We start from the raw sequence: 122287 nt of genomic DNA, 5'->3' as shown, positions 1-122287 counted from the left end.
GCGGGACTCTTCTCCTAGTGGTTAGAGCATTGTGCTTGTGCTCTGAGAAGGCTGCAAGTAACTGGTTTGATCCTCACAGACTGCTCTCTGAGCAAGACCCTTAACCCCACACTGCTGCTTGGGTGCTGCACAGTGGCAGCCGAACCCTCCCCAAGGGGATGGGTTAAATGCAGAGAGCTAATTTCTCCATTGTGTGATCAATAAAGTTCTATTAGAACAGACACATCTGTAGTGTGATTACTGGTGTGGAAGGAAATAAACTGATAAATCATAATCCCCCTTCTGTTGCACTGAACTTGCTGCTTGAATGCAACAATATGGTTCTCTTTTAATGAGGTCTGCAGAGAGCCATGTACCTTTAGGAGTTTAAGAGTTTTTGGCTAATTTCATTAAATGGAGCCTAGGTGGAAGTTCAACTGAGGAAAGGATTACTATTCGTCTCCGTCACTGGCTAATCAGCATCCATAGTACATCTTAAAAGGACTCTAATCCACATCTCAGTTGGCTGCCCCAAGCGCAGGAAGTGATCGCGCTGTCGGACTTGTACTCAGATGAACCCAATTCAACCCACCTCTATCCCTTCCTCCACCATCGTAGCTAAAGGTTCATCAGTGTGTCATTCCTCCCAGACTCTTGCTGTCTCATCTCAACAAGTCTCGCAGAAGACCGCCATGTTGAGCCTGGTTCTGCCGGAGGAGTTTTTCCTCTCCACTGTCGCTTCATGCTTGCTCGTTATGGACAGGTTTAGGCAACCCGTGTTATCCAAGCTGGACTTCCATCTTCCAGGTCCTAGAGTGATGCACTAATTTCCGCTCACGCAGCCCACCAGATCTCTTCATATAGCTCAAACACACCGTTCGCCAGCCAGCAGTCATGGACTGACCAACTTCATCCTCTTGACTCCACCACCAGTTTCAGACCCAAGGGAAACATCCCTATTATTTACTCCTGTTTATGCATATTAAAGCAAATTCTGTGGCAATGTTTCCTGCCGAGGTCTGAGCACCAAAGACTTAAATAATTGTATCAATAAAACTCTTCTAATTGTCTTTGTTTTTTTGGAAAACAGTGTGAGCTTCTGAAGTTATGGCAGTAAATTAAGAGTTGACCTATTTATTCAGTTTGCAAACCTGACTGTGTAATTAATCACTCTATGCTCTCCAGTGACCATAATTAAACACAAATATAAAAAACAAAACAAATATTCAGATATTTAAAAGAGATGATGTGACAAAGACATTCTGAGTGCAGGATGGAGAAAATGTGAATATATGGCTGTTGAGTTAGAGTCTGAGCAGTGATTAAGTCTTTCACTACTTTTGAATATCTCCAAAAGAAAGCACTTTTTTTTGTGTGTATTTCTATTTATATTTTGCTTACTTTGTTAGAACAATTTAATCAAGTTCATGGTGACAGAATGGGATTGTCATAAAACTGTTATATGAATTGTAATTCCAAAAACACTGGGAAGGTGTGAATAAATACTGAAAAGCTCTTTTAGCCCATTTACCTTCCTGATGTTGCATCTGACTGTTACTTGCCCTCTACATCTTAAAAATATTTCTTTTGTTTGCTCCATTTTGTTGCACACATGTTCCTAACCTTGAAACTGATTTAAATAAGGGAAAGTTATCGTTCATGGCATTTTGTAAGTACATCTTAAACAGAGCCAAATAATCTAGTACAAACGTTCCGTTAGAATTCAATCAAAAATCAAGTTGTCTGTCCTCATTTGTGTTGAAGCAACAGCTCTGGCTGAAAAAGGCCTCATGAGATAAGTTGTTAAGAATGACACCGCCCACAGATTAAAGGCCTTGCTACTTTGTGTCTCTGCTCCAAACTTTCTGGGTCCCCTCAGTGTGGATGCTCCCGCTGAGTCCTGTCAGATGTCACCTGTTTTAGTTAAATAATGACCACCAGTGGAGAGGGAGACGATGAGGTTCAGTTTTTGCGAACGGTAAGTCACAAACCCTATTTGACTTAGTTGATGCTAACTGCTACTGAATAAACTTAATACTAAAGACTTAGGGAATTAATATTGTATGTGTTTCCTAACAATCCTCACAGTAACATACAGAGTTTATTGAATTGTAAAATATAGCTTTTAAGTTAGGCTATCAGTTGAAAATCTTTTTCATTTTTACATGAAGGCAATGTTTTCTTTAGTTGCACGAATTATATATCCAAAAGGTTTTTAAATATTATAAATACCTCCTTCCTTACACATCCAGACGATTCCTCCAACTTTATTTTAAATTAAAGGGGATAAAATGAAACGAAACAAAAAGCTTTTTCTCCTGTTTCTCATTCTCATTACAAGATGTTATCATTGTGGTCTGCATGATGGTTGTCCACTTACACTTTGTAATCTTTGCCTTCTGATAACAGCATGTCATGGTGGACGTGAGACGAAAGAACATGCAGATAAACTTAAGTAACTCTTAAAATCATTCATAAAATCTTTTACATTAATTAGCTAGTTACGGAAATCGAAAACACAACAGTCTATAAAAAATAATTGCTTGACTAAACTAGCAGTCGATAAGGGGAGGTAGTTTAAATCTTCGACTGTAAAGGAGGGAACCTGCTTGTGTCACAAAGGGAATCTGGTGTAGGAACTTGGCTAAGTCTGTAAGTCTTAATAACTTGCTCTGCTGACCCTTGAATACAACTGATAGGACACATAAAATTGCTTTACAAAGATAAGTACTTAAATAATTTTTTTTTTTTCTGTTTCACAAAATTCTTTTCAAATATAGTTCTATCAAACTTAGGTTGATTTCATTACAATATTATGATATTCCCTGACATTTAACCTTTTCATCAAGACCTACATCATATTAAATGATTACCTCCTGGATGTACCGCTGAGCTAAAGTTTTAAAGCTTTAAGAATGGCCCTGGCTGCTTCGGCTTGGGTTGTGTGTTCCACTGATCACATGCTTCTGCTGATATGAAGAGTGGAAAGACAGTTGAATCAGGGGTCAGATAGAGCAGCACGTTCCTGATATGGTTGCCTAAATTATAAGTACAGAGGTGTTGGTATTCCTGGCCATCTGGAGTCCTTTTCTTGCACTTCTTTAAATAGACTGTATTGTCTAATCGGTTGACATGGTGCATGTGGCATTTAAATTGAGATAAGATAATAAAGGATAGTGGTTGAGATCTACTGTAAATGCTCTTTGAGTTTTTAACCATTATTATTATAGTTTTCTTTTCCTTTATCATACAATTAAAGTCATCACAAAAAAAAAAATGTCTTTGCAGACTTTTATTTTTTGTCGAAATTGAAAATTTAAGTAAGAGTGCTTGGTGCTGTTACCGTTGTGTATATTTCGATTCTATTTTCTTTCTTTTCTTTTCTCAGGGAGATGAGGTGGTTTTGCAGAGCACATTTACCTCCCATGATGGAAATTTGAAACTCTGTCTTGCTGCTGAAGGATTTGGCAGTAGGCTTTGCCGGCTTGAGCCCACTTCAAACTGCAAGGTATAAAGCTCCTCTGAGGTGATTTTGTTGCTCCTCTGTGATGCCATTTTTCAACCATTATGACATCAGGGGACGTGACTGAAATAATTCAACAAATTGGATAAAAATAATCCACAATGAAAAACTGAAGTAATGCTGAAGGTAAAATGATTAAAAAATGACTTACAATGTGGAAGTGATATTTAAAAAAGACATATAATCAAATGATTTTGATCAAAGCATATTATCCTTTTAATAGAGTCTATAATTAAATCCAATTAAGGATCTGACTTATTATTTGCTTCTCTCTGCTATTTAGAAATATATGTATATCTGTAGAAATCACAGTTTTGTGGGTGTTGAGAGCTGGTTAAGGGAAACATCTAAAAGTTGAAACTGCAGTAAAACACTTTTAAAAAAAAATTATTTACTCATGCGCGTTACTATTTATATATTCTTATTTATGGGATTTCTAGAAACAATGTAGGATTTTTTTCTTCACAATTACAAAACACTTGGTTTTGTTCTGTCACATAAAATCTAATTAAGATGCAATGAAAATAAAGTTTCTGGGTGCACCATGGCATCCTAATAAAAGGAGAAGGAACACATTTGCAAGGCATAATCATTTGTAACAAGATGTAATATATATTTTATTTTTATCTATCTATCTATCTATCTATCTATCTATCTATCTATCTATCTATCTATCTATCTATCTATCTATCTATCTATCTATCTATCTATCTATCTATCTATAAATAATTATAGATTTATCTGTTTTTAGTGTGCACAAAACACATAATTTTGTATTTTACTAGTTATTCTTAACAAAAGCAAACATAAAAAGAAAAAAAAAATTAGACATGAAAGTGGATTAGTAACTGAATTCTGTGTTCTTTTATTTTTTGCCAGAATGTTCCTCCAGACTTGTCTGTGTGTGGCTTCGTTCTGGCTCAGTGTCTCTCAGTCCGAGCCCTGCAGGAGATGTTGGCCCATGGTGGACAACTGGCAGCAGAGGTGAGGATCTGTTCCCTTCTATTCCCTCTCAGTGCACCTTAATGAATGGATCTCTTGGCTCATCTGAGGGATAACTCACTTTATCTTATACAGTCCGTGTTTAAATTAATCAATTTCCCCTTACATGTCTTACAATCAGACATTCATCCTTAAACCTAAAGTTTTTAGATTATACATTTTCTCATAAAATTTTAGCTTAACATGTTTTTTCCACATGCCTAATTTTTTGGTTTGAGGGTTTAGTGAAAAACAAATGATGGACTTTATGTAGCGTTGTAACATCTAAAAATCAGATCTGAGGTTATATAAGTTGTGTTATTAAAGCTTTCTAATTATAGGCACCCTTGATCGAGATGTCAACACAAAACTGAAAATATGTATATAACACTGTCAGGTTTATAAAAAAAACATGTAAAGTCTCAGGTTTATAAATAATTGCTTTAACATCATCTTTGGCAAACTCTTGGAACCCACAGTGTTACATTTGTTTATAGCCATCTTTTGCCAACAATACATCACTTTGTCGTAGTTTTGCCATCACTTCATCACAGTGGAATTGGTTTAAAACTTTTTTATTTGTCTTTACCGATGCAGATAAAGATGTGGCCTCCATCATTTGCATGCAATCTTGTATATAAGTTGACCTTGTCTCTCAGAGGAAACAGAAAGTCATAGATTTCTTATTCAAAGATCTTGGATACTTTGGATTTAAATAGAACAAGCTTCAATTCATCATTTAATTGAATTTGAACCTCGGATTTCTGAGGTTCTATGTATATTTCTAAGGGCTGCAAGTAACATTTATTTTGCAATTCGATTAATCTGTCGACTATTTTTTTGATTGATAAATTAATAATCGTATAACCAAAGATTTTTTTTACGAAATTAAACCAGGTAAAACTCAAACTTTTCCTCTTGAGGAGTTCTGGATAGAGCATATTGACAGACAATTTTTGTTTGTTTATTTTACTTGAATGCAAAATGTTCATAAATATGCATGTATATGTATATATATATATATATATATATATATATATATATATATATATATATATATATATATATATATATATATATATATATATATACGTTGTTTCAGCCCTAATAATTTTAAACAAAAAATGTAATCTGTAGTCTAAATAAAGACATTTTTCCCCCAATACATGTAAGTGCAGCATTGTGCTAATGGGAAAGCACTGTAAACTGCATTTTAAGGATTTTTACTTAGGGTACCTAGATTTTTGTTTATAACAGTGTCTTTAATATTCGTTTTAACACATGGTCAGCAAAATTTGAGGCTTTGAAATTCAAATCAGTCACTGACTTTATAGTGATTTGGTCCATGTTGTTTGTGTGTGTGTTTTTTTTTTTTTTTTTTTTTAAGAAATAATGCCACCTCTTATTTTTCACCTGGAAATGTAAGTTAAAAAAAAAAAAAGTATTTTAAGTTGAATAATGTTGATTAACAGGCTGGAGCTGGAGTTGCCCATCGGACCCTGCTGTATGGCCAGGCAGTGATGTTTTTACACTCCTTCAGTGGCATGGTGAGTTTTAACTGATCCTGCCAACACACAGTTGAAACCAAATATTTACACATTTTTGAAAAAACATCCATGTTGATATATAGTTTGACTTTATAATACATTTTTTGTACATTACCTCAGTTAGGATTGGGAAAATGATTTGTACTTTCTAATGTTTTACACTAGACAAACTTAGACTTTTACAAACTTTATTGTCATTGTCATAGTGTATACAAAACGAAATTTCGTTGTATACAGATTAAAACAGTGTATTATTATTACAGTTGTAATAAATAAGCATTATTAATATAAAGTGCAGCAGTAATCAGAATGTAAAAAAAGTAACGAGAAAAAAGAAACCAGTTTAAATAATGGTGCAAATGGGCATTAATATGAAAAACTTTCAGTGCAGTGCAAAAATAAATATGTTGTAAAATACAATAAATATGGTGCAAAATGCAATGTTTTCTGAAATGCCTCATAACAATTTTGTTTTTGTTTCATACATCTTTGAAATATTGATATATAAATTTTGATATGCATTTTTTATATTTCCCTTCCAGTATCTTTGCTGCCTGTCTTCATCCCAGACTTCACCTGACAAACTGGCATTTGATGTTGGTCTGCAAGAGAATAAAGCTGGTAAATAATTTATTTATCTACTGTATTCAACCTGATCTGTTTTATTTATCATAGTCCTTTTTGTGGCCCTTAGCTGTGAGTGAAGTGTTTTTTATTTTGAAGTTTCTTCTCATCTAAATTCTGCTCATGGCTCAGGTGAGGCATGTTGGTGGACTGTCCATCCAGCTTCCAGGCAGAGGTCAGAGGGCGAGAAGGTGCGTGTTGGAGATGACCTTATACTGGTTAGTGTGTCCTCTGAGAGATATCTGGTGAGTAAAGGAAGGGGTTTATTTTTTTTATACTGATTTTTTTGTATCGGTTATTGAAGTGTCACCCAGTAACAGAAATAATACAATTAAACATAAGATTTTTGTGTCTATGATGTTTTGTTTGTGCAGTCTAAATTGTGTTCTTAGTCTTACTCGTATTATTGAGAAACTAAAATCTGTTAAATGTACATTGAGTTGAAGCAGAAGCTGCCTTAGTGTCTTCCTGATGAGGTGTTTTGCATAATTGCTTATGATAACAGTTATTGCAGCATAAAAATCAGAGAAAGTTGTGTTTACATCTGATGAGCGCATTTTTCATATTCTCTTTTTTCCCCCCCAGCATCTGTCCTTTGGAACTGTGTCAGACAACCAAAGCCTAAGTGGCAGTTTAATCGTCAGCGCCTCCTTCCAGCAGACTCTGTGGAGTGTTGCTCCCATCTGTTCTGGAGGTGCCATTGCTCAAGGCAAGTTTCCTTTCTTTTTGTTCTCTAAGCATGTTGATAAACATTTTTTTTTTTTTTTGCATTATAAAGCTCAGCTGTAAAATGTGTTTAAAGAGGCTTTGAATGAAAGCAAGGCAAAACGCTACAATGTAACACTTTATATGAAAAGGAAAGAAATACAATAAAAAGGAAAAAAATAAAAACATACATAGATTATCTAAAATGAGTATATTGTCTTAATAAAGAGAATAAATAAACTCTAAAAAATATTTTTGTTCTAATGGAAATCTGCAGGAACAGTCACATTGTCAGTTCTTTTAAAGAAAAGCAACACGTAATCTAATTCTTAGTTTCTTTCCAGAACTGAGAATCTCTCTTGTCATTGTGGGAACATGATAAGATTTGGTGAGACATCCGACTCAGAATGCATATTCAAACAAAAAACAACAAAACCAACAAAAAACAACAACAGACCGAAAATAATAAAACTCTATAAAAAATATCAAGCACCCTCAGTAAAAATAAACACACATTTTAGATATTAAACTCTCAGTTCTTAGAAAAAAAGAGAAACATTTGTAGAAGACATGAACAAAAGATTATTTAGAAATATAGCATTTAAATTTTACATAAAGTCCAGCCTGTGGTGAAAAGCTCTATAAATGTGGCTGGTTTAGCGTTGGTAGGGTTTTTTGTGTGTTGGTTGTCTTGTTTTTTGTTTCTGAGAGTGTATATGGTTGTCCCTGTATTTTTTAGCTGGTGAGGACAGTTCTCTGGAAATATACTAATTTTGGGGGACTTATAGGTAGGCTTTGCTTTACTTGTGGGGACCAAGGACTGGTCTCCATGAGAAGTTATCCTCTTTTAGTAGCAATTAGGTTTAGGTTTAGGTGTGCATAGCAGTCAAGTCTCTTGTTTTAGCTGTGAAACTACAATATTTCACCACCTTTACCGCCATCCTCTCGTTTTAATTTTCCCGTAAATTTCCTGTTTTAACGTTTTATAAAATTCTGTGGAGCAAAAAAGCAGTATGCGCTGTTTGCGGTGCATAGGCATAACTATAACTCCTGTTTGGAGCAGTGGCGCTGTAAAGGAAGTTAGGGGCTCAATACGGGAACCCAAAGAGGAAGAAGGTGAAAGATTTTGCTGCGGTGAAAAACTTCTCCAAGCTGTTTTAGGTAGACGGTAGGTAAATAAGGCTTAGTAGCTTAAGCTTCTGCGGGGAGGCTTGTATACATTAAAATAAGCTTAAGCTACTAAACGTAAAAGAGTAGGTTACTGTATTAACCAAATTAACCGATAATACCAAAAAATATGATGTTGCTAGGGGTTATTTTATTGTTTAGGCAATTGTCAAATTAAATAGACAGTTAATCATTAAATAGGGTTAAATCTGGAGATTTATTTTCTGATACAGAAATAGCATAATTTATATAATTATTCCAGATTCTCTTCTTTTAATGGACACCTGTTAAGGCACACAAACATAAAAAAAAAAAAAAAAAAAAATATATATATATATATATATATATGTATATACACTCACCAGCCACTTTATTAGGTACACCTGTCCAATTGCTCGTTAACACTTAATTTCTAAGCAGCCAATCACATGGCGGCAACTCAGTTCATTTAGGCATGTAGACATGGTCAAGACAATCTCCTGCAGTTCAAACCGAGCATCAGTATGGGAAAGAAAGGTGATTTGAGTGACTTTGAACGTGGCATGATTGTTGGTGCCAGAAGAGCTAGTCTGAGTATTTCAGAAACTGCTGATATACTGGGATTTTCACGCACAACCATCTCTAGGGTTTACAGAGAATGGTCCGAAAAAGAAAAAACATCCAGTGAGCGGCAGTTCTGTGGGCGGAAATACCTTGTTGATGCCAGAGGTCAGAGGAGAATGGCCAGACTGGTTCAAGCTGATAGAAGGGCAACAGTGACTCAAATAACCACCCGTTACAACCAAGGTGGGCAGAAGAGCATCTCTGAACGCACAGTACCCAACTTCTGATGGCTACTTTCAGCAGGATAATGCGCCATGTCATAAAGCTGGAATCATCTCAGACTGGTTTCTTGAACATGACAATGAGTTCACTGTACTCAAATGGCCTCCACAGTCACCAGATCTCAATCCAATAGAGCATTTTTGGGATGTGGTGGAACGGGAGATTCGCATCATGGATGTGCAGCCGACAAATCTGCGGCAACTGTGTGATGCCATCATGTCAATATGGACCAAACTCCCTGAAGAATGCTTCCAGCACATTGTTGAATCTATGCCACGACGAATTGAGGCAGTTCTAAAGGCAAAAGGGGGTCCAACCCGTTACTTGCATGGGGTACCTAATAAAGTGGCCGGTGAGTGTATATGATAGTTTTTTGTATCATACTGTAAAATACAATGAGGTAAAATCATACTTTTTTAAGCCTTTGTGTTTTTTAAATCTCAAAACACCAACATGACATACATGCTATAGATTTGTTTATAAAAGCTAATGTTCTGGTTGAATGACTGTGTTTCACAATGGCGTAATGACACAGCAATAGGCCCCTAAGCAATATTATCTGGGTGGGCCCCATATGAAGTCGCCACTGCTTCCGTAGACAAAGACCTTAAATGTGCCCCATACATACACACTTCATCATTGTATCATTCTTCACCTTCACTAGACATGGATATATATTATATTCTGCTGTAAAAGTTTTCTTATTGGGCTACCTTGAGTTTAACAGCCCCCCTCCTCACCCACCCTCCCCATTCATTTCCTGGTCGCAATCTTTACTCACTGTAGCAGCAGCAACGTCCACCTCTCCCTCTTCGGTTCTTTGACAGAACGTGTTTATTTTTGGGAAGTTTTTTCTGTTCTTCCAGCAGCTCTTCTTACTTGTTCTTTCCTGAAATCCGCTAAAGTACCTCATCTTGGTATCCATTGTCGCTAACACATTGTACGTAACGGTTATGACTTTAATCTACGCACTGGATTACCCATAATTCCAAGTCGTATTGTAAAAAATGAAATACCGAAATACATCTTTCCTTTAAGATCGTTTTGCAGTTTGAAACATATTATACGAGTGTATTTTTTACCAACTGTCTAATGAACTATACACAGCTATTAACATAGTAATTAAAAGTACCACTGTCCGCTTTGCTACTGGTGTCGTGTTTAAATGGCTCACCATCATGTTGAAATCTGGCATGTGTTGGGGTATAAATAAGGTCTGTTCAGTCAACCTAGTATCAGGTGGGTTTTTACAGGAATTTTTTGCACCATTACTTCCGCAAAGAGACGTCCTAGTCCACAATTGTGTAGGGGGCCAACCAGGTGTCAGTGATGGGGCCCCTAAGAGGTTGGGGGCCCCTAAACACCTGCATACTCTGCTTACCTCTGCTTATGCCATTGGTGGTTCCGTCAGTTAATACTTAAAGCTTCAGTTGTGTTTAGATTTACTTTGTTAAGACAGCCATTCTCTATAAATTGATGATGTAAAGTGTGTTTTTTTTCCAGGTTATTTAAAGGGGGGTGAAACATTGCGTCTGCTTCACAGCCACAGTGATGCCTGTCTCACTATTCCTTCTTCAGAGCATGAGGATGAGCTGCAAAGGTCCTTTGAAATTGCCTTTAAAAAATCAAGATAAAAAAAACAAACATTGTATGACTCTCTGACCATGCCTCTGTTTTTCTAGAGTAATGCATTATGAGATTGGATCGGTGTCTGGTCATGCACGGTCCCTCTGGAGGCTGGAAATTCTACGAGTTGCGTAAGTGAACACAAGATTTGAGGATCCTTTAACCTTTAAAAGAAACATATTTAGCTTTGCTTGTGAAAATGCTATGAGGAAGTTGTATGAGTTTGTTATCAACGTTGTGTAGGTGGAGTGGGAGGCATACCTGCTGGGGCGAGCCTTTTAGATTGTGCCATGTAACAACTGGAAGGTACCTGGGTCTTACAGAGGAAAAAGGCTTGCACCTAGTCGATCGGGACAAAGCTGATATCAACACAACCTCTTTCTGCTTCAGATCATCAAAGGTCAGCATGATAATTAGAAGTACATTGGATGTTTCTAAGACAGTTTCACTGTTAGGCATCAATTATTTTCCACTTGAAAGTGTACGACAAACATATATAAATTATTAAAAGTAGCACATTCCAGTAGATGACTTTAAAATACTGATACAATACAGTTTATAGTTTATGACTAATTGATCAGAATTGTAATTGTGGGCAGGAAAAACTTGATGCTGGCAAAAAGACAGATACTGATGGTATGGGAATCCCAGAAATCAAGTATGGAGACTCCATGTGTTATGTTCAGCATCTGGACTCAGGACTGTGGTTAACCTATCAAGCTGCAGATGCCAAGTGCCGCTTGGGTGGGAATCTGCGCAAGGTAAAACATTAGACTCCTTGGTTTCCTTTTCTTTTACTGCACTTTTGAATGGATTCTAACTACAAATGATTTGTTTTCAGGCTATTTTGCACAGCGAGGGTCACATGGATGATGGGCTGACTCTGTCTCGATCTCAGAGAGAAGAATCTCACACTGCCAGACTCATCCGGAATGCTATCTTTTTGTTTACTCACTTCATCAGGTGATTGGTGCTTGGTCAAGTCATTCGGCTTTATGAGAATATAGAGCACAGAAAGTCATTCTTCATTGAGGTTTGAAGCTGTTCAGTGGATTAAGTTATTTTTTATTAATTGACTGCAGGTTTAGAAAGGAGTATGCTTATTGGATTAAATTAAGTAGGTATGATTTTCTGGTATGAAGGTACAGGCATGCTTGGATGACCACATTTCCTTCCATGAGCTTTATCCCATCTCCTATCACATTTTTCAACTGTGGACAACAAAGTTAAAGTCATGAGTAAAAAGAATTGTAAATTTTAGATTCCTTTTACCTTAGTAAATAATAAAATTAGTCTTGTAAATTTCAGTACCAAATCTAATCAAACAATTCATGAAAAACTCAAAGGGTCACAAAAGAATCCTTTTAAAGCCCTGAAGGTCTGCTACATGAGCTTGAGCTTATGTAGGAGACAATGATCTAAAGCGCATGAGAAAGTCCACCTCTGATTGGCTGATATTCAATTAAGATGTTGTTTCATGATTGTTTATTCTCTAAAACCCTCTAAAAGTGGTACAAGACTTATCATCAGTTATTCTAAATACCTAATAGCAATTGTTTCCTCAGAGGTTGTTGAAGTCGTTTATTATGGGGGATTGATTTTTCGTACACAGGTTGATTTCTTTGATGATCTGAAACAATATGACAAATGTAATAAAGCCAAAACATCTGGGCACTTTCTGCAGTACTGTAAAACATGATTAATACACCTTATTTAAAATATAGAAACTAAAATGTTCCGTCTAATTTTTATAAAATTTTCTTTTAGCAGATGAATGGATGTACCTTTAAAATACGTCTTGCATTTCCTTTAGGAACCTCGATGGTTTTAATCATGATGGAAACCTTTCCTCAGTCAGCCTGCCAATGAAGACAGTGATATGCAGCCTCCAGGATCTCATCAAGTACTTCCAGACACCATGTGGGGAACAAAGCCATGAAGAAAAGCAGAAAAAGATTGCTGCTCTTAAGAAACGCCAGAACATGTTTAAAGAAGAGGTAGGAATGGTGGAAATCAAACTGCGTTTGCTGTTTTGTTTATCAGAGGAACCAAAAAATGCCCTCTTTGTTCTTCTCAGGGTGTGATAGATCTGGTCTTGGACTGCATTGATCATCTACACCATTATAGTAGTGCCTCTTATTTTGCCGAGGCTACTCAGTGTGATGCTGGAGAGCGGTGGGAGGCCGTAATCAGCCTGTTCTATGAGTTACTGGGTAAGAGTACCAAAATATTCATTCATAAACAGCTGGTTTGACTTAAATGTTTCTAAGCCAACCAGATAACCTTTTTTCTGCCCGGTATGCACATGTCTCTCAATAGTTCTCTCAGAATGTCTGACTTTATTTTATCTTTAGCTTCTTTGATCCAGGGAAACCGTGGAAACTGTGCTCATTTCGCAAGCTCTGTTGACTGGCTGATAGGCAGACTAGACCATCTAGAAGCATCTTCCGGTTGGTTTGATACTAATGTTTCAATTTTCACAAATTGTTCTTAATAGGAATGAAAATTACCTATTTAGATTGTGCCATTGCAAAGGACTGATTTTCCAACTCCTACCATTTTCTTCTGTCCTTTGTATATTATTTTATTATAAAAACACAGATTATAAAACAGCAGTTCTATGATATACCAATGCTCTTTTCCATTTCCAGGAGTCTTGGAAGTTCTGCACTGTGTTCTAGTAGAGAGTCCCGAGGCCATAACTGTCATAAAAAGTGGACACGTTGAGGCTATTATCTCTTTTCTGGAAAAGCATGGACGGAACCACAAGGTATACAACTTTATGTTTTCTGTTTGCTTTGAATAAAAATCAAGATTATTTGTCTTAGAAAAAAGAGAAGCTGTTAAGTTATTGTGTAATCATGTTTAATTAGGGAGATAAATGTCACACTGTAAAAAAAATAATTAAATTAAAACGCATTGTTAAAGATCTGCAGCAAGTGTTACCATTGTTTGAATGATACCAGAAAAGAAGCTCCACTAAAACCCTAACTGAAAGGGTCTACTTTGGTCACATGAGGGGGGATTTTAAATGTAATTTAAACAGCCTTAAAACTTAAAATTGGATAATCAATGAACAATTCAACAGAGTTATGATGTAAGCCAAATATCAAAAGTCTAGATAAGAAACCTGAAGGGTAAACTGAGGGGATCATAATGCAGGAGCCACAACCATGGATGGTCTATGAAGAATATATGCAAGAGGAAAGATCGTACATCCTTCTTTCTATGAGATCTCACCCTGTGAAAAACCATGTGAGTGCTGTCTTTTTGGGGGAAAAAGCAGTGTTACAAAAGCACATGTGCTAAATGTGGTTGCCTTGATAATCTTATTGAAATACTTATTCTAAAATGTAGTAGGGCCGAAAAATTAATTAAATTAATCATGATTAAAGGAGTATTTCAATAATCACAACTACTTTAGTGGATTAATCAAGTTTTAGAGTAAAGAGACTCTGAAACACGCCTTCAGCTGACAGAGCAACCACTTTGAGAAGTAATTATACCAAAATTGTTAAAAATATATACATAAATATTTAGCATTTTACATGTAAAAAACTTTTAAATCTTTCAATATGCTCCATCCAGAACTCCACAAGGGGAAGCGTTTTATTTTCACCTGGTTTAATTCTGTAAAAAATCTTCTTTAAGGAACCTTTTGCTATCCCATTATTAATTGATCAATAGAAAAAAATTATCGACAGATTAATCGATTAGCAAAACACTGCATTATCAGTTGTAGCCCTAAAATGTAGGCTTTCTTTCTACACTAAATACATTTTGGATTTTTTTATCTTAAGATTCATATATTCCATTATGATGCTAAAAAAAGTTTATTCTATGTCTACCTTACAATTCTTTATCTGCAGTGCCAGTAACCATAGATAGAGATCTAAGCATTGACAAAAGTAGAACAGGCAAACATAATATTTTTGTAGCTTGTTAAACAAAATTCCCAAAGGTCCTGTGCTGTTATTTGTTTAAACATACTGTAAGAGTATTTAAAGTATTGGAAAGCAACTTTAAGATTAACCATTGATCTTTGGCCAGAATCACTTGGACTGGGTTGTGTTGCAGGTGCTGGAGGTGCTGTGCTCACTGTGTGTGTGCCATGGCGTAGCCGTGCGCTCCAATCAGAACCTCATCTGTGACAACTTGCTGCCAGACAGAGATTTGCTACTTCAAACACGACTCACTAATCAGGTCACCAGGTACTCCAGACAGGTTTCTTTCAAATAAGACTTGATTTATAAGTGTTGTTTCAGTCCGTCCTTTGTCTGTGTGTTCTCTCCTGTTACCCCAGACCTGCCCTAAATTCCCCTGCATTTAGACTTCTTTGAAGTTTTGTCAGTTTGTCTCATTTAAAGCTCACAAAACTAAAAGAGGATTTTAGCTATAACAATTTTTCTGTTAAAAAAGATGCATCTCGATAATAATCATATTAGTCTTTATTCTTTTCCTTTAAAAAATTTATATAATCACTTTCTTCATGGTATATTTGGTGCTTTTTAGCATGCCGAAGGTTTCCTCATATTATAGAACCTTTTTTTTTAGGTTTATGTTCATCTTATTTTCTCTTGAACAGGTCATTCTTACAGTAGGGGTTTGCATTTAATGAAATGTAATCTTGATTTTAATTTTTGCACTAAATCATCACAAGAACAAAGAGATAAATTTGCTACATTCTACTTTGCAAGCATAACTGGAATGTAAGTTCATTTGCAATTCAATGAGTTATTATAATTAACGATTGTAATGCTGATTATGTTTCTATAATTAAGTAGCCCTAGATCAGGTGTGTTTCAAGTGTTAATCCTAACCTATTACAGTGGGACATTGGTGTAGATATTTGCTCCCTGAGGTGGTATGAGTCATCTCAGTTACTCTTTGGACACTTTCAAATCAGTTTCATCATCTTTCATGTTTTTCCTGTTCTTCCTTTTAAATGCTTGACCTGCTGCACCAGTCTGATGTTGGGGAAAGTGTCCTTTTTTTCCCTTTTTCCTTTGAGTTATGTGACGTTTGAGTTTCCTCCTTTCCTTCGTATTTTGATTAGTCACTTGGGAGTTTTGTTTACAATTATTTTATATGTGATTATAATTTTTTTCTGAAAATATCTTTCTCTGTCATGTTCTGTCTTCATCCTTTAACATTTTTATGAAGAAATATCTTAATTAATTTCAATTCAATAATACTTTACTAATCCCAAACAGAGATTCAGTATGAATTTGTATGAAAAAAGCAACTTTTTAGTTGTGTTAAAGCAATCTTTATATTTAAAAAAAACCTTAAAAGAGCTCAAATATCTGTACAATTAGAATTTGAATGGCGCAAAGTTTGTCTTTGTCATTGAATTTTTAAACAGCTTTTATTGTCTTATGATTTTACACTAGATGAAGTTGAGTTTTTAATTGAAGTCAGATAATTGGAGAATTTCAGAAACTGTGTGACTGGCCTAAACATATATACTCTGACTCATGATTCTGTCTTGGTGCCTACAATTATCTATAGAAGATACCAACATTGCTATTTTTTACAAATTATATTTCAAAATACTCCTGCAACGAAAATAATTAAATGTTAGGTCCTGTTTTCAGTCAATTTAACTGTTTCATCCCCTGCATGAGCTTGATCTTTTTCACAAGAAAAAAATATATATAATTCAAATGCTGCTCTGCTTTTAAACAATGACTGCTAATTTACCTCCAGCTTGGAGGAATATGGACAACTTGTGGTGCTGAGGTAACACTTTAAGCTATACAGTACTTATACTGACAGGTAGAAACAAACAGGAACCAGGGAGTAAAAAACAAGCATATGCAAAAAAAATATATTCACATAGAAGCAGATGGTAGCCTCACAGAAACTTTCTTTTTATAGAAAAAAGAAACATTACATCATTTACTTTAATGCCAAGCCAGCAATATGAACCTTAATGTCATGTTGGTAGTGCTACTGTTACTTGTTACATGCGCTTGAATTATGTATTTCTGAATAAAAGTTTTTAAATAAATGCTCCTTATCTTTTGTCCTCCTTCTTGCACGACTCCACACAGCATGAGACCGAACATCTTCCTTGCTATGGGAGACACGTCAGCTCAGCACCGGAGGTGGTACTACGAGTTGGTCGTAGATCAGGCTGAGCCATTTCTCACAGCTGAACCAACACACCTGCGTGTTGGCTGGGCCTTCACCAAAGGCTACCTGCCTAGGCCCACAGGAGGAGAAGGATGGGGGGGCAACGGAGTAGGAGATGATCTCTACTCGTTTGGTTTTGATGGGCTACACCTGTGGTCAGGTAAGGAGGAGATCAAACCTGAGACAGAGTTTTCATTTACAGTTCTGTAACATGTGCATCCAAGAGGGATAGGTTATCATTTGTAGGTTAATCTTGGTTGGTAATCAGTTTCAAAAAAGTAACTCATGTAGGTTTGGTATAAAAGTTAGGCTATTTTTGTAATTAAAAATCACTTAGGTTTGGATTTGGATTTCCCAATAAATAAAATAAAATCTTATTGACCTAGTGGGTTGGAGCAGTACACATGTGCTCTGAGAAGGTTGCAAGTTCCCGGTTTGATCTCCACAGTCTGCACTCTGGGTCCCTGAGCAATACTCTTAACCTTTACTGCTCCCCGGGCGCTGCACAATGGCTGCCCACTACTCCCCAAGGAGATGGGTTAAATGCACAGAGTTCATTTCTCTAATGTGAGATCAATAAGGTTAAATTATTATTGATATATTGCAACTAGTGTTGTACCGATACCTATACCAGTATTGGGCAGGGCCCCGATTCAGCACTAAAATGGTGGTATCGGTATAGGCGAGTACCAACAAATAGGGCACAGATTCCATTTTGAGAGCCATAAATTTATTCAACTATTGTCACCCATTCCAGGTAGGCAATAAAAAGTTCTATTGGATTCACTTTGTATTAGTCTTTTTTCCTGCTTCACAAAGGTAGACAGCAGCTTGACAAAGCCATGATGGCATTTTTTTTTTTTACATCCAAGTAGTATGCAGTTCTTCATATATACACAAACACATCAATTTCAAACAGATGGTATCGGTATGGTATCGGCCAATACTGCACAGCCAGGAATCGGTTTGGGGGCCAAAGAAATGGCATCGGCCAACACTAATAGCAACACTTTAACAGTTTTATAGGAGGTTTGTCAAGATTAAAAGAGCATGGGAACTCAAATCAGCTTCTCAATGTCAGTTTCTGGTTTTGGGTATGGAGAGTAGAAGAGCTAGAAGACTTAAGAGGTTTAAATAGCAAATTTCCAACAGTTTCAGTTACATCCAGTATGACTAAATGTTAAAAGAAAGGCATCAGAGTTAAAAGGTGATGCTTTGGTGCTAAGCCATTCAGTAGTTTATTTTTTACATACTGTAAATACATTTCTAAGTGAATCACATAGTTCTTTTGATTTTTAGTCTTGCAGGACGTCAAAACCAATAATTAGGTATTCTTAATCAGCAGCTATCATAAAAAACAAGGCCATTAAACTCATTTATAAAGTTTGTTTTGGACTTAGGAAGTCTGTAGATATTCAAGAACATGGTTCAAGCTGGGCTTGTTACCTGATGTGCCAAATATTCAAGAGTCCAAATTGCCCAATAGTATTGTTTTACCCTTGGTGAATCAGTAAATGAAGAGGCCAGAACTCCACTTTTTCTTTGCTGTCTGCCCTCACAAACACAACTTTAGTTCAGAACTCTGTGTGAAAAAAATTGAACGATCCATAAAGCCAGTTTATGACTTAGTGGCTGATAACATCTCTGTTCCTGGCTGCACCTGGCAATTTATGGTGTTTAAATATGGTTGTTTATTACTATTTCCTTTCCGTTTATCTTTTTTTTTTCAGCCACTTATTGGCACAGTTATTTTACAACTGGGCTGCACAGTTGAGCAGTTCATATCGTTGTTGCCTTGTAGCAAAAAGGTAAAGAATCGATCCAGACATGAGACAGGATGCTTTTGCATGAGGTTTGCTTGTTCTACCTGTGCTTACCTGGATTCTGTCCAGGTCCCACCAGTGCTTTTTACCTAGTGTCGGAAAGCATTAAAATTAGATTGATTGGTGACCCTTAATTGGCCTTAGGGGCGAGTGTGTAAGTGTCCATGGTTGTATGTCTCTTTGTTGCTGTGTGACCTGGACTGCTGATCTGTAGAAGGTGTACTCTGACTGTTGGAGATTGGCACCAGCCCCCTGTGACCCAGGTGGATAGATATATGGATTTGATATTCTTGTATAATGCATTCCTTTCCTTTTTATTGCCTTGACCTTTTGTGGATTACCGTCATTGTAGACAGTAATCATCTCTGTCTGCTCAAAAGCTTTCAAGACTGTAGAGTTTCTGATAATTTAGTATGAAATACATGACATTTCGTATATATTTCTTTTAAAAAATTATATCTTTAATTATTACAAAATTCTGTTATCAAAATGTTGAGGAAACGTAAATGGGGGGGGGGCAATATCATCAAAACATGAGACAGATGACAGAATGTGATTGTTGTTGGGAGTGTTGGCCTAGTGGTTAGAGAAGTGCATTTGTGCTCTGAGAAGGATGCAAATACCTGATTTGATCCCCACAGCCTGCATTCTTGATCCTTGAACAAGACCCTCAACCCCACACTGCTCCCCGGGCAGTGAACAGTGGCAGCCCTCTGCTACCAAAGGGAATGGGTTAAATTTAGAGGTAAATTTCTCAAATTTGAGATCATTAAAGTTAAATTATTTTTTATTATTTTTTACTTTTTGGACTGAATTACACAAAGCATGCATCAGTGAGAGAAATCAGTAGTAATTCCAGAGAAGTGAGTGTTATGAGTGCAACTGCAATTTTTTTTGTCAGAAGTGATATTGGTTTATGAAACATTATCTGGCTGAGAAACAGGAACTGCAGCATAGAAGTGTTTATTGCCCATTAAAATTTATGCAAATGGCGCAATCATGGCTTGATATTATGTACATCTTCTGTTTCGTCTTTGTCAGCTGTATGACAGAAATGCTGCTTCATTTTCATCTAGCATTTTAAGTGACTTGTTTCTGCCTCCAATATTCAGGTTGTGTGGGCCGTAAAGTCAGTTCCCCCTTTTCTCACCTGCTGAAAGATAATGATGTAGTGAGTTGCTGTCTTGACCTCACGGTTCCATGCATCTCCTTTCGGGTCAATGGTCTGCCTGTACAGGGCATGTTAGAGAACTTCCATGCTAATGGACTTTTGTATCCTGTGGTCAGCTTCTCAGCTGGAGTCAGGTGAGCAGTGTTAAAGTCATTTAACTAATATATTTGCTTCTCTTTTGATCCTATTTAACGTCATGTGTTTTCACGTTATGCCTTTATTATGATTCTTTGTTTATAATAAGGTCTCAAAACCTTTTAAAGCCACTGACTATAATACATTTTGTTTTGTTTGATGAAAATTTCTAAATCCTATCTTGTCCTTTTTCTGAAATCAGAGTTCGTTTTCTGTTCGGTGGGGTAAATGGGGAGTTTCGCTTCCTGCCCCCTCCCGGCTATGCTTCATGCTCTGAGGCTCTTCTCCCAAAAGTCAAGCTGAAGGTAGAGCCATGTCAGAAATACATCTCAGACTGTGAAGAGGGGAAAAAAGAGCTCTTTGGCCCGTCTGTGCCGATCACTCCAGTAACCTTTACTCCCATTCCAGTAGACATAAGCAAGGTAAGCTTTATTACACAAAAGCATATTTCTATCAAGATAAAGCCGAATTGGACACCTTTTTCCTGACAATATTGTAAACATTTGTATTTGTGCCAAATTTGAATAAGCTAATTTGCATATAAGCCAATTACAGATCTGCTTCATGGGTTATAACACTGCATGTCGACAGTTTTTAAGGTGCAGTGATTTACAACATACATAATTGATATTTTATTATCATTATGAATGGGGTATTCTTGTTCAAATTTAATTTTGACTTTTAAAATCCTCAATTTATGAAAATTATACATAACCATTATTTGTATATATATATATACACTCACCGGCCACTTTATTAGGTACCCCATGCTAGTAACGGGTTGGACCCCCTTTTGCCTTCAGAACTGCCTCAATTCTTCGTGGCATAGATTCAACAAGGTGCTGGAAGCATTCCTCAGGGAGTTTGGTCCATATTGACATGATGGCATCACACAGTTGCCGCAGATTTGTTGGCTGCACATCCATGATGCGAATCTCCCGTTCCACCACATCCCAAAGATGCTCTATTGGATTGAGATCCGGTGACTGTGGAGGCCATTTGAGTACAGTGAACTCATTGTCATGTTCAAGAAACCAGTCTGAGATGATTCCAGCTTTATGACATGGCGCATTATCCTGCTGAAAGTAGCCATCAGAAGTTGGGTACATTGTGGTCATAAAGGGATGGACATGGTCAGCAACAATACTCAGGTAGGCTGTGGCGTTGCAACAATGCTCAATTGGTACCAAGAGGCCCAAAGAGTGCCAAGAAAATATTCCCCACACCATGACACCACCACCACAAGCCTGAACCGTTGATACAAGGCAGGATGGATCCATGCTTTCATGTTGTAGACGCCAAATTCTGACCCTACCATCCGAATGTCGCAGCAGAAATCGAGACTCATCAGACCAGGCAACGTTTTTCCAATCTTGTATTGTCCAATTTCCATGAGCTTGCGCAAATTGTAGCCTCAGTTTCCTGTTCTTAGCTGAAAGGAGTGGCACCCGGTGTGGTCTTCTGCTGCTGTAGCCCATCTGCCTCAAAGTTCGACGTACTGTGCGTTCAGAGATGCTCTTCTGCCCACCTTGGTTGTAACGGGTGGTTATTTGAGTCACTGTTGCCCTTCTATCAGCTCGAACCAGTCTGGCCATTCTCCTCTGACCTCTGGCATCAACAAGGCATTTCCGCCCACAGAACTGCCGCTCACTGGGTGTTTTTTCTTTTTCGGACCATTCTCTGTAAACCCTAGAGATGGTTGTGCGTTAAAATCCCAGTAGATCAGCAGTTTATAGGTCTGGTTTTTAAGCACAGCCCAAAACTTCTGAGAAAAAATTTGAGAAGCATGATATGCGATTTATAACAAGTTCTAATGAATGATAGGGATTATTGTTTTGTTAGAACATTCAGCTGTGTTAACATTTTTACCCTTAAGCTGTTAATATTATGTAAACTTAGAGGATTTGGAAGGAGCACTCAATCGTAATTATGCCACTTTATTTGCATAATGCAGCCATGACACTGGACCCTCAGCATTATCCTACCTCCACCATTCTTGACAGTTCTTAAATGGTCATAAGTCATAAACTTATCTCAACTCCACTTATTTGTATTTTTGCCATTGTCGACAAACAGTTTAGAAACTAAACGGAACGTGTGGATTTATTGTATGCTAAAATGTCCGACAGAAACCTGATCAATTTGGCCTATGATGACTGTGTGTGAATTTCTGAATTCTGAATAAAGCAATATCAGGTGTTTTTCTCTTATAGGTTGTATTACCTCCACAACTTGAAGACATCAAAGAAAAAATGGCGGAAAATTTTCATGAACTCTGGTTAAAGGACAGAATTGACCTTGGGTGGACATATGGAATAGTAAGAAAAGTAGTTTTTAGGGAAACATTTAATTAATATCCCCACTCTCTTAATTTTTGGTTCTGCCTGTGATGTAATAAACAGCTGTTTTTGACACACAGGTGAAAGATGAAAGCAAACTACATGATCCTTGTCTAGTTGAGTTCTCCAAGCTTCCAGAGCAGGAGAGAAACCAGAACCTACAGATGGCTGAGGATACACTTAAGTAAGCTTTAATAGATGAAACATAAAATGACAAACTGAAACCCAATCAAAGTTTAAATTTTGGTTAAAAAGTTGAATATTAATTATGAAAGACGTAGTGTGTTAATGCGTCCTGTTGTCTTATTGAAGGACCCTGCTTGCACTTGGTTTCCACATTGGTTTAGCTGATGACTGCGCTGAGGAACGCACCAAATACATGAGATTACACGCAAAGTAATAATTTTAATGTGCTTGATTGAATTTTTGATGGAATTTGAATCGTTAGAATTTGGATAAAACATAATATTTTATGCAAATGTTTTAGATTTGATTTTGATATACCAATGCCTTTTTCTCAATCATCTGTTTCAGGTATGAGCTGCCCTGTGGCTACAGGCCTGCACCCATAGATTTAAGACAAATTATCCTCAGTTCAGCCGATGAGCATGTGGTTACCTTGCTGGCAGAAAACCAACATAATGTATGGGCCAGAGACCGTATCAAACAGGGATGGACCTATGGACCTCAGCAGGTGCTATTTTTTTATGTGGCCTTGGTTTCATAAAGGCGGATCACGATACAATAGAATACCATAAACATTTGATATATTTCAACAAATCAATACAAAAAAAATCTAACTCATTGAACTTAATCATTACACCCAGAGTTACATATTACAGTACAGCATATACAGTATTTAAACTTAACTTCTCAACTGAAATGCAGTTAACACTTCCATTATTTTTTTTATCCCCTTAAATTTAGTGTGGCATCTTTTTTCATAGTAGTGACTGCACCCCATTTATGAATTGTTTCTACAAATACAGACTAGTTTTAACATTTAAACAGTGAGAGTTAAAATGCACATATTACAGATGTTACCTTTTTTGGGGTTTGTATAAAATCCAGAACTATCCATTCCTTTTTAACAACATTCAAGTGCTTCGAACTGATAACTTACAGTGAACAATTTCCCAGTAGCCACAGGTGAAATGACTAATCACTAACTGTGGCAAAACCATCCTCAACCCTAAGAAATATGGTGTCATAAAATGGGACAGATGGACCCAGTATTCAAGGCAAGTCAGACAATGGGAAGATTCAAAACGTTTAATTATAGAAATGATAAGACAGAACAGAACAGAAACGCGGGCTGCTAAGGATAATCGGACCACAGTGGCTGCAAGGGGAGGCGGGGCACTGCCCAATCACTGACATTCTGGAGGGAGAATCATAGGTAAGTGACCAGGATCATCTGATGGAAATGATTATCCAAGTGAGTCACTTACCTGGTTTAACAGTGCAGTCCATCCTCTCCGAAGAAGGCAAGATCCAGCTGATGGACTGCTAAATAAGATGCGGCTCAGAGCCGTCCAAAGTGTCCCAGATGCAGCAACCCCAGTGAGCAGGCAGGAGACCGATCCAGGTCAGAGAAATAGTTCAGAACCGGACAGTTCCGAGTTCCAGGCATAGTACGTTGCCTGACCAGGGGTTCCAATCCGAACAGACAGATTCAGGGTTTTCAGGAATCCTCAGAGTGTGAAGGCAGGTTCAGAGTTCTATGATACCACCAGCATACGCAGACAGACACACCCCGATAAAGACAGGCACGCTCAGGGGTAGAGAGGAACATAGACAAGACATGGTTCCAGGATAAACGGCAAACTTTAAACTGTTGTCCACCTTGGAGCCAGGCTTACAGGAATTAAAACTGACTTTCCCCGCATTCCAAGCCAAAAGCCTGAGCCGGGACACAACCAGTAGACAGGAGACAAACACCAAACCCTCTCAATCCACTGGTCTCCAAGACTCAGGGCATGAACCAGGAAATTAACTCTCACGAAACAAAAATGAATAACTGACATGAAAACATAACACGAATAAACAAAGAATAGACAAATAAATTAAGAAATAGATGAATAATGATCTGGCCCTGATAGCTGGGCTGAACTGTATATATAGCAGAGGGAGCAGGTTAATAAGATTAATAATAATTAGAGAGCAGGGAGGGAATAGCAGGTGAATAATGTAAGTAATCATAGAAGCTACCGGTGCTTCGATCATGACATATGGATTCTATGTCTTTCAAGTCTTCCTCCAAAACTTTAGAAACTTGATGTACATGTCAAAGGCATGCTTTTCTGATATCTGAAAGTAGGACATTTCTTTCCCAATTTTGTTTTTGCCCATGTTCTGGATTGGAACTATGTTCTGTTGTTCTTGAAGCTCTGGCTCCAGCTGTAGTCTATATATTGTTAATGTCCTTCACGCCCTTGAAGTTAGGTTTTTTTTTGTACAATGGTGCACTTAGATGGAGCAATATAGGAAGCTAGCTTACTTTTGATAGTCACCTTTTTTGCCTTATGCACCTTTGGGAGAACATCAGTGGAATTTTAACTAGGCAATCTCCTCTATACTTCTGTTGTTTTAAACAAATGAAAATTAAATTTAAATTTAAGATATTCTATTTCTCTAATTGTATATTTTCTTATTTCAAAGAACACATTGTAACTTAAATCAATAAAATGAACATAAAAATCTCTTGGACACACCACCTATTATTTTATAAATATCAGTTTAAGTTTTTTTCATTATGTACGAAATGCTACAGGTTATTTAGCCCCTAGATCATATTACATTTTAGACCCAAATGTCTTGCAGCAAAACAATTACAAGTTTTAAGTTTAATCTGTTTAATCATTTAATAAAATCAAATTCGCCCCGCAGCATGCCATGAGACTGCTCATTCTCTGAACACATATCCCATAATTGTACATACAGTAGATCCTTAAAATGTTAAAGACATTCGGACAACATTTAACTACCCCTTTGCTCTTTCCAATCTATGTTTGTAGGATATAAAAGGAAAGCGGAGCCCTCACCTCGTACCTTACAGTCTTGTTGATGAAAGGATGAGAAAAGCAGGCACTGAAAGTGTGAGAGAGGCCGTCTGTATCCTGCTGGCATTTGGCTACAGCCTGGAGTCCTTAAGCCAGGAACAGAGTATGAATCAAATACCTGTCACTAATCTTTAAAGTCTCAGTTTAATTTATCTCTATTCTATCTGTTGTGGACCTCTTTAACCGTGTACATGTTATCAATGAATAGCTAATGTATGAAACCTAATGGAAACTCTACAGTAAGTTGCAGTTTTTAAATTGTGGTTTATTGCTGTAAGTTCTGTCAGTGTTGCAAAGATAAACTAACAAGGGAGGAATTTAAATTTCATTTTATGAGATAACCATTTTTACTCTGTTTCTTTGACTGACAGCTCCTTTATCAAAGCCATGCCTCTTCTCGGTGGAAAAGAGCAGAGTGTTCAGACCAGATAAATCCTACGTGGTGACCAAGGGGAAGTGGTATTTTGAATTCGAAGTCCTGACAGCTGGGAATATGAGAGTGGGTTGGGCCCGACCAGGCTGTACTCCAGATAAAGAGCTTGGCTCAGATGACCAGGCTTATGTCTTTGATGGATTTGAGGTGAGGCATTCCAATTTAACAACTCCTGATTTCCCAAAGATGCTTGCTGTTGTAAAAACCCAATTCCTAGCTAGTTTGTTAAAAAAAAAGCATACTGTGGATTTGTGTCATCTTTTCATCAGAGTAGATTTAATTTACAAGCATTGCCTAAATTCAGATTTCCTTTTATCTTTGATGTCTCTTATCCAATATCAATATGCAATTTATCTGATCTGTTTTAAAAAGCAACTATTAGTCTGAACTTTGTTCAGACCTTAATGATTAAATGTTTTTGTTTCATAAAACTGCTTTCAAGCTAATTTGATAAAATGGTTTCCTTTCATAATTCAAGGCAGTTTGTGTTGAACGTATTCAAGTCTCTACAAGGAAATCATTTTTTTTTTTTCAAAATTATAACAAAACCAGACATTTGATAATCAAGAACACTCCAATCTACTCAGAGAGAAAATGAGTGTTATAATATTCTTTATCACTCTTTGGGTGTTTAATTTGGTTTGTAAAATTTACTAATCCTTAAGTTATTAAATCGATTTTCACCTCGCATGGGGTATACAAAAATAACCTTTCCCTTAAATTTCCTCATGTTAAGGGTAATATTTTTCACTAATGAGGAGAAAACCAGCATTGATGCAACTTACGGAATAAAAAGTCAGAGATCAACAGGGTCTCAGTAGGGTTGTGATGTAATGCCACAACATGGGTGGTATACCATCTAATGCACTTCTTGGAGATTAATTAATTAGATGTAATCAAGTAAAAATTCAAATTCCAGACATATATTTGATAAAAACCAGCAAGATCGAGGTTATAAGGTTTGCACATAATAAAAAGAAATACTATCATTTGCAAGCAAAATCATAGTGATATTATGGATAAAGTTCAGTTCCTTACCAAGGTTTTTGAGTTACTGTAGCTCATCAGTTGCTACAGCTGTTACATTTTATTTATTCATTGTTTTAAGAAATTGAGTGAAATTAAGGGTTTATAGATTTGGCTCAGAAATTGTAAAAGACATTGATTCTTGCTTTTTAAAATATAAGCGATTCCATTCCAAACCTTGTAATACTATACCTTACAAGTGTCTCCATTAATATGTGTGATGCAGCAGGGCTAGAAAACAAGGCTAGCTGGTTGCCTTGGTCAGTAAAAGCAGTTTTGAAGTTATATTTTCATACATTCTCTATAGCTGATTAATGCTATAGAGTGTTTGAGTCATATAACCATAAATGCCCTCAAATAAATACAAATACACAATATTTATTAAGGCATTTAATACTACTCCTTAATCCACATGCTTTCAATTATGCGATTGACTACCAGATTAGTCTCTATTATATTACGGCATTTACTCATTTCCATACCCGGACTCAACTGTTTAATTACTTACCTCTGTACATTCAACAGTTAAATGACCTCAACATAAAAACTGGGTTTATTCACTCTGTTGTTAGATTGTTTGTGTTTGTCTCCTGTTAGTCATGTTTTTCTGAGTTGTTTCTTCCTTAAAATCTTTATTGCATTTATTCCTGCCACCCTCATCCCTGAATAAGTGCTAAAAAAATTTTTTCATGATGCATTTTTGTATTGAAACAAAATAATGAATTGATGCTTCAGCATTAGCAGATGTCATGGTATTGTACATTATTTGTCAAATGCAGTTGAGAAAAAAACATGAGTTGAAATCGTTTGCAGAAATTGATCTGTCCGAATGTCATCTTATTTGATCTTTACAATGCATAATTTTTTATGTTCATTTTAAGAAATGTATTATTGTAAACTTCCGCAAGGGAAAAAACACACAATTCTATCCTGCTCTGTTCCTATATTGGTTAATTTACAAGAGGTAAACGTACCTCTGTTGTTTTAAGGTGTTCAATTCTACATAAATGAGGAGTATTCTTTTACTTTATCCCCTGTTTTGTACTTTGATGCTGTAGTTAAATATCCATATATAGTTGTTTTTTTTATTAAGAAAAAAACATCTTCCAATGTTTTGCTTTCAGGCTCAGTGGTGCCATCAGGGAGGTGAGCCCCTGGGGCGTCCGTGGCTCAGAGGCGATGTGGTGGGTTGCTTGGTGGACATGTTTGAAGGCACCATGATGGTCACGCTCAATGGAGAGCTGCTGTTTAATGACAGAGGATCAGAGCTGGCTGCCAAGGATTTGGATATCAGAGATGGTGCGGGAAAATCCTTTGCTGGAGTTTGCATACCGAACACAGATATTTTCTATGGAACTGTGAGAACATATAGATACAGTACAGGAAAACATTTTCAGTTTCAGCTATATTTTGTTTTAGGGGTTTGGTCACACTTGAGTATGTAGGATCATCACTAAATGTTAACACTGAAAAAAGATAACCAGAGTAAATGCTGTTTTTATATTATGATTTGAGTTATTCAGAGAAGCAGGCAGTAATACTAACCTGAGTAAAACAAATTCTCCCATAAACCTATTAAAAGGTTGTGCAACCACTTTTATCAACAGACGACATTAAATATTCCTACTAGTTAGGAAAGAGTAATTTAAATAAATTTGGAGTAATTTTATCTCATTCTTTTATTGTAACATTGTTTATTCACTAACAATGCGACAATTTAAAGCGTCTTTAATGCTATATGAGATATGGCCTTAATGATTGGTCTTAAGTTCAAGATTTTAACTAGGCCCAACTGAAATGCCGTTTTAGTGTTTTCCTGAGCTAAACTTGTTGGTTGGTGTATTTCAGCCATTGTGGTGATGCAGAGCCCAAGTGTTTTTGACCTTAAAGATCCAAAGTGACAACCTACCATGACTGTGATTCACTATTGTTTTCTGGGAAAATTGCAAATGTATATTTCCAGCAAGATGTCTTTTGGATTTAACGCCTCAGCCTTATTCATTTAGGTTTAAGTCAGGTATTTTCCTTTGCAAATTTTATATTGTGGGATAAAAAGTGTAAAATTAAAAGAAATCAGCAAGAATGTAACCCCTCTTATGACTATAAACATGTTTATTCTTGTTTTCCCTTTGTTCGTGTATTTATGAAGTCCACTCTTGAAAAAATTTCCCTTTGTTTTTTTTAGGCCTGTTGCCTGTGGTCAGTGCTGGGGTGAACCAGGTGGGAAGGCTGAATCTAGGCCGCCAGGTGGAGACTCTGCAATACTTTAATGTGTGTGGCCAGCAAGAGGGTTATAAACCTTTTGCCTTTAATATGACCAGAGACCCATCTCTGTGGATGAGTTGGAATCTGCCGCAGTTTACGTCAGTGCAGCCTGATGATCAAAACCTTCAGGTTAGTGCAGTGGTCGAGGGATTATTTTCACACAGCTTGGTAACAATGCCATTGCAAGGACCCAGCACTGTACAATAGCTGTACAATTGTTAATATGGAGCCATCTCTGGGACCCAGCAATGTTTTTTTATATGTATTAATGCACCACTTTGATTCCCAAAACATTTTGCTAATCTGACTCAAGGTTACTCGACTCAGGGGCTCAATGGATTTCTTATCCAGCCTGAGGGTCTCTCAGCGTTTGTTGGTGCAACATGGTGGAGGGAGTGAGATGGGTTTTTACCGGCTCAGCATGCCCATTGAGTGTGCTGCCACACTCAGAAGCCCTAAAGATGGTGTGCCTCTAGTCCCCTCCAGCTCTTTAACTCCAAGTTCAGGTTCGTATGCATTGCTCAGAGAACTCACACAGATAATATTGTATCCAATGCAGCACATAAAACCAATGATCCATTGCATGAAATACTGTAAATTGTGTATGGAATCCAGCTGCTATTTTTCAGACTTATCCCCTGTCTAGATAACTGATATTCTACCATTATGACCTTGATGTATTGTTCTAGTTAAGCTCCCCAGGGCCACAGTGTAATTAATGCCTGTTGTCCTTTAGCGAGAAAAGAGCTGGAGGACACAGACTCTGACTTTGAAGTGCTGATGAAGTCAGCACGCAGCTTTGCTGGCTCAAGAGATGAGCTCAACCACAAGGATCACGGTCATGAAAAAACATCAAAACTAAAACAGCGGTAGGTAAAAGAGAAAAAAACCCTGATATTAAACATATAGGGAAAAATTGAAATATTTTAAACATTTAGATGTTAATTCAGTTCACTTATTTACCATTCGTTTAATAAATAAGGGCATGTTACTTTTCAAATTAGGGAATTTTTATCATTCTTTTTGCCATATTTATATCCAGTTACATTCAGTATAATTTAATCCAAGCTTCGTTAAAATAAAGTCGCATTAATCTGATCACTTTACAGTTCCCTTTTAGACACCATGGTCATTGGCATCAAGTCATTCAATTTGCTGCTGTCCCTTATTCTGAGTAAGCATGTGATGACTATACAAATGTATGGTCATCAAATGCTCTCATTTGTAAGAGGAAAAAAAAAAACACAGAAGGGCTGGTCCATAACTACTATTTTGGGGAAGAACAATCTAAGAATATATGCAGATATTAGGAGCTTATCTACATAAATATCTTGATTCTGAAAAGAATCCAAGAACCATGGGAATTGAAGTAATTACTATTGGAAAGAAAACAAAGAGCTTACAGAAAGTTAATGTCATCCACAACTCTGACAAATTATGTCCTGAAAGATGAAATAATAAGAGGGCATCAGCAGCATTCTGCCTGCATATTAATAATAAGAATATTTTCTTCTTATTGATAATCAGGCAGAATGCTGCTGATGGTTAATGGTTAATGATGGTTAATGGTTAATGATAACAGTAGCATCATCAAGGAGGCAGTTATGCTGTGAATATATGGGGTCAGAACCAATTTACACAATCCACGGAAGAGACACATCTAACCATAAACTGGCCCACTTGTATATTCCGTGAAAAGAAACCGAGAGAACAAAGTTAAAAACAACAAATAATACATACATGGAAAATAACAGTCTGATAGTTCATCAGTAAGCTTAACAAATTAAGCCCAACATAACTAATTAAGATAGCTAAGAAAGGCAGGAGTCACTCTGAATTTAAGCTATATGTGCATATTTATGTATTCAGTATGTATAAATTAACAGTTTATTCAGACAGAGTAATGTTCTTCTGCATTTAAAACTTTTTTTGCTTTGTGGTTACAACAACCATTGCAACCTGGTATGATAAACTCACAGATTGAAAAGAAAACTAAAAAAGCTGAATAGATTTGAAGGAACAATGATTTGAAAGAGAAACTTTGCATAACCAATTCCACTTTCTGTTATCTTGAAGGTTCATGATGAAAAGGAACAAACCAGGCTTAGTCAGCAGCAACTCCTCTGCACGGCTTCTGGAAGACGTCATTGTTGAAAAGGATAACTATGACCATCTTATCCAGAGCGCTAGAGTAATATTTCTTCATTACCTCATTTCATCACAACTAATTGATTGTGCTAAATAATTTTTCTTTATATATTTTAATATTTTTGTAGTCTGCAATTTTTAAGATGGATTGTATTGCTAGCCTTCTATCCTAGATGGGGAATATTAAACAAACTGTTAAACAATGGCTTGTGCACTTTCATTATGCTGTTGTTCTTTTCCAATTACCAGCCACACTAATACAATAACTGCATAAACACGGTTTGAATACCCAACCATACACTCAATGACCTATTTGTTTCAGTATTATTATGCAGTGAGGGTTCTTCCTGGCCAGGAGCCATTCAATGTGTGGATAGGCTGGGTGACCTCTGACTTTCATCAACATGACACAACGTTTGATGCGGACAATGTCGGCACGGTGACTGTCACCCTCGGAGATGACACTGGCAAAGTTCAGGAAAGGTTAATCAGTGCAAAGAGAATTGCATATTTTTGTGAATATATAAGAGTTGATGGCTTACTTTTCCTTGTTAAGTTATAATCTGCTCAGCCTCATAATTTTAATGTCCCATTTGTGTCCTATATGCTAACTGTTGACTGAATGTTTTCCAATCTCTCTGGTATAGTGTGAAGCGATGCAACAGTTTCATGGTTTGTGCTGGAGAGGCCACAGGTCTGTCTCAGAGTCGTCGGAGTGCAGGGTTGGAGATTGGCTGCTTGATTGATTCAGCGACTGGACTGCTCACCTTTACTTCCAATGGCATTGAAATGTCAACTTTCTTTCAAGTAGGTCCTGCAGCAGATATTGTACCTTGCTAATGTAAAACCACATTAAAAAGTTGTGGTGGACCTATAATTCAGCCTCCCTGACTCAATAGAAAAACTACCTCTAGTTTCAATAGAGAGTGACTGGAGACATCACAGTCCTTTGCATTCTAGGATGAGATGGGTGTATTTTTTTTTTTTTAGATCTGCTTAACAGAAAGTTATTGTTAGACAAAGAACCAATATAACACTTTCCTGATCAGACTAATTTTCAGTTGTTTGATGCACGATTTAGTCTAGAGGGCTGGACGTGTTCTTGTCTTTTACCTCATGACTTTTCAGTCTGATGGTCCAAAGTTGTCAAACATCAGATAATACCGCCAGGTGCTTTTAGGGATGCTGAACTTGGAAGTAACAGGTCTAGTGCCTCTAGTGGCTTAAGGTTATAGTGTTTATTTAGCATTGCACATATCAATTTGACACTTTTCTTATGTATATACTTGGATATATACTAAAGTCCTGCTAAAGCAATTAAGTGCAACATCATTATAATCTATTTCCTATTACACCTCATTTCCTCAACGGATTATTTAGGATATATCTGCTTTGAATAGACAGATTCAAAGTTTTGAAAAAACAAAAATAATACTTCAAGACATTCATTCTTAATTAAAATTATGTCTTTACTTTTACCTACTCAGTCCAGCACAATCAAACAATTTAATCGTAGCTCTTGCTGTTTGTGAATGTCTATCTGCTGGATGGTAAACTAGTTGTTAAGGATTGTCCTCCCTTTAGTTGCAGCCATGTGATTTATACAGCTCTGACTAGCTTTCCTGTTACAAAAACATCCCCTCTTCATAATGCTATCACAATTACAGTATTGGGTCTTTTGTAGCATTTGCTTTTTCTGCTTGCTTTCATAGAATAGCTACAGCTGAGATAAAATAAAGCGGTAGGCCTTGAAAGATAAGTGGTTGCTTATGTTTTTTATTATGTATACAAGTATTTTTCATGTGACTTACAGCAGGAAGAAAGAACTTTAAAAGCTTGCATCCTTTTATTCTTGCTTTTATACTTTACTATATCTAAGTAAAAAAAAAGGTTGTAGCATAAAACATGAAAAGTGAGTGGCAATGAGCATGTACGCATGAATGGTTATTCTTCTGTTGAACAAATATTTCTGTATGCAACTTATGTTTGAGAAAGCACGTCATTCAAGCTGTTTTAGACAAATGTTAATGGTTTACATTACATAATTAAGCTGTGAAACTATTTCCCAACTAAAATAGGTGGAGGCTGGTACCAAGCTGTTTCCAGCTGTTTTTGTCAAGCCAACCACCACCAACATGTTTCAGTTTGAACTTGAAAGCACAAAGGTAATTAATGCCAATGAACCAATATGAAAATATAAAGTTATTAATAAATCTTCTAACATGATAAATAAAAAATAAATTCAAGTTGATGAACTATAGTGATGCTGTTATTTTTTTCTAGAACGTCATGCCCTTGTCATCAGGTTTGCTTCGCAGTCAGAGAAGGAACCCAAGTCCTCAGTGCCCTCCAAGGTTTCAGGTTCAGCACCTGAAACCTGTCACATGGACCAGAGTACCAGACAGTGGGTTAAAGGTATTTGTAGATCGACCAGATGAGCACCATGGCTGGAGAGTCCAATGCTCTGATCCCCAACAAGTAATGATTCTTCAGATTCCTGAAGAAAATAGGTAAAAATAAAAAAAAGAACCAAATAATGTGTGGTTCTATTTACCCATTTACATAAATATTTTTATTAAGCAAAATTTTACATGTCCGCAATTTTAAATTACAATAGATTTGCATTTTTTTTTAACCAGGTACCCTTCAATATCCCCCATTACAGTTTTAATTAGATTTTAAGAAAGCAAAACCTCTAAAACTTTCCTTAATTTTTCCTTGACATTCACTAGGTGTGTTGACATTTTGGAGCTGTCCGAGGTTGATGACCTCCTCACTTTTCATCAAAATATCCTCCTGCTCTACTCCTCGCTAGCTGCCTTTGGTAACAACAGAGTTTGCCATGCTCTGTGCAGTCACGTTGACCAGTCACAGATCCTCTATGCTATTCAGAATCCTAACCTCCCGGGGCAGCTCCGCTCAGCGTATTATCAGCTCCTTATTCAGGTACCTGTTGGAATTAATACAAACAATGATAATAACAAAGCTTTTGTTACCTTTTATACTTTTTATTTTTAGGTTTATCTAAGCAGCCACACAACAGCATGCCTTATGATGAATCATGAATACATAATCCCAATGACTGACCAGACCAGAGAAGCCTCATTTTATCTCGGTATGGAAAAGTTTTCTGGAGGGATTGCTCAAACACCAGAAGGCATTCCTAGCACTTGCAGAAGCAAGTGCCTCAAACCGCAGATGCATTTCTCATCTCCTTGTTTTGTCAGAGGTTATGAGACTGAAGAGGAAAGTGTGGCTGAAATAGCCTGCACAGACAGCCCAGAAATTCCTTTGGACATACTGAAGAATTTGACATTGGACATGCTGACTGCTGGGGTTGTAGCTGTCGGTCAAGCTGTGAGGGATCCTGCAGGAGGAAGTGTTGAAGTTTTGCTTGTTCCACCCTTAAAAGTGTTGTACAGCCTTCTGGCCATGGGAGTGTTTGGGGATGAAGACCTTGCAAAGGTTCTTTGGCTAATTGAACCAAATGTATTCTCCAAAAACATCAAAACTGTTGAAGGGAAGGAAAAGGAAAGTGAAGATGATAAACAAGGACAAAAGAAGAGGAGCACAAACCATGATGATATTAATAAACAAGGGCTTCTTCAGATGAAGCTTCCAGAAGCTGTCCAACTTGAGGTGATTGTATATTTATTTTCGTTCACTAAACCTAATTTTATTTAATCAAATTGTTATAAGTTGCTCTGAGCAGCTAAAGCTTGAAATGTATTGTCAAGGCAGTCATCTATATTTTTCTAAAAAGAGGAGAACATAAATGTGAAGTGCAAAGGAAATAAGATTTGGTTTTATTTAAAGGTTATTTACAGATTCACACATGGATTTAGGTTTACTATAACTGGGCCGTTTTGACATAGAGATATGATCTGAACCAGTAGTTTTTATACTTCCTATAGCATGAACATCTCTTCTGTTGTATTAGAGGATTAGAAGATTACTTCAGAATGAGAAACATTGGCCAAAACTATCCACTGTACCTCAAATGTATATTTACAGTTTTTAATCTTCTGGTGAACCAGTGCCCTAATTTAGGTCTCTTTCTCTAGTAGTCTGTTATGGCACTGCAATGTAGTTTGCATCCACCCTTCTTCCCATCAATTCTCTTAATAAGTTAGAAAAAGTCTCTACATGCTGATGCTGCCACCATAATGTATCTTGGGGGATGATCCCATCAGAGTTAGGTATTTTTTTTATTTCAGTCTAATATTTTTTAAATTTTTCATTTGTAAAACTTTGTATGTAAACCTAAGTGTCTCAGCGCTTCTTCTTCCATGTGTTTACCTATGGTAAAGGAAGCTAGTCACCAGGCCGTACTTTAAATAATTGCAAAGGAAGTTTAGTTTAGTCTCTAACTTACATTTTTTATTCAAATTTAACTTTGTGGATTTAACATGACAGAAATCTGAAAGAGTTTATGGATATGATAAGTGCCAGTGCAACCCTGACTAAGAAAGATTTTCCACATCTCCTCTTTTAGCTTTGTCATCTGCTGTCCTACCTGTGTGACTGCCAGGTGCAACACAGAGTTGAAGCAGTGACTGCATTCTCTGCAGACTTTGTACATCGGCTACAAGAAAACCAGAGGTTTCGTTACAATCAGGTCATGCAGGCTCTCAACATGTCTGCAGCACTGACTGCTCGCAAAACCAAGGAGTTCAGGCTTCCTCCGCAAGAACAGGTTGAGTAGCCCTGGATAGATACAGAACTTAATTAGACTTCATAATAACTGTCAAAGGGGATATTTACAGATTTTAAAAGTGAGGTTCTCTCATAAGGTATTTGGTAGTTATGATCTTATCTGAAATTAATATTTCTTTCTGGATCTTTATTTAGTATACATCCAAACTATTAAGTTTCCAGATAACGGCCAATTATCTGAGAAGAAACTCAGAAACGTCTTGGTTATGTGAACCCCATGACCCTTTGAATAATGCTTGTGTTTGCATTGGGTGGTTATTTACAGAGAATCCAATGAATATTTATTTAAAAAATGAAGGTAGGAGGTGTTGCATCTCTTATGGTCTTAATGTGTGAAACACAAACCAAAAGTGGAAGGTGTAAAGCATTTCTGATCTTTGTAAACTGTCAAACCAATGTAAAAGGCAGTTTGGAAAGCAAACATACATACTGTAGTAGTTTATCAGTTTACTGACTTTTGCAGTTTATTACTTTTCTGCTGGACTTTTAATATGGTCAGAAATGGTTCATTCTTTCTTGATCCATATCCTGTGAAAAACAAAGTAATTGGCTTCTTTATGAATAACTTTCACTTTACAAATGTGGGTACGGTTTAAACAAGAATTTAATCTCTACCAACAATCTTTGAAGAATTAAGACTGAGACTGAGCCATAGTCTTTTCTTAGACTTTTCCAACCTGGCATATAAAAAAAGTATGTACTAGTTCAAAAGTATATGTACTTTGTTTTTTATGATCGTCTCTAAAGTAAATTTTTAATTGCTGTTTTTATAAGGTCTACGATTGTAAGTCAAATCCCTTTTCTGAGCACACAAACTTGGCAAATTAATCGATTCTCATTGTTTAAAGTTCTTAGGGGTTTATTTTGGTCGAGGCCTATGTTTCAGAAATGCCTTAAGCTTTAACTCGGATCTGTACCAAATAAGAGTAAAAAATAAATTTCCGGTTAAATATTACCTATTATTTAAAAAATCTATCCCTTTTAACAAGATAAATAAGTATGGTTCACACTACTTTTGTTAACCTTTTTCTTCAATTTTTTCTCCATTTAAAAAGATGAATTTGCTGCTAAGCTTCAGGGAAGATGAACAACAAGAGAACTGCCCCTGTCCTGTCGAACTCCAACAGCTATTATTGGACTTTCACCACCTGCTCAACACACACTGTGGTAATAATATGGTTGATCTTTCAATTATTAAATCATGGAACTATGAAACCCTCATAGAGGGCAACCGCTCTAATTACCATAAATCGTAAAGATCCTTTTAATATCTGTCTTATCAAGGCACTGAAATGGTTCCAGACTTAGAGGAAGAAGATGATGCCAAAATGTCTTTAAAAGATTGGCTTTTTTATCGAGTTGGACATAAAAAGAAACCAATAGAATTGAAAGAACATAAATCTTCCCCCCCAAGTAAGCCTGCTTTTATAGATTTTGAAATATGAGAAACTCTAATTTTTCACTTAATCTAAGATTTGATCTTCTGTGATTCAGTTACCTTTCGTCTGTAGCAGGGAAAAATATATGTTTAGAAAATTGTCTAGAATTGGAAAAATGTAAAAGTGTATTTTCTGGCTTTTTCATGATAAGTGCCTTCAGGTCCCACAGTCTAGTTTTTATCAACACTTCTCACTTCCTGGCAGAGTCTCTCAGAAGACTGATTTCGGAGACGATGGTGTGCTGGGCTCAGGAAAGAGAGATAGAAGATCCTGAACTGGTCAGGGCTATCTTCACTTTGCTATACCGCCAGTATCAGGGCCTCGAGGGCCAAATGAAAGGGTCACTGTTAAAGGCATATACTATCAGCCAGTATTCCATGGAGGACACCATGGCACTCCTGTCCTCCCTGTGCCAAATCCGTTCTCTCCTAAGTGTCCGTATGGGGAAAGAAGAAGAGAAGCTGATGATCAGAAGGCTTGGGTAGAGAAAGAATTGTCTCTTGTGATGCATTATCATAATTGTGTGCACTGCAGTGATGCTTATTGTTTATATTTGCAGAGATATTATGAACAATAAAGTTTTCTACCAACATCCCAATTTGATGAGAGCTTTAGGCATGCATGAGACTGTGATGGAGGTGATGGTCAATGTTCTGGGTGAAGGAGAGTCCAAGGTAATGGATTGACAGTTATAATCAGCTGTTGTTAACACATTATTGTCTTTATCTATAAATACATATTATGCTATAAACTGTAAACTAACCCACTTTAACTTCATAAATGTTACTGTTTCAGGAAATCACTTTCCCCAAGATGGTAGCCAGCTGTTGTAGATTCCTTTGTTATTTTTGCCGTATCAGTCGTCACAATCAGGGAGCTCTATTTGACTGCCTCACCTACTTACTGGAAAACAGCCGAGTTGGACTGGGTAGGTTCTTTATCTCCTCAAGATTGTAACATAGTAAATTTACCAGCTTTATTAGAATGAGTTTTAAAAATTTTCACTTGTTTTTTTTTTTCTTCAGCTTCCCCATCCATGCGTGGCTCCACTCCTCTTGATGTGGCAGCAGCCTCTGTTATGGATAATAATGAGCTAGCATTATCACTAAAGGAACCTGACCTAGAAAAGGTGTAATGCTATATATATGTTTTTGTTTTGTTTTGTAGTTTGCCAACAATGTTGTGAAAGGCCACATCAAAAAGCAAACAAAAACCATGTCTACTTTTTCTAATCTGATTTACAATCCAGGTGGTTCATTACCTTGCTGCATGTGGCCTCCAGAGCTGTTCAATGCTTGTGGCAAAAGGCTACGCTGACATTGGATGGAACCCCGTGGAGGGAGAGCGCTATCTGGATTTTCTACGCTTTGCTGTCTTCTGTAATGGTACATTTGCACGATTAAAGCATGAAAAACTACTCTTAACAGGGTTTTTTTTTACTTTATTACTTGTCATGGATGGTGATAAGCTTAATAAAATGCAATCAAGGAAAGAGTCGTAGTACACTCAAAAAATTGCTTGGTAAAAGGTGGCCTAATTGGGGTAACTTTGTAAACCCATTACTGGGTCAAATATAGACTGATCCAAGCCAGGTTGATTCAACTCGACAAAGTTGGATCCCTGGTTTGATCTTGTCTACTGGGTCTGATTTCCAAAACATGGATTTTAGTCATCCAGAGCTAATAGTAAAAGGTATAATGAAGGATTTCCTTGAATTCGTTAAAAGATATTATAAATACAGATGCAGTCAATCTGATAAATGTCAAAACGTCCACTTAAAATGTGTAAACATTTCTAGGTATAACTTATACCTAGAAATATACATATAAACTTAATTCTTGTGGTGTATTTTTCTTTTTAGTTCATGAAATTCTGTTTCTGCAGGTAAAAATGTAACTTAGAAAATCTGCTCTTACTCTAATTACTCTTATTACTCTGCTATGGCTCTAGATACTACTTTGAAATGAGATAAATGTTTTGCATCCTAACATCACATGAACTTATGACATTAAACTTCCCTGTGCCCCTACTTAATATAAAGAATTGCAAAAACATATGAATAAAACTATTGAATACTCTCTTTATTACAACCACGGTTCTAATTATTTATTGAGGCATTTAGAAATGCTTATAATGCTTATAATGCATTGGATAATAATTGCTCATGGGAGCTGAATGATTCAAGTAAGGAGCAAAATGCAAAGCCTAAAAGCCACAAATAGCTGCTTCATTTCATGTTCCCCATTATCTTCGACATTTGGAACAGAGGTAATTCATTCTGCTATTGATTATCTTTTTTCTGAACCAGTGCCTAAAAGTCATCCCTCCGAATTGCCCTTGAGGTTGTTTACCATTCAGCCAAATGGCTTTCTGTTTGGCCGGTGTCTTTGTGATTTAAAGTTCTATCTTTTAGCTAAAGCCTTCAGTTTGTGCTATATTTATAAGAATATGATTATGTTGCTTCTGCTAATATTTTTTTTCTCATAAATTCAACAAAAATTTACTTACAGTCGAACAAAACAAGAATGACACATAATGCACATAGCCAGTCCAAAGTGTTCTTTCTCACACAGTCTAAAACAATTAAGTGTTTATTTTTTCTTTACTTTCTTTGCTCTTTTTCCCAAAGGTGAAAGCATAGAGGAGAATGCATATGTGGTCTTGCGGTTGCTCATTCGTCGGCCTGAATGCTTTGGCCCTGCGCTAAGAGGAGATAAAGGAGATGGACTCCTAGCAGCAATGAAGGAAGCCATTAGAATCTCTGAGGACCAGTCTATGGATGGACCTTTACCCAGTCAGCACTCAAACAGAACAATGTCTGTATCACCCATTGGAGGAAACATAATGGATAATCTAAAATTAACATCTTGTGTCACATCAAAAAATCTGTCTCAAAAGCTCAAAACTTTTGTTTCCTTAAATAATGTGTGATTGTTGACATTGAAAATTTCTTACGGCTTTTGTGGTCGATTTCTATCACAGGGACGCTCCAAACAACAATGACGATGACCTTATTCACATGGGGCATGCCATCATGACCTTCTATTCAGCGCTTATTGACTTGCTGGGACGCTGTGCTCCAGAGATGCATGTAAGTAGTTTCTACTACAGCAGATTTTCATGCCACTGAGTTACATCTAATGACCTACCAAAAAAAAAAGATTATTTGTTCTTTGAATGTCAAAATAGTGAACATAAATAATGATAAACATATGCATTTAATTTATTATAAATCATGGCATTTGCCAATCATTTAAAGAACCTTTTCTTCTGTACTCTTTATTTTGTAGCATTTAATAATGTATAAAGTATATTTGTAACAAGGATACATATTCATCTAACATATAATACAACTCATTAGCGAATCCTGACATTATATATATATATATATATATATATATATATATATATATATATATATATATATATATATATGCTCACTGCGGCTGCTGACTATTTAGGGGGAAATATAACTTACCAGATGTTCTCTTTTCTGAACTGTTGATCAGCTAATTCAGGGCGGCAAAGGAGAAGCCATTCGCATCAGGGCCATCCTGAGATCACTCATCCCTGTTCAGGATCTTGAAGGAGTCATCAGCCTCTGCTTTAAACTCCCATCAATTTCTGAAGGTCAATGTGCGGTATTTGTCTTTTAACATAAAATTTTCAGGGTGAAATATAAAGATATATTTTTCCCTATACAAATTTATTTGGTCAGGATGGATGAAAAAAAATGCTTAATCTAAAATGGTACAACCTTTTCTCTTTATCCCCAGTCCAGCTTACTTAGAATCAATTGGAGTCGTAAACATTACTTGATCTTATTTTGTTTTGTTTTATTTAATGACAATAGTCATCATTTAAAGAGCCATGATTTTTCCTTGTAAGATTGTTTGCTTTTTGCAAAAAGCTGACGGATACTTTACATTCTATCGGATTCTACTTGCTAAAACCTGCAATTTTAATATTATATCTACATTGAACACATTGTCAATAACACGAGGCCCCAAAGCTTCGGGTTGTAGACGTATGTCTAAAAGAAGCGCACAACAAGATATACTGCATAAAACAAATGTCAACTCCATGATATGATTAAAAGTTTAGGCTAGTTGTGGTCTAGTCTTTTGAATATTCTCTAGTTTGTTTTCTGGTAGAAAATATAATTTTATTGTATGATTGTTTCTTTTTTGGGGGGCTGTACTGCTGTGGAAATGTATGCTTTTACCTTTTTATAATTTGTCATTTATTTCCCTTTGAGATGATTGTAATTTTGAATAGAAGCTAAGTTAAACTAATACTTTTTGTTATTGTCTAGATGGTGTGCTGGATGAGCCTGACTTGTCCACAGTGTTCTGTCCAGACCACAAGGCTGCTATGGTTTTGTTTCTGGATCGGGTTTATGGTATCCAGGAGAGGAGTTTTCTTTTGCACCTTCTGGAAGTCGGCTTTCTGCCTGACCTTCAAGCAGCTGTTTCTCTGGACACTGTGAGCGTTATTTTACCTCACTAATCCAAAAGGCGTGTTTGTGACTGAATTAAAGCTAACTAAATAGAGCTTTAAACACTATATATTTTATAGTAAAAACATAAATATATTTATTTTTTTCCTTGTTTCTTTTGGCATAAAAAATGCATAATATTTAATATAAAAACATGGATATGCTTTCCAGTTGTTACCTGTTAATTATGTTCCTTCCATCACTAGACTCCAAAAGTCTCTCTTTTTTTTAATACAGACCGCCCTAGGATCAACAGACATGGCACTGGCTCTCAATAGATACTTGTGTACAGCTGTTCTTCCCCTGCTCACCAAACATTCAGCCCTATTCCAGGATTTGGAGGATCATGTATTGCTGGTAGATTCCCTTATCCAGGCAATCTACAGGCTCTCTAGAGCTCTATGCTTGACCAGGGCTCAGAGAAACACCACAGAGGATTGCTTGCTAGCTTTGTGCAGGTGAGATTGGAAACTAACAGACAGACGATTCCGTCTTGAAGTTGAGTTTTACCAACTTTAAGACAAATAAAATCCAGTTTATTTGTTATTATTTAATTTATCTACAGGCGAAGTTGCATCTTTCTTTAGTATTCAGAGTGATATTCTGATAGATTGTTTTAATCCTATTAAGAAATAGTAGATAAAAGACATCTTTATGTAAATCTTACACTTTATGCTTACAACAGTGCTTCACAGCACTGTTTATAACACTTGCGGGTTGTTATTTTTTACATTTATGCAATCTATTTGTGTTCTTAATTTTGTTTTTACAAATAGAAATTAAAAAAATATATTACTCTCACAAATGGTCAACTTCACATAACTTCACAATTAAAGTAAAACAAGTTTTTTGGTTGTAATTTAACAGAAACTAAAGTACATGTAGGAATGATTTAAAAACAATACTGGTATCACTGAATGCATTTTAACGAGGGGGTTTTATCTTTGTTTTGTTTTTTTCCACTAAAACATGGGATGCAACATAATCTTCAAAAAAAGAAAAAAAAACAACTAACCAACAAACTCAATTGTGAAACCCTAATTATATTTATACATATTGTATCTTTGGGCATTTTAAGTATTTTTCCTGGATTTCTGTCATTCTCACAACTTTCTGTATCCATTGACCCACCCAGCCATAAAACCGCAAATAGAATGTATTATGATTAATTATGTTGTTTCGCCAATTTGTTCTTAATTTACAGAATTTAATCATCTTGTAAGATTAATGATTACCTTGCCTTTATGAAATTACATTAGTCACTCCTCTGTGTATTTAGACATTTCTGTTAGTGTGTATGTGTTAGTGATGGAGTTGGAGGGTTTCATGTTATCAGTTCTTGGTCTTTTTAGTAATCTCCAGACATCTACGATGCAGCCTCTCCTTCAAAGGCTTGTCTTTGATGTTCTCCATCTCTCAGACCACAGCAATATGCCTCTAAAAGTAAGTATATAAATAAATTAGATATACTCTTAAAATAGTATATAAGATTTTTATTTATGTTTTCTTAATTCACAGATGTTGACCAATCATTATGAGCAGAGATGGAGGTATTATTCCCAAGCTGGAAGGCAGAATGACCAGAACTTTGCGTCTGAAGATGAGCTCAATCTGTCTACAAAGTTATTCTGGAGTGTTTTTAAGAGCTTGACAAAAAAGGTAAGAAATTATTTATACATTTTCCTCAACTTTTACCTAAAATTTTAAACACACTCAAATAATATTTTCAAATTGAATGGACCAGTTGAAAAAAGGACATTGTATCATCTGTTATCTTTTCAACTCTATCCTTTTACCATTCTCTGCCTATTTTAGGAGAAACAGCAAAATGCATTTCATATGTGCTCTTTTGGTGTATTAGGAGAACTTTAGTGAAAGAAGAAGGAGCACAGTGGAGATAAATAGTTAATCATATCGCGGTATGAAAACTTGAGCAGACTTCCTAGAGACTTTAAAGACACACAACCCGCAAATGAAACTCACAGCTCTCAGTTTGCTCTAAACTCATCTTTTTTATGAATCATTCTGAGCAAAAACAACATTAGAGGATTAACTGAATAGGCAAATTAATTCATTGCGTAGTATAATTCTGTCTCAGGTATAAGGTTAAATACTAACAGTATACAGTATACAGTTTTCTGTGGAGGCTTGTAAAATCAATTGATGTTTTAATATAAGACATATAATTAGGTTTATTTTAGAAAACCAATCAACCAAGGGTGAAAATGGCACCAAAGGAGAAAGTAATATTTTTAGATTGGATTTGCAGTAGGTGTTCCAATTAATTGTTATTAAAGGAGAAGTTCGGTTTTTTACACTTTAAGCCCATTTTCTGTAGTGTCCAGGATGAAATCGAATGATCGACACCAAAATTTTGACAATTGCTCCTGTCTCTGCTTTTTGGCTCATTTAGAATCAACCCCTGGCTGCTTTAGAATGGCTAGCATAGAGCATGTCCGATAATGTCCTTAAAACAACCTTAAACGTTCTTTTTTTCCAAATATGCTACTCACCGGGTCGTCAGCGCTGTTCAATGACGTTCCAAAAAAAGTTTCGTGAAGAAAAAACGTTCCTGTAGTGTTTTATTTAGCATTTTGTAAATCCCATTGAGTTCTGTAGGAATAGTCAATATTCCGCTGCCACCGGAAACGGAAATGGGGCCTGTTTACACAGTTGTAGTCTTTTCGCTTCACCCTGCGTACTCCGACGTCGATGTGCTAACGTCTCTGTTAAACACTTTAAAAAACTCTGAAAATGGAATACGAAAGGTGGATTCTTGATTCTCGACGTCGGAGTACACAGAGTGAAGCGAAAAGACTACAACTGTGTAAACAGGCTCCATTTCCGTTTCCGGTGGCAGCGGAATATTGACTATTCCTACAGAACTCAATGGGGTTTACAAAATGCTAAATAAAACACTACAGGAACGTTTTTTCTTCACGAAACTTTTTTTGGAACGTCATTGAACAGTGCTGACGACACGGTGAGTAGCATATTTTAAAAAAATAACGTTTAAGGTTGTTTTAAGGACATTATCAGACATGCTCTATGTTAGCCATTCTAAAGCAGCCAGGGGTTGATTCTAAATGAGCCAAAAAGCAGAGACAGGACCAATAGGGGGTTTTCATGTGACGTCGCGCTCACGTGACTACTCAGCGCGTTCGCCATATTTTGGCAGGCAGCCTTAGGCAGTATTGACAGTGAAAAATGGTGAAATCGTGTGTAATTGTTGGTTGCACGGCCCGTGGAGGTGGAGATCAACGCTCTTTCTATCGCATACCAGCCGTAATCGTGAATCAATGTGAAAAAACAAAACAGCTATCTGAACAACGCCGTCACCTATGGCTGACACGGATATCCAGGTCCGATTTGGACGGTGTTAAGCTGGAACACGCCAGAGTCTGCAGTGCTCACTTTGTCACAGGTAATTAACTGTCAAGCATTTAAAACATGTAAGAATATATTAATAATAGGGCTTGGGCGTCATGACGTATTACTTTCCGTGGCCGCAATGTTGACTGCCTCCGCCGCCGCTACTCAGACTACTGCCTATGACTACCGCGTACTGGACTCCCTCTCTCTGCCGTGTTTTAATTTGATTAATTTCACCTTAACTTGATTTCAACCAGCGGGAAAAGGCTCAAATATGTGAGAAACCCGGAGGGTTTAGGGAGGTTTGGCAGTTAACGTTACTAACCAAACCTTTGAAACACATAGCAGCTAGTTAAAAGTACATTACATGCCTGAGTGGTTGTTAGCACTAACGGTTAGCACTGTTTGCTGGCTTTATGAGCTGCAGCTCCTGAACCCATCCATTCGTAAACTGCACATGAGACTCCAAGGACTTGTAGCTTTGGAACTGTTCGCGCACCGCCGGCCGTTAGCCACCTAGCATAGCGAGCCCTGCGTCGGATTGTTTACATTTTTACCATCTTATTAAAACTCACCCGTCCACGTATGATGGCGATTTCCTTCATGTACATCACTTCGACATCTCGTACCCAACCAGATGTGAACTGGTTGTGAGCCTCTAGACCCTTGTACGCTCTCATTTCCTCCAGAGTGTGTAGAGGGTTTTCACTGAACACCGGGTAATGAACTATGTTACCGTGCTCTACATTTGGCCAATCATCTGGATTAGTGCTAAACAAGGCACCGTGGAGGGCATAGGGGTCCATATGGTCGATCACGGAACATTTCCTCAGATATGTTCCATGATCTGGTGGCTCTAGCGTGCTGGCGTACTTATCTATTCGCGACATGATATATTTAATATACGATAATATGCCACCCAAGATGGCGGACCGGGAGCTGGCCAGTGACGTCACTGAAAACCCCCTATTGTCAAAATTTTGGTGTCCTTCATTCGATTTCATCCTGGACACTACAGAAAATGGGCTTAAAGTGTAAAAAACCGAACTTCTCCTTTAAAACGGTATTTGCTTTGCAAGACCGAACATCAAAGTTGTTGAAGGTTGAATTAAATTTAATAACTGACCAGTGTCTTGCATGTTCTCTGTTTTGTAACCAACTTACTGTAGCCATATTTTCGCCATGTCTGGACCTTGACAACTTATTTGTATTTAAGGAAAGTCTGATACATTTTGGAAAAACGCTTGTAAAGAGGATACAAAGAACTTTAATGTCTACAAATGTCTGTATTCAGCTAATTTCTAATTTGTTTAGTATTTTTTTTCTTTCTTCCATTCTCCCCTTTCTTTTCCAACTCTAAAGACCCTCAGTCCTCAGTTGTTCAGACTAAGTGTGCAGTGCCTTGTTTCAGTTGCCAAAGCTTTGCCTCCTGACTATGTAGAGCCAGGCTGTTTGTCTCAAATGGAGGGAATAACCTCATTGGAGAGCGGATATTTTGACCTCCAACCTGTAGACACATCAAAGTAAGAAATGGCAGAAATAGTTGTCATTTAGTGACAAGAATCCTCCAGCTAACCCAATTTGATTCTGTGTTTTATCTCCTCTAACTAGTGTCTCTGTTCCTGAAAGACTTGATTTTGTGGTTAACAAGTATGCAGAGCACACTCACGAGAAATGGTCTCTGGAGAAGGTAATATCTTAGTGACTGATTATCAGATCTGCATTGCTTGGCAAAAATTAGGGAGCTGATAACACACCATAGGGCCCTGTCACACCTTGCCGATTTAGCCAGCATATGTCTGACGTCCCAGAATTTCCTAAAACGCTGTTATACACTGAACTTTCTATGTATTTTTTCAATTTTAGGCGTATACATAGTGTATTCATATGAGTCCAGAACTAATGTCCAAGGACAGCCTAACTTATGCATAATGTACAGCAGCGTAATGCATTACGAAGCATCAGTTAAAGCTGCTTCCCTAAGGCGTATCACCACTCCTGAGGGGAGCAGCAATGCACCCGGAGGTGGCTGTTCTGCATAAAAAGATGTCTTTGATCACACTATTAACCTAACTGCTGTTTACCGCCCGCCCCAAAAAAAGGAATTAGTAAAAAGAAAAAGAAAGAAAGAAAGTTTGCAGTCGCAGCAGATTCAGCATCATGTCTGCTAGAAAGATTGTTGGTCTTGTCCATGAACGGTGGCAGGATCCATCACACTCACCTTCTCGCTTCACCTATGATAGGGATGATGTCTGGAGGAGAACTGACAGTTTCCTCGTGTAAACCCCCTTTTATACCAAAACACTGCCAATACATCATTATGCAGTAGCCGAAAGTTAGAAACACGTCGTCTGGAACACATCAAATACATTGATATGCGTTGGAGACAGTTTCTTAATAAGTTATGTATCAGTTATGCACACATTACTCAGATTTCGGATAAGCTAGACGCCGCGACTTATGAGTAACTTACACTAAACGTATGTCAATGATCTTATAACTTACCTGTAACTTATGCCCCATGTATGGTGTACGCTGGCTTGCCGTATGTCAACTTGTGCCCACGTGTTTTAGCGTGCTCATGACTTATACAAAATGTAACAATAACTTATCCAATGTATTACAGTGTTTTTGCAAGATTTTTCGTATGTCAGGCATATGCTGGCTAAATCGTCAAGGTGTGACCTGCGCTTTATTAGTCTGGCATTTAGTGTTGCAAGACTCCTCATAACAGTGTACAGTTTCCCAACAGTTTGCCAATGGCTGGGTACATGGGGAGCAGCTATGTGAAAACACCAAGGTTCATCCTCTCCTGAAGCCATACAGGGCTCTGGCTGAGAAGGTAGAAATGTCATAAATAAATGAAATGTCATATTTAGATAATACACACTTTGAACTGACTGATCCCAGGAAGACTTGCATACAAAATGTATAGGCTGTAATATAAAACATTAGGCCCAACAAATTGGTTTTAAGTGACTACCTTTATGCTATACAGGAAAAGGATGCATATCGCTGGTCCATCAAAGAGACGATAAAGAGTATGTTGGCCTTTGGATGGACCATAGAACGTACCAAAGAAGGAGATGCATTCGGCATACATGCCTGTGCTCGCAGGGTCTCTCAGTCCGGTCAGGTGTGTCTACCAACCTGCAATATTAACCTATAAGCTTTAGGCTCTTTGCAGTGAGAACACAGCCATTAATCTTTTGTTTCTGTAGCTTTCGTTTGAAGGAGCATCTACCTTTAGCCCTAAACCTTTGGACATGAGCAGCATCACCTTATCATGGGAACAGTGTGTAAGTCCTGTGTTGTTATTTACTCTTTTTAAACACCAAAAGTTCAAGTTTGCATTGAAGTTCTGTTATTTAAGAATTACATAAACACTTTTTGGTAGCAAATTATTTCAAAATTTTTAGATTCTGTCCAAAATAAATGCCAATTCTAAGGTTTTTTTGGGGGAATTTTTGTGCACACACTCAAAAAATGTCTTTACAAATACTATTATTTGTAGTACGAGCCACTGTCTTACTGAAAGTTAAAGCTCAGTGTATCTGAACCTCAGAGTTTTTTTTAAAAGTATTCCCTTAAACTCTGGCCATTTCTCTATCATTGCCCACATTCCCCTTGCAGCATGAATCCAAGTTGGGATGATGTCTTCAGAGTGATTTTCTCCATGCAGATTTTTGATTGCTGGCCAAAAACATATGTGGTTTAATCTGACCAGACGATCTTTTCCCAAGTTTGCTGTGTTCTGCAGGGCATGGGAAGTGTTAAAACAGTAACTCCTGTGGCTTTCTCTTAAAATGTCTTTTTCCCGTCCTGTTATAGAGCCCATATATGTAAGAAAAGTAGTTGGGTGATTCTCTGAATTCGGTGCACTTTGTGTCCCCAAAGGTTTACCTCAAAGATTTTTATATAAGGTAGACAATAAAGAGAATTTAAAAAGAACAGATTGAAAGATCCATGTGTCTCTGCTTTATAACACACATCCATATCCTAAAATTTAAATTTTTAAAGATTTTATGGGCTGCAGAAGATCAGAGGTAAGTGAGATGAGCATGTCCCCTCGCACCTAAAGTACTTTTTCACTGAATGTAAAACAAATAAAATAGCTAGAAAAATCTTTTTTTTTTCTGCTAAAATTATTATTTGCATGTTTACTCAAAGCTGAATAAAAGAAATATGAGAAAAATAAACAAATTATTGACAAAATAGCACTATTTGATCATGTCCCTCAGTTTTTGTTCAACCCCGTAACGGCAAACCAATGTCCCCTTTTTTAAAATATTGGTTCAGTCCAACTTCAACCACACACAGGAAGTGACATCACTTAAGTCTTTTCCCTCTCAAACTGTGAAGGGAGGTAAGTGTAGGCTTACTATCTCACCTACATTTCATAATTTTTATCCATAAATTAGCATCGTCAACCTCAACCTTTCAACACTGTTACATGTATAAATGATATTTAATATTGTTTGGGAAAAATAAAACAATTATCTTTGAAAAATACTTGAATTTCTTGTTTTCCACATGCCATAAGCTACACCATACTGCTAGCTAATGTGGACTTATAACTACTTTTAGCTTTAATCTTCAACCCTGTAACATTCAACCCCGTAACAAAAAACATTGTTACGGGGTTGAAGTTTGTTCTGTTGTTAAGCAAGTCAGTCTCTTTTCTCTAAATGTTATTTCATACATTATTTTCAGATATCTGATGGCTAAATCAAATGCAGAGAGGCAAAGAGAATACAGGGTGAGAAGAAATGCAGATTCACAGAGAAGAGAAGAATACCTCAGGAAAGAGCGTGAGCGATGGAAAAAAGATAGAGAAGCAGGGAAAAAGAAATCAATCAGTGACCTGAGTAAGAGAGCTCAAAGACGTAAGCGGAGGGAGTGGCGGAAAGCTAAGGAGCGACAGAAAAGGAAGGCTGAGATTGAAAATGTTGGGTCTGCCTCTCTAACCCCTCCACATACTCCTGAATGTGACTTTCAAGATGAAGTCCAAGCCAGACCAGGGTCCTCACGGTGAGGGAAATATAGTTTGAAGTATAGTTGACTTTAATGATGATAGTTTTAGAAACACTACTTTTTACTCTGCTTTATACATGACTAATATGTTTGTTGTAGCAGTTCCTAAGAAATGACAATTTGTAACATGGAAGCTATGGTTTATTGCTTTTAGAACACCCCCCCCCTCACACACACACACACACACACACACACACACACATATACATACATATATATATATAAACACACACATATAAATATATAAATAAACACACACATATATATTAAGCCTTGTGGTCAGTCATTGCACCATAATTGCTATGTCTCTAGTCATGTAACTACTAATATGCAGAACTAATGATTTCTTTTCCATTTATTGTATGGTTTCATTTTAGTCATTCAGCAGGCAAGAAAGTATCCAGAAAAGCAAGAGACAAACTGCGCAAAGAAATAGAAGAACTAAAAAGGAAACTCAAACATCAGAAAAAGCTCAAAGAAAAATATAAAAAAAGACTCCAGCGAGCAACTAAGAATAAAGATTCTCCAAGATCCAAAGTTTGTCAGTTGCTGAAAAACTGTACTGTGAACAGCAAGGTGAGGAAAACTTTACTGCACCATGAAGCCATAATTTGTGACATCAGGAGGAAGTACAAGAATGCCAGATATGAAAAAGGAAAAAAAAAAGTTGCAGAGGTGGTTGTTGGGAAGATAGTCAAGAAATACAGGCTGCAGAGTTGGTCTGAGAAAATACTGGGCTTTTCAAGGAAGCGTAGGACCTTGTGTGAAAATGAAGACCTGAGTACTAACTTCATGAGACAAACTTATAACAGGTACACTGATAAATCCCTGGTGAGCAAGGTGAAGACATTCTTCACAAGAGATGATGTGAGTCGGATGACGACAGGGAAAAAGCAAACCATAACAAAGAAGAAAATTAAAATGCAAAAAAGATTCCTTGTTGACACTATGAAAAACCTTCACAGGAGGTTTCTGGTAGAAAACAACACCAGTCACATTTCCTATGCCTCATTTAGCCGGCTGCGACCCTTTTGGGTTGTCCACCCCTCCCTCTCAGACCGTGACACATGCCAGTGCAGGTTACATGAAAACCTGGGCTTTCTGGCTGACAAGCTTTATCAGCTTAAGATAATTGGAACTTCAAATTTGGAGAGCCTCACAGAATTCATCTGTTGCAACATTGGGAGCAAAGCTTGCATGTATGGAGAGTGTGAAGAATGCAAGAACAGAATCGTTCCCCTCTCAAGCTCATATAATAGTGCAGAGAAGGTGACATATATGCAGTGGGCAACAGAAGACAAGACAAAATCCAGTGACAAAGAGAGCTCAGTCACAAAAATAACTGTAAAAAAAACTATTGAGAGCAGTCAGGAGGACCTTGTAGAAAAGTTCCACACATATCTCACTAAGTTTAAGAGGCATTTCTTCAATATCAGGCAGCAGTATGCCTACTACCGTCAACTGCGCAACTGCATGGGCAATGATGAGTGCCTTATTCACATTGACTTTTCTGAAAACTTTGCTTGTAAATACAGCACTGAAATACAGTCAGTGCACTTTGGATCATCACACCAACAGGCCACTCTTCACACAGGGGTCATCTATGTCGGTGGAACCCAAGAACCAACTTGCTTTTCCTCCATCTCACCATCAAAACACAAGAGCCCAGCTGCCATATGGGAACATTTGAAACCTGCACTGGACTATGTGCAGACTTCACACCCAGAAGTGTGTGTTGTGCACTTCTTTAGTGATGGCCCCTGTACACAGTACAGGCAAAAGGGAAACTTTTTTCTCTTCAGTACAGAGCTTCACAAAAGAGGACTTAAAGGGACCTGGAATTTTTTTGAGTCCAGTCATGGTAAAGGAGCACCAGATGGTGTTGGTGCTGCCTTAAAGAGATCAGCAGACAACCTCATCAGCCATGGCCGAGACATCAAAGATGCACATGAGCTCTTCAAGGCCCTCTCCGAGACAGACACTTCAATCAAATTGTATTTTATTGAAGAAGAAGCTGTTGAGGAGGCGCTGCAAAGGATGACGCCCAACATTCCACCAGTCCCAGGAACCATGCGCATCCATCAGGTGGTCACTGTTGCGAGTGGAGAGATAACATCACGAGATGTCAGCTGCATGTGCTCCACTTATGGAAAGCTGAAATGTGAATGCTGGAACACAAAGCATGTCAGCCTTGTCAGGAACGTCCCAGCTACTGTGCCACAAGAGCGGGAACAAATCAATTGGGATGACCCAAGGCTAATTGGAGAGTGGTGTGTGCTCACTTATGACAAAGCATTCTATCCAGGAGTGATCCTTGCCACAGATGAAACAGATGTACAAGTTAAATGCATGCACCATGCTGGAAAAACCAAAAACAGGTACTTTTGGCCTCTTCAGGAGGATGTACTGTGGTATCCGTTTGATGACGTACTTGAGCTCATTCCAGCTCCTCAGCCTGTGACAGGGCGTGATTCGCGACACATGCAAATTGAGAAAGAGATCTGGAAAAGACTGATTGAAAGATGAAAGAATTGGAGGAATTTTCTTGGGTGCTACTCTTTTCTCATCAGATCTGTTGTTACAACAGATGAGATTTGTTCAACAAACATGAGTTTGCTTTTTTGACTTTGTTCATCAAATATGAGTTCAATGTATGATTTTAAAAATAGTAATGTTTCTTGTTAAGAGTGTAACTGTGTTATTACTCTCCTGATGAGTAATTTTACATTGATACTTGTCAGGATAATTTCTTTTTGTAAGACAAACTTGAAACTGATCTTACATCGCTCACAGTTTTGTCTGTCACTTCAGTGTTCCTCAGAGTTGTCAAGGCTACTTACAATGAAATGCTTGTGCCTGGTCACATCTGTCCTCTTAAGAAGTGAAAACCGGAACTGTCAGTGATGTAAGATCAGTTTCATGTTTGTTCTTCTTCTTCTTACAAAAAGAAAATGTTCTGATTATTAAATTGTAGACAAAGTTAGCACTGTTATTGTGTTGCATTGTTAAACGGATTTGAGAGAGAGATTTTGCTTACAGCATTCAGCCTATACTGTTTATCTAAATCATTTATAAAGAATATTAAATATTACATCCAAAATGTTTCTTTTCTCATTTGTTTTAATGCATTAAATTCAATTTAAATGTGATTAAATGTTTTGTGATTCTTTCAACCCTGTTACAGTGTGAGCCACCCTGTTACAATGTGTTCAACCCTGTTACTTAATACATTTTCAGACTTTTTGTGATAATAATAACAAATATGAGATAAATGCTAGCTGAACTGTCTGTAAAGTTCAGAGGACAAAAGAGAAAATATATGAAAACTTAATCTGGTGTTTACGTTAAAGTATATTTTTGTGATTAATGAAGACTGTAGGTATATAAAGAGGCCATATCATACCTGACAGTCACAAATGATTATTTACAATAAAAAAAAATCTACTTATAATTAGTTATTTTATATAAGGGACAAGTGATTACTAAGGCACTGGAAGAATTGGTTTGAATATGTTTTGGGATTGTACCAACACAGAAATTCAATTGTCCCGTTACAGGGTTGAATTTAAAACAACATATGTGACAAAAAAATTGAGAATAATCTTTGAGATTATATGCCTAAGGTGGGAAAACATATTTTCTCAGAAGTTAAAATAGTCCTAAATCAGACACCATGATCAAAAGCAGAATTTTGTGTTGCATTTTTTTCAGTAATCACAAGATCAAAAGTGCACCGAATTCAGAGAATCACCCAGTTACCCTTTCAACAGACATGAGCTATGGATTTCTGCAACTGCTCTTTTCAGAAGTTTTGAAATCCTTCTGCAACTAATGCCATCATTAAGGTTGCGAAGGTCTCGAAAAAGCTCTTTACTTTTACCTATCATTAGATGTTTCTTATGCGATAGAGACACTTTTTTTAGGCCATCATTTTGGACTAAACCAGCTGATTTGAGCTGACAAGGGGCAGGATTGGTCTCTAATTACTGAAGGATTTCAGCTGGTGTCTTTGCGTTCCATGCGATTTTGCACCTTATTTTCTACACGTGATCAGTACTTTTCCCTGTGCCATTTTACATTATCATACATGATTAAATTTCTGAACATCAGTGGTTTGATTTTCTTGTATGTGTGGATTGCATGGATTATTACCTCTAGAAAAACACTTATTGAGAAAAATATATATTTATAATTTTATATATATATATATATATATATATATATATATATACCACCATTTTTGGCTTATAAAAACAACACAAGAAATCTAAATGTGATGTACCTATAGTTATTTAGTCACTACCCTGCCACAAAAAAAAAAAAAAAAGGGTAACGATGTTTTCAGATGTTACTTAATGGGTATTTAAAGTCCATAATGTAATTGATTAGATTTCAGTATAAACAAATCTGTTTTGTGAAGACCTTACAGGTTAGTCAGTTAGTCAACAAACAACATCACGAGCATTATAACTTAAACTTTAAATACATTTAAACTTTAAGTTATAATTGGACAACATTGGAAAAAGTCCAGGAGGGTTGATTTGTTTTGCAGGAAAAAGGGTTGTCTGTTAAACAACAATAATCTTGTTGTCTTTAGGCTATGGCTGAACAGTTGGCTGAAAACTACCATAATGCCTGGGCTAAGACTAAAAAGATGGAACTTGAAAGGAAAGGTACTGTACCATTGGTGTAAATCATCTACATCTCTTTTACTCCTGGCCTACAATATTGTAATGTTTTCACTACATTTGCCCTCGCAGCGGGAGGTAATTCCATGCTGGTGCCATATGATGCTCTGACTGCCAAGGAGAAGACCAAGTTCAGGCAAAAAGCTCAGGAAATACTGAAGTTCCTTTTGCTCCATGGCTACACTGTGTGGAGGTAGGTACCAGCCAGGTTGATTATGACTGGGAAAATATGACCTGGATAACTTGAATCTACTAACTTTAATAATTCACACGTCTTTTCTCTTTCTTCTACTGAAAAACTCCAATAAAAAAAATAATAATAAGAAAAATTTGGGATAATGATGTTTGGCACATTCCTTATAGGGATCGAAAAGCCATGGAAATGGACTTCCCTCCAACTGCAAATTGCTTTGGACACATTTTCATCCAAAGGATGCTGTATTACACTGAGGAGGCTCAAGAGAACATGCTAAAGTTTGGTAACACATTTTTACATATAAATTTCAAGACCTTACAAAACAATCACAACTCATCAACAAACTACAAGTAATTTGTGGATATTCTTTTTGATACCACACATTTGTGGGCAATTCAAATCACTACATATTGTAGGTGAACCCTAAATCACTTAGGCTACATTTGTTGTATGCAGATCAGATCATGTTTCCTTCAACAATACTCACATTACTGTTTAATGTTCAAGTAGCTCTTGTTTTTAAGGTTTTCTTCTGTGGATCCAATCTTTATTATCTCTCAAGGACCAATTTTAATCATTTTAACTCATTTTAATATTTTGCTGTATTTGGTTTGTGACTATATTCACTTCCTAAAGATAAGAAATATATTTAGATCTGAATTAATGAAAATTAAGTCAGAGTACACAGCAAAAGGTTGATAGAGTTAAGTAGGAAACATTACATTTGGGCACCAGTAAACAATACAAAAGAGAAAAAAATGAATGGCGTAGTAGCTCACAAGCTGAAGATTTTATTACATTGTTCCAGTGAAGAGAAAGTCATGACAAATGCTGTCTAAGTGCAATGGCCTTGAGACATAATGGACTGACACTCTATCTTGGGATTTTAAAAACCCTCTAGTTTAAAACAACACTAAGTATCTTTTCAACCCCCAGTTACTCAGTCAGCTTAAGGCATGTTTTAGGGTCTCTATGCTCCAGTTAGCCATTAATTGATTACTAAATTAGTTGACGATTATTTCAATGATAGAATAATCTCGATTAATCCGATTAATTATTTATATGCTATTTATCTTTCACACAGCCATTGGAAAAATAAATCTAGTTCAATCCAACTGCAGGGAACCGGGAGATCTGGATTTTGCCACTATATTGTCTTTTCCACACTGGTCCTTGTGGGAAATGTTGTCCACTGGGGGGAGTAAAAATTGACCAAAACTTAAAGTTGTTTAGTAGTCCTTTAATTGTTATGCTGCGTTCACACCGGACGCAGCAGGCGCGACAGAAGCAGCGAGTTTACATGCAAAGTCAATGGTTGACGTGCGTCAAGGTGCAGCAAAAGGTCCCGCGGCGCGTTTTGAGCAGCAGGCGCAGCGCATCTGAGCAGCTGAAGCAACGCGTCAGGCGCGTTTCAGCATCTGACGCGCGTGGCGCGCCGCAAACGCGCCGCTGCTCGAGATGGAAAAATTTTTCTTTTGCTGCTCGACGCGCCGCATCAACCAATCAGAGAAGCTGATCTGGGAGTTGGCAGGGAGAGAGACAAAGCACTGATGATACAGAGCGCTATGATCACCCCTCTGAAACAGTTTATTGACGCATAAATTAACTTAAAATGCAGAAATCTGCCCGCAGAATATGTTAGCTTTTTTTATCCTGCTGCTTGCAGTTTGGATTATTTAGATGAAAAACACCTACAAGCCGCCGCGGTGAATCGCGAGGAGGCGACCCGGCCAGAGGCTGCTGTTGAAGGGATTCTTACTGTCGGCGCACCGCTGGTATGTGGGGGGTCTGAGCGGCTGCAACAGAAATAACATTGGAAGGCAGGATTGTAATCTGGATTAACTGACTGCACTGATGAAGTTTTCAGGTGTATTTTCTCACTTAAAAACATATTAAAACGACTTTATTCCCACTGATCACAGCAAATATAGCTGAAAGGAAGAGAAAGGATAGTGAAGCTCCGCCCAACGCGCGTCAGACACACTTTTGCACCGCGCAGCTAGAGCAGCAAAGCTGCTTCAGCCGCACGTCAGAACTAACTGGTACAAGCAGCAAAAATTAAGCAGCAGACGCGATTTTGCTGCTCTTGCTGCGTCCGGTGTAAACGTAGTATTACATACAAGTGGGATAAGCAATGCAATATAAAAACATAAATTGTGGGGCACCTTCCTTCTTTAAAAAGATGGCTTTGATAACTGTGTTTTAAATGTATCTCCTTTGCCAAACTATGAAGTTGTAATTTGGAAGAAAATTTCAGAAAACTTTCCAGAGATTTTCTCAGAAGTTTTGGAATTTTGAAAAACTCTTCCCAATGGAAAAGGTTAATGAGCATAACTAAATCTGTTAGACTTTCTAGTAAGTCGGGGGCAGTTGGACAAATTATTATATCTTAATATACGCATTGACTTTTCTTCATTCTTCCATTCAAAATTATACAATAAATGAACACTACATTATATTTGGCATTAGAAAATCTTTAGAATAGCCAAACAACAAAAATTGCCTAAAAAACATCTTGTTACTTTTGTACAGAAAAATCAGCATGGAAAATGCTATCTGGTGTGGTACTAATCTTGTAATAACTACAGTAGCTTTAAGCACCTGACTCATCAGCTGACAGTCTGCTATATTAGTATATATTTCGGTAAGATATTTGTGGGTTATACGTCAATACTTAAATTTGAAAAAAAAATTTCAGAAAAAAATTTAGTTTTCTTTATTTATTTTAGTCCATTGGATCAAATGTGTGAGTTTAGCAGTCTTGATATGATCTCTGAATGTAATGCCGAAATGCACAGTGCTTATATTGACAGCATGGCCTTATATTCCTGCCTTAAACATAGTGTTGCATACATATGATTGGGGAAGGACAGCGATGATCACATTCAGTTGTATTCAATCTGCTTCTTTTAGTCAGAGGTTATACAAAAAGTACTTTTCCTTAATTATGATTTATAATACTTCCAGATATTCATTAAGGTGATTTGAAATTATTAAGAAAAAGTCTGTCTTCTTGGAAATCATATTAAAGTATAAGGAAATGGGAGGTGACTCAAAAAGGTCTGCTTTGTATTGTTTACTTGTCCTCCTTTTTTCTGGAATAGGAATGTTTTGGTTGGATTTTTCAGATTAATTAATCCTGCTGTGTTTATTTGCAGAGGTGATTCAAGCCAGAGGACAGATGTCTAAGGGGGAAAGGGCTCAGGATCAGCAGCCGATAATCTTTTTTCAAAAGGTTTGCCCTATTTCAATTGCACAAACACTGCTGATTTTTATCAATGCTATAAGAACCTCTGGTAGTGAATTAGTCCATTCTCAATTAAATTTTTCCAACAGCCTTTTATTTGTCCCTATTAGCCTTTTTTTTTCTAATTTCACTTATGACATCTAATTAGTTTTGTTAGATGGTTGCCATGGGCAACCCCAGTAAGCCAAACCCTTTGTGGCTGTGTAATTTGTTTAGCCATTTTGGAAATCCATGTGGGCGTTTCGATTGCCATCAGGACATAGATTAAAGCCTCCCACGCTGCTCTGCCTCCAAGGAGGCAGCAGGGAAATGGGTTTATTTTTCATTGTTGGGACCCCTGAGTCAGACCCAGTAAGGCAAGATTGTGAATAGTGATGCTTCTCATTCTTACTCCGAACCTTCCTCTTACACGCATGCAAGCAGGCTGGCATGTAGGTCTAATTATATCCGTCTGTCTGTTGAGAAGTTTTCAGCACTCACACATGCAGGGAATACCTATAAAGCAGTAAATTAGGAGCTACTTGATAAATTTACATGTATTAAATAGATCATTATTTAATCAACTGTCTGTCCTTGCTTGCAGGTTTTAAAGTGTTTAATCATATTGGGTTATAATAATAAACAAGCTACACATACTGTATTACCTAGCTCATAATTTCCTGAAATTCCTGTAATAATCAGTGAGTTTGATTGCAGTTGGTTAGTGTTTGCAAATGCTCCAAATATAGCTTAAGGTTGGTAAATATGGCATTAGGTTTGTTTCTCTTAACAAGACAATGTAGGTTTTTTTTCAAATCAGAACAATACATTAATACACTGTGTAGCCAATTATAAGGCAGATTTTATGTTTAAACATAGATGTTTATAAAACTCAGATATGAATATATCTGAATACTTAGGAAGTTAGTAAGTAAGGTTTTGAATTTCCTTGGAAAATATCTCTCTGTAGACAATTATTGGGCAACTATAATGCTCAATATGTTGAAGTAGTATGCAGCTAGAATAAAAAATGAGCATCTTCACATTTCACTAGTTTTTTTTCCCAATATAGTGAGAATATTGAACAGATAAAAATGTATACATTCTTTCACATGTCAAAAAAATAAATATGTGACCAACAAAGCCAATTTTTCTAAAAGGAAGGTCAGAAGTCTACCCTTCTTTAGCTATGTTTACATGGGCACCAGTAATCAGATTAAAGCCCTCATCAGATCACAATGTTTCCAATAAACATGTCAGACTGAAGATTCTAATCCGATTCGGTCTTTTGGGAAATAAATTTCCTTTCAATTGAGAGAGGTGTTTTTTTCCGATTGGCATTCCCATTAACTTCAAAATAAACACCTGTTCAGTTGTTTGGAGTAAAATAATCTCCATTGCACATGTGTGCAATGTCAGCATGACGTATTTCTCTTTACTAACCTTCATTCACTGGGTTCTGGTTTGTGGTGGAGAAGGTATCTCTGTAATACAGATAAACATGCCATCCTGCCTTCTACCCTGTAGCAAAGGAGCATTAGAATAAGGTACCGCTGAGCCTTCAACTAAAATAATCACCAAAAACAAAAGTATAATGTGAAAAACGTCCATAGTAAAAAAACAAAAACAAAAAACAACACATCATCATACGTGACTGAAGAACCGGAGTCAATCAAGTTCAATCAAGTTTATTTGTATAGCCCTTTACAATAGCCAAATGGTACCCAAAGTGCTTTACAACAAAGCCATAAAACAAAACATAACACATAGAAACATACAGAAGAACCGAAGTAAAAGAAATGTGTGGGACAGGCACAAAGAGTACCTAAGATTGAGGATGAAAGGATGAGTATTTGTTTGTTTATGAAACAGGAAGCTGTCAAAATGGTCATATGTTATATTTGTTCTGGATCTTCTTAGCCCCACACAGGGTCACGTCTATACCCCTGTACTGCACAGTAGATGATCTCAATACTTTGTCAAGGTTACTTTTGGATTCCAGAGATATTTTGAAGCAAAATGTTGGGGCTGACACACTTCTAGAACGTTTAACAAAAGTTTAACAAGGTATAATTCTGACTGGATTTCTCATCACTCTCACTATCAGGATTTGTAGATATCAATAAAAGTAGATTTCATAGCATTTAACTATTGTTAAAGAGGTATTACAGAGTTTTATCTTTAGGATGCGCTAGCCTCCGTTTAAGGGTTTGATTTGGCTTGAAATGTGGGATTTTGTGCTTGTAGAAAATCCTCTCGAGCTTTTCAGACACTCCAGCAACATAAGGGATTGTGATGTTTTTGCGTTTAATTTTCTCATCGCTATCTTCTGTTACATGTCTTTTGGATTTCCTTGCTGATCTACTTATCTACAGTAAATCTGCAAATCTAGAAATTATCAAAGGCTCAGAGCATGCGGTCAAACAAAGATTTCACCAGATGTTTCTGTCTATTCCCATGAATAAGTTTAACAATAAGACAAACATTATGCTATTTAGCCCTTTAATGACACAAATTGTGTTTTGACATACTGTAACCAAACGGTAGCTAGATTGCTGTGTATTGGACACATTCTGATCTTCCAACACAGCAATTATGTCAAAATGACATCAAACCACGTTTCATACAGTCCAATAGTAGAGTTCTGGATGGCCTTGATGTCATTCCCAACACAATTTGGCAAATTTGTATTTCTTTCTAGCTCAACCAATTCTGTAAATGATCCAGACAGAATTATGACTAACAACATAATTATGATTAAACAACAGCTGTGGTGTCTCTGCTTGCTCTAAGCCTGTAAGTATATCTGACTCTTTACAGTTTACAAAAAAATCTACAATACACTAAAGCTTATGCAACCAGTTTTTGTTTAACAATCACTAAAATTGTTGATCTGTCATTTTATTATAATGTGTTTGTTAAAATAGCTGGGCAATTAATCAAAACTATTGATTTTTTTATAATGTTTTTTGTAAAAAATGAGAGCATTTGTGGTTATTCTTTATGTTCTCAGGTTGTTCTTCCTCTATTGGAGCAGTACGTAAAAAACCATCACCTATATTTCTTGTCCACTTCTCTGAACTCAAACGATAACAGAAGTCATGCCTCGAAAAAGGAAAAAGAGATGCTTTTGTGGTATGCATAACTTGTATCTAAAAACCATGGGGAAAAGAAATTCATATTTAATATAATTTCTTCCAGTTTTATAGGGCATTATTATACAGTAGTGTACATATGCTGTTATCTTGTAGCTTGTCACTCTTTCACTTAATTGTTTTTTCTTAAATCCAGTCTCTTCTGTAAGCTTTCTGCTTTGGTACGACACAGACTCTCCCTAATTGGTAAGAAACAACACTTGTTGAAACAATTATTTGCCTCACTATGTTTTCTCTGTGCTTGATATACTCTTGTATTCTAATGCCTTCTTCTTGACAGGCTGTCAAGAAGAAGGCACTGACTTTTGTATGGGGCTCTTTAGTTTATATATCTTCATGTGTTTTTGTCACTGAATTTGCATTCATAAAGTGCCTTATTTTGACATGATTTGAAACCAGCAGTGCTTTATGTCTTACCAGGAGATGAAGCTTCTGCCATCACAAGCTGTCTAAGCATCCTGGCTCAGGCTCTTGATGCAAGGTAGCTAGATGGCACTAATGTCACATTGCCTTAAATTTATCCTGTTCTGCCTTCAGTTTTATCAGTATTGCACTACCATGTCTGAGGCTAAGATGTATGGTGTAATTGAGCCAGAAATACACTGATGTTATCTGGTTGTGGTAGATATCACTTTTATTGCCTGCAGTCAACAATTTTAAATCATTTCATTGGAACATTTGTTCATCACAGGTTGTTGCCATAAAGGCTGATTAATTTCTTTACAGCTCTATAAGTATTTCACTTAACAAGCATGAGGGATCTCAGCTTAAAATGTTAGTCATCTGTCATTTTCAAAATATTGAGGTGTATCTCTCTAATTGGTGGAACTTCTTTATTATATAGATGTGTATTATATAGCAGCGTATTTTAAAGCAGAACTTTTATGAAAATATGACAAAATAATCAGGGGCTCCAACCTATTCCATCTGTCATTGCATTATATAAAAAATATAACCGTGGATGTCTGGGAGACAGTGATTCGCCTACCTGTTATGAATGCTGGCGTACCATAAAGAATAAATTATGAACAGTTTAGTCTGTGCCTTCAACTCCTTGCCCATAGGAAGATGTTACTTGGATTTAACCTAACGGAATATCTTCAGAACAGCTCCAAATGAAACAAAACTCATATGGGTGAGTAGAACTTGATGTAATAACGTAAAATCAAGGGCCCAATTTAAAAAAAAAAACGGCGTTCCCCTTTAAGGGAGCCGCTTGGCTTTAAAAGTTACACATAAAGCTTTCATTATACTGGGTGTCATGCATTTTTTTTTTCACTCTTTTTTCCTCCACCTAACTTTCCATTACCATGTTTGGTTACAACCCACAAACAGCCAGCTGCCTTACTTGTGATATCATGAGGCTTAACCTCCTTACTAAATGTCTCTGTGAATATGTGCTAAACAATTGTGAGTGTGCAGTCCATAATAGGGTCATAGCACAACAAATCTGTAATTAAATAAGTATTTAAATTGTTTGACCAACTGAATTTTGGATTTTAATAAGCTGCAAGCCACAGATATAGAATTTAAAGACCTAAAGTATGTTTATGACTGAAATGCATCCATATACTGGGTGATTTCATAGTTTTTAATGAATTTCTGAAATACAGCTGTCTTACATAAGATATTCGATTTAAATGTGCCGGACCATTTTTGTTTAGAGTGCATTAAGATTAAATATTAGATATGACACTTAGCTTTCCTTTGATATACTTTTCTCCTTTCTCTGCATCTAGAATATTGATGGCATCAGCTTCAGAGTCCATACAGAGTTCTCTGCATTCATTTTTTGAAGCAGCAGCAGCAGATTTGGAAATGACTGTGGAAAAAATATCAGAGACCTTGCCTCAGAGCAGGGGTCAGTTGTCAAGAGCTGTTGTCAGTGTCCTTAACTACACTACCTCCATTTTGATCCCAACACTTACATCACTCTTCCATCATATCGGCAATCAAAACCATGGAGTGGATGTTCTAGGTAATGAAAAATATTCTTTTCAGTACAGTAATTATCATTTCTAGTCAAAAACACAGACTTTCTCTACTTGTTTATTAAAAGCAGTTATTAGTAGTACTAATGTAAGTTTTTGTTATGTGCAGGGAGTTGTAGGAACATATTTTCCTTTTTTTGTAACATTTAAAATGTAAAAAAAAAATCATTAATTGCATCACCTTAGTTTTTCTTGCAGCTTCTCAAAAGAGGTTTCTGAGTTTTAAACATTAATGTTTGTCTTTGCAGTTGGTGGTATCCAGGTGTCATGTTATAAGATTTTAAACAGTCTTTACTCTCTGGGGACCAGTAACAGCATCTACATGGAGGGGTACTGTTCATCTTGTTTACATTTCATGTTTTTTCCATTGTTATATTTTTTTCATACGAGGAGCTTTTCAAAAATGTTAAGTCTTAGATATGATCATTTCACTACATTCTAATCACAAACTTCAAGGTATTTTTCAGGTTATTTTGTTATTCACCAACACAAAGTATTGTGTAACCACAAGTAAAAGAGGTTTAAAAGTTTCACAATTTTTGGCGGGAAATAATTAGAAAAGTTTGGCATTCATATGTATTTTGTACCTCTTATTCTGATATCTCTAAAATCTTTCTGCATGCAATCAGTTGCCCTTAAAAGTCGCTGCATTATACAATTAGTAACAACACTCATTTCAAAATATATGCCTAAAGTTTCAAGCTATCATCAAACTCTGCCATTTAGGGTTTTAATGTAGTAGTGGAGAGAGGTAGACCAAACCAAAAGTTTGTCAGAGTCTATATCTTTTAACAGCTGCAAGCTAAATAATTCTCTGCAATTTACTGGATTACTTATGAGGTGCCCCCAGGGACATAAATCAGAATTAACTTGCATATACACATATTAAATTACACTCTTCCATATAATATACTGAAAACCTCACACAAACACTAGTAAAAAGCTCTCACATAAACTAGTGAAAACATTTACCTCTTATATAATCTACTTAAAAGCTCTCATACAAAGTAGTGAGAACTGTTCATATAAACTGGTGAAAAGCTTTACCTTTCATACACACTACTAGAAAGCTTTCATATACACTATTAAAAAGCTCTCATATACACTATTAGAACGCTCTCATATACACTATTAGAAAGCTCTCATATACACTATTAGAACGCTCTCATATACACTATTAGAACGCTCTCATATACAGTATTAGAACGCTCTCATATACACTATTAGAAAGCTCTCATAAACACTATTAGAACGCTCTCATAAACACTATTAGAACGCTCTCATAAACACTATTAGAACGCTCTCATATACACTATTAGAAAGCTCTCATACACGCTACTAGAAAGCTCTCATATACACTTTTAGAATGCTCTCATATACACTATTAGAACGCTCTCATATACACTATTAGAAAGCTCTCATAAACACTATTAGAACGCTCTCATATACACTATTAGAACGCTCTCATAAACACTATTAGAACGCTCTCATAAACACTGTTAGAACGCTCTCATATACACTATTAGAAAGCTCTCATAAACACTATTAGAATGCTCTCATATACACTATTAGAACGCTCTCATATACACTATTAGAAAGCTCTCATAAACACTATTAGAATGCTCTCATATACACTATTAGAACGCTCTCATATACACTATTAGAACGCTCTCATAAACACTATTAGAACGCTCTCATATACACTATTAGAAAGCTCTCATAAACACTATTAGAATGCTCTCATATACACTATTAGAACGCTCTCATATACAGTATTAGAATGCTCTCATAAACACTATTAGAACGCTCTCATATACACTATTAGAAAGCTCTCATATACACTATTAGAACGCTCTCATATACACTATTAGAAAGCTCTCATAAACACTATTAGAATGCTCTCATATACACTATTAGAACGCTCTCATATACAGTATTAGAACGCTCTCATAAACACTATTAGAACGCTCTCATATACACTATTAGAAAGCTCTCATATACACTATTAGAAAGCTCTCATACACGCTACTAGAAAGCTCTCATACACGCTACTAGAAAGCTCTCATATACACTACTAGAAAGCTCTCATACACACTACTGAAAAGCTATTAGCGGATTTCAGTTGAAACGGAAGGTGTTTCAGTTGAAACGGAAGGTGTTTCAGTGAAACAGGAAGGACCGTCATTACACAGGAAGTTGTTTTAAACGGAGGTCATTCTGGCTAGCTCCGTACATTTTGTGCTATCTCCGGCCGAAATTGTATCAAATAAAATTATTGATTCATGCTCAGCTATCCGCTAAACAACTCACAGAAGCATGGGCATTACTCGACTTTATTTTTTATGTTTTTGCTTCAACAGAGATCCTTTTCCGGTGTTGTGCGAAATTCTGTTCCCATGTGAAAATCTGTTCCACCTGTGTCGGGAGCGCGCCGCGCATTGCAGCCACATAAGCGGATCTGATCATTTCCCAGGCCTTTCGGATCATTTCTTGGTTAAATAAAAAGTCGTAAAATTATACAAGGTTGAGACATTTAGTTTAATCAGCCGCTGTTGTTTACAAAATTGTAAAAAAAAAAAAATAAATGCGGTTTTCTTATGCTGTTTTGTGTTGTTATTTTAAACGCCAAGAGAATCAGTCTCTTTCCAAGTTTTTTCACTTCAGCCTGACAGAAATAAAAGTCAAGTCACCGAATACCAAATTTGTATTTATAATTTTTTATTACTGATATAAGATGATGGGAAGTGCCTGATAGCAGTTCCATAATATGGAAACAAATTAATTTAGCTGCAAATCTTAAACTGTGTTTATTCCTCTCTTCATCAACAACAAACCATCTGGATTCGGTGATATTTGAGCAATGTTTGCCTAAATTAAAGGAGGGGGACCATATATTTTAGCGTTCTAATAGTGTTTATGAGAGCGTTCTAATAGTGTATATGAGAGTGTTCTAATAGTGTTTATGAGAGCGTTCTAATAGTGTTTATGAGAGCGTTCTAATAGTGTATATGAGAGCTTTCTAATAGTGTATATGAGAGCGTTCTAATAGTGTTTATGAGAGCGTTCTAGTAGTGTATATGAGAGCTTTCTAATAGTGTATATGAGAGCGTTCTAATAGTGTATATGAGAGCGTTCTAATAGTGTATATGAGAGCGTTCTAATAGTGTTTATGAGAGCTTTCTAATAGTGTATATGAGAGCGTTCTAATAGTGTATATGAGAGCTTTCTAATAGTGTATATGAGAGCGTTCTAATAGTGTATATAAGAGCGTTCTAATAGTGTATGAGAGCATTCTAATACTGTATATGAGAGCGTTCTAATAGTGTATATGAGAGCTTTTTAATAGTGTATATGAAAGCTTTCTAGTAGTGTGTATGAAAGGTAAAGCTTTTCACCAGTTTATATGAACAGTTCTCACTACTTTGTATGAGAGCTTTTAAGTAGATTATATAAGATGTAAATGTTTTCACTAGTTTATGTGAGAGCTTTTTACTAGTGTTTGTGTGAGGTTTTCAGTATATTATATGGAAGAGTGTAATTTAATATGTGTATATGCAAGTTAATTCTGATTTATGTCCCTGGGGGCACCTCATAATTACTTTCCTAAAACATCATGCCAAAAGTAAACATCACAGATACTGAGGAGAGATCATATGGATACCTATAGCATTCAATCCTAACTCCATTTAAATTGCAAGTCAAAACAATTCCCATTGATGTGAGAGAAATTTTCAAATAGCTGCTGTGCTGCATTCAGTTACAGCTCTTACACTAGGTATTCTGACGGTCAAAGCAACTCCAAATTGATTTAAACATGTTTTATTCTCAAATATGGGGACAGTCCTTTTCATTTTTTTTTTTTTTACCAACATTAACAATGTCAATTTCCAAGGCTTAATTTTCCTGTTTAATCTCTCTCTCCATTTAGCTACTATAGGTCTCCTTATGGTATATTCTCTACACTCTGCCAGTAATTTATACACTTTCTACCTGTTTAAGTATATAGAATATCTTAAATTCTAATTGTTTTCAGAAAAAAATGCTCATTTGTCTCCATCTGACCAAATATTTAATTTTCCTTTTTAGTTCATCTTATATGAAGTGGACCAAAAATATACCAACTCATGACTTCAAAAGCTTATTATATACCAAACTGTGATTCTGTATACTTTTACATCCCCCTAGGGTTAATAGAAAAAAAAAAGGGGGAATAAACATAATGTGGACAAAAGAAGGCTGGTAAAGCAATTGTAGAGACGCTTTTATTAAACAATATCCCAAGGTTTGAGCAATCAAGGCATGATTCCACTATAACATAATCCAGACAGTATGTCAATACAAAGTTAACTCAAACAGGTCATCATTATACTAAAACATGGTGCTGGGGGTACCATGCTGTGTTAAAGCATTCAAGGTTAATAGGAAAATGGATGTAGATTGTATATAGATGTAACTTACCTTTTATATAGTTTGCAACCTTAAATACCGGCCAGTTCTGAAAAAAAAAAAAAAAAAAAAACATAAACTGCTGGAGGCTGTAAAAGACGAGCCTGGGGCGAGGGTTTGTTTTACAGCAGAAAAACAACCCTAAATGTATACAACTAGAGCTTAACTGATTAAGATCAAATTATATCAATGTGTTAGGTTTTTATGTTGCCTTAAGCTACACAACACTAAGTACAGTTCAGGCATGCTGCAAGAATATAAAATAGGTATTCGTAGGTTCTCTTCTTAAATTTAACAAAGGCTGAGTAATTTTATAAAGAATGTACAAAAAAGTGCAGTTCATAAATTAAGTAAGATTTTATTATATAGCAACTTTCTCAGACAAGTGTAACAAAGTTCTGTACAATATGAGGCATAAAATACAAAGCAGCACCATACAAAATACATATAGACAAAATAAATACAATCAAAGCAGCACTTGATAAAATTTGTCTAAAATATTTGATTAAAAAAGAATATTTTTTGTTGTTTTTTTAAATAATAAATGGAGTTACCCAAGCACAGGTAAAGTGGTAGAGCATTCCACAGTTTGGTTGGAAATTGAGATTCGTATTTGTAATGTGACTAAAGGATCGTAATTAAAATCGGTACAAATGCTTTAGTCAGGTTTTGTAATAAATGTTTTGTCTTTCTGTGCTTTTATATATAGTCAGAGGTTAGCAGCGGGTGCATGTCTAGCAGCTCTAACTGCTGCTTTTCCTGTCTGCTTCCTGGAGCCAACTCTGAACCACAACAATCCACATTCTATCTATAATACCATGAGTCATACAGAGATTAAAGGTAAACTATGATTATTCTTGTTCATATATGTGTGCTTGATCTTCATCCCTATTAAAAAAACTCCTTCCTCATTTAGATCAGGGACTACCAGATCAGGTGGAGGACATGTGTCACCCTCTTCCTTCATTGGAAATTGCACTGGGGAAAGTGGAGGAGCTGGCAGGTGCTGGAGCTGGAGCTCATCAGATGCAATACATTCATGTTGCAGAGGTCATTTTGCCCATGCTGTGCAGCTATGTTTCACACTGGTGTCGGGGGGGCTCTGATGGCCACCACGAAAGCCCAGTTTTCACGTCTGTTGTTCCTCACCATGCGAGCGACCTGATTGGTTACATTCTGCGCATTATCCACAATCATGTGGGTGCTAGCCAGGGGGACTGGATAAAACAGCTTGCAGGTATATTGACACCATATGAGACCTGTCCCCAAAACACTGGTTCCTGCTGTTGACAGGTGTCTCTTCTTTTAGTTTTTTCTCTGCCAATCATCTGCAAAGCCCACAGCGAGCTGTTAAAAAGTCACTTTCTGCCCTTGATGGAGAAGCTCAGAAAAAGGACAGAGTGTGTCCAACTAGAAGAGGAGCAACTGAAAGCGGAAGACTGCAGCAGTTCTGAAGCAGAGCTGCAGATACAAGAGAAATACAGAGTTCTGGTTCAGGACCTGTATGCCTTCTATCCTCTCCTCATCCAGTTCGTTGATTTTAATCGGTAAGCGTTTAAGATAAAAAAAAGTTCAAGTGTGTATAAACTAATCTTGTCAAGAAAGACTTAAGCATTTATAGTAGTTATAATCATGCATCTAACACAAAAACCTTTTCAAATTAGTTTGCTAATCCATTGCAGAGTTTTTGTTTAAAAAAGCCATTGATTAATTGTTTGTGATTGATATATAAAAAGACATAATTTCTTAAACCACAGTACAAATTATTGTTTTAGGCTATGCTCAGCTTTACAGGAATAACTTCTGTGATGTTAATGCATTTTGGTTGGTCTCGTTTTAGAGCCAGATGGCTGAAAGAGACGATCCCTGAGGCTGAGCAGCTGTTCAGCATGGTGGCAGAGGTCTTTGTATTCTGGGCCAAATCTCATGTAGGAAAGACACACAGCTTTTTTTAGACTTCTGCCATATCAGATATGTTACATGAGAATCCTGTACCTCATAAATATTGCTTATCGTTCTCATCTTTGATTTTTCTATAACAGCATTTCAAATGGGAAGAACAGAGTTATGTGGTCCAGAATCAAATCAACAACTTAGCTTTCTTGTTTTCCAGCGACAACAGAATGGAGGTCAGCTACAATTATAAGACCCTCTGTTTATGCATGCAATTATGTGAAATACTAATAGTCTATTACTAGTTGTATATTTCAGTGCAAAAGTGAAAGTTTTGAATTTTCTGGGCATGATTGTTAGTTTAAGCATAAAAAGAGAAGGATGAAGAGAAAGGAGGATCGCTATTCTGCACACACATCTCTCATAGTCGCTGCCATGAAGAGGCTTGTTCCTGTGGGACTCAGAGTTTGTTTTCCTTTTGACCAGAGCCTTATCATGTTGGCTAAAAGCTGCTTCTCTCAGGTCAGTCTCAAATGTGGTGTTATTATGCTCTCCTGTCCTTAGAATGTCCTTAGTTCATTGGTAATTCTTTAGGCTGTAGTTATGCATGTCTAACTAGAAGGATATTTTATATTTTTAATAAATGTATTTTTTTATTTTACAGAATAAGCCTGAAGATGAGATTCAGGAGCATATTTTGAGTTATCTCAATCAGTTTCATGGTCAGGTAGGTAATGGCAGTTCATCTAATTGTGATGGTTTTGTTCTAAATATCATGCATTACATATCTATATGTATTCTTGGCTAAAAAGCTCTTGAAAAAGATTTTAAAATCTCAAGGAACCTCCTTCTTAAAAAATGATTAAATTCTTATAAAGCATCAAAAGAAAAAGTATAACACCTGCACCTGTGACGCCTACTGGTTTCTGATGCACTCTCTGATGTCAATATAGAGCAATGTAAATCATATGAACAATCAAATATAATTCATTATCAAGCAGCAAATTCACATGATAGATATATGGATTCTAACATTCATAAATGTAGTTTTGGTTTTTATTTAAGTCAATTTCTATGATCATGGCTTACAGCTACTTACAATCCAAAACTGAAGTCCTTCATGAGTTAATAAAAATACCTTAATAAACTAAATGTGCAGACTTACAAAATTAGCACATATTTTTATCAATACATTTATGGCAAAATAAGGTGTATTTTTGCTGCATCCGTAAATAACTGAAAGTTACCAACCTTGAGGCATGTCCATGTTTTTCGCCATTATAGAAACATGAAATGAGACTAGCAAACTAAAAATTGAGGCTAACATGCAAACAAGCCAAACATACAAAAATCAAACGTGCTGCAATCACAGAAAGAGAGAACAGCATAGTGCAAATGTGCTGCAAACACATAAGAGATGCTAACACACAAACACATTCATGCAAAGGTAAAATGCTGCAACTAGGAAAAAAAAACAGCTGCAACTAAAAAAAGAAAAAAAACTAGGGGGAAAAAAACAGCTGCAAGTAAAAAAAAAAACAAACAAAAAAGCTGCAAACTAGCTCTGCATAATGGAAATGATTCCCACTACTTGGGGGAGACCATAATCACCTTATATGGGACCAGAGCATAAACCTTACTATGAATTAAGACCAGATCTGTTATATTAACAAATAAATTCCCACTTGGCACAAAAAATGATGAAATATCTTTATTAGGACTTGCAATAGGTGGGCTTGTTGCGGGTGATCTTCAAACATTGCTGCCCAATTGTTAAAAGGTGAAAACTGATTTGGTTCCCCCATTAAAATGAGCAAATTGTGTGTCCGACTAACAGTTTCAGATTGGCCGTAAAAGAAAGATGATGTGGAGGTAATTATGATTGAGATGGAAGTAAAAGACAAATAACACTGCTTCATGCATGGTCATGTTTTATTACTGTATTTTCACGACTATAAGGCGCACTTAAACGTCTTTTTTTCCCCTCAAAATGTGCGGTGCGCCCTATGGTGCGGTGCGCCCTATGTGTGTTGTAACTGCGACTTTTGAGACCACCTCATTGAGGAGATGATGAAAGAGTGGCTGAATGTAAGGAGACCAGGTGTTTTTTTTCCACTCATCACCATCACCATTAATCTGTAACTCCATGCGTGCCCATCTCACAGCTGATGTGAAAAACATGGGGAAACAAATTAACCCTGTGCTCGCTGTTCAACCGCTCGACATCGGTGTGAACCGGACCCAGCAGGTGCAGCAGAAGCAGCGAGTTTACATGCAAAGTCAATGGTTGACGCGCGTATAGGTGCAGCAAAAGGTCTCGCAGCGCGTTTTGAGCCGCAGGTGCAGCACGTCGGGAGCGTTTAAGCATCTGACGCACCGCCAACGCGCTGCTGCTGCTCGAGATGGAAAAATTGAAGTTTTGCTGCTGGAAGCGCCGCATCAACCAATCAGAGAAGCTGATCTGGGAGCTGACAGCGAGACAGACACAGCGCTCTGATGACATATGATATTAACGCAAATGAAAAAGGCTGGATGGATGAGGAGATGATGAAAGCGTGGCTGAGGGAGGTGTATGTGAGGAGACCAGGTGTTTTTTTCCACGCATCACCATCGCTGCGTGCCCATCTCACAGCTGATGTGAAAAAAAAGGTGAATCAATGAACGCTGTGCTCGCCGTTATCCCGGGGGGTCTGACAAAGGAACTCCAACCGCCCGACATCGGTGTGAAGCGGTCGTTCAAAGTAAGGCTGCGCGCGGCGTGGGAGCGATGGATGACAGACGGAGACCACAGTTTCAGGATAAGTGGAAGGCAGCGCCGGGCAAGTTACGCCACAGTTTGCGGATGGATTGTAGATGCTTGGACTAACGTGTCTGCTGGCTCTGTTGTTCAAGCTTTTGCAAAAGCTGAGGAGCTGCGCTGCACGGAAAGTGATTCTGACAGTGAAGAAGGGGAAATTGGCATGTCTGATTTAGAGCAGCTGTTTAATTCAGAAACAGAGGAGGATAACTTTGATGGGTTTGATTAATACTTTGTAATAAATACATGAATAAAGCACAATCATACTCAGTTTTGCTCCCGCTCTATTTTTCTACCTGAAAACTTAATTCAACAGCAGCCTCTGGGCGGGTCTCCTCCTCTTCAGCGCGGTGGCTGGCAGGTGTTTTTTCATCTAAATAATCTAAATCTTGCAGCTATATTTGCTGTGATCAGTGGGAATAAAGTAGTTTTAATATGTTTTTAAGTGAGAAAGTCCACCTGAAAACTTCATAATTGCAGTCAGTTCATCCAGATTATCTATTTCTGTCGGAGGCGCTCAGACCCCCACATACCAGCGGTGCACCGACAGTAGAAATCCCTTCAACAGCAGCCTCTAGGCTGGGCAGCCTCCAGGTTCACCGCGGCTGCTGGCAGGTGTTTTTCATCTAAATAATTTAAACTGCAGGCACCAGGATACCGGTAATAAAAGCGAACATATTCCGTCGGCAGGTTTCAGGATTTTAAGTTAATTTAGGAGTGACCACAGCGCTGTGTCATCTGCGATGTGTCTGTCTCACGGCCAGCTGCAAGGTTTGATTAATACTTTGTAATAAATACATGAATAAAGCACAGTCATACTCAGTTTTGCCCCCGCTGTATTTTTAAATACGCAGTAGAGGTATTTAAAGGTAGTAGAGGACATGTACCTGTATATAAAAAACGCGCCCTATAGTCCGGTGCGCCTTATGTGTGTGTTAAATACAGAAATGGCACACATAACTGAGAGTGCGCCTTTTAGTGCGGTACGCCTTATGGTCGTGAAAATACGTTAACATTTTGGAAAAATAAGAGATACACACTTTCATATCTGTATAATATGTGCTAGCCTGAATAGACATTTTTTCTTTATTATTATTATGCTATTATTGTTACTTTTGATTGTCAAGTTATGTCTATATTGACACAGAATATGTTGCTATCCTCTGGCATTGTAATGTGTGTGTATATATATATATATATATATATATATATATATATATATATATATATATTTGCTTTGTAATATGCACCTCACTTTCAGTAGTGCTAAAAAAAAGACGTAAAAACTGCCGCCGCAGTACAGTCCTGAATTACAAAATTGCTATGCAAGTTGTAAATGAATACATTTGCATATTCTTCACCCCCAAATTTGTGTTGTTTGGTCATTACAATATGATCTACATATTGATGAAGGAACACACACAAATAAAGGTTTTCACAAGCTGTATTACAAATGCAAATCACTTTGCACCTTTCTTTAAGATCTGCTCTGCCCGTTCAAACATGTTTGCATTTGTTTTAAGATGTGTAGACCCACTGAAGATCAAGCCCTTGGTCGCTTTGAGTGTCACATTAATTTTCCTTCTCAGGATCATGAACTATATGAGTTGATCTTTTCCACCATGTGGTACAGAGCTCCTCCATTATGTTGTGTCAGTTTGCAGCTTTTGTTGACATGAGGTTGTTTTGCTATTTGCTGCTCTTTGCTCTTTTCTTGTCGGTTCTTGTCATCATGTATGTCTACACAACAAGTTGTGATTTTGTATTTTGTTTGCACTTTCCACCCTTACTTTCTCTGATTGAAATATTGATATTGAAAAAAAATATTGATATTTTGTTTGTTTATTTTAGCGTTATATTTTAGTTTAAAATGTTTTTTTTATAATTTTTCATTTTAAAATGCTTTGGTTAAAAGATTTTGTTAAAATGTTTTTTAAATCTTCTCGCCACGAGCAACATTTTCCATTTGCATGGGTTTTGTGCGATATCATGTATGTGTTTGCAACAGGTTTTGTATCTGCAGTTGGTGTGTCTATTTTCTGTGATTACAGCATTTCTCCTTTGCAGCCTTTTACCTTTCTATGTCTTTATACCTTAACTAGTTTTCCTTTATTTTTCTGTTCTCATTTAGGAGTTTGCAGTAGCTTTAGTATTTGGTGTGAAATTGTGTTTTTGAGTACATTTGCACCCTGTTGATATTCCAGAAACTAGTGTAAATTATTTAAAACAAGAAATTGCCATTAACCTAATTGAAATCAGTGTAAATCAGTTTGTTAAATTGCCAGTGTAACACTAACTTTTTTATTTCCCCATATAGATGTAACTCATTTAAGTTATTTAAATTATCCTAATTATTGGAACAATTATGGAATTTCTTTTTCAAAGTGTAGGTAGGAAATGCCCAAGTCACTTTTTTATTAACTGTGCGTGATCAATTTAACTGTTCAGCCACCATTGTGTAAAAATAATGCACCAAATAGTTGGTTGCATTTTTTTCTTAGGAGGCCTCCCTGTTCTTTTCATAAAGTTTTTAGACCAGTCACTTATTGCAACTTTCAGCCAATGTCTACGTTGAGTGCAGTGAAGATACATCTATGCTAACTGGACACATAAACACTATAAGTATGAATGCACAGAAAGAGCACACAGATTGTTGACAATTGCACTGTTGCAAACTCCTTTGCAAGTAAAGCCTCAATAGGCTGCCGAAAAACTGACTAGAGGACGGCAGATGAGATGACAAAATTTACATTTTCAATCATTCTTTGACCCATCCTCTAGAAGAGAAGGATTGGACTCTAAATGCATTTAAAACTAAATATAAACTGTTAAAAATGATTATAGCACAACCTTATACCCGCTCCTGAGAGGGAATGCCTATTAAATGCCTGCGAGAGCATGCAAGAGCCCATTTCTCCTCGTGCACGCTCTATTGAAAAGTTGCTGTTTGCATCTCTGATACAAACTTACATTCTAAAAGAAGTTTTGCAATTTTTCCACTATGTCAATTTACCACTGGTGTTATGCAGAGAACTACCTGCCTGTCGAGAATTACCTCCCCTCTCACTCACTGATGGAAAAAAAGGGATTGAAATATGAAGGGAAAGAGAACTTTACTTTACTGCTCCCAAGGGGATGAGTTAAATGAGGAGGTAAATTTTTTCAATGTGAGATCAATTAAAGGGATAGTTCGGTATTTTTGACATGAATCTGTATGGCATCCCCATCACCAGTGGCATGCAATCACACTGACTTACCCCTGGCAGCGTCCTGTGAGCAGAGTTATCGTCCAGTTTTGGTCAAGCCGAAAGTAGTCCGGCAGGTTTTTAGCAACAGCGAAATAAAACTTTTCTCTTCCCAAAACATTATGTGTTCAAAAGAGCGATATTTTTGCATCCCAAAAACATTGTAGTGGAAAAAGTCACACGTTGTTATCACTTGGTCCTATTTTCTCTCTGTTCGTATCAGTGCGCGCCGTCATTCTGACAGCGAGGTCAACAACAGCCATGTCTCCCTCCGCCCAACTAGGCGGAGGGAGACATGGCTGTTGTCAGGTTCTCGCTGTCAGAATGACGGCGCGCACTGATACGAACAGAGAGAAAATAGGACCAAGTGATAACAACGTGTGACTTTTTCCACTACAATGTTTTTGGGATGCAAAAATATCGCTCTTTTGAACACATAATGTTTTGGGAAGAGAAAAGTTTTATTTCGCTGTTCCTAAAAACCTGCCGGACTACTTTCGGCTTGACCAAAACTGGACGATAACTCTGCTCACAGGACGCTGCCAGGGGTAAGTCAGTGTGATTGCATGCCACTGGTGATGGGGATGCCATACAGATTCATGTCAAAAATACCGAACTATCCCTTTAAGTTCAATTATTTATTATTATTTAAAACATATTCTTAATATTTTCATATCTCTAATGCATGGATGCCCTAAAATTTAGAGTCTTGTGGACAGATAAATGTTGAGAAATTCCTGCCTGCCGAGAATTACCTTCACTGAGCAAAAGAAAATTTTCATCGGACACTGACTGTAGCACATTGAGTGAAACTAGTCTCCATACAAAATTGTGTAAAAATTCTGTTCATTGGAATTTATCTGTCCACCAAAACTCTAAATTTTAGGGCATTCCTGCATAAGAAATATGAAAACATTAAGAATATGTTTAAAAGTTCTGTTTTTGTGTATATTGCAATCCCTTTTCTCATCAGTGTGTGAGAGGGGAGGTAATTCTCTGCAGCCACGTATTTCTTGGCATAGGGTTAGGTGAAATGGGGACGAACACGTAGGACAGCCTTATGACTTACAGCCTCACCAAAATGATTGACAATTAGGAGGACCACTTATTTTGATGATCCACCAGGAAAAAGAATATTCTCCACTATACCTTTAACTTTACTATAATCTTTAGCAAACCATCTACTGTAATATTCCAGTTGTGTTAAGGAAAGGCGAGGCAAGACAAATTTATTTGTATAGCACAATTCAGTAGAAAGACAATGCAAAGTGCTTTACATTACTGAAATATAGGAAAGTAAAACAGAATCAAAGCAAGTAGGAAAAATTAAAATAAAAAATGCAGAATAAAAGATTAAAAACATTAAAAACAGTTGGACTAAAGAAAATAAAAAAGTTGAACTAATGATGTTTCAGATGAACTGTTTGACTAGAACAGTCGAAGGCAATCCTAAACAAATGTGTTTTTATTCTTGATTTAAAGGAACTCAGGCTTTCCGCACTTTTACAGTTTTTCCAGATAAGTGGAGCATAGGAACTAAATGCTGCTTCTCCATGTTTAGTTCTGGTTCTAGGTATGCAGAGCAGGCTGGAGCCAGAAGACCTGAGTGGTCTGGAGGGTTGATACACTGATAGCAAGTCTGTGATGTATTTAGGTGCCAAGCCATTCAGGCATTTATAGACTCAGAAATATTTTAAAGTCTATTCTCTGAGATACAGGGAGCCAGTGTACGGACTTTAGAACTGGGCTGATGTGCTCTACTTTCTTAGTCTTAGTGAGGACACGGGCAGCAGCGTTCTGGATCAGCTGCAGCTGCCTGATCCACTTTTTAGGCAGACCTGTGAAAACACCGTTGCAGTAATCAATTTGATTAAAAATAAACCCATGGATTAGTTTTTCCAGATCATGCTGAGACATTAGTCCTTTAATCCTGGAAATGTTCTTCAGGTGATACAAAGCTAACCTTGTAATTGCCTTTAAATGCTTTTGGAGGTTCAAGTCTGAATCCAGCACTACACCTAGATTTTGGGCCTGTTAGCAAAGCATTATGCTTCAAATCTTGCTCTTCATATTTATGATTATAGCAGATTTTGCTGATGAAGATACTCAGCCTTCCAGGTCAAAGTCATTCCAAAGACATTTGAATTGAGAAAGTTTCCTGGAGGGGAAGCGAAACGTCTTTAAACCTCGGAAACCAAGTCTAGTGGACTGTTTTTTTTAAACTTTTACGGAAAAAGTATAGCAGATTATCTTTTAGCATTTAGTTTGTGAAACAAGTTTGTTTATATGAAAATTAAAACTTCTCTTATAATTAAGGTTATTAGGAAATTATGTCCATAGTCACTGTTTTAATAATCGCTGTCAGTGACTGATTGTGCACCGGAGACATGAATATTATGAGCCAACCACTCTGTACAATATTTGCTGAGATTATTTCTGCATCCATGAGTTGGTTATCAAAATGTTTATTCATAAGCCAATGATGAAACTATGCATTTAAATTAGTAGCGCCAAACTCTTCTAGGTAAAACTGGGCTTCATATTTTTGATTTTTCTTAGTTCATAGGTTGTTGGTTGTCAGTGCAGATGCTTTTGTGACTATTGATAACTGCACCTGTTTACTCAAGAAGTCAAGCTGTTGTTCTGAATCTCGTTTTGTCTTTTGCTTTTGTTTAGATTTCATTTCTTTTATTTTTCCATAGAAAAAGTCCACAGTAACTCGTTTTTGAAAATTTGAATAAACCATAAACCAAGCTTTTCATTTGGAACAATAGAAATGAATGACTCAATCCTGTTTCGCTTCACAGGCATCGAACAAAGTCAGCAGTGGGATTCTGTCTGCAGATCTCCCTGCACAGCTTGGGTCCCAAGCCGACACACAAAGGGCTGTGGACAGGGTTCTAGAAATAGCTCGAGTGCTTTATTATCTGGATCAGGTGAGCTTTACAATTCTATTAAAGAAAATTATTAGAACTCAGAGTAGAGCGTCTTCCTTTGCCTCCCTGGCCTCTGTAAACACGTTAACATTAGTGCATCCACTCTTCTCAACCATTTAACTGCACACAGACAATTGTATTTGTTCAGTGAAGTGGAGTGAGGTGAGATGAAGGTAGCAAAAAATGTTGTGGCATGCTGTTGTGGCTGTCTACTTCATCTATCACTCCAACAAGATGATTATCTTTTGCAGGCATTTGTAGCAATGTTTTCTAATTTTTGACAACACTCCATCCATAAAATTTCATTTTGATTGGGGTTTTATTTAGTTTTACTGATGTTAAGCCAATAAATATTCTAACTTCAGGCTGAACATTTCTTATCTGTTCAAAAAATGTTTTTCTAGTTTCTAGCAAACCTTATTCTTTTCTTGACAAAACACTTGGCTTATTAACAGTCTTTGTAGTTGTCTTTATAAGAATTAATAGTTTTTGTCATCTTATAATAAATCAGAAGTGCGATTTAGAAATTTAGATGCCTCTCCCTACATTTTCTAGGTAGAGCATCCGCAGAGAAACAAGAAGCCTTCTTGGCATAAAGTTTTATCCAAACAAAGAAAACGTGCAGTTGTTGCTTGCCTAAGAATGACTCCACTCTACAACCTACCACTGTAAGTCAAAATAAAGATATTGGTCCTTCAGGTTTTACCTATAAAAGTACATAGAAAAAACAACTTCTTATAGAATGTTTTTTTTTTTGTTTTTTTTCTATCTATCAACTTTTCACCTCCTTTCCTTCAGGCACAGAGCTGCCAACCTTTTCCTTCAAGGCTACAATAAATCTTGGATATCAACTGAGGGACGTGGCTTTGAGGAAATGCTTGTGGAGGATTTAGCTGTAAGTTTTAAAGTGAAGCTAACATGCTTTACTCTTCAGATTGTATTTCTACTTTCTGTTTTTGCCATTAGTGATAACTATAAAAGTTATTCCAACAAAAAAAGGTCATCTAAAAAAAATCCAGTGGACTTTGTTTCCAAGTTTGAAGACGTTTCACTTTCCATCCAGGAAGCTTTTTTCAATTCAAAATGAAAAAGATTCAAAACGAAAAAGATTTTAAACATTGACCTTGATGAATGAGATTCTTCACCAGCATATAATTGTTATGATAAAACATGTTTACATTTTTCTCATTCTGGACTTATCTGATTAGCTGCAGAAGTCAGAGCTTAAAGAACACAAATGTTGCTCAAATAATAAATACATAATTGGTAAGTTACTTTAAAATATCTATAGATACATCATATACACCAAAGCTTTAACTTCCTGGCTAATTATGGGAAAGGTTTCTAACAAGCTTCTTCTTTCTGTCAAATGTACTGATCGACATTGTGGAAAACACTCCAAAAATTAGGATCATTGAGCTTCAGTGTATTTGCAAACTATAATCTCACTTTTTATTTTGATGATAATGGAATAATGGTTTCTCTGTTTCTACATAAATTTTCAATCCTTGCCAGTCAATCTGGATGATAGCTACACTAATTCTGACCAGCTTAAGACAGCATTGTCAAAAGGTCTTCTACTTTTGTTCTTTGCTTGGTACCCCTGTTTCATACCCAAAAACATTCTTCGAAAAAAAACACAACATGCATCCTTTTAAAATAATATATAAGGTTGGACATTCTCTTGGTGGTTATACAGGCTAGCTGTTTAAATAGATGAAAAGGGCAATTTTATCCAGGTATGATAATATATGTAAACTTCTAACTTCAGTAGATCAATAAAAAAAAAAAAACACTGAAATATTGTGCCTTTCAATAGTCTAGAGAAGTTTGTAATCATACTAAGTGACAAAAGCTTACTTCCTAGGTCCAAGAAAAGCCTAACCCTGCTCTGAAATCTTATTTGCACAGTGTTAACATCTGTCTTTAAAACCAGCGGCTTTTTTGTTGTTATCTTTAACATGAATATGTCATGATTTAATTAAAGGTCTGACCCAAAATGCAGAAGACCAAACAGAGAGACCAGGGAAAAGTTTAACAGGTTTATTAAGAATATAAAGATGAGTCCAGTGCTGCTCTGAACTAGCCTAGTGAGACCATCCTGATCTCGCGAGCTTTCATGGTTTCACTCGCAGATCAGTCTGGAGACTCTCCGTTAAAGAAAATTTGGAGCCGTTCACCAAACGAACATCCAATCAGCGTTGGCTTTGAGGTGGGTTGAGGTGTGACACAACGAGAAGTGCGACAGTTCAGTCTAAAGAACATGGTGGCTTCAGCCGATGAAACTAGCGTTAGCGTGGCTATTGAGCAAGTTTTATCGAAATTACAGAGTATTTCTTCACTGAAAGAAGAGCAAAACATTGCTCTGGAGGCTTTTCTCAGAGGAAAAGATGTTTTTGCTCTTCTCCCGACTGGTTTCGGCAAGAGCAGCCTGGCTTGTGGTTGTGTTTTCGTCGTCGCTCAGTTAGTACGTCATATGCTTCGTTGATCTGATTGGTTTATTTGGCTCGTCTATCACCAACATAGGCCAATCAGCTAACCAGTATTTTCGCCCCTTCCCAAAATTGCTTCAACGGAAGGTTTCCAGATTGATATGCGGAGCAAGTCCATCTGGCGGAGTCAGGTTAGCTCTGAAACTGGAAGGTGAGGGGGAAGACACTGCGGTTAGTTCAGGCTCAGTGGGAAATTAGATTCTTTGGTTTGAATTGGACGAATAGGTTGCAGACTCACTTCTCCAGAAAAAGGTGTCCTTTATGGCATCCAGTCTGTGTGGAATGTTCCAGAGATTGTCTTGTTTGGTGTGGGGTGGACAGGGTTACTCAGACTGCAGTTGTTCCTTGGTGAATGGAGAAGCTGCCTGCCACTAAGTTTTCCTGCGGTACTTGAACGGGCTGCAGTGCAGAAGAAACCTTTGCACAGAGTGAAGCTCAAACGACCTCTTGGGGAAAGTGGATCCAAACTTCCTGTTTGGAACCCCAGCTCAGTTAGAAGCTCAGTTGATTCTTCTAGAGAGAGAAGGTCCGAACAAATCCACTTTGCAGGATGACTTCCTGCCGAGAGGCAAAGACAAAAAAAGTTAAGACTCAGGTTGACAAAAACTCAGTTTAACTCAGCAAAACTCAGCTTGGCTAGAGTATCCAAAACTGGCAAACAAAAACTTATATTAGACTTTGCTAAACTAAGCATGGCTAGAGTACCCTATATTGGCAAACACTCTGGCGTCGAGGTAGTGGCAGTCAGCAGCTTAAGAGCACTCCACAGGTAATGAGGCAATGAGCTGCAGGTGTGCACGAAAACCCAATGAGCACAGGGCACCACCTGGTGGAGGAGGAAAGGAAACACAAAAACAGACCACACAAACTGGATTCCTGACAGAATATATATAATATTTACCTGAATCTGCTTTTTGTATGTTGTAAGTGAAGAGACTTTTTCTTTCCTTTCAGAAAAAGTATTTGGTCACATCTGCTGCATGGCTAACTATTAAGAATTCTCTCATAATTGCAACTTTCCCATTTCTCCACTGTGCTACAGCTATTCTATTCTCTTGTATTCTATTCAATTTAACCAGGAGCAGTTTAGATTTAATTTTTATTTGTTTTATTTCAGACCGTTGGGGGAAAAAAATTATGTTTTGACTTCTTAAATGTTGTGTTTAAATGTAGCGTTTTAAAGGAAAAGTCAGGTCATTAAGGAATAACCAATGGGTCATTATTTATACCTGAAACTAATACGTTCACAGGGATTTAATGAATGATCTCAGAGTCCGGGAACAGCCAATTTTGCCCAAATATAGTAACACCTCACTCCTGATATCTTCTGTCAGTGACATCATGGTGCGGTAAGCCTAGCGCCATTCTCCCCACTTTACAAGCAAAATCAATGGGAATTACTAGACACCCCTACAATCAACAACAATTATTTAACATTTCGAGAGGACTTCACCATTGAAATTTGTGAGAGCTATAGTTAAACTGACACTGCCCATGTGCATGGCAGTTGGATGTTGTAATACATCGGGTAAAAGTAAAAAAAAAAAGTAGCTATTTCAGCTTTCAGGTTCATGATCCACCGCAGGATCGTCGTTGGATTGCCAACTTGAAGAGGGAGGATTTGTCATCAAACTTCTGGCCAGAAAAAAAAAACAGAGCATTAATCCGTTACTCTCTGCTTCGCATAGTGCACTGGTCGTCATAATCATGGATAATAGCGAATTGTGACAAACACCAGATACAGCACTGGGACATGCTCAACAGCCGATACCGCACCGTGACGTCACAAACCAGTAGATGGCAGCAATGTTCTTTGACGAACATGGATGTCTCCATTAGAGCACATTCAAATTAAATTATTCTTAATTAAAAATTTATAATTTATTGTTCTAGGAATTTTACTCTTTTATTTTATTTTATCCCCTTGTGTTGTCTGTTAGTTTAGCTCGAGCTATCTTTCACTGCTGCCAAGCAAGCCTTCATAGGACTATTTCTCAGGTTGATTAACATTGCACTTTGCTTTGAATATTGAAGCCATATGCTCTGCAGAGAGTGCAGAGAGCATGTCACTTCACATTGACAAACAATAAAGGTAAGTCTGCATCAAGAATTTTAATTTGCCTTTACTGTTCATAAGGAAGGGACCTGCTGAGTTTACTTTGTTGTTAGCTCCAATAAGCTGTGTAGTATAATTTAAGAACACACACTAGTTGTCTCGCTCTCTCTCCTTGGATTGCAGAAGGGGCAAGTGATAAACCATTGGAAAGGTGACAAAGAGGAGGTAAAGGAGGTGGTAGAAAGCGCCCAGGCGATCGATCCCCTCTTGCAACTCATTATGTTCTTCAGTCGAAGTGCACTGACAGAAAGCAAGTGTGTGTTTATTATAAAAGATCACATGCTGCTTTTGTTACTGCTCAAATGCATCTTGAATACTAGTGAATACTACACTGGTCTGAAGTGGAATTAGTGCTTCATGGTTTTAATCTCCTGTAGTTCTGCACATGCTTTTTGAATTCCCTCAAACATAATATTTTCTTAACCTTTTAACATGTTTCTGATTTAGCAGGGACATTTCTCTGCAAATGTAAAATGAAAAAAAATTATAAAATAAACTAATTTTTCCACTTTCTGATAATATAATATAGTGATATATATATTTCTGGTAATATTTTTCTTTTTGTTTTCCCTGTTTTCAGTAAGCTTGATAATGACAACCTCTACAAATGTTATGCTGGTATTATGGCAAAGGTAAGAGTCAAAAATTTTGTTTTCACAATTAGCAAACGTTTTGATTTTTACAAGTTGTAAATGCAATTGAACTAGTGAAATCACTTAATTTTTGAAAATCTGCAAAAAATCTTTTAGCGAAAAAAATTTGACCTTAAATCCTTAGCAAATACAGTTGTACTGGAATGTTTATGTAACGTCCCATTTAAAAAAAAGTATAAATTCACACTAGTGATTCAAATAACATGGAACTGAAAAATAATGATAAACACTAATTTACTTAATATTAACTTCTTAAAATGAAATAGATTTTGACTTATTATTAAAGGAAATAAATATAAAAATAAAAACTATCCAAGACAAATTAAAGAACCTTCCTTATGAATAGTGAAGCAACATACATGTTAACAGGTGCAGAAGTTTGACTGAACATTTCCTCAAGCTCTATTAGGCTTGGTTTGTTAACCCTTTATTTTTCAATGTCCACATATCCATGTATATATGTATGTATATATATATATATATATATATATATATCATGATTTTTTATTTCTTCGTTTTTATTTGCATTTATTTGACTTGCAGCAGATTTTTTTCTGTCTTTAATAGAAGGGTATTTCAAACACAATTGTAATGGTGTTACAGGAAGCATAATAGAAATAAATCAGATATGCATGAATTTGGCTGAAGGGTAGTTTCACTACTGCAATTAGTGCTCTAAATTGCCTATTACAAATCATGTTGTAGTGTTTCTTTTAATGCATTTAGACTTGAGGAGCCTCTAAGCACATACACAGATACACTAAATTTTTGCATCATGTCTTGAAGTTATTCTTTAAAATCTGTGTGCATGACCCATGAAGTATGAACCTAAAGTACCTGTCAGTAAAGAGCTTCAGCACATTTGTAAATCATTTATTGTTGATGCATTACTTTTTGGATCTGGTTTTACATCATCTGTTCACTTCTGTTTTTTTTTTTTTGTTTTTTTTTCCCAGAGCTGTTGCAGAGAGAGCAAAGATGATGATGAGCAGGAAGTAGAAAGCTTTGAAGTGAGCAAATGAATCCTTAGATTTTTAAACTCTTTTCCCTGAGTTATTAAGCTTTTTTGTCTTGTTTTAAAAAACTATAAAATATCGCAGTATCTCTATATTTCAAAATTAAGCCGAAGTTGTGTATTCAAAATTAAAGGAGAAGGAAATGGAGAAACAGAAGCTGTTGTACCAACAGGCCAGGCTGCATTGTCGTGGAGCCTCAGAGATGGTTCTGCAAACTATTAGTGCCAGCAGCGGTAGGAAATATTAAATAGAAAATATCACCTATAAATAATTTTTAGATAAACTCCTGCTTTGGATTTGACAAAGTGAAAAATGAGAATACTTAAAATTGACAGAAATATTCTGATTTTGTATCACTTTAGGCACTATGGGATACATGATTGGTCCTACTCTTGAACTAGGTATTGCTCTTCTCAATGGGGGGAATGCAACTGTTCAGCAGGTAAGTGAAATCCTTTTCTATAAAACACAAAGACAAAAACACAATTATTTTTTTTGTTATTCATTCTTATATCGTGTCAGGTGCTTTAGATGGTTTAGGTGGTTTAGAGACAATAGTGGCACTTTTATATAACTTATATGTTAATTAGATGACTAAAAACATTCATAAATTTAGGATACCAAATCACATTACGCTAGGGTTGCTAAACATGTTAGTATAAGATACTAAAATCATCTCAACCTCAGCTGGAGAGTTTCATAGGAATTTGTTAAGTTAATTTCCCATTATGACTTCTCACTGGTCTGATTGTCCCACAAAGAATATTGGTACCATTACAATGCTGACCGCGAGGAGTGTGATGAACAGTCAAGCTAAAATATAAAACAGTGTGTATGTGTATCAGTGTGTATGTGATGAATTTGGGTAATTTGGGAGGTGAAATGCAATTAAAAGCTATTTAATAGAATTTGAGTATGGATGAGTCAGTTTTCCACACAGCAACAACCACAATCTAGGCCGGCAGTAAAGCAGCTGAAAAAACATTCTGGTGTCTATGTATAACTTAGGGATGTTTTTTAGAGATATTTTATCTAATTGTCCTTTGTTTTTATTGAAGATTTTTATTGCTCTTCAAATGTTATAAATACATTTACAGCATGGGTTGTGTTGCATCTTGTTTCATGTACCAAATTCACATAACTCTAAAATTAGACTTAAACAATGACTGAACAGGAGATTACAGTACATATAAATTTACAAAAATTAAAAAACAAGCTCAAAATTACATATCAGAACTAAAGTGACAGAACAGAGTTGTAGGCATTAATTTGACAAAGCATGAAAAAGCTTTTTCTGCAGAGTTATCTTTTAGAGAGTTTAACCAATCGCAAAGTATTGCTTTTAATCCATATTTAACAGTTTTGTTTTCCAGTTAAACAAAATAACAACAGAGCAAATAAGGAACCATTTCCTGTCTTACTTTACGTACGTAGCTTATTTAAAATAAAAGCTTACTTTTAATATATCTGATAAAGTATTCTTCAAGACTTAAATCTTTAAACCCCAACTTACCCCTAATGGAAACATATTATCAGACTAATCACTTCTGCTTTATTAGATCTTATCTATGTTTATTGTGCCTTACAGAAAATGCTGGATTATCTAAGAGAGAAGCGCAATGTTGGCTTTTTCCAGAGCATGGCTGGACTCATGCAGTCATGTAGGTAAGTTACTGAAGAAAAGGTGCTAAAATCAGAAAAACAGGCTGGCTGATTAACAGTTTGATGAAAAGTACAGTAGGTACATTTTTAAAGGCTTTGCTAACTCCTCTTCTGTGAATTTCTGCTACTCAGTGTCCTGGATCTGAACGCATTTGAGAGGCAGAACAAAGCAGAGGGATTAGGCATGGCTACGGATGAGAGCTCAGGTACTGTAGTTAAATGGAAATAAAAAAATCCATTACTGTTAATCCATGTTATGGTAGAGGAACTCGCTGCACGATCACTGTTTCAGAGCACAATTTTAAAGTATTTCTTCATCTTCTGTTTCATCAACATCTTTTCTTTTTTTTTATAAGGCTTTGGTTAAATTTTTTTTGTTTTCAATTTTACTCATAAATTTTACTTGAAACTGTTCATTGATTTTTTAAATAGCTGTTATCTTTTTGGTTTAAGGAGAAAAGGTGATGCCTGACAAAGACCTGGCTTGTGACCTATTCCGTTTTCTGCAGCTGCTCTGCGAAGGACATAATTCAGGTTATTACAACTTCCTTCTTGTCCATTAAGAAATGATGAAATGTCATATATATTTGTCAGTAATTCACATAAAAAAAAACATAAATGGTGGCAAAAGTAATATTTTTTCTGATATCATTCTTCAAATTTTGATACAATTTTTTTTTCTTTTGTCCACATTTTAGATTTCCAGAACTATTTGAGAACACAAACTGGGAACAACACCACTGTCAACATTGTTATATCAACTGTTGACTATTTACTACGGGTACAGGTGGGTTTACTACGGTTACTACTTAGGAAAATGTCAAACTAAATGGAATATTTAGAAAACAAGCAGTCAGACTCATTGAATGCAGATGTTCAAACCATGTAAATAATTCTCTGTAGCTCAGTGAGCTTAATCAAGGTACCGTATTAGGCTGCCACCTGTGCAGTATGTTCAGTGATGAAATTTATCGGTTGTTAAATATTATACTCTCATCTGTTAGTGATCGATCCATCCATCTTCTCGCGCTTATTTCGTGGGGCTTGTGCCTATCTCTATCAGTCTATGGGTGAGAGGTGGGGTACACCCAGGACAGGTCGCAATTTGCATGGCAACAAAGAGACAAACAGAGACGTACAGCCATGCATACAAAAAACTCACCCAAGGATAATTTAGAGACACCTAACAGTCATATTTTTGAACTGTGGGAAGAAGCCGGAGTACCCTGAGAGAACCCATGCATGCAGGGGGAAAATATGCAAACTCCATGAAAAAAAGACGCAGAGCCGGGAATTATACTCAGAACCTTCTTGCTGCAAGGCAACAGCCCACTGTTAGCGATATTATAGCATACTGAAAATAATTGTTCATGAAAGCAACCGAGCAATTAAGTGGTAGACCCAGTTTAATGACCGAACGGAGTCAGTTAATAACAAGGTGCATAGTGCACATCAACAACTTTTGCAAAGTCAATAGCTATAGATCTCCAAACATAATGTAGCCTCTGGATTATCTAAAGATCAGTTTGCACATCAATAGCCTAATGAAATGTATATACATGCATGAGCTGCTAAACAGGAGCTTTAACTCATCAGGTGCAATACAAGTTTACAGTGAATTAAAGTGGGGATGTGTTCTCTAAAATGACAAATCCTGCCTCTCTTTCTGACAACCCAATGGATGCGTGTGATGGTTACTTTCCTGACTATGTTGTGTTGAGCGTAAGACTTAGTGAAAGGGTGTTATTATGTTGGCCTTATTTCATGAGTTAGGTCTGGTCTTCAGTTAAAGCAGATATTAAAGCTTTCTCATTACGAGATATCTTAGACAATTCAATGGTCCCATCTTTGTGGGGACTGGTTTTGATGGTTCTTTGTTCTATCTGTTCCTTCCTTACAGTGCAACTCTGTACAAAGCAAGGTCCTAAGAGTTTACTGGTAAAGAACTTGACCCAAAACATTATTTTTATATAATCAGAGCAGTGACTGGGAACTTGGTAATGTCAGCACACATATTGGTCATTAACCTGACGTCCACCCCTCAGAAAGAATGGTCAATAATTGTATAAACATTTTCCTAAACGGTATAAAAAACTTCAGACAAGAGTTATACAGTAGTTGTAAAGGTTGGTCCTACATCATACTAAACCTCATCACTTTAGAACAGAATGTTGCTAAAGGTTTATGCGGTTGTGGATCTATATGAGCAAAATTTGATCAAAACATTCCTACAAATAAAACTAAAAATGATGTGTGCTACACCACAGGAATCGATTAGTGATTTCTACTGGTACTACTCTGGGAAGGACGTTATTGATCCTCTGGGTCAACACAACTTCTCCAAGGCCATTGAAGTCACCAGACAGGTCTTCAACACACTCACCGAGTACATACAGGTCAGTCCATTTGTGTTTGTAATAAATTATTTTACCAGAATACAATTTAGGTTATTTCTTAGTTACCTTCAATAAAGTCTACGTAAATACTAAACCTAGATACTGTTATTAGAACACTTTTAAAAGATTGAATCCTATCACTTTGCAATATCATGAGCGGCTTTCAAGAGGTTTATATCATTTTGTTTTTAGCAGTGTCTCTTTACTTTGGATAGATCTTGATTTTTTTAGATTTGTAAATAATTTTTGTAGCAAATTTTGATATGAAGTGCTTGATAAATGTAGGTTGTAAATGCAAATACATTTAAACAGTCAACTATATTTGAGAAATAGACATTTAAGCATTAGTATTTCAGATTTTAGTCATTTAAAGTTCTTTCTACTTTCTGCAATGTTTGCACTGACTGTATGTATTTGTTGTTCATCTAGGGTCCATGTAGTGGGAATCAGCAGAGTCTTGCTCATAGTCGTCTTTGGGATGCTGTCGTTGGATTCCTCCATGTTATTGCTCACATGCAGATGAAGCTGTCTCAGGTATAGCACACACACTAGATACCATTCTACAGTCTTTAAAAAGATTACAAAGCTGTTGCATTATTTTAGCTTAATAGAGTTGTTTGCTGACAGTATTTTTAAACTAAACCCTTTATTGAATAGTGTTTAAACTTCTTTTTGTCTCAAGGTAAATTTTGTGTTGTTATTTTTTCTTGTTTTGTCATAACTGTTGTTTCTTTTTTCAGGATTCAAGGCAAATAAAACTTCTTAAAGAGCTCATGGACTTATTGAAGGACATGGTTGTGTTTCTGCTTTCCATGTTAGAAGGTAAATTATTTGCAAGGCAAATGGGTTATTTATAAAGAACTGATATAAAACGTATACTTTATTTTCAATCATTGCACTCAGCTACAGCTCCAACTTTACAATGAAACCAAATGCAATGTATGTTCTCACAATGTTATGACCAATGCTCCGATCCAATCTAACTCTTCACACTGTATGTTCAAAAACCACAAGTGGGACTCAGCGCCGAGAGATGGTACTGGTCAGACTCATCAATCTTGGACATGCTTGCTGTGTCATCAATGTGGCTTGTGGCAAACAGCAAGCATAATTCTTTATGGCTTTCTTCTGTTCACTCTTCTATAAAGGCCAGATTTGTGGACTGCATGACTAATAGCTGTCATATTGACATATTCTCCCACTTGATTTATGGACCTCTGTAGTTGCTTTTGAAGTCACCAGGGTCCTCTTAGTTCGTTAATTAAAGCTGACATTGGCTGACCTGTTCATTAAGATGGACAGTCATGTCTTGGCACATTTTGAGGTTTTAGCATTCTTTTCTTTATCAAATTTCATTTTTGTGTACCCTCTGTGTATACTAATAATTATTTAATGCATGTTTCAGATCCAAATTACTTTATTTTTTCTTATTTCCTTAAAAAAAGAAATCAAATGAATATTATGCTGTATGTATTAAACTTAAACTATAATCTGATAATTTATTACCATTTTCTTTGTTGCAGGCAATGTTATCAATGGGACAATTGGAAAGCAGATGGTGGATATGTTGGTGGAGTCGTCATGCAATGTGGAAATGATCCTCAAGTTTTTTGACATGTTCCTCAAACTAAAAGACCTGACCTCTTCAGAGGGCTTCAGAGAGTTTGACCCTGATTGTAAGGGCAACATAACCAGAAAGGACTTTCAGAAATCCATAGAAAACTGCAAGCGCTTCTCCCAAGCTGAAATTCACTTCCTGCTTTCGTGCATTGAAATGAATGATAGTGAGATCTTGGAATATGAAGCATTTGTGGATCGATTTCATGAGCCAGCAAAAGACATTGGTTTCAGCATCACTGTTCTCCTTACAAATTTGTCGGAGCACATGCCGAAGGATTCCAGGCTGAAGACATTCATGGAACTGGCTGAATGTGTGCTGGCTTACTTTCAGCCCAGCCTTGGGCGCATTGAGATTCTTGGCAGTGGGAAGCGGTTTGAACGAGTCTACTTTGAGATCAGCGAATATAGTCGCACACAGTGGGAGAAGCCACAGGTTAAGGAGTCCAAGAGGCAGTTCATTTTTGATGTGGTCAATAAGGGAGGAGAGAAGGAGAAAATGGAGATGTTTGTAAACTTCTGTGAGGATACCATTTTTGAGATGCAGCTTGCAGCCCAGATATCCGGATCAAACACAAGGGATAAGTTTACTGTGAAAAAAGAGAATGAAAAAAGTGAGCTCGATGAGGATGAAAGCCCAAATGACAAGGGTCTGACTTGTATCTCCTATTTGTGGCTGATGCTAACCTTTGTCCTGTCTTGGAAAAACCTGAGAACACTGATGAAGATGACTCTGAGGGATTTCTTAATAGCAGCATTTCGAGTCTTTTCATTCATTTGTATGGTTCATGTCCGCTGCATTTCTGTTGTCATCTGTCACATCATGTATTTGCTATACATCACATTTGTCAACAGTGGTCTTATAGAGGCAGCAAAAAGAATGAAGGTGTCGGACTTGTTTGGTGGTATCCTTGAACCAACTCTCGACAAGGTCATGGAGATGCCAAAGAGTATGGATCCAATTAGAAAGTACTCTGCTAGTTTCTCATCCCAGAAAGAATTAAGGGAGATTGGGCAGATGGCTTCAGTGACCTTTCCCAGAGAGGTGGACATACTTTCAGACATATTCGGTCTCAAACTGAAAAAAGAAGGAGGTCAATACAGAATTATAACGCAAGATCTCTCTGATAGTCTGGCTGATCTGTTCAATGCAACAATGGTTGATAAAGAAATTTCTGAGCAGCCCCAGACTTCGGTAAGTGTTTTTTTCTATTTATGTCTTTGGTTTAAAAGGTTCTATCAGGTTTTTTTGTTTGTTTGTGTTTTTTATGTATTTTTAGCCTAATCATTCTGGTGCTTTGAGATTTTGAAAATTAAGGTGACTGTTTTATTGTAGTTCATGGACCACTCGGGCAATGAAAAAAAAGAAGATGAGAAAATGGAGGAGTTACACGATCAAGAGTGAGTATCAATTCTCTTGCCTTAAAGGATGCAGTACCTTTTCAAAAATTGTTGTATGTTATGTATTTTTCAAATATTATGTCATAAAATATTATATTATGAATTATTTAATAGACTCTCTTAAGCTGGCAGCAGTCACAAGATTAAATTGTACAGAGGTTTAAAATACGGCTAGATTTTTGTATGTTATACACATTGTTATCCAACAATATGAGCAAAAACTAAGTATACAAAAAGTATATAACAGTCTAATTACTGTTAAAAAGAGTGCAGCACAATGCAGGGCTTCAATGAAATCGCAGTTTGAAAGGCTGGGTAAGGCCAGCATTTAGTTCAGTTGGGAGAATCAGTTGAGTTGACACAACAAGTATTATTCTTGCAACACAACAAAAAAAAAAAGAAAAAAGACCTTTATGGATAAGAGGCTGGGAGAAAACCACTGTTAAAGGAGAGTCATGAAAGGTTACATTTAGACTTTTCTAAGCCATGCAGGAATTTATTTCCTATTTTGGTGTCTTATGGTAGAATGGGATCCCCCCCCCCCCCCCCTTCCTATTTGTCCAAAATATTTATTAATGTTAAGTGTTTAATTATGCTATTTAATTATTTGAAACTTGAATAAGTATTAATATTTACTTTCTGAAAGTTATAATCTGTTTTAAAGATACCCATTGTTTTCTGTCGCTATAGAGGTTTATAGATAGATTTATAGATAGATTAAAGGTAAACTGTTTTAATTGGCACAGTAGAACTGGATTTTTGATAAACATGCAAAAACATCAGGGCTGTACATAGTTGCTGTTTATTCCATTGTATGTTTTTACCTTTTTAGTGCACTGATTCACAACCAACGCATGCTGTGCTCTAAGAGCAAGGACATGCATAGAGATGATAAAGGAAACATGGAGGAAAGTGTTGTGGTTAAATAAACTAAGATTAAATCAATAATATGCAAAACGCTTTGTGGAGTCAAACACTGAGCATCATCCTAAGCACAAGATCACTACCAGTGAAACTATGCTGTAGGAATGCATTTCTTTAGCATAGAAAAAACTTCTTCAAGGTTAATGGTGCTAGATGAGACTAAACATCTGACAATCCTGGTTACATACCTGTTTATACTAGCATACCCCAATCGAACTGTAGACTGGAACCCTATCAGGAATCAGTGGCAGAACCTTTCAAATGCTATTTACAGGTGCACACCATTCAGTCTTTCTGAGCTAAAGCTAAAAGTTTAAGACAAATGGGGAGAAATGTGTTTCCCTAAATGTGAATTTGGCAGAGATTTACCTAAAGATCATTGACACTGATTAATGTATAGTTCACAATAAAACACAGTAAAATTTACAGTTGTAATGTGACATATTTTTGTAACAGTGTAATGATTGTAAGTGAACTGCTGTAAGTATTCAGTGCTCAAACAGGTTAATATTAGTTTTATATGAGCTTGAAAATTATGAGATCATGCATAGAACATTGATTTGTCTGAACACACTCTATCTTATGATAAAAAAAGAAAATATGAGATTAAAAAGGTTTAATTCTTATTTTTTTAATTTCTTTTATGGAAATAAAGTACATAAAAAAATCTTGGACATGTCTTGTTTTTATGTTTGGAATGTTTTCAGAGGGAAGAAATCTGAAAAGGAAAGTTGGAATGTAAAAGAAGAGAAGAAACACAGTGCCAAAGGATGCTCTAATAGGTTAAAGGAAGCACAGGGCCAGCATTCTGCTCTCTGGGAGATGATAAGCGCAAATAACAAGAGTCTTCTGGTAATGTACAAGTACAGCAACACATGCTTACAAAGATAACTATGCACAGTCAACATCCAGCTCAGCAATAGCAAACATTTTTTGAGCTTGACTATATCTGTTTTCTTCTTCCTTTTCTCTCTAGAATTACTTTGCAAGAAATTTTTATAACATGCGTTTGTTGGCATTATTTGTTACTTTTTCAATCAACTTCATCCTTCTTTTCTACAAGGTGAGAGCAACCTTATGAGCCTACTTTTTCTCAGACTTGCAGCTGTGTAGGATTGTGAATGTGGAAAAGGTTGCCTCAATTAAATCGTTTCATACTCATGTTATTTTTATCAATTCCCTGTTGTCAACTATGCCACCAAAGATGCCAAGCAAAACCATTTCCTTTTCTTACTGGTTTCCAGGTAGTATCTTTGCCTGCACCCAAAGAAGAAAAAGTGGTTACATCTGTGAACGGAAAAGAACTGGACTCCACTATGAAAAATACAAGCAATAGCAATGTTCATTTTGTGCTCGAAGAAAGCAGTGGTTACATGGAGCTGTGCCTTCATTTCCTTTCTATTGCACACACAATCATCTCATTCTGCTGCATTATCGGTTACTACTGCCTCAAGGTATGCCTCTTCAATAATGTTTTTCTGCTCCCGTTGATTGAATTGTAGTTTTTAGAGGCAATTTCATTTTAATTTACACAAGTAGAATTTTTTTTAAACTAGACTTCTTCAAGATTCAAGCTTTCTGATGTTGTTGGAAAAGTAGTATAGTTTGCTATCAGTGCACAAATATAACTAATCAGGCTTAAGTGTATTTTACTGTTATCTGCTTCTGACTATTTCGTTTTAAAACCAATGACGGTAATGTTGGCTTAGTTAAAATAAAATGAATGCTTTGCAAAGCACTGTATTGCAAAAATACACTTTTTCACACAGTTTCACTTTAATGCCATCCTCCTTTTAAAGCAAAGGCTTAAATAGGATGTACTATTCATGAGGTCAGCTGCTCATTTAGAATGAAAGGTCTGGTTCACATTCTCATTTGTAATTCATCACAAAGTCTAAGTTACAAGCTTGAACTTATGACTGTGCAGAAAAAGCTTGTCAAACTAAATTTTTACATTAATATCCTTATGAACCCTGCTAAGTGCATTAGTAATCTAATTTAAAACTATTTAAATGTCTAAAGAATTATGAATTCCTTTCACTTGAACAAATTACATTCTTAAAATGTCCCCATACTATAATTCCTTCTCCATCAAAATGTGTGCTTTGCACAATGCAATCAGGCAAGTGGGGTTTTCATGGTGTTTTCCAAACCCAGAGTCATCTATTAGATTGCTAGAACACAAAGCATGACTTGTTTTTACTGTGCGGTGGCATCTTACTTTACAGAACGCCATCTGATGCTTTGAACTGTGATTGATGATGGAAGGCTTGAAGCCATAGGGATGTTTGTGCAGTGATCTCAAGTTGGGATCAATTTGAAAGTCACATGATTTCAATTATTTCTACAGAAAGTTTCACCCTCTGGGCCCTTGTGTATACAGATATTGCTTTATGTTTTTCCTATGCCTTTAACAAAGTGACTGAGTTTGCTTTTGCTCTCAGTTCGTATGACTTTGTATTCATGCTTCTTAGGGTTCATATAGAATCAGTGCATCAAACAGTAAATTTGATATACTGATTAACTTTATTTTTATTTGGAAGAATATTTCATGACTGGACATGCAGCTGTCCTGCTTTCTCTGTTTTTAACAAGCTTTTTCAACTGATGCCTAGGGGTGGATTTTATACACAGGTGGCCATGGAAGTGATTGAAACACCTGAGTTCAATGTTTTACATAAGTAGCTTAACATTCTTCTCACCATATTGTAGACATGATAGAGAAACCATTTTGGATTTGCAACCTGTAAATAAGCTACCAGAAAATACTAGGGGAAAAATTCCTCTCAGTGCTTTGCTATAGTGAAATTGTATTTGTAGAGCAGATAAAATTTTTTTTTACTCTTAGAATATAAAAAGAGGTTGGCCGCATTGGATTGAGGGCAAAAACTCATTACTTGGTGTCATACAATGGTCTAAGAGTTGAGGGTTTTATTCACTTAACTTTAAAATACATTTTCTTTTCTGTTACTGTTGATTATCCTATTTTTGCAGTATGTAACATAAATCACCATGGTAGATTTTTTAATTCATTTTAAAGTTAACGTATATTTTTTAGTCTTTCAGTATTTGCAGGGAATAATTTCTAAATGATTTTGCATTTGATTGAAAGGTGCCGTTGCTGATCTTCAAACGAGAGAAAGAGGTGGCACGAAGGCTCGAGTTTGACGGACTATGTGTGACACAGCAGCCTCACGAAGAAGACATCAAAGGGCAATGGGACCGTCTGGTCATCAACACACTGTATTATCTTTATTAAGGACAGATTAATAAATGATATCTAGCAAAATTGTCTATATCGAAATAAAGACATATTTCGCATTATTCGTAATTATGCAACATCTTTATGTTGTCTGTTAATCTACTTCTGTATCTTTTCAGATCGTTTCCGAGTAATTACTGGGATAAATTTGTGAAAAGAAAGGTAAAATCTTACAAATGGATTTGTTTGATACTGACAGTCAGATAGAACTTTTATTCCAAAAATGCTTACACACATGTAATTATATGCAGATTTCATGCAGTGACAGCACAGTAAGGAATCAACTGATCTGTGATAAAAGATTTAATGGCAGCTGTAATTATTCCACAGTCAAGTACATATAATTTTATCCTCTTCCAGACAGTTAAGCACACCTTCCATTTTAGATAACCATTTGTTTTATAGAGAATGATGAGCAATGGTTTTGAACTTTTCTGTAAAGGTATTTTTTGCTATTTTGTCTTGCAAACTGCCTTTAATGTTTTATATCAGTATTTTTTTTTAAATCCTCTGCAACTTATTATAGGGAGGCAGAAAGTAAAAACTGAACACCTTAAATTAATTAAGAAAGCAACATTTAGGAACAAGCTGAATAATCCCAAGTGTTTTCTACTGTATGTAATACTAAAGTAGCAGCCCATTTTTCTGCCCATTACCACCAAGCCCAGGGTCGATTTCTAAAGTTCTCTTTAAAAGGAGTGCCATTTAACGTTCAATAAAATAGCTGTGTGTAAAGGAAAAATAAACATGCCAAATTATTGTAGCTGCTGGATGCTTGGTAATCATCTTTTTTTCCCCAGCATTTTATTGTCCTTACACTTTCAACTTTTAAAAAGCCTCATAAAAAGATAGATCACAGATATAATAAGCCCTTATTGACAATACCTTAATATTTGGAAAAAGGTGTGTGAGGTCTGAATTCAAGCAATGTCTCAGAACAGCATTCAGAAAGGTAAAGGTTTTTCACAAACGAGTCTACCAACTGGAAAGGGATGAAAGGTCTGGGCCAGCAAGCTGGCCTCAAAACGTATCCCCCTTACACCAGCTTTTTCCAGAAGGATGGGCCAAAGATTTTTTCTAAGTCATTTTCTAATCATCAAAAAAAGTTTTGTGTGATTTAATGTCAGTTAGAGGAAGGTTGTTTCTTACCAAATAATGTATATATTATTTTAATACTTACTACTCTATATATTTATATAATATACATATATTGTGGAATATGGATTGCAAGCTATATACCTACTGGAAGCATTACCATTTTTTTCCTATGTTTGAAAGGCATGGCTATTCACATTCATTTGGCTACAAGTAGAGTACTTACTGTATTATCTCCAGTGGCGTGCACAGACTTTTTAAAGGGCAGGAACGGGGAAAGGGCACATAGAGCATGTCCTAACCACAGTAGACGGCATTTTAGCAGTTAAACATCAAAAATGAAAACGAGATGATTGTTATGATCATAAAATTAAAATGAGACAGTAAATAGAACATTTAAGTATGTACCAGTCCATATACTTTCAACTACAGATTTGTTTTTAAAAAGGTACTTTAATATTGGAAGACTAAAAACATCAAAACAATGTCCGTGATTATGGATTAAGATTCTTTTCTAAAACAGTTTAGCATCCTCCAAAGAAAATCTTCCTGCTGTCAAGTTAAACAATTATTGCTTAGACGGATGTTTTAAAATTTCTTGCCTGTATAAAATTAGACAAAAGGGAGCTGGCCGTTGAGGGACTCCAGAGGTCATTAAAAATGCTGGAGGCTGTAATCCTGTAAGGCGTAATCTGTCTTAACTAAAATACTTTTCAGTAAACAAACAGCCACATCAGATGGACTTGAGAGCATGAGTTGGCAAATGATAACCTCTAGAAGAAGTACTTTGACATTAATTTTCTATTAAGTTGTAATTAAAGCAATTTTCCATTTTGGTTCCAGCTTGAACACTTAATTCAAAGCAGATACTTATAATAATAATAATTAATACTTCCCATATTGGAGAACATAACAGTAAGCTAGCTTCAAACTGTGGGGGGCTCTGTCTTTTAAGTACAACATACAGTGAGTCACAGTAGAATGTTCTTAAGGAAACATTTAATGCTTAACCTTAAAAGCTTGGGTGGATTTTCCTGTATTAGGGATTTATCAATCATATGTAAAATAGAGGAGGAAATCAGTGGAAATATTTCCTTAAATAACTTGGCTGGAACTGGATCTATGTACAAGTTTTAGATCCAGGGCAGTGGATTTACATTACCATTGTCAACTGCATGGGGAAGGGAACCAGCATTGTATCCAACATGGTGAGGGCTGTCACCTTTCCATTCTCACATTGTGCCACTAGATAGAACTGTGGTGTTGTTAAACAACGGCACGTATGGAAAGAGCAGGGCTACGTCACAACTCTGGTTGTGATGTAAGTTACTTATGCAGCCTAGACAAAGGAAAGAAAAAATAATTTATTCCTAGAAGGACTGTTCATCATCCTCCCTTAACTGCCTCACAGACCCCAGTCACTGCCAACTCCCCAGCACAGGTGCTTTCTGTGTAGGTAGATCTGCAAGGAAGTACGGCTGATTCGGACTGTCATCCACATGTAGCTCTGGGGGCTTTTTCCAATATATTGTCTCCCTTAAGCCGACTCAGACATTGTGCATAATATCAGTAGTCCGTAATGTTACGTTTCACCTATGTGTTTATTGTGAAGTGCCAATAGTAAGACCTTCAAATGAAATGCTATAGGGTTGTTAGGGGTAAATGCAGATCTAAATTGAAGAATCTGATAAGGAATTGGATATTGTGTAACAATCATTCCAGCCACCAAATAAGGTAAAAATTCCCACTTTTGTATTCAGTGGCAGCAAAGGAATGCCATATGATGTTATGCAATAACTTGATATACTGAAACAGTAGCATCACAAACAAGTTTTACCTTCAGAAATCAAAAGCACTGTAAAAGGTATATCAATTTGATTCATTTTCCAGCTCAATGGGTGGAGAGTTGACATCTGGATAACAGAAAAACAGTCTTTAATATCTCTGAAACAAAAGTAGCTCACATCTTTTTTTTTTTATAATTTATTTGTTTTTTTCATTTTACAAATTACCAATTTAAATGCAAAAACTTGCACTAACGAAGTACTAACCGCTCTATTTGCTGAGTTTTCATGGGGGGGTATCAGTTTCAATGAGCTCAAGCTCCTATTTGCTGACAGTTTGTGGCGTAAAAACTGCTTCTGAAATGCTGAGTGGTGAACTTCCTGTGGGGCTCGGTCTGAAAGCACCTTAACACTGATGTTCCTTGAGCTTGAAGTTGACCTTTAATCACTTAAGAATTTATTCTCTGCTCTTTTGCTACCATTCCTCTTATCATTCTTATTAATTTTTCATCAATTTTCCTCCTTAAGCCACACTCACACTTGAATTTTTGAATTATGTTTGCAACCGTTTTCACAGGAACATGAAGTTATTTAGAGAGGGTCTTCAGAGATGGCTTTACCTTTAACATTCTTGTCTATGATTTTCTTTATAATCTTCTGAGAGCCCTATTTCCTTTGCTTCCACTGCTCCATGTTAATGGTGTTGAACACCATGTCACCAAACAGCACAGTGCTATCTGTAGCACTATATACAGCCCCACTGACTGATTACAAGATTATTGACACCTGTGATGCTAATTAGTGAACACACCTTGATTTAACAGGCCCCTTTTGTCAAGTAATTTTCAATATTTTCTAAGTATAAAATAATGTTTGCCCAGTTTCATTCTATTGAAATTGTGTTGAAAATCAGTGATTATCTTAAATGAAGTGTGCAAACAATTTCGTCCACATGCCCATCAGTCAAAATCTTGAAATTGTGGACAATATTTGTATTCAGTCCAACTCAATTGTGTCAAACCCTATGAAAATGAACTGATTTGAATAAACATGCAGGGCATATTTAGTAGCTTTTACTCTGTACAAATTTGTGAGAACTAAGCATCATGTTCCCTCTACTTTACAGTTTACACTCTACTTTGTTTAGATCTTCCTCATAAACTTTTAATGAAACACAGGATTTTGCAGTTGCAAAATGCAAAAAGGTTTAAGGTGTGCAAATACTATTGCAAGGTACTATACTGTAACAGCACAACCTCATTTGTTTCACTTTGTTGTTCCATCTGCATACGCCTCCAAACGGCTTTCAAAAACCTTTTTATGTTCACTTATCATTTTTCCCAAAGCTGCACCATCATCTTGTCGGCAGAACTAAGCTGCTATCTCATTATGATTCAGACAGTGCTGACAATGCGGCTAATTACCCTTTGCTGTCTCTTGTCATGCCTTATTCAAGCGGAGATATGTTAAAGATGCTATTGTTTCAACCTGTCTTTTCGTCCCTGTCAGGTGATGGATAAGTATGGAGACTTTTGCGGCTGTAAGAAGATCCATGAACTATTAGGTCTGGACCAAGCTGCTTTAGACTTCAGCACTGAGAGAAAAGAAAATAAGAGGCTCAGAAGAGACAGTGCCTGGAGTGCGCTGTAAGTAGAGAAAATATTGAAAATATCCAGGTCTTTGTTAATTAACCCTCTCAGAAAGATACAGATCAAACTGCAGTCATCTGGTCTAGCATTCATTTTCTACTTGACACTGAACAAAGAGCATTTTTTTTTTTTGCCAGTTATTGTTACCCAGTAAAGCATATTTACATTTGTCCTAAATAAAACCATATAGGCCATTTAGTCTGCTAGCTTGCAGTGATTGTTCGCAACATCTGTGCCTCAAGGCCTATTGATATAAAAACAATAACCCAAAAATTGAAATCAATATTGCCCTTTCTGTTGTACATTCCTCTGTAATACAAAATGGTCATTTGGTATTGTGTTGGAGTACTTTGTTGGTCTTTACACTTTCATTCATCTCCTTCGTGTGCTGTTTAGCACCATTATCTATTAGCATTTTTGACCAATTCATGTTTTTAGCACATACTTTTATTAACGGCTGTTTCCAATAAACTGTGAAGGTGTGTGTATCTCCATGCATTACCTAATGTGTGTCCTTACAAAGAAAGGTCCGAAAGCATTATCTTGCACTTGAGGAAGAACAGGACATTCTGAGAAGTCATCACAGAACAGACACTCTCTTTTAAAGAACACAATGTAGCTCAGGGATATGATTTTAGCCTTGGACATTTTGACCTAATTTTCCTGGTTCTTCATGTGTTTTTATGTATCTTTGTGGTGACACTGTTCCAGATTTAACTCCTTTGATGTAAAGTACCAGATCTGGAAGCTAGGAGTGGTGTTCACTGACAATGTAAGTTTGGTTATGTCCACAACTCATGGCTCATTGGATTTATTTTGCATGTTCGCTCTCTCAAAACAAAAATCAACATGCCACGTTATATTCTACATGCTACGTAATAATAAGTTATGACTGAACATTGTGTGCAAACAACGTAATATTTGATGATTAAATCAAGATTTTATCTAATGAAACCACACATGTCTCAAAGATGATGGCAATATCCTGTCAGTCTACTTGTCTGAAACACATTTATCAGGCTGTTCTTGTAATTTAATATATTTTGTTTTTCTCTTGACTTGTCTGTGTGTGTTTTAGTCCTTCTTATATTTGGCCTGGTACATGACCATGTCAGTTTTGGGTCATTATAACAACTTCTTCTTTGCTGCTCACCTTTTGGACATCGCCATGGGCTTTAAGACGCTTCGTACCATCCTTTCCTCTGTCACACACAATGGAAAACAGGTGCGTGTGTTTTAGGACTGTGCTAAAAGTTGTAAACAAAATATATAATTCTTCTTTAAAGCCTTGAACTGGAGAATTTTCCATATTAAATTATTTGCCTCTGTCTCTCTTCTTACAATAATTTTTGCCTTTTTAGCTGGTGCTGACCGTGGGACTTCTGGCTGTTGTGGTATATCTTTACACTGTCATAGCCTTTAATTTCTTCAGGAAGTTTTACAACCAGAGTCATGACAACGAAACTGACGATATGAAGTGCAACGACATGCTTACTGTAAGTTAAAAACTAAATCCCACCTTTTCTTATCTGTTTACTTCCATTTGCTGATGCAAATTATAAGACTTCAGTGTTTTGGTTTTTTTTTTTTTTTTTTTCATTTTTCTTCTCAAAATAAAAAAGAAAAGTATTGCAAAATAACAATTTCTAATTGCAAGGCTCTACACAATCCTTGGAAGGCTGCTGATTCTACAGTTATCCATCTGAGTGCTGGGGACCTTTTACAAAGTGACATACATTAAGGTCATTGCTAAAGTTGAGAGGAAGGAAAAAGATGTGATTGAAGAAGAGCAAGTGCCAGAGCCTTGAGAGGCTTTGTTAAGCGCAGCTGTTTCAACAGTTTCTTGTAGGTAAAATAGTTTAAAGCATGGACTTCAGCTGGAGTTACAGCTTTAAGAGCCATAAAGGTACATATCCACAACACGAGGCACAAATGTAGCCTTCCTTGCGCTTCTCCTGTGATATCAGACATGTTTTACCAGGGTTGCAAAGTCAAAGAAGCAGACTTTTGCTAAGTAGTCCAAAGACATATTTTAATATAATTTGAGAAAAAAAAAGAAGGCCCATAGCTTTAAGAAAGAGTTGAGACACAAAGCCCAAGTGCCTCAGGTCCCCTTTGACATTTCCATTGACTGAGCTACTTCATCAGCCAGTGTAGGTTTACCATGTTTGATCAAATTCAATCAGTGCAGACATCTACCAGTACATTTTGTGAGCACTTCATACTTTTCTCTGCTGACAGGGCTTTTAGAAATGCTAATTTCATGTTACAGCAGAACTTGGCAACTGCCTACGCAACCTAAAATCAAACCCCTTCATTAATGACCATAGCATCACTCTGAGCTTGATTGGCCAGAAAACTCTCCGGACCTGAAACCCATAGAGAACAAATTACATATTGTCGAGATGAGGGTGAGTGATACCTGACTCAGCAAAGCTAATAATCTGAAGGCCACTTCTAAAATAACCAGGCTTCCTTAACACCTTTGCAGAGTCAAAGGCTGACCACTTCACTGCCATCTTGAATTGATGCAGAGAGAACAGAAGGAGACAAGTATTTATTGTATATATCTCATATCACCCAGACAAAGTTCCCTATTAAAGTATGTATTTTAGTGGGCTAATATAGAGAAATATATTTTTTTAAGAAACTGCGTTGTGCTTTATCTTTAAATGTAAGCGGCAATCATCAATATTAATGAAATACAACACTTATTAAATAAAATCAATATAATAAAAAATATATATTATGTATTATCAAAACCTTTTTTCACTAAGTCCCCTCTATTGATTTTTAGACATAGATCAAAAAAGCAAAGGCAGAATCTCCATTTCTAAAGTAAAAACAACCCTTTTGTGGTCATCCCTCAAAAATATGATAGACACATGAAAAAGGCACCCCCAAAGGTCTTAGAGTGCCTCTTTGTTTGCTGGTTTATGACGTTAAAACCCAAAGGCCTGATCTATTCTAATATGGACAACACTGTCAGTCACAAATGCCGGCGGATTGCATTTGAATGAACCCTGCTATTATGGGAGGAATGGGATATTACACTGAATCATCAGCACACATCCCCTCTGTCGCTGTTTATTTTGATTAAATAACAGTCACTCGAAATCATTTTATATCTATAGTAGAGAAGTACCACAGCATTTTGAAGCCTGTGGACTAGGAAGACAAGTACAATAAAGTGTTTTTGTTTTACTTTAATGCCAGTTCTTTGTGATGAATAGAAAAGTTGGCACTTAAACACAAATCAGACATGGCTGGACAATGTGAAAGGTTGATTCTTCCCATCACACTGTGTGAGATGAAGAATATTGATTGCAAAAAGACCTTTGCACCATGTTCACACTTTGAATTTGTACAAGAATCCTGTTAGCTCTAAAAATGTTCTTATGAGGCGGCCAGCATGGAGGCAGGCATGAAAGTGCCTTAAACATATAATTGTCTGTACCAGCATGTATTTTCACCCGGCAGTGTTACCTTTGCTGAAAATAATCGTTCCTTATTTCACACCATTTTAAAAACAGTCACAGAAAAAAATGACAATGAAAAACACCTTAGGTGGTAATACTTTTCCTTAAATAATATGCAAAATATACCACAACCAATAATGTTTTTTTTTCTTAGTGCTACATGTTCCACATGTATGTGGGAGTGAGAGCAGGTGGTGGGATTGGTGACGAGATCGAGGATCCTGCTGGAGACGAGTTTGAAGTGGAACGCATCATCTTTGATATTACGTTCTTCTTTTTCGTCATCGTCATCCTACTCGCCATCATCCAGGGTGAGTGCAAGGGTGGAATATTTTTTGAACATGTATGCAAACAAGCCTCACACATGCATAAGCAAGTATGCTGCAGTTTTTTTGGCTGCAGCATGCATCGAACTCACAAATACAGATGTCGTTCAACAGTTTCTGAGTGAATCGGGTCATGAATATTTCATGTGTTAGAGGAAATTTAGCCGCGTATCTCTTCATCCCTCAGTGCCAGATGCTTTTCACATGAAATGACAGAGATTTCAATGAACAGTTACAAAATGTAGTCCCTCTCTTAGGCTTAATAATTGATGCCTTTGGAGAGCTTCGAGACCAGCAGGAGCAGGTGAAGGAGGACATGGAGGTAAGGGCTGACAAAAATATCTTCTCCACATACATATTTGACCTAAGATAGAATTTCAATATCTTGAAAAAAAACTCAAGGAATCTGATAAGGGTTATGTATTATTAAAAGATACAATTCTGTAACCACAACATGATGTCAACATTTGGAAGATCCAGTTTATAACGTTGTTTTTAACATCAGCCTTTATTTGCTGAGCTCCTGTGTGCAAAAAATTACCTCAAATAAAATGTTTGTTGAAGAATATTCTAATACATATTAACATGATTCCTTTGCAGAAAACATGTTTTGGTGTAACTATAGCAAATAGATTAGAGTATGTAATTTTTAAAATATCTAATCCATTTAGCGAGCCATTTCTGCATGGTGAATGAAAGCCCATACTTTCTTCCATTGTTTCTTCCAGATTCAATGTTTAAATCCTGACCCTTGCAGACATACTTGGCTCATACTGAGTGTGCACTTTTCTATTTATACATAAAAATAAATTTTAGTATAGAATAAGGAACTTTGGCATACAAATGTATAGAAACAATGCATGGAATGTTGTTATTGTTTGTATAGCAAATCAAACAGTAGTATTGGCATCAAAGATAATCTGTGCCTTGTTTTGATTCTTCTCATTATTTGATCATTTATCAGTTGTATATTTTTTTTTCTAACAGTGTGAAAAGTGTTATCTTTTGAATATTTTATTACAACAAGAACAACAAAGGTGGATGTAGCAAAATACCCAAAGAATCCTTTAGCTCTTAGAGGTTCTCTCTACGAAATTTTACAGCTTGCAGTTGTTAAAACCACATTTACATGCATAGAGTATTTTAATGGAGTCCTTAGACTACATGGTCTCAAGAGACAGCTATCCTCAGCCACACACAGCGAAGAAGATGAGCATAGTTGAAAGAAAGAGGCAGGCTGACTCTGGGTAACAGCAGCAGTTTGTAGTGAGAACAGTCCAACAAAAACAATTACAAGCAAGTCACTGAATACAGCTTTGATTACTAGACTAAGGAAACAAGTTGCAGACATCCTTTGACAAACAAAGTGTTATGTCACTAAATGTGGAGCAGTTCTGCCCACTGGTATTTGGTTGTCTTGTAGTGAGAGCTAGACAGCAGTATTTGCATCACAGCATCTGCAGAAGAATAAAGAAGACTAAGAAATGGTTCAGCACACCTAAAAAAAAAATATATATATATATATATATATGTGTGTGTGTGTGTGTGTGTTTCAGAAGAATTTAAGCATGACCCAAAAACTTTATGCTTAGTGGTTGCTCTAAAATGTTAAAATGTACAAAAATATGTTAGGTATGGTTTGGTTTAGTTTTGTCCTTGCTTTTAAGGCAGAACCTATTAATTTGTGTTATGTACCTGTATTTCTCATACAGTCTCTTTTACAGTTACATTGGTTTTATACATTTTCCCAGTTGTTACATTTGAGTGCTCAATCATGATGAACTGAGTGCTCCACTTTCAACCTCTAATAATTTGTTGTTGTTAATATGAGTGTCCTAACACACATATTGCATTACAGTAAGCAGCAAAACAAACATTTTACCATGTTGCTTTCATAGAACACATCTGCAATAACTGTGCAGAAACATAAATTTTTTCATTAATTTTATTAGCAAAAATCTTCTATGGGAAGGGGTAAATTAAAAAATATCACTATTAACACCATTTCTAGCAAACTATCTCCAATATTTTTGTTACGGAGCATGGATGTCTTATTCTCATTGTTTAGATTTTAAAATTTGTTTTTAGTGTTCATTATTCTTTACATGTTGAATGAGTCATGAGTTCTTATTTCTTTCTCTCTGCAGACCAAATGTTTCATTTGTGGAATAGGAAGTGAGTACTTTGACAAGATCCCTCACGGCTTTGAGACTCACACTCTGCAGGAGCACAACTTGGCAAACTATCTGTGAGTTGTTTTATGCTTGTTACCACTAAGTGTGGGCATGTATTCGTCGAAATCTAAAAAATGTATTAATCAATTGCTGAGCATTACAATTTCTACTTAAAAAGTGATGCATATATTTATGTTGATTCACACAAAGAATATGAAAACATTTCTTACCATTTAGTTTAAAAGAAAAATGTCCATTCATCCATCTATCTAGCACCACTTAATGCATCAGGGTTACTTTAGGGCTAGTGTCGATCTCTAGCAGTCTACAGACAGTCCAGAGTTAAATTACTTCGTTTTGAACCATACTAAAAAACAACAAACAATAAAAAATGTCTTATACCTGGTTAAGAAGAATCGTTAGGAATATATAGAGTAATGTAACTAGGAAGAAAAATCATGTAGATGGCACTTGTACTGGTTGCTGCACAATTATACAATTTTTGCTGCCTGTTACACAGTGCATTTTCTGTTACATTTATAGTGCACTGTTTGTATGAACAGGTCAGACATGAAGCTGAATAAATAGAAAACCAGATTTTGCTGCTTTTTGATTTGTAACAGAACTGATTTAGTGCATTTTATATTTAAGAGCAACAGCTCAGAATGCATTATGTTAACAATTAAAGAACAAGCCATTCATTTAATGAGATCAATACTGACAAGTTGCTCTTTTTTAGTAATATAGTTTAATATATGAATTACTATATCTAGATAAATTACAGAAAGACTGACTTTTTCAAGCCTTTTCAAGCAACTGTGATTTTTTTTGCTACTAAGGGTGCTATACCTTTAACTTCCCAGTTTAGTGGAACTGAAAGCCACTGATAAAACTGAACCATTGCAAAATTAAACAGTCTCTCTCGCAGACCACTTACTTGTAAAGCTAGGGCAACATTAACCACTGTAGATTAAATCCTGCATCAGAGAACCAAAGACATCGGATCAGATAACTGTCATTTTTGTTTCATTGCCAAACAACTTTGAGCTTAGTTAGGTCTTCAGTTTAAGGTGAGATCAGACTGCTATAAAGTGATGACCTGGGTCGCATGACTTATTCATTAACCCTCTTAAGTCACATAGGCAAGTTTTTGAGAAGAGCAGGTGATGATGAACACTGGCTGTAGAATGACCTATAAAATCATTTATTGTACCTCATCTTAAGGTATTGCTGGGGTCAACAATTACATATTGCTATAAGATTTGAATATTAGAAATTATGATGTACAGTATAAACCCCCCACACCCAGGAAGAAGAAAGTAAGACATACAATATTAAGTAGAAAGCAAAATCTTTAAAGCAGCATAAAACAAACTGCAATACATAGTGTTGGCTTCCCTACAGCTGCTTCATTTTAGTTGCAGCAACGATTGCAAAGCTATTCTCTAATAATTTTGTTCTGAATTTAGGTTTGTTCCTGTTAAAACTGATGCATTTTTGTGCATGCAGAGCAGATCTTTAAAGAAGACGCAAAGTGATAGACATTTGCAATTCAGCAGGCAGTGTGTAGAAACCTTTTTTTGCATGTGTGCCTTCATATGCTGATCACATTTTAATAACCATGCCCTGCAAATGTAATAATTTACCACGTTCAGTGCTTTTCCAAAGCTGAAACTCATCTGCTGCCTTAGTTTTTGCCTCTTTTTTAGCAACTCTAAGAGTCTGATGCAAACTCTCATAATAAAATTTCTGCAACCATTGTGTCCATAAAATTAACATTGAAAGTAGTTAACTAAAGTTAACAATGGAAAGAGGTTCTGTAAATATGTAAACATATTTGGGTCATCAAAATTATGAATAGAAGAATAAGATTGATAAAGAAATGACATCCCTCTTATTCATGCACACACACAAAAAAATACACATGCAATTTATCACTAACTATTTGGAATCTTTGAGAATTAGGCCACTAAAACAATACATTAGACCAATGGGAAATATTTTTGCTCAATAAAAAGTATGTTTCACACCTGCATTAAGATTGAAGTTTTCTAAATCCATACAGAATTTGAACAAATGTGTTCATCATAATATATTGAATATGTTTATAAAGGTGCAAGAAAAAAAATCAAAATGCAGTTGCCATAATCTGTTAGCAAATAGAAAATAAATGGAATCTCTTGGTCATAAATGTTGAAACATTAAAACAAAAACAATGGAATGGCTTGAACCCTCTGTAGGGTTAGAGTATAGTTTGATAATACATTGCATGCAGTACGTTGTGTGGTATTACATGAGCTACAGGTGCATCTCAAATTCCTAAACCCCTTTGTCTAAAAGGTTTAAACAAGGCAAAAAGAATAAAAAGATCTACATGTTATGTACATGTTAGCTCTTTGGGTGCATTTGATATACATTCAGTCCGCTAAAAAAAAAAAAAAAAAAAAAAAAAAAAAGTAATTAGGAGTAAATTTAGGGACACTGATCCAAATGTTTGAAAATTGCTTTGATACTGGAAGTGGAAATGGCTGACAGCATTTCTCTTTAATCCCTATTTAATTTTCTGGAGTAAATTCTTTACTAATTGCCAATACCAAGAGCTTAACTGAGCCTAATTATGTTGGATCCTGCAGAGTGCTGTTGCAGCCTTTAAATGCATAATTTTCCCTTTTTTTATGATTCTAATACATCGTAATGATTCCTAGTACATATTAGCCCACCTAAAAAGAAATACAAAGACTTTTAATCTCCAGCTCAATCAGTTGTTTTAAGTATTGACTACTGAAGCCTAGTTCAATCTGAAAAACTCACACGAAGAGAAAAGAGAATTAGGAGGAATGTATTGATACAATTACATTGTCTTTGGCGCTCAGACCTTGGCAGGAAACGTAGAGCTTAATTTTGATAGATATGCATGAACAGGAGTAAAGAGCAGGGCTGTGTCCCGACCAGGCCTGAAACTGGTGGTGGAGAGGAGATAGATGAAGTTGGTCAATCTGTAGACTGCTGGTTAGAGAGACGGTATGATGAGCTTTATGGGGATATCCAGTGGATTGCGTGAGCTGATACTAGAGCTTCACTCAGGGACCTGGAGTCACAGGTTGAGAGAACCTGTCCATGATGAGGAATGATGAAGCGAGGTTGGAGGGCAAAAACTCCCTGTTTGGAAGAAACCTCTGGCAGAACCAGGCTCAACATGGCGGTCTTCTGCCAGATCGGTTGAGATGTGACAGGGAACGCAGTGAGAGTCCGGGAGGAATGACACTCTGATGAAGCTTTAACCACAATGGTGGAGGAGGGGCTGGAGGTGGGTTGAAATGGTGTCATCTGAATGAAGTCACAGAGTGTATCCACCGCCTACGCACAGGAGCACACAAGTGGATCGGAGGCCTTTTAAGATGAACTTTGGTTGCCGATTGGCTTTCGTGTAGGTGTGGTTCAAAGTTGATTGGCTGGGTCGCAGGTGGGTGTAGGAAAGCAATGAGTTTCTTCAGTTGAACTTCCGCCTAGGCTCCCTTTCACGGAACTCCCAGACTTCCCCCCCTCCAGACACCTCCTCTATCTCCTGGGGGAAGCCAAAGACGCTCCCAGGCTGGTTGACAGACATAGCCTCTCCAGCTTGTCCTGGTTCGCCCCCTGGAACAGCTTCCTGAGGGAGGGGCCCAGGGGCCCTCCAAAACGGTTTCCAAGCCACCCTAGCTGACTCGTCTCGATGTGGAGGAGAGACCGCTCTACTCTGAGCCTCTCCTGGATGACCAAGCTCCTCACCCTATCCCTTAGGGAGCCACGCCACTGAGAAAGCTCATTTCAGCCGCTTGTATCTGAAATCTCATTCTTTCAGTCATGATCAACATTTTATTACCATCGGTGAGGGTAGGAATATAGCATGGCCTTTTTTGCACAACAATCTCTTTAACACAAGACCTATCTAGTGTCGACATTATCTGTTTATCAATCTCCTGCTCCATTCTCCCCACACTAAGGAAAAGGACCCCAAGATAACCCTCCTACAATATGAAGGGGCTGCTTTGCACCAGTGGCGGCTGGTGGAGTTTTCTCCAGGGGGGGCTATAAATTCGAAATAGACATACTGTATACCAAAAACCAATCAAATGTACACAAAATTTTGACACAAGTAGTTATCAATGTTGGGTCAGATCCTGACATTTGACAAAGGAGGCAGGGAAAGTAGAATACAGGGCTAGCCTCGCTCTATGCAGTTAGCCAAGTCTTGTAGCTAAAACAGGTCCTGGAAAAGAACGTTTCTTGCACCATTTCTCTCTCTCTCTCCAATGCGTGGCTTGCTCCCTCGACTCAACCTGTCAATCACCCGGAAAGCCCCAGAGCTGCGCCCCGAGCTCTCCTATACCTTTGTATTGTAGAGGAGCTACTGCAAATGTACAATTTTTAACGAGAGTCAATGGGTAAAGATTTTTGTAACCTAGGGTGGAAATACGTCACCAATCTAACCAAAAAAATGGAATTACTAGTTATTAAAGATTAAATATTTATCTTACACATCTAAAAAATATGTGTAAATATATTTCGTAATATTTTAAATGTTAATTTATAATTAAATAAAAAAAATATATGTATGTTTTTTTTTTTATGTCTTAATCAGGGTCATTGGGTGGGTGGGGCGCGGCCCTAGCTCCCTCTATTGGCCAGCCGCCACTGCTTTGCACACAAACTGGCCCAGTGTATGCCGTAGGTCATGGTTAAATAGAGCCAGCAGAACAATATCATTTGCGAAAGGCGGGGACAAAATCTGCTGGTCCTCCAACCAGACCCCTCCATCCATTGGCTGTATCTAGAACTTCTTTCCATTAGGGTACTGAACAGGACAGTGCAGCAGCCCTGCCAAAGTCAAACGTGGTTCAACTTAATGCCAGCAATGCACACCAAACTCCTGCCCTGCTTGTACAGAGACTGGATAGCACCTAATAAAGGGCCTCTGACTATAACTTCTGGAGTGCATGCATTCCTTCTCATGTTCACAAAACACAAGTGGACCAACTGGGCAAATTCCTATGAAACATTGAGCACACTGCAGATGGTGTTTTTCCAGAATTACTTTGAGGCTGACCAAAACTCTCTCCATGCTCTCGCCAAGCTCCCCCAAGGTAGGAGCAACTCAGGAGTCATACAGGCCAACCAGGCTTGATAGGACTGTTTCTTCAGCTTGACACCATTTAAACTACCCTTTGAAAACTGATCCGTGCCTAGTTCGGACCAAGCTCTGATCATTTCACCATACCTAGCTCGGTTCCTTACGACCTTTTACACATCACGATAGCACAGTTCCCCAACTCCTAGTGAAAATCTGTGGTACTACTTCTCTCTAAGGTGAATCAAGCAAATCAATATGGCAGCGCCCAAAACATTCAGGAAGTTTGGTCATAATTGTGATATTTCATTGTTTGCAGAAAATGAATGCACAGAATTTACTTGAAAGAGTTGGCTTATGAGAAGTGGATATGGCAAACGATTGTCTAATCAGAGCTTACAGATGCAGGAAACAATGACAGCCATTGAGGTTTATCACACTGATAAGTAGAATCCTCACTGGAAATTGTGTGGCATGGTTGGGAAGCTAGTGTGTCTATAAATGTCTGAAATGGTTTTGGAGATGATGTAATTGTAAGGAGATGATGTGGTCTTCTCATGAGCGCTTTGTTATCTGAGAACCACGCCTGATCTGAACCACGTTCTCCTGATCACGCTCCAGCAAATGTTATTGTGGTTTCCCACATGAGAGCTGAAATCCCCCTAAAAAGTGATGAAATCCCTGATGCACGCTATTCAGCAACCTCGTCAGGGACCACAGGGCTAAACTCTGACACAAAACGGCTGAGCTGGGGGAAGAAGGGCAGCCACTACCAAAGGCACTAATCTAATATGAACCCTTTCATATGTTTTCTCTCATTTTATTTCTGCTTTAATGCATGCCAAGTATATACATACATAATAATTGTATAGTAGCACAACAAAACCAATTTCTATATAAATATTTTTCTTTTAATGTCAATTTTTTGAATGCTGTAACAGTTGCCTGATCATCTTTCCCCTTCAGATTTTTCCTGATGTATCTTATTAACAAGGATGAAACTGAACACACTGGACAGGTATGGTAATTATTTCCTCTCTTATAGCACAAGGTACAACCAAAGATGGAATTAGGTGGGCACTTTAAAGGCCCCCTGACAATTTAACTGTCATTGAAAGATCACGTCTCCTTTAATTTATTCATCCTCAACACTCCGCCCCCATGTCTCGGTGACCTATTAATTCCTGCATTTGCAACGATAATGACAATCTGTAATGTAACCTTTTCGGGTTAGAATGAATTTGCATTCATGCAATCCCTGTAAAGCCATACTGTATTACCCTAGGTATGCACAGTTAATGATACAAATCCCCTCCATGCTAATCAGGTTGGTTCCCTATTACAACTTTTATTTCTTTTAAATTATGTTTTGGTTTTGCATTAACTTTTTTTTTCTATAAAGACGCAATTTATAATTTAAGCCTGATATTATTTCAACTACAATTTTCATTTTATTGGAAAAAAAAAAAAAAACCTTTTGCAAAGAGCAACATGCATAATTTCTCTTTCACTTCTATCTTACAGAGCTGTATATTTGCTTTTATTTTTCTCTATCATTGGTTTTGTTTTTTTTCTCTGAAAATACTCTACATCAGAGAATAAGTTTTTAGTGTTTGCAGGTAAATGGTATTAAATCAATGATCACTTCTTTCACACATTATAATTTAGAATTTGGCACAGAATGCTTCCAATATAACGCTGTGCCATCGATCAAAGAAAGGAATTTTTTAATCTTTGTGAACCAGTTTAACATTTCAGTGATATTTCTAAAGTGGATTAAGTTCTGATGCTTATTCCTGGATAAATCTTTTATGCTCTATCAGATATTTTAAATCTCTTTCTATCAAATGGAGAGCTCTTGAAAGATATATTTAAAGGGGAATGCAAAATTGTTTATCCTAACTTTAATTTTCATTTGTGCTACAGCCTTTTGCTCAAACCAAATCCTCAAGATCCGATAGATAGAATAAAAAAAAATTGTAAAAAGGTTTGCATAGTTCTTGAACATTAATGACACTAGGACACATTTAAACCCACTACTCGCACATGATAAATGAAAGGGCTTTTAAAATATTGATGTACAATCAAATGGAATATCAGTTAATCTCTTTCTCTTTTATTTGGCTTCGACACAGAGCAAAAAGAGGCACAGCTTATTTTTCATTGCTTAAAATGTAGCAGAATTGTTTGCTAGAGTTACATTGAACCTGATGCATGAGGAAATGAAGTGTGGGAACAACACATAAAAGGTGCTCTAAAAGATTTCAGCAAAATGTACTCACAAACAGCAGCTGCAATCACCTCAGTGGTCTTTCTGCTGACTTGCTGCTCAAGCTGTTTGTAATAGCCATGACAGGAACTGTGTTGTTCTGTATTATCTTCCATAAGCCTAGGGTTGTTCTTCACTTAAACCCCCTGTTGCAGTTGTTAATTAAGTTTGAGGCAAAAAGTGCTTTTAACAGACACTGTTTCAGGAGGATGAAGAGAAATCCACTACGTTTTGATAGATTTTTATGGCTCAAAATATAAAATGTCCCCTTTTAGAAGTTTCTTTCCTGTGCCAAACATGCAAAAAAGGAAAACTATACTTACACTCACCATGCACACTCCTAAACAGTTTACTTTTGTAACTACCGTGTATTGTCAAAAGATGTATAAATTAGATGTAGCGTTTTGATAAATGAAGGCTATGTTGACTTTTCAGGAATCCTATGTGTGGAAAATGTACCAGGAGCGTTGCTGGGAATTCTTTCCTGTGGGAGACTGTTTCCGTAAGCAGTATGAGGATCAACTCGGCTGACAGAACATCCAAGAGGTCAAAACCCTCCCAAGATAGTGTTATTGCTCGGGAGCCACATTGCTTGTTGCCTTTTGACTCTCTAAATTACCTAAAATTTGAGTGTTTATGTTAATCCTATATTAGCTTTTGGAATGATTTATTTTTCCCCAAACAACAGTACTCTGATGTGACACTGAATAAACGAGTTGGAATCAAAAGAATGACAACTGCTTGTTTATGTTCTGATCTAAAAAATGTTTTGGAGGGTCTTGTGGGTTGGAACCTTTTCATTTCAGATCTTTACATCTGCAAATATACTTAGGTTGGCAGTACAGGACTGTTAAATACATCGCTATTTCGCACAATAAAAGCTGATCTGATTCATAGCCAGAGTAATTATTTTTGGCCTACAGGAACTCATCTTTTTTTGTATCACCTCTGTTTGGCAACCAATTTCACTACAGGATATCTAGTTACACCATTCCCCTTCTTGCATTAACTGTTTTTACCCTGCTTTGCTGCTAATCCATCCTGTCTCTTGGGGATCCTGTTCCTCCTGTGATCAATTTAAATCCTTCCTTACTTCCTTTTCCCCAGATCTCAACTCATCCTTCAATTACCTCTTTTCCCATCTCATTACCAACTACATTGTAGGTTGCTGTCAGATGTCTCAGTGCTCAGGTCAAAGTCCTGTCATAGAAATAGATCATCAGGAGTACGATTAATAAAACAGTTCACTTATGAACAAAAAGCAGTGATTTAAATATAGAAATAGCGCAACAGGTTTTGTTAAGTAGCTGCAGCAGAACAAGTTCAACAGCAGGATGATGGCCATGAGAGGGCCACCTTGAGGGATTGTACTCATTGTCCAAGTGTCAAACACTGTACCTACAAAAGCAATAAATATCAGCGTACCTAATGATTTGAGCCGATGATTGACCCGAAATGGGCTGTGCAAAAGAAACATTTTCTATTGTCAGGTAAATAGTTTCCCTATTAGAAGAATTCCTTGCAACTTGTGACTGCAATAATTAAACCCAGTTGAGATTTGTCTTTAAATCTAAAAGCTATAGCAGTAATATCAAATGCTGATGATCAGTGAAAAATGAAAGATCTGCAATGCTCATGAACCTTTTAAGATTTAAAGTGGTTATAAGAAGACACTCTCTTGCCTGATTCAAATAGAGATTCACCGTCTCCTCTTTCTTGTATTAGATATGCCTGCCATGTTTTGTGTAATGTTCCCTCAGCAGAGGCAAGCAGCTCGACAGAACTGATTGCCTTTAAGTGTTATTTGCAGATTTTCCCTACAAGTTGTCATGATGGGTTCTAGGAGTAAGCCCAAAATGCAGAACACACACGGAGAAAACTGGTTAAAAGTGTGGTCAAATGGCCAAAACGGATGGGTTTTGGGGAGGTTCATACTTATTCTTTGTACCTATTCTGTACCTTGGGACTTAACATGTTATTATTACAAAGGTTTGCTGTAATACTTAGATTGGAAAATTTGGGATAGTGTTTTTAATTTTTTGGAGGAATTTATCTTTTTTCTGAAGGCGATACAATCAAAACAGAAATGTAAATAAATTTTTTTTACTTTTAACTGTTCCTTTACAAAACAAGCTGTTGTCTGTGTTTGATGAGTATCGATCCTGTTTTGTTTCATTTTTTTTTATAAACTAATGATAAAGATATATCAATAAATGAACAAAAAACTAAGGAAACTAAAGTAAGAAACCACAGGAGTACGATGAAAATCCAGTAAGACTGGAAGTAAACCCTATTAGGTCATAGACATTGGCAGAAAATTCTCGAACCTAGAGGTCTCAAACTGAAATCCTCCAGGCCCAGTGTCCGATAACGTTTAGGTGTGCCTCTGCTTCATCACACCTGACTCCAGTATGAGCTCGTTAGCAGAACTTGGCTGCTATTAATGAGGTAGTTTAGCTTTTGGATTCAGGTGAGTAGAGCAAAGAATCTAGAAATTGAAAGAGGATTTAAGTACTTGCCTCTAACCACTGCCAGACACTGACAATAGGCACCAGAGGTTAAACATTTAAATGGATATATATATATTTTAATGCAATTAAAATGTATAAATATATAGTATAATAGATAGCTTTATTATCTTTTGAAAAGTGCCTTGAGACAACCTTTGAGAATGTGTACTTATAAATAAATAAACAATCTAATGGCAACTGGATATTTAGGATAGGACAAATAAAGACCTGAAATATTCCAGTTAGTGTGCAATGAATCTAAAATGTATGAATCTTCAAGTTTTATCAATACATTATGGAAAATAATGAACTTTATCACAATATGATAATATCTTAACAAGGTTTGGCATAAGCTCTTGCCTGCTAGCATCTTACACCCTGCAGTTATAATCCAGCACATAACTGCAGGGTGTAAGATGCTAGCAGGGAAAGCTTACATGGAGTGCCATAACCAAGTGGCTGGAATAGTGTACAGGAACATCTGTGCAGAGTATGGGCTGGATACCCCAAGGGCAAAGTAGGAAACACCCCCAAAGATGGTAGAAAATGACTAAGCCAAGATCCTGTGGGACTTCCAAACGGACCGAATGGTTATGGCAAACCAAATGGACATTGTGGTGGTGAACAAAAAAGCAGAGGAAAGCTGTACATAGCAATACCAAGTGATAGCAACATCAGGAAAAAGGAACATGAAAAACTAGAGAAATACCAGGGGCTCAGAGAAGAAAACCTGGAAGGTCGGCATCAGTGGTACCCTTGGTCATTGGGGCACTTGAGGCAGTGACCCCCAAACTTGAGGAGTGGTTCCAGAAAAGTGCAGTCCTAGGAACTGCAAAGATGCTGCGCAGAAACCTTAAGCTCCCAGGCCTCTGGTAGGGGACCCGAGCATGGAAGAAAAAAGGAGAGTTTATGTATATATATATATATATATATATATATATATATATATATATATATATATATATATATATATATATATATATATATATATATATATATATATATATATATATATAAATGGAATGGACAATATGTTCCTAATGAGGACCATGTTTTAAATAATTAGAGTAAAGCTATCAGGACCAGCTACATATGCTGTAAAACTGATTAACAGCCTCATCAACCTTGTACTGGAGGGTAAGGAAAAAGAGGAAACCTCTCATTACAAGCTTAGTATATGTTGAAATTTAGCCCCCTTTAATGGACAAAAAAAAAAAAATCAATCATAACGTCATAACATTAAACCCACAGAAATTCAACCTTCATTTCCAGTTTCCTCTGGTGAAATAACATCGTCTTAAAAGACACTTACCAGCTACAGATTTTTTAAACAACATCTGCTGTTAAAGCAAGGAACCTTACTTGTTCCAAAATAAACCCAAATTAAATATACCGAATGTTCAAACATTAATTGCAACTTTGTTTTATTAAAAGATATTGTGAACAAGATTGATTTCCTTTTGTCCCTGCCAAACTTTCTATTCTATCTCTTTCCTGATCTTTTATTTCAGCAGCTGGATAATCCCAAGGCCTAAAGGTCTGGATGTTGTGTAGGTTATACAGCATAACTGATTTTATTAAAAACATTTTCTGTAAGTAAGCCCAAGCTTATACCCACAATAATACTTAAAGGATATATTAGACAAAATAGCTACAGTGTTACTTTGGCATCCTATGTATATTGACTGAAAATGCAACAGTGGCTCTTAGATATATAGTGAGGAAATAAGTATTTGAACACCCTGCTATTTTGCAAGTTCGTCTACTTTGAAATCGAGCAGTGTCTGACATTGTCATTGTAGGTGCATGTGCACTGTGAGAGACATAATCTAAAAAACAAAAATATCCAGAAATCACAATGTATGACTTTTTTAACTATTTAGTATGATACAGCTGCAAATAAGTATTTGAAGAACAGAAAATCAATGTGAATAATTGGTATAATAACCTTTGTTTGTAATTTCAGAGATCAAACGTTTGCACACACTGTAGGAGGGATTTTGGCCCACTCCTCAACATAGATCATTTAAGTTTCTGGGCTGTCACTGAGAAACTCTGTGTTTCTCAGTGACAGCCCAGAAACCTAACTGATCTAGAGAAGATCAGTTAGGTTTCTGAGAAACACAGAGTTTCAGGTCTCTCCAAAGATTCTCCATTGGGTTTAGGTCTGGAGAATGGCTAGGCGTTCGTTATGTGTAGCACAGCCACGTTTCCGGCAGACATAGAATGCTAGCCTCTGTAGCGTCTTTGATGATGAGTTAAAGCCGCCAGGTGATCCACCTAGTAAGAGAGAGATCTGACATTACCCATGATGGACGGAGGGGATGGTTGGTCTGTACCTACTTCCCCGGTGGTGTTGTCTGACTCCCGCCTGGCTGAATCATCTCTTCCTCCTCAGCTCATGGGGGATATGGGCTTGCTCTGTGTGTGGCAGTACACCAGAGCAGCTGGTCTAGGGTGTAAACAATTGGAGCCTTGTCAAATACGCTGGCTCCGTATGCAAAGACAGCGAAAAAAGAATGAAAAACAGAGCTTTCCAGAAAAACTTTAGCCCCATTATGTTAGAAATAGTATGAGAACGATACGAAGTCACACCAAAAATGAAAATAATAAAAAGATAGATGAAAGTGGGAAAAACTCAGGAAAATAAATGGAGCTGCTGAAACAGTCTGCCTGCTCCTCGCTGGCACAGATTAAGACCTGTATAGATAGGCCAGTATATATGCATATTTGGCTGTTTTAAGTTATCTGGCATTTTATTAACTTCATGCTAATGGAAATGCTGAAATAAAATATCCTTTGATTCTTTTTTTTTTTTGTATGTAAGCCAGATTTACAGTAATAGAAAATATGTGCAAGCATTTTTCAGTTTTTCAGTCAGGATGTACCCTCTTTCCTCTGTGTTTTCTACTCATGAACAGTATGAGCCAGATAACTGAACACACAAAAAACACACAAATAATCTTTAAAAAACAAAAAAAGAAAGAAATTACACTGCAAACTTAAAGAAATATCTTCTCTATTAACATGCTAATGTCAGGCAATTTTTATCTATAAAAGGGCAATCACTCATGAAATTTAGATACAATCCAATTACTATAACAACACAATCAAACTTTGCCATAAATGGGGTTGCACTGTGCTTGAGACAGAGTTTATATCTTCCCAAGGCCATTTTATATGGACTGTAACTGCCCAAGATATTCTCATGGTATGTGGACTTGTTTTGTGTCATGGTTAGTTAGGATTTCAGTAGAGCAGAACAAGAAAATATTTTATGTTTAAGTTTCTTTCATTACAAAAGAAAATATGAAAAGTTTGCTTACTGGTTACTTCAACCGTTGAAGTACTTAGGTGCTGCATGTTGATGAAAGAAATTTGAAAGCAAAAAAAAAAAAAACATAACAACCATGCTTGATAAAATGTGCAATATATACAGATTATTATGAGCTTGAACATTTTTCAATGCTTGAGGTTTTATTTTAAAACATATATCACCCTTTCAGTTTATCCTTAACTGTTTAAACAACACAAGAAAGGTGTTTGAAATAGACAATGCTGTTGTCTGTGTTATGCCTCTAATTCAGGTTTCACATACCAAACCATTGTTTTTACTGAACCCCAGACTGCTGCAAAGATTTAGCAGCATTATAGAAATTGATGTGTGTTTAAGGTTAAATAATATCAGGAAACTTTACCGACCTTATTATCTCAGGGGAGGCCACCAGGAGGAGGGGACTAATTGGTTTGTTGTCAAGGACCTGCTGGTAACTTGGTGTCCTATGGTTCCATTGCACGAACCACCTCAGTTGTTTATTTCTGCTATGTACTGTGCATCTTTGCTATTTGTAGTAACTATCAGATCAGGTGATATAGAGAATTTTTTGTGGCTGGTTAACATTGGTTGCATTGTTTCATAACTTGCTGGTGATTACTTTCACTGTTGAGCACTGCATTGATATGGAGTTGAGGGATTGTAACTTGAAATGAAAGCACAGCTGTAAAGACTAAACTGAAAACTAAATGTTCTTTCAAGACATTTAGAGCTGAAATCTTATTATGCAATATAAGTGCTTGCCTAATATATAAACAATTTGAAGCACATGATCTAACCACTAGGCCATCACAATTTATTCACATTTATGGTGCATATTATCCAAAATTATTTTAAGTATTAAATTTATTTAACATTATGATGTATGGTAATATGAGACTGCTATTAATTCAATTCAATTCAGTTTATTTATATAGCACCAATTCACAACACATGTTATCTCAAGGCACTTTACAGTTCACCAGATCATATAGTCAAATTGATTCAAAGTTTTCTATCTAAGGAAAACCTGTTGATTGCATTGACTCAAATGCAATCCCTCACACTAAGCATGCTTGTAGTAAGAACCCTAATGAACAAAAATATGTATTGGTTGAGGTTTTGGCGTTTGGAAGAGGACATTATTTGAGAAATAATATTATGTCCTGAAAAGGTGAATATTAATCTCCACTAGTTAAGGAAGGTCATGTCATGTTGGATTTAAGTCTCTTGGCCCACATGCAAGTTCACACGAGACCAGAGTTATCAGTTCAGTGAACGTTTAATAATGTTCATTCGTACAATTAAATTAGGCTCCACTGGGTGGCTAGGCGGATTCAGCTTGGGTTCTGTTGAAGAGGGAAAATGTTAGTAGGGGCCGGTGATGAGAGATCTTGATGGGTTTGAATGTACCGGCTTACTGTCTGTTGGATGGCGGCTGCGTGGAGGGAAGGGCTTGGATCCGGGAGCGTGTCCGAGGGGCAATTGTGGAGAAGGATGGAGAGCGGCAGGCGGAGATGATCGGTCTTTGGCAGAAGCGGTTTTAATGTCCAGACGCGGTACTCGGCTTTATTCTGAAAGCTCGTCGTCTTTTCTGAAAGGAAACGCAGAATTACTAGAATTCTCTTAAAACATCCAAAGCATGGTTTCAGGTGTTGACTCTGACCAACAAGTGGGACCATCGAGCTATGAGTGACTGTTCCTCAGCTTCTTTTAAGGTCCACCAGTCAAACACCCGAAATCAGCTGCCGGTGCGCCAGCCTGTCAGAGCTCTCCTCCGAAGATCTTCTATAAGATAGGCCACTCACACTGACCCGAATCCTAACAGGTCATTGTTTGGACCCATCTCAGATTATCTGAATCCAAAGCCTGTCACGACTATCAGCAGGTGTA

The 122287-nt window shown here is 36.7% G+C and overlaps 1 protein-coding gene across 1 annotated transcript; it reads left to right on the top strand.

Annotated features, from left to right (window-relative positions):
* Window positions 1–1852: 1852 nt before the first annotated feature.
* On the top strand, window positions 1853–115247 carry ryr2b (ryanodine receptor 2b (cardiac)). Its single transcript, XM_038293906.1, has 104 exons — window positions 1853–1957; window positions 3368–3487; window positions 4382–4486; window positions 5956–6030; window positions 6573–6651; window positions 6787–6899; window positions 7240–7363; window positions 10855–10951; window positions 11034–11108; window positions 11221–11377; window positions 11577–11738; window positions 11819–11940; window positions 12791–12974; window positions 13055–13190; window positions 13332–13427; window positions 13629–13747; window positions 15055–15188; window positions 17034–17275; window positions 20051–20243; window positions 20447–20666; window positions 22458–22562; window positions 22664–22767; window positions 22896–22979; window positions 23118–23277; window positions 25601–25748; window positions 26017–26225; window positions 28229–28403; window positions 29290–29498; window positions 29683–29875; window positions 30106–30238; window positions 31446–31560; window positions 31840–32000; window positions 32165–32324; window positions 33596–33682; window positions 33801–34027; window positions 34250–34463; window positions 34536–35156; window positions 36013–36213; window positions 37289–37400; window positions 37518–37646; window positions 37877–38153; window positions 38232–38346; window positions 38468–38600; window positions 38698–38801; window positions 38922–39057; window positions 40302–40488; window positions 40655–40763; window positions 41182–41302; window positions 41988–42157; window positions 42408–42628; window positions 43523–43613; window positions 43689–43829; window positions 46905–47065; window positions 47154–47232; window positions 48295–48384; window positions 48541–48678; window positions 48764–48841; window positions 55174–55249; window positions 55337–55457; window positions 55628–55743; window positions 58619–58695; window positions 61700–61821; window positions 61978–62027; window positions 62262–62322; window positions 63581–63819; window positions 64081–64162; window positions 68988–69118; window positions 69195–69515; window positions 69588–69825; window positions 70119–70206; window positions 70321–70407; window positions 70532–70693; window positions 70836–70898; window positions 79021–79149; window positions 79705–79817; window positions 79948–80044; window positions 83881–84011; window positions 84338–84389; window positions 85367–85420; window positions 85560–85659; window positions 85789–85868; window positions 87015–87091; window positions 87221–87294; window positions 87542–87622; window positions 87787–87875; window positions 89356–89484; window positions 89914–90018; window positions 90225–90306; window positions 91008–92296; window positions 92438–92502; window positions 94134–94278; window positions 94403–94489; window positions 94671–94880; window positions 96539–96669; window positions 96808–96850; window positions 101077–101213; window positions 101928–101988; window positions 102295–102441; window positions 102578–102712; window positions 104850–105006; window positions 105279–105343; window positions 107169–107269; window positions 113269–113320; window positions 115007–115247. The coding sequence occupies exons 1-104, from the start codon at window positions 1910–1912 to the stop codon at window positions 115100–115102; spliced, it is 14847 nt and encodes a 4948-aa protein (XP_038149834.1). The 5' UTR covers window positions 1853–1909; the 3' UTR covers window positions 115103–115247.
* The last annotated feature ends 7040 nt before the right edge of the window (window positions 115248–122287 follow it).

The sequence above is a fragment of the Cyprinodon tularosa genome, unplaced genomic scaffold (assembly GCF_016077235.1).
Source record: "Cyprinodon tularosa strain WSP-4 unplaced genomic scaffold, ASM1607723v1 ctg331, whole genome shotgun sequence".
Taxonomy (NCBI): domain Eukaryota; kingdom Metazoa; phylum Chordata; class Actinopteri; order Cyprinodontiformes; family Cyprinodontidae; genus Cyprinodon; species Cyprinodon tularosa.
The sequence above is the reverse complement of the archived record's forward strand: the minus strand, read 5'-3'. Positions and strand labels throughout refer to the sequence as shown.

Excerpts from the sequence above, each read along its gene's own strand:
- ryr2b (XM_038293906.1), top strand. The coding sequence starts at position 1,910 with ATGACCACCAGTGGAGAGGGAGACGATGAGGTTCAGTTTTTGCGAACG. Across the intron at positions 6,900-7,239 it reads TGTCCTCTGAGAGATATCTG|CATCTGTCCTTTGGAACTGT; the intron begins GTGAGTAAAGGA and ends TTTCCCCCCCAG. Across the intron at positions 25,749-26,016 it reads GTCCTTAAGCCAGGAACAGA|CTCCTTTATCAAAGCCATGC; the intron begins GTATGAATCAAA and ends TTTGACTGACAG.